The sequence below is a fragment of the Cavia porcellus genome, unplaced genomic scaffold, assembly GCF_034190915.1.
Source record: "Cavia porcellus strain 051 isolate PalLab524CR breed Dunkin Hartley unplaced genomic scaffold, mCavPor4.1 scaffold_27, whole genome shotgun sequence".
NCBI classification, from domain to species: domain Eukaryota; kingdom Metazoa; phylum Chordata; class Mammalia; order Rodentia; family Caviidae; genus Cavia; species Cavia porcellus.
In genome coordinates this window covers 35,424,051-35,568,229 of record NW_026947510.1, presented here as the reverse complement: position 1 = coordinate 35,568,229, position 144,179 = coordinate 35,424,051, and the positions used below count along the sequence as shown (strand labels likewise).

Below are 144,179 nucleotides of genomic sequence, written 5' to 3'. Positions count from 1 at the left end.
ACTATAAAGTAACTGAGCCATTATGACGTCACTGCAACAAGACTGTATAGATACATGAGACCAAATAGAGTGCAGAAATCAACCACACAGATATGGCCAATTAATTTTCTACACAGGGACCAATTCAGAGGAAGAATTGAAAGCATTTTCAATGAACAGTAACAAGAACAAGTAGATGCCAAAGTGAAATAATTGTGAACCTCAATTCTTTTCTTCTACATAAATATTAACTTGAAATAAGTATAAGCTAAATATATAACTTAAAACTATAGATCTTTTACAGTCAATAAAAAGGCAAAGTCTCTGTAATCTTGATATAAGTCCTATAGCCAGGGGTTGTACACAGAGAACAATTAGGATCAAAACATGGAGTTTATAATATTATTTTTATAATGGTCACCAGGAGTTAACACAGGAAAATGCAGGAAATCTATCCACAACACCAAAGACAGATTATTTAGTCAAGAACGTAAATCCCACAGCAATGTCCCACATGAGTCCAGATAAAAACCCAGAGCTCAGGACAATGCCTCCCACGAGTCCAACTGGAGGACCAGAACCCACAAGAAGGACTCACGCCAGTCTCTTTAACAGATCTGTGCCAGGAAGGCCAGGGGATGGCGGTGGGATGTCAGAAAGTTTATGCCAGCAGGGTGAAGGAGCTGTGCTGGTGGGATGAGTGTTGAATGCTGGAGCCACGAAGTTACACTCACAACAAAGACCAGGGCTGTCCTGAAAGGCACCACAGCCATCCTCAGCGACACGGAGGCTCCAAGCTCCTCCGACGACAAGCACAGTCGGGTACATGCCAGGAAGCAGCGTGACGAATTCATCCTGGAGACCAAGCGGCACACGTCTTCCTCTGTGGAGCCAGGAAGCAGTGCTCGATGTGAGGACCAAAGCTTCTTCAGGAGAACCAAAGGCTCAAACAGCAACATGTAGGAGAACCCACAATGCTACATCGCCTTAACACCTCAACCCTCAACACCTCCCTCCTTCTCCACCTATTTGTGCTGGCAACTTTCCTCAGGTGGAGCATCTTCTCTCAATGCCATGCTGATGTAATCCAGCTGGCGTTAAGTTGACCACAAGTTCTTAATCCATAACAATAAGCAAAGATTTCGTAGGTGATATATTAAAAATGAAATGAATGAAAAAATGATTCATTGGGCCTCATTCACATTTGAAAACTTCTACCTCTTGAAATATATGATTAACAAAGGGGAAATACAGAGACTAGAAGAAAATATTCAGAGCACATGTATGTAACAAATGATTTGTATCCATCTTAAAGAACTCTTATATTTCCTTAGTAGAACACAGACAAACCCAGTTTTCTAAATAAGTGAGCAAAAGATGGACATTTTATAAAAAAATGTGAATGACCAATAAAAATATGCAGCATTCCTCAGTATCATTACTCTATAGGGAATAAAAGTCCACCCAGAGAGTAGTGCACAAATGTAAATGGATAGTTTATTAATAAAAATAAACCAAAACTGAAAACATATGAAATGTTTACATGTAAATGAATTTTAAAAATTGTATTATACAATGTACAATGTAATAATATTTTATATCAAAGGGAATGAATTATTCATACAAGAAAAAACAAAGCATTAATTTCAAAAACATGCTCAGTAAAAAGCCAGGTACAAAGGAGTACATCATACACGAAACTCACTAGTTTATAGTGAAAGAAAGCATGTCACTATTTGCATACAGTGCATTATATGGCAAGAGGCTACAAGGAACTCTTGGCATGATAGAAGTGTCCTATGCACCACGTTGATAGTGCATACATGGTGTATGTGTTTGTTAACTCCTTATTCCTCATGTCTTCAAGAGGTGCTCTTCATTACACACATGACATAACTCAATAAAGTTTGGCTTTAAAATATCAGGAAAACCAAGGACTGAAAAACCATTTTGGACTAAATGACCCTAACCTACATCACAACTAAATGGACTGCATGGTGCTTGTCATGGAGGAAAAGATCTATAAGCAATAGTATTGGGATGATAGAACAAGGACTATAGATGACATCGTAACACTGTATTAATACTAACTTTTCTGATTTTGACCACTGTAGCAAAATACACACAACTGATAAGTACAGATAAGGATACATAGGTGCTACCTGAATACCCTTGCAATTCTTCAGCAAGTTGAAATTATATTTTATAGAAATAATAAAAAAACATGCAATTATATTCTATTTTGTGTGTCTTTTCTTTTTTTCTTTCATTTTTGGCTGTAAAGATTGAAAACAGAGAATTTGTACTGAGCCACATCCATCACCCTTTCTTATTCTCCAGTATAGTCTCCCTAAATTGGTAACATGGGCTTACACTTGGAATCTTCGTAGCTCAGCCTCTACGAGTGCTGGCATTACACGTATGCACACCGTGCCTAGCTATTCTAGTTCTTAAATGTGCTGTTGAATATACATGTTATCTAAAGGATTTTCTATGGATAAAGAAAAGATGCAGACTGTTTATGAAGGTGAATTGGTCTTCAAGGTGGTTCAGGAATATAGTAAAATTCCTCAAGGTTATTGAAGAAAAAGACAACAGCTCCCTAAAGACAAATTCTTCTTCTCTTCTTCAGGAGGAGCAATAGCTTTTGATCTCTAAATCATGTTCCAAAAGAACATTTTCTTTCTTTTCAGGCTTATCTCTCTCTGTTTCCGTATCAGACTAAGTCCTGGAGTCAAATATTTATGTGTAAGTAATTACAAGTTATTACAGGAAACAAACAAAACGACAGCATTCCATGTTTACCTTTCTTCCTTCCTGCACACCGAGGCAGGGAAAGTAGCATCCATTCTCTTTTCACAGACACAAGAGTAGGCGTTATCACAGAACATACTTGATATTATTGTTGGAGTTAAAATTGCACATTTTCCACCCGTAGGAAGTTTATTCATTATGGCAATGGTACTGTAGAACAGGAAACATGTGATTAACTGTATAATTCTGAAGCTTACTACAGTACAAGCAATTTTTTTAATTCTATTGCTTAGAATATGAAAATATTAGTCATAAATTCATTAAAGATTTTCTTTCATTTTTAGCCCACTAATAGAATAATGACCCATAAGTCCTATTTTATTCCAAAACAAAATTTTTGTCTGGTCAGCAGACAAAAATAATTTGCAAGATTGTCATGTGATTACGAGACACTAAGACTGCTATATTGGTTTTTTCCAATGAAAATGATAGATTAAAAAGAAGAAATATATTTTTGGCACATAGACAGCAAGGCCTCATATGCTCATATTTAAATCATATTTTAAAAACAAAAAGAAAATTAGAATATAACCAGATATAAGGTTTCTTGATTGATGTTTTTGCTTGCTTTGTTTTGATTCTCTCCCCATATGTATTTGTTAAAAGATGTGACTCCAGGCTGGGAGTTTAGCTCAGCAGCACAAGTGCCTGCCTGGCAAATGTAAGGTTTTAAGTTCAATCCTTAGTACGGAGGAAGAGGAGGAGGGAGAAAGAGGAAAAGGAGAGGGGAGGGGTGGAGGAGGGGGGAGAGGGAGGGGGAAGGCTTGGGAGAGGCGGAGGAGGAAGAGGAAGAATGGGGGGGAGAAGCAGATTCCTACTCAGGCTAGTATTTAAGTAAAAGTGGGAACCTCAAGGGTAAGTGAAACTCTGATACAATGTAATTTGCTGTAGGAAGAAAAATAAATATAAAAGACAAATGAAGCAAAGAAGCTATTAAGGCACAGGCAAAACACATAATACATGTTAGGAAAGGGCAGGTAAACTGGTAACGATGGAATTTGTTATGTATAAAGTTCAGTAGTGCAGTAAATGTGTGATAAACACAGACTCAAAAGGATGCTACGTCTAGTAGATGCTAACTATATACAGAAACACATGGAGCATAGAGTTGACATTCTGAGGTTTTAAATTCAACACAAAATTGGTGATACCTATCTGACCTCTGCCCTAGAAACAGAGTAAACACATAGCTGCTAAGTGGTTAAATGGAAAACTGAAGTTGTGACCAGGCTCACAAGATTTTTTCCGGTAGAGAAAATATGTTTCTGACCAAAAGAAGCTCCTGAGACCTTGGCCTTCTTACTGAGACCTCACCCCTGACCCCAATAACCACACTATCAAGGTGCAGTGTAGGCAGGGTGTATAAAGGTTTCTTAACCCCAAATTCAGACCATCTCCTCACTCCTTCCACCTTCCAAGGTATTCAGGAAAATGACCTAACCCATCTCTTTCCTTCTGAGTTGTGCTTTGGGCTCTAACTGATTTAACTGTGTTTTGAGTACCTGAATTTGGCCTGTGAACCTTCTGTTATCCCACTTCTGGAATGATCTGCCTGGAGGGATAAGTTATATCAAGGACTTCTTGTAGGATTCCTTTTGCAGGTTGCAGCCCAGAACACAATGCTTACAAGACTTAAATTTAGAATTAAAAATGACTCTGATGAAGCCGAGGATGGTGATGTATGCCTGTAATCTCAGCATTTGGGAGGTTGTGGAAAGAAGATTGCTGGTAATTCAAGGCGAATTTGGGCTACATTACAAAACTTTGTCTCAAAAAAAAAAAAAAAAGACTTGAAAATAGTACACTAAGACATCCAACAAAAACCATTTTCCTTCATCTCAGGTCTCAAATAGTTTCCATCGCAGCTTGAAAAGGAAAAAGAAAATTGTTGTACACCACAAAACTGTGAAAACTAGAAGCACCAGGTAACAAGTGTAAAATAAGTGTCTTACTATCTTTCCAGAAAAAAAAAAAAAACCAGCTTAAATATGAAAGTTGTCTGAAAACACAAAACAGAACTCCTAGGAATATATATATAGTCCTTACCTCTAAAAATTAATAAACAGTTTTACAGAAGGTTAGAAATAAATTTAAACCTAAGGGTTTTTATAATACTGCATTTCAAAATAGAAGGTATATGTATACATATACATGTTTTTATGTGTGTATATATATACATATTCTTATATATTGTAAATAACATATAAACAAGCATATATTAGTTGTACTAAACATACTGTAAGTCAAGATAGCCAATCAATTCCTTTTACCTTAAAATTTATGCTTTGTTTTATTTTGTGCACCTTCAATACACATTTTTGAGCACTGTGTCTTTGTTACGATTAATAACTGTCTGACACTTCTCTTCCTTTTTGAACTGGGCTTTCTCAAACACCTTTCACTCATTGTCCCTGTTCTGATAACCTCCATTTGGAAATGGGATTGGCTGTCAGAAGTTAGAGAAGATGCTTTTAAATACAATCCGCCCGATTGTATTGATGTTAGACTCTAAATATACTCCAGAAACTCACATTCCAGAAGAGCGGCCAGCATCCATCCACTTCCATCTCTTTTCCCTTATATCAAAAAATAGTCCAATCCAGTACTTCTTTGGATAAATCTGGGATAAAAGGAAGCCCTGTAAATGAAACAAAATATATCATGGAACAAAGTCTCATCTGTTAGATGAACAAGAAGAAAGCCAGGCAGAGGAGTCAGCTGTTCCTGCGGCCAGAGCTCTCCTATTTCCTCACCCTCTCTCCCCTCAGCCCCTGTGTTTGCCTTTTCTGAAGTGATTTTCCACTAATACATTATTTATTCATTTTAAAATGGATATCAGTGGTATAAGTTATTAAATGTTCAGGAAAATGTAAAACCTAAGTATTGTGCAATTGAATATTCATTAAGTAATTTTGGACACTTTATGGTACTACTCACACCCATGCGCCAGCATGCTGAGGGATTCAGAAAAATGAAGATCACATAATCTTAAGTGAAAGAAATAATCTTCAAACAAATTGATCAAAATAAAAAGAATATGTGAAAATATACATTAAAGCTTCTCCTAAGAGACAGTCTTTCTATAGTTTAGTAGTTAGCGGAGAGGAAGATATATTCAAATGTATTGACTAGAGTTAAAATATAGTACTTCATAGTGACATGGCATATAGTGTCTGAGTAAATGAGTGAATGTGATTTAAATTATAGACTTATATTTTGCTCTATCAAAAGGTAATTGTTTCATGACTTGATATTATAAATTCTTTTACATTATAATAACTTAAATTTTTTTTTATTTAAAGAGAGAGAAAAAAAACCAAAGCAGTAAAAGGGTACAAGTAGTACAGAATTTCAAGGAAAAAATATACAGTAAGAAATCACTAGTTAATAGATTACATGCTGTCATCTTAGAAACAGTTGTCCAAATTACAAAATTAAAGTATACAAAGTAGACATTCATACAGTGAGATTGCAGCCAGTTCTGTTCAATGATACAACAAAAACTCAGTAATATGGTTTTCTATCCTGCACACTTAAATATACATGCAGTAACTTAAATATTTTAAATCAAATTTACATATAAATGTTATGTTCTTTTCCTAAATGATAAATAGTGGTTTCAGGCTAACACTGAGTTTCGCTATGATAACACATATTGGGTATATGGATGATTTTCCTTAGTAATCAATTAAAATGAAATTTTAATACTGTAGCATTGCCAATATACTTTCACTTTTTATAATTATCTTTACTGATATACATCTTTATTATCAGAACATTGATAAAATAAGTATTATCTATATGGCAGATGCAATAAAAATCAACATAAGGCTAATTGGTAACACTGATTAATACATTTATAGTCATCATTATAATCCCCATTTTTTTTCAGATGGACCTAGAGAGGCTAACTAATCTAACCTAAGGTCATGCAGCTAGTGTGTGGTAAAGATGATTATCTCCAGGCAGCTGGGTGCCTGGGTTCCTAATGGTAACTCTTAGATTAGATTATCCTGTCTCCTGGTTTCTGGTGCCACTCTCTAGGGATAAATAACTATTGGACCAATTTAATAAGGGCTCAGTTTTATACAGAAAAAGACATTCTTCTCCGTGAGGCTCTTCTGCAGACACCTTAGAAAGAGAGCTGACTGCAAGGACCTGAGCTGCTCTATCATAATAGATGGTATGTACTGAGCAGTTAGTAATTAGCAGGACCCTATGCTTCTTAGCAGGCAGATGTCTCACAAGAGACTCCTAACTTACAACTGTGGCCAAAGGGTAGTTGGAGGTCCTCATTGTCTTAGGCCCCAGGCTGGGGGACAAAGTCCAAGAGAATAGAAGTGGATGTAATAGTCTATATTACCAGTTCATCTTTATCGTCTATCTTCAAAAGGGATAATCCTTGATTTTGACAAGTCTGCTTACATTTCTCCCAGGTTTTATTATCGATGATAAAATAATAACACTTTACTCCATAGCAGGTCAAGTACACTTCACAAGTTTTCCCTACAACATAGAAAAATCATTAAATGTCTTGTAACTGAGTATTTTGAAAATCAGAGCAATATATTTATCAGCCTTTGTAACTAAATGAAAATGCCATAGCTCTCAGTAAAATGATAATATACATCAAGATTTTGGATTGCCAAGAGATTGCACTGCCATCTTCAATGTAGCATGATTCACAGTAGACAGGTGTGGAAACAATCTAAATATCTACTGAGAGAGGAAAGGGTAAGTAAAATTCATTTACATATGAGGAATAGTATCCTCTGAAAAGAAGTAAATTCTGCCATGTAGCAAGATGAATGAACCTTGAAGATGTTGTGCTCAGTGAAACAAGCCAGCCATAGAAAGAAAGAAATCTTTACGATTCCACTTAAATGGAGTATCTAACATAGTGAAACTCATAGTAGACATAAGGATTAAAACATACCTACATTTTCCAAAGGCTTTGCAAAGATTTTATCTTTTCCGTGCCTTCTGTTCTCAAAAAACAGTTCCAGATCCATTTTTTCCTGATCCATTTTATTTTTAAAAATGTATTCTGAAGTCACATTTGTCAAAAGTTTCTGTAAAGAGCTTACATTTTGTGTAATGTGAGCTTTCCTGAGGTCTTCCAGCACTTTCTCCTTTTCATTTCTTTCTTGAAAAACTGAAATTAAAAATAAATAATACTCATTATGAGTAAATATTAAAATTTATGACAAAAGAAAAAGTGTCACTTTAACAACCAACTCACATTTGCTCCTTTAGTAATTTAACATTTAGAAAGTAATAATCTTAAAAATAGTTGTTCAAGTTACAAAACCAAAGCATAAAAAATGAACAGACAATCAAACTATGACAGTCAAAAATGACAGCACAAACTACTCTGTTTCATGAACTAACAAAAGCTTAGAAGTATGGTTATCTACCTTGCACATTTAAACATACATACACACATACATGTCAGTATACATATGTGTATACCTACAAGTTGTTCTTCCCTTTTGAGCACTTGCTTTCTCTCTCATTGTTAACAATATCTACTACACATTTTGGATGTAACTTATCAACTAGTGATTTCTTACTGCTATTTTTTTGGAAATTCTGTATTATTTCTACTTTTTTTTATTTTGTTTTTTTCTCTGAAAAGAAAGAAAGAGAAAGAGAAAGAGAAAGAAAGAAAGAAAGAAAGAAAGAAAGAACCTCTGTGAACCGACCAAAGAAATGGAACATCAAATTTCTCACTGTTAGTAACTTAAACATAAAATAAACAAAATAAAATATCTGAGTAAAATTATGATGATAATACCTTACATATTAGTTCTTATTTAATGATGTATCATTTACAAAAAGAACAAAGTAAAAATCAGCTCACTAAACACGACTTCTGAGGTAAAAGTCTGAACTGAAAATCATGAAGAGCTGGATCACTGTGATTAGAACAGATGGAATATCCACAGGACAAAAGAGAGTAATAGCCACATATCTAATTTGATCAGAGGGTAGCAATGTCAGTGATTTTCTCTAAAACTATACGGGAATTTAAACAAAAGAGAAAGCTTAAATACAAAATCATTTTACATTCAAGTACAGATTCATTATAAAACATTTCCTCATTATACGCTTAGGGGAAAATCATGAGAAGGCCATCACTCCTTTAGAAGAGCTGTTTCTCCATGAATGCTCATCTCAGAGTCATGGTGACCTAAACTCAGATGGCAGAACGTCACTAAGTTCTCCATCGGAAGGAACATGGCATGGATAAGATGCAACAGGACAGCTCACCACAGCTTTAGAGCAATGGAATAGATAAATTAAAAGTTTAAAATAACACTGTGACAGATCCTGCGAAAAAAAATAACAAAGCCCAGAGGCATCTGGGATTTCACTGATAACAGGAATCAATGGATGGAACATGGCTAATATCTGCATGATTTGTGTCTAATGCTGGTGGTTTGATCTGTAAGCAACCTAAGAATTGTGAGAGGTTTAGATATTTTTAAGTACGATAAAATTGAATAGAAAAGTTTATTTCAGAAAAAAACCTTTTAGGTAGGCATCACTTTTTCCCAAAAGCAAGAACTATGAATAATAAAATATATATTAGCTATCCATAAACAAAAATAAAATATTGTGACCAGTTAAATGTACAGATTTGTAAATAAATGATAACTATATGTATGAATTCTTCAAATATAATATTGACTAAATAAAAGTTTTATCACAAAGAAGCACTTAAAACCTTATTTTCTTTACATTGTCCATATAGATCAGATTGGGATGCTGAAGACTTGTTCCAAGTTTTATTTCCTATATTAATGGAATTAATAATAATTAATAACAACTTTTAGAATATGTAAAGAATCCCCTTTGCCAGCAATTACAATGTAGTTGGAAGTTAACTGAGCTCTATCCAGAAGCAATGAGAACATTTAAATGTGAAAATGAATTTGCATATTTATATATATATAAACACACAAGATATGACCATATCAGGAGTGTTTGAAAATCATTATAATGAAATATATACCATCATCAGACTTTCTCAGAACTCTTCTCCTTGCTTCAGACGCACTTATCCCTCCCTTCTTGTCACTGTCCAAGGAACTGTACAAGTTCTCTTTCCTTCGCCCTGTTGGGGCTGCCTGGTTGTTTTGAACTGCTTCAAAATGTTTGATTTGCACACTGATTTGACTTTGAGGAAGAATTAGAAGTCACTTGGTGCCAGGTCCAGTACATAGTGAGTATAAAGAAGCATGCAAGCTTTTTATTTAACAAAAACTGTCATAAATATTTTGAATTGACTCAGGACATTGATGCGGCAAAAAAAAAAACTTTCAAAAATACTGCTTCAGAATGTGGGAAGAATGGCAGAATAAGTGTGATTGAAATAAGGGGAGTATTTGAGCAAGATTAATGGTTGCATGCTTTCTGTAGTAAAATTTTTATTTAAACACTCACTGTATTTTATGATTGCACTTCAGTACATACAGATCTATGCACTACCACTGGCTGCCACATATAAAACAAAACACCAATTCATATAAACAAGCACGGAAAAATCACTGAATGAAACTTCATCTGTAGAATAATGCATTTAACTCTTACTTTATATAGTAGAAAATTTGAGAATATTGATGCAAATATTGCAATTTCAAATGGGTATATCTTCTTACTGTTCACCAGAAAGGAATGTCCTTCTGCTTTATTCATGAGCTTATTGAGCCCATATTTTTAGCTTGCTTTAGTTTTCACTGAATTCAATTACCATTTTGAAAGACTTTTGCTAGAAAGAAAATATACAAATACAAATATCTGTGCAAATATCAGAACTTTGAAAATCATTGTACATTTTTTAATCAAAGAATTATTGTACTCCTATATTACTGCAATAAAAATATAAAAGAACTTTTTGTAAAGTTAATTTCTGAAAAATAAAGCAAATTTAGTTTCTTCATTTGAAATATATAATATTTAGAATTAGAACAATGTAGAGTGAAATTGATTTTACCAAGAAAAGTTAATAAAGCGATAAAATATTTTTGAAAAGGCCTAGATGTCCAAAGTCAGTATCTGTCACAGTATTGTATCTTGTATTATGACTTTCAAAAATCAATTTGCGTTTCTTAATAAGGATTTTCAGCCTTTTAAAGCTTTTTACTTAAAGCCTTTTATTTGCTTATGAAATTAGGATATATGTATATAATCTTTTATAAGTACAAGCTAAAATTTCTCCATTTTTATATTTTTAATGAATTCAGAATAACAATTGCACAGTCCATCCAAATATATGAATTAAAATGACAACTGTTTCTCCCAAAAGTTTGGAATGTTTAAAAGCATTTTCCAGAATTAATGTAGAATGCTCCTTTATGGTCTCAAAAATATACATACCAAGAATCACAGTAACCATCGTAGCCAGCATGGAGGCTTTAGAGATCAAGAGGATGCTTCCCAGGAGTGCAGCAAAGCACTTCTCAGGAGATGATGGGAAATCTTCAAGGTCAGGCATGGCCCTGATGACAAAGCAGAATGAAGTGAGCTATTTAGAAGATTTTCATTCAAGAGAGCCTGCAGAACAGGAAATCCCAAAGTAAGCTCAAATCTCAAGCCCACTCCACCAGTGCCCTGTCTCTAGAACACCTCTGCATTTTCAGTGAGTTTCATGATCCATAACTGCCCAATCAATGACAAGAAATTTCAATAAATAAAATTGATTTTCACATTTTAAAGCATAACATATCTCAAGTGAGAGCACCTGTTCTCACATATGAAAAATATGTGAGCCTTTTTGTCACTTTTTACACACATTTTGTGCCCCCGTTTCATATCCTAGAACAGTCACAGCAAGGGTCAATGAAGCGTTTTCCCTTTCCAGTTGTGGCCACTGTCATTAACAGGGCATGAGTTTTCTCCTGCTCCCCTATTGAAATGAAAGTTTTAGTGCTGGTAATTTCCTTGGCAGCTTCTTTATTTAACCAGTTCTGAGTGGATTATTCTTTGTAATATTCATCCCTGCAGCTGAGTGAGGTCATGGACTGTGCTGTGACGATGTCCCTCAGAAGTTAGCAAATAATATGCATAAATTCACTGAAAATAATCTAAGTCAAGATCTGAGGAATTATATTTGACCTTCATTATCCAATGAAATTTTTAATAGTCTATAATGTCTGGGTTAAATGTAAGTTAGTACATTATTATTCTAAAATTAATAGTACATTTAACATGCTAATGGCTTTCATTTTTAAATTTCATTGATTAACAAGGTGAAATGTGTATGGATGCACTTGAACAGTTCTCAACAGGCAATGATCAGAATCAACCCATAAAGTTCTTGTTTTAGGATCTGTCCTTGAATTATTGAAGCAGATATATCAAGGTTCTGCTCTGATTTTATTTTATATGACTAGCATTCAGTTATATCAAATAGAGTCTCTGCCAACTCTCAGTCATTGAACTGGACCATCCAGCCACAGGGCAGGATCAACACATTCCTCCTGTTGGCACAAATTCATGCTTCCTTTAGTGGGAAGATTGGTTACTTATGTAAAATGTCTGGCTACAGATGAGTAAAAAAGGGTGATGTTTAATAACAAAATTTCAAGACAAGAGCCAAAATGACTGTGGTCTTTGTAGGCTGTTCTTTGAGGCTTGTAGTGAGTCAAAAGCAGGAAAAGCAGATTTGTTACTAATGTGTTACTTCAAGTTAACAGGAAACTCATGCACCTTGAGCTATTTTGAAATTAGTTTATCTCATCACACATCACCAGAGGACAGGGCACTCTAGGTTCTGACTGAAGGGACAATGTGTGCTTTTAATTTGTCATTTTGCTTCTCCATTTCCAAATGTCTGAAAAAATTGTTTCTGTCTCAATCACAGATGTTGTATTGCTAAAAGAATCTGAAACTTCACGTGCTGATTTAAATTAGGATGTTAAATCTGAGTACTATACAACTTCTGATTTTTTTGCTACTTGGGATTGAAACTAAGTCCATGTTCATAGTATATGCAACATTATGTACTTCTCTTTCTCAAATCCTTATTATATTATATATGTTATGATGTAAAAATTATAAAGCATCATTATCAACAAATATATATTTGTTGCTAATTATTCTGGATAGTTACAATTTTAAGCTTCTTGCAGTGGACACACAAACTGCCACTGTTAACCTCAAAGATGTTCCAATTGAAACCAAAATAACTAAAATGAAACTTCACTTGATTTTTTTCTAAATATTAGAAATATAATTTTAAAATAGGAAAAATAACTGCTTTAATCTGAGAAAGTGATGCTAAAGAAATTAGAGTAAACCTCATAATAAGAAAGAAAATATTAAACCATGAAACAGGGAATGAAGCATCAATAAGTTTATGGCAACTTTTTTTTAAACAATAGATCAGAAACTGTTCAACTATGTAAATTTTTAAAAAGTTATCATACCTGGAAAGGATCAAGTGTGCTTCTTTCTAGGTGAAAGTTGTTCACAGAAAAATTCAGAAATATTTTGACTGGAAATGATAGAATCGATACACCCAGCACTAATTTGACCCCCACAGACCCAGGCTGCCAGCCTTCCCCACTGCCAGAGCAGACCAGGAAGCCCAGGTGCCCAGCTGGTGACAGTAGCCAAGGAATAAGTTCAGCACTCATAGACTCAGCCGTGGCCAGGTGAGTCCAAGCTGTGGATTGCCTGGCCAGAGAGAGTGAAGAGGGACACTCAGTTCACATATAAAATGTGATATAGTTAACACACATAAGTAACAAAACTTCCTTTTCCATACACATATATTTGTCATAGTAACAGTATTAAAGGGATGGGAGGGCTCTGCAGGTTGTGGTTTGGCCACACTTGCTGTGGCTTCTGAGCTGATACAGCGTCAAATTAGTCCCTGTGGCCTGAGGCCTCAAACTGTCTCAGCCCTGAGTTGATTTCTGGTGATCCCATTTCCAGGCTCACATCTGCACAATGGACTCCAGGCCCACTCAGCCAGTCAAGCCCCAAGCTACAGGACAGATGCGGGGAGTCCAGCTGCAGGCTCCTCTCACACTCCAAGCCACTTGGTCCCAGGTTTCAAACTGACAGCAAAGGTCAAAGTTCAGTAAAGGTCTACCCTCCTGGAGTCTAGCACCTTCCAGCGTGTGTGGACGCAGGCTCCAGGCCTGCGCAGAACCACATTAAACCCTGCAGACCCAAACTCCAGGGTCACCTCAGCACTGGAGCAGCCCAGATTCCATATCCCCTGCCCCAGGATTGCCTGAGGTGCTAAATCCCCCTAGCTTACCCCTGGGCTCAGGTTCTCCTGCAGCTTCCCCAGCTCACTGTGCTGAACACCCACCAAGCGGTTTGTCATGACTTGAGGCAGCTCACTGTGAAATCACACCAGCAACACAGCACAGCATTACTTTCACTCCCTCACTTTGTCCTTCCCCTCACTACCTTGCAGTTTCCCTCCTAAATGACGCTTCACCATTTGTTTTTCAAATGTCCACGGAAAATGAAGTTTGTGTTGGTTTGTTTTGTAAGGTATGTCTGGTATTTTCCATATCACTATTCTGCATGTTTCCACTTTGAGTTTTAATCCTTTGACATAGTTAAAAGAAATCCAGGCTTTTTTCATTTGACACCTCTACCTGAGTTTATTACATTTTGTTATATTGTTTTAGTTCACCTAAGAATTCTTTGACTGTTTCCACATGTGGTTTGGAATTTTAAATTAATTTTGTATATGACGCACATCTAGTGCCACGCTTTACATCTTGTCTTAGATACACCTCATGCTTTTTTCCCTGTGGTGGCTCGGAGTGCATCTAATTCAGAATCACATCATCAGTGTGACTGTTAATTTAAAGTTGATCATATGTGGTATTCTATGACCTAATGTGCAACTCTCTTGCTCAAGTCGAGCTGAAGTCTCATCTTTTGCTTTTCCTGTAGCTGTTCAATCAGGACTATGGAGTTATTAAGTTAAAAACACTTTCATGGAGTGTTTGCTTTGAAGTCTGAAAATCTACTGGATTTTGAGGTATACCTAGTTTTGAGCTTTGATAATTTTTTTCTTTTTTTTTTTATCAACATCTACTGTAATACTAAAAAAGATATTTAATTAAAAATGTCTATCGAGAACTAGGTTGCAGATTAAAAAAAAAACAAGCTCAGCATCACTGAAGCCTAAATCAAGCCATCTGAGATTGTGATACCAGCCCTTGGGTAGAGATGGGAACAGTAGCTTTGGCTCTCATTACCTCTCAGTAACCTTGCCCGCGTGACTTCGTACACCACAATCAAGATTAAAACTGCGGCTACAGCAGTGAAGGAATGAGGTTAAAAAGCATAAAGGTGAGGACAGGCAAAAGACGAAAGAAAAACACAGAAAAACTGGAAAGTAGTACAGAAAAACGTAAATATTTTTTAGAAAGATTAAAGAGCTATCATAGACGTAAATGAACTTTTGGAAGAAGGAAATTGACTAATGTGTTAATTGCTGATTCAATGCAAGGAGATGACAACATAAATTACCAATGTTTGGGAAACAAGATTGTTCAATCCTTAACGTAATCAGTCTCTGTATAGCTCAGCTTTATGGGTGTTGGGACAAAAAACCCGACATCTGCAACTCGAAGGAGAAGAGATTCATGTTTGGCTCATGGCTTCAGTAGTTTTAGACTGTTGTTCCCACAGTCAGATACAGAAACACCACAGCAAAGGGCATGGCCGGCCAATGCTGCAACTCCAGGATAACTGGGAAACACAGTAAGCGAGACCTGTAATGTCCCCAGGCATGGCCTTAGTGACTCGTCTCACTGTGCTCCACCCCCTAAGACCATGCTTAGTTATCAATAGCAAAGGGCTAATTCTTCCAATGAGAATAGCCTCCTATGATATCATCACCTCTTCAGGATTCTTCTTAAATCTTAAGTCAAGTTAGCAACTAAGCTTAATCATCACATTCTGCCCTTTGTCAACTTGAAATCCATACATACCTCCACAATCATACTCAGTCTCCAAATACAGATAATAACAAGATCAAATTTCCATCCGTGCTCATAACCCCAAACACATGAACACTTCCCTTAAGTTTCAACAATTCCAACGTTTCTCAAACATCATAGGCAAGAAAACAATTGACAGCCTGGCAAATGCCAAATTTATCAATGCTGAGAACCACAGTATTTTGGGAGAAATGTGTAATCAGAAAGGTATTAGCACAATATTCTCTGAAGATCTTATCTTAGTCAGGTTGCTTGACAGTCTCATTACTGTAACATGCAGGTAAATACTCAAATAAGCTATCACTATGGAAGCATGCATGGAAAAGTCTGGTAATGGGAGGAGTGAAATTCAAAACTGCTTTGTGATGAATTAAGAATAATCTATTCTGTATACCAACATGATAGGTGTGTCTCTTATCCAAAATAATAAGATCTATACCTTCGTGAAAGAAAAATTTTCACCTGTTTATTACTGAAACTTAAGCTTAGCTAATTATAGTCCTTATGTTTTAATTTTTTGCTAAAGACCTAATTCTGGTTTTCAAGTGAATCCAATGATACTATACTAGTATTTTATTTCACATATGTGTATCCATATGTAGTACTTATAAAATGCAAAAAACTCTAAACCTGAAATCAAACTTGTTCTCAAGGATTGTAATAAGGACCATAGGCTTCAGCTTGTGCATTATATTTTATCTGACTGAATTGTACCTCTTTAAACACACGATGAGAAAGCACTGCAGTAAAAGAACAAGGACTGGTGTTTCCTTGTTTGATTTGGCATCAGTTGCAATCCCAGCACTTTGGAAAGCTGCTGCAGGAGGATCTCAAGTTTGAACTCAGCCTGGGCAACTGAGTGATGTACCAAGAGCCTGTTTTTTAAAAAATGGCTGGGAATGTAGCTCAGTGGGAGGCTCTGGGTTTAATCTCTAGTACTTAAAAACAATTGAGTGACTCAGTGTTCATTGTTTTTCTAATGATATTTGTGTAAAATAAAAAACATGAAAAACTTGTTTAAAGCATCACTGGTCTGGCAACTTGAGACCAAGCTCAGGGGTAAAAAGGTTCAGAACCACTTAGGTAAATAGCAGGTGGCCTTCCTAATCTAAAGACTGAAAGAGTTAGTGGGATACAAAATGTACAGTGCACCCTGGGGAAGTGAAAGGGGAGGAACTGTCTAAATAGGGAAGGCAGAGGACATTGTAAATCTTGTATCAAGATTTGAAACCCACATGGCTTTCATAGCTCTGTTTAGTTTGTTTATATTCCGTTCCAGTTTGTTTACTTGCACTAGATTTGAGGGCATAGACAGCTATTACATAGATAGCAGGATATATTATGGTAATCATTTTTAGTTTCCTATTAACTTAATCTGAAACCCTGTATTGCCTTTACTGCCTTGTTTTGACTGATTTTATTTGAATTTGTTTTGTTCAGTGGCTGTCTTGTCTTGACTGATTTTATTTGAATCTGTTATTTTTGATAGTATCAAGTCCAAGAATAGAGGTAACTACTCTGAAAATAGTAAGATTCACTATGATACCATTTCTTGGTTTGACTATTATCCTCTTTTGAAGTCCTATAATATCTCCAATGTTTTGTTTTTATTGATTTTGTTCCAAACTGCCATGTTTAATTTTATTATACCTGATGATATGGGCAATTCTATTGAAGATAACAAGAGACCTCATGGTAACCACTGTAGATCATCTTGTATTTGTGGTTTTAAATCATGTACTATGTCCGTCCTTTTGTTTCAAATGACCCCATTGTTTTCCTTTTTTCTCATTTGGGTTTATTCTTTTCAAAATAAAAGTAAAAAAATAAAGCGTCACTGAAGCTCTTTCTACAGCAACTTCAGGGTTGTTCCTTATATCAGGAGCCAGGAGGCACCACAATCATTTTGGAATGATAGCCTTTAATGTTGTCTCCATGGTGTCATACGTGTGGAGTTATTTGTGCCTCTAATCACCCATTTGTTCCATTCACAAGAAGGCTGCTCTCTAAGTTCTCAATTAGGATACAATTTCAGGTAAATAGGTATCATAGAAAACATGATTCCAGTATCTATAATCCAATCAGTGTTTTGTGGTTTTCACATTTTTCTTTGTGGATGACATTTTCTTTTTCCTGTCTCAGTAGATAAATATTGTCATCATTCTGAAGTTAGTGTGGTTTCCTGTGGTCACAACTTACCAGAAAAAGACAAAGGACACAGATAAAGTGGTAGTGATCAGCCACCCCCACACTTAAACACCTCACTTTTTGCCCACTTTTTTTCCCTCCACATTATGTCCACTGCTTCTTGGTCAGCACACTGCTGTTAGACTCTCCGAACCTCCTGCAACAGCTTCCTTTCCACGAGGTTCCTCTGCCCAGTATCTGCCTCCCCTCTTAATTGTCAAGCTCTTGTGATCACTTCAAGGCTTCGTATAGTGTGAACTGTCACTTTGAGGAGCAGTGGTTGGAGATATTTCATAGTGTGCAGTGTCAGCCACGGGTTTATACCCACAGAATGTACTGAGCTGCCAACTGAGGTTTGAAACAGCAGGCTGGTGTCCAATTAGAATCTAGAGATTTCCATTAAAGTTAATCTCCAAACTTATAGTACTAATGATTAATGACCACTGTCCTATGAGTTCTAGTACTAGATCCTAGTATTTTGAGTACTGGAGTGTTTAATGCTTTATGTTATCACATTAAAATTAAACCACTCATATTTCCAGTTAACTATTTAGTTACATTTTACCTTTCACATAAGATGAAATGAGTCTTACATGGGCTTATGTAACCTACTGAAGTTTAAAAACCTACAAGAAGCAGAGTATTTGAATCTACTGACTTTTATCAGGCCATATTTAGCAACTGAATAAAGGAACAGAAACGTCGTCTGATCAGGATTGAGAAGATGTTAGTTTTAAATGCTAAATAATCTATATTTGAATTTTCATTTCATTTAGCTTTTGCTACATCTTTATTGGACTTTCTGTGTGCTTAGGTTTCCTTTGGTTATCTCATCAGTGCCATACTTTCGATTCTAGTGAGGCAGATGTATTGATTCTGAGTTCAATTCATTTTTAAGTGTCATTCAATTTTTATAAACCCAGTTATCACCTGGTTCATTCACCCATGTGTTCATTCACACATTCATTAGGTGCATTCTTCCACCCATTAATTAAGCAGATTTTAAAGGTCTACTGTGGTTTAGGAACAGTTTGAAGACTTGATTACTGAAGTAAGCAATAAAAAAGTATTAAATCTGGCCCTTGTATTGCTTTTCCTGGCCAGACTGACAAAGACAGAGCAGGACCAGTGAGCCTGCATCAGAAACAGACGCAGTACTTTCCATGTATATTTTCCTCCTGTCTCTATCTCTTCTACACTAGTGGAACTCTCCTGAAAAAAATTCAATTTCATCACCCAACAGTTGTTATTGTGTCTTCTAATTTGAGCATGTAATGGTCATTTTATGTATCTGCTTTAGGTCCTGGGATGCTATAACTTTGCATACAGTTTTGTTTTACAATGAATGTCACTGTTTTTTGTGAAGATGAAAAGCTGTGGAAAGCAATACCTACAATAAAGAGGAAGGTTCATTAGGTAGGTCACATTCATGAAGTAGTATTATAAAGCCATTAGGAGAATGGAAAGATAGGTACAAAATTGGTAGCTACTAAATATGCTATTCTTTATAAAACTTTTGTACACATCCCTAACGTGTAGACCAGCATGGCATACAAAATATGGTGCCCATTGCATGAATATATGAGGAGATGCAAATCACTCAGAAATCATCTAACTTCACATTTATACTTTGTAGGTCACAAAAATGCTGTGCAAATAAAGACAGCATTTGCTTTCTTTCATTCATAGTATATTAACCATACAAAATACCAAAGCACTTACTCCAAAAGTTTCTCCAACATATAGGGCACATCTGAGCATTTTCTTCACTAATGGGACCTACCATATACCCCCCCCAATGTAATTCGCAAAATCATGTGTTTGTTGAAAATACTATGATCAAAATTGCCTTGAGAAACTGACAATAAAATTATTGATGTTAGGGTTAATTGAAAATATTCTTGGACTACTACTATAGGATAAAATTTGTAAGACGAGATTTAGAGACCTATTTTCATAAAAATGCAAATTTATGAATATCAAGATAAACATATTGTACAAATCTTAATACATGTATTTTAGAATTCTTGTCCATTCTTTCTTTGTATAGCTAGATTTGATATAAGGAAGCACTTCTAGGATTTGATCATACATTTCTTAGTAAAAATTTGAGAAATATTCCAAAAGTGAGACACAAATGAATACCTGCACCTCAGCTGTGGATGCCACAAGGTATACAGGGCTTGTTCCCCAGGTGCATGGCATGTTAATTCACCTGTTTTTTTATGTGTTTGTTCAGGGTTTTTTTATGAGGGTTTTTTCATTCTCTCATTTTAAAGTTTTATTATCACACCTGCTGATGTTCTTGTTTTTCATTTGCAGTCCTCTTTGTTTTGTATTGCTCCATCACATATCTTCTTATTTTCACATGCATTCTCATTGCCTATTGGAACAGAGCTGACGTACAATAAAATGAAGACTTTTGTTTCTTGTGTGGAATTCTACAGAAGAATACCAGATATTAATTAAGTACTCATTAACTAGTTTTTAAATAAAGGAGCACATTTTATCCTGAAACATTTTCAAAACAAGTATTGGTTCTTGTACTACAATAGTTGGCAAAATAATATAAAATCTAATCATAATATTTTAAATTAATTTATTTTACCATTTATTTGAAAAGTTGTAAGTATTAAGATATATTAATTGTGCAAATTAATAAATTTTATTTGGTATTTAATACATGCATAGTCCTTTTATAATATTCACTCTCTCTTCCATCCTATCTTATTAAAATATTGCTTTTAAGTTAAATATCAGACCTATTTTCCATTATAAATGTTCCTGTTTTGTATAAACAAATATCTTATGATTTTAACTGAAGAGAAAATATTATTATGTTCTTTATGGAGGATTGAAATGGATGAATTATAATCACACAAACTAATGGCAGTTTCAAAATATTTAGTGCATCATATTGAGAGCACAACTAGTACCTGCAAAGATGTGTGATTCTCTTCTGGATTCTTCCACGTGTTGGTAAACATTCTTACAGTTTCTGCTATACAATAATAAAAACAAAGACACCCAATACTTCCTTCTGTCAATCATAGGAATGAATAAGAAAATCAGCCACATTTCCAGCAGTTGAGATAAACTAAACAGAGCACAGGCCACTTCTTTCTCTTTTGATTTCTAAAGACTTTGCAGGGTTTTTTTTAAAACAGAAAAAACTTATGAAACTAGGTTATGAACTTTAGTACATATGACAAAAATTAACTTATTATTCCAAGATAATCAGATAAAAATCAAACTCCTTAGTATAACAAAAGATGTTTGCTTTTTTAAACTGAGACATGACTAATATTAGTTTTTTTTTTTTTGAGTCTCATTAAACTGACTCAAGGTACCTAAACTGACTTTTTATCTGTGAGCCTGAGCATGTTGTATTCATCTCTATAGTGTTATTAATAAATCATGCTGTAATTATGTAGCATTTTCATGAGGTAAAGCTCTTATGCAAGTTCAGAGTGGGTGAGTGAGATTGTCACTGAAATTAAAAGGATTGGCTGCTCACCCTAAGAGAGCTCAGTTATGTTAAAAGACCCACTATTGAGATAAGAAAAACAACTTTATTTGAGAAGCAGCTTCAATTAGAAGGCAGGGAAATTCTTACTACAAAACCCTTCTTGCCAGGCAGCTGATGCAGGGGGATTGTATCAGTGATAATCAGGGTTCCAGGTCTGATGGGCCTCTTCTCACAGTTTCTGGCCCCAATCATGAGATGAATTTCAGGTCTACAAATCTCTGGAACAAAGATCATTATTTACTAGTGGTATTCTTGTCATTGGTTAATTACATATCACAGAATGGACAGGCTAGCAGGCATATCCAACCCAATGCTGCCTTGCCCCTTGTGGCCTGGGGTAGTAATATGACCACAAGATTACAAATATTTAACGTTATTAAGTGATTAGTAGTAATATCTCTTATGATTCCATTGCGTGGTGCTCCAGCAGAGTGTGCAGGTAACATCAGCACTATGTTTTGTGCTCATCACACACTCTGTCAAATAAAAATCCTCGTGTCATATATTGTCTGTGCTTATGCAATGTGTCATGCAAAATGCGGCAATTACTGACTCTAGTATTTCAATTTACTTATGTGTATCTCACAATGAACAGAAGCATTTATTGTTATTAAACAGACATGTAAGTTTTCTTATTTAATTATTAGATGGGATTGTGTTTAATGTTATAATAAAAACTTAAAAAATAAAGGAAGTTTTGTAACTTGGATACACTGTGTTATACATTTCACATATGACCCAAAACAGCCGCTTTTGACTTGGCGTGGACCAGGCAAGTCAGATGGTTGGATATCAAGGAATGAAGGGTGAAATATGTTGCCCTCGCCTTCTTGCTGATTGCCAAATTCCCTGTAGTGGGGAACTACAAACTCCTGGCCAAAAGTGAAAGCATCCTTAAGGCTTGGTTTCAATCTAAAACTAAGATATAATATTTATTCAATTAATTTTACCTTTTAGTGCCTGTGTGGACATTTTAAATATGACAGCTACACATAGCAAATAACAAATATCTTTTAGCTGCTACATTCAAATAATCGTGCTTATTTTGCACTTGCATCTTTCTGGTCAAAAATGAATGTGTTACAAATGTATGCACATAATGAACGGAAGGAGCAAGATAGCATTTTTATTTCTGACAATGGAACTTAAAACAAATCCAAAAAATTGTATGGATTATCCACTTGGGGCTAATATTCTCTTCACTGAATTATTTTATGGCTGAAGCATCATAAAGTTAAGAAACATATTTGTATATATAGACATATATGTTTAAAATTAAGTTATGACTGGAATGGCTAATCCCAGCACTTGGGAAGCTGAGGTAGAAGTTTTACAAGTTCAAGCATAACCTAAACAACTTAGTTTATTAGCAAGATCCTACACTAAAAAAAAGCTAAAAGAATAGAAGAAAAAGAAAAACAAGTAGAGGATGTCTTAAGTATGACCACAAAATACGGTGAACCTTTAAATATTTTTAGTTAGATTAATAGTAAAAACAAACAGTAAAGCATGCGATCAAAAGTTTATTAGCATTTTAAAGACCACTACTAGATTATTTAAAATTATGAGATAGTGCTAAGTGTCTCCAACTATGACGTTTAGCAAATAAATCTATGACTATATGACTAGATAAAATTTGCAAAATAGTCTAAAATAAAGACTACATAGAACAAACATAAAGATCATTAGCTATTTATAGTTATTAAATATAATCAGGTACATACAATTTACTATTAAAGAATTAGAAGGTGAGTTATAAAATCTTTAATGGAACCCTCTATGTGACTGTTTTTCTCAGATTAATTATAGTCTACCACAGCTTGGGATGTGTACATTTTTTAACACTTGCTGAATTAAAATCTGGTCACAGTGCTCACATCAACAACACATATATTAAAATTGCAATGATACATAGAAGATTAGCAGTGCCCCATGCCCAAAGATGATATGCAAATTTGTGAAGCATTCCATTTAATATAAAAAAAATGGTTACAAACCACTAAAGAATATGTTCTTTAAATGGCACGTTTTCACATATCTGATTCCTAATTTCTTGTTTGACTACTGAGGCTTCTTATTCTTCCTAAGTGGGGGACCCTTTTATAAATTCTCAGATCCTTTTTTCTTTTTGCACAACTTTCATTAGCAGATAATGACGATGGAGCTTTATAATGTAGACATTTTGTCTAAAGACCTAGAAAGTGGCTCACTGCTGTTTCACTGACACTTAGTGAAACTACTTGAGTTTTTGACTTTGAGAACAGACCAACCTGTCAACTTTGTTATATTATTTCAGAAGGGGAATCAAAGATCCAAGCAACAACTCACCACCAAGAGATAGCTTCTTAGCTGTCTCAGTTCGTAAGAGGTGGCAAGCCACAGCTGGAGCTGAGTTCTTAACAGCTCTTTCATGAGGTTCCTGCACCTTGCTTCACATGTCACACACCTGGAAATGTGCTGTTAGAAAAGGTGTATGTAAAGGGCTAAAGCTAAGAACTACTGAAAGAAGTAAACTATTTTCTCCGTTCTGGCTTCATTTACCTCTTCTTACCCTAAAAATCAAGTAGAATGCCAATGTCTTGTTCAAACTATATGCCACAAATTTTCATCTTTATTTGGATATATCTTTCCTTGTGTAGACATCACTAATTTCTGAAGTAATATTGTTAGGGTTTTTTGGTACAGTTGAGATATAGAGAGAATTTTTAAAAATCCTTTGTTGCTGGCGAGGGAGGGCTGCTGGAGAATACAAGGACCCTCAGAAAAGGGACACCTGGGCAATGACTTTTATGGAGTTGGGTTGGGGGTAGAGCACTTGGGTAGTTGTGGAATGCTGGGATTGGAGAGGGCTTGGCTCACATGGGAAAAGAAAGTGGGAGATTTATTTCTGGAACAAGAAGAATGCAGAAATTACTTTTGGAGAGATATGTTGCAGTTTTGGGGGTCTCGGTGCTTATGTTAGGGGTAGCTCAGCCCCAGGCTGTCAGGACCTATCAGTTGTGAAGCCGTGTGAACTGATTGAAAAGATCTACCTATTTCAAAGCTTGCAAGCTGTCATTTCTGTCAATTGAGTCTCAGTAAACTATTCCTGAACTACTTGTAGAATTAAATAGTTTCCTAATGTGACGTATGTGTAAGTTTCCTTGCATTAAAAAGTATTGGACAAAGAATTTTTAATTCATTGATAAACTTATATATCGGTACAATAGCAGAATGTTAAGAATAATTCATTGTTACATACACAGACATATCAAAATGAAACGTCCAACTCAAGCACTAGAATTGGTCCATAGTGTGTTGAAAAGTATCCCCCTCCTGAGCCAAATACACTGAGAGAGTTTTAAGATTTTCCCTTACTAAACAAATAATTAATATGGAAAGTAGTACACAAATAAAACATTTCAAATGTATTGTTTTTCCTAAATTAACCATATGTCTGAGGACCAAAATAATTGGTAATAATTACCTTTTAGAGAAAAACATAGGTATAATTAGTGGTTATTATGCAAAATTAAACATGAAGAAATTGCATGTAACTACATACATACATGCACATGACATACACAAGTGAATGCATGCATATGGAACTGGTAAAATTTGAACAAGGTTTACATATTATACCAATGTCATTTCCTTGGTTTGATATTCTTTTCTTGGTACCTGAGATACCAGGATTGGGGAAAATGAAGTGGGCCCCCTATATTACTGCTAAAATTTTCATCAGTGGATATTCATTTCAAAGTAAAAACAAAGTAAAAATCCCCAGAATTAATGAGACTATTTTTATTTCTTTTATTGTAGCACTAGCTGTCTTCATTTTTCTTTCTTATTGTCAGCTACTTTAAAAAATACTCTTTTAGTAGTATGTATTTGTTACACATTCATCACAGGGAATATGTATGTGAAAATAATAAATGTTGTTTCTTCTTTTTTTCTGCTCCCCTCCCCTCCCCTCGACCCTTCTCTCCCTCTCTCCTCACACAGGCCTTGTTTCCGTTCTTTCTCCCATTCTCTTTTTCCCTTTTCCCTTTCTTCCCTGCCACCTCCCCGCTCCCTTGTTCCTCTTCTGTTTGAACATGTTCTTTCTGCTGCTCAGTATTTACTGTTAAATTTTGTTGGTTTTACAAAAAGAGCCCCATTTTGTCAGTGAGAAAACTAAGACATATATGAGGTCGATCTGAGTGACTTGTCAAAGTTCATTCACATAAGTGTGAACCTGCGCAGTCTTTCTCCAGTTAGCACACACAGATTTCAAATCAGGTTCTTCTCGGTATCTATATATATTCTCAATTTTCATTTTTTTAACACAGGCTGATTGGTATTTCCACATCTCATTCTGTGTTTCTGACATTTTCTCCCTTAACCCAGGAGTAGTAAGAAAAGTTGAAAATGGCCTAACAAGAGTAGCTTCCCACTACTGTTCTAGGTACACAAACATAGACAACACATATGCACAACACACACACACAGACACACACACACACACACACACACACACGCAGGTACACACACATTCACCTGTGATCTTGTTCATTTCCTTAAAGTCCTTTGAACATGATTTTCTCTGTTGTATATTCCGGGTTGTTACCGATATGCTAATTATTATAATTACTTACAGGGTTATTTCATCCATATAATGCTGATGTTTAATTCTCTTTTTCATTCTCAGCAGAGAAAACTCATTAGTGAGACTTTCAAATATGGGACAGATAAGGTAGAACAGGTGTCTTGAGAGATGCGACTGTGATTTATGGTTTTCTGTCTGGAAATCCAAACTAGAAATCCTTTCCCAAACAAGAGTAGACACCGTAATGAAGTTTTGTGTGCATTTTATTTATTTTTAAGAATTAGAATGTTGCTATAGATAAACTCTTTTGCAAAAGATGGCTTTTCAGTCAAAAAAAAAAAAAACGAAGTCAAGATCAAAAAACAAAGGATTATGCTTCATTTCAAATTCCATATATCCAAATGTTATCCCCCTGTTTAATTTGTATTCTGTATATAGAGCGACTTTTCAGTGAACTTCCAAATTGCTAAAATATACATCTTTCAGAGACTGAAAACATAAAAATCTCTTCTATCCAGATTTTATACAAATGAAAATCGAGAGAAAAAATTTAATAATCATTTGCTTTATTACATTCTAATATTTCTGTTTTTGTATACAATTGCTAAAATGCAAATAACTACCTGATTTTGCTTATTTTGGCCTTATATAAAACTACCTTAATTGAGAAAGGAGTTTAGGATTTTGTGCTTAGCTTTTGAGATACTTTCAAGGTTTGAAAGCATTGTAGGAGGGATTTTACTATACTTTCAACACTAGCAGAACCAACTTTATGTTTTCACAGTATTGGAGAGACTTGCCTTAGTTTGAAATTATATTCTGTCTATATGCTTTTTAAACTACCTTCTATTGTTATGCAAAATTTTATTGTACTTTATGTCAACAATTTCAGCATCATTCATTTGGCAAAGATGTATTTACCATGTGTTATGACTTTTCTACCAAGCAGAACAAATGTTGGTACTGTTACCAACAATGTATCTGAACAGACTTAAAGCTAATGGATTTATTTAGCTTGTTTATTCAGAAATAATAAAATGAACCATATAAGAAGTTTTTCTCTGTAAAATGATATTTTTTTGACTCAATATATACCAAATGATTTCTTCTTTTTAAATACCTTTCATGTAATTAACTCTTATTTTCACCAAAAGAGTTCTGCTTTGGTACTTCCTCAAAAGGTGAACTTCTGTCCTCCATCCATCCTATGCTCTGTCTTGTGATCTAAAATTTAGATCTAAAGTTTTCACTCAAAACTTTCAGTGCTCAGAGGTGGGGCTTTTGGAAGATTACTGGATCGTGGGTGTACACAGTAAATTATCATATTGGTGAGTTCATAAATGTACTGTTCTTTCCTAACAGAACAGGACCCAGTTGGAGGACATGGATCAAGAGGGGCAGGGCCTTTGAAGTGCATGTCTCTTGCTGGTGTTTGTCTTCTGTGTTCTGTTCCCTGCAACTGTGAAGTGAAAAGCTTTCTCAGCTATATCCTTTCACCGTGATGTTACTCCTCACTTCAAACCCACAGTAGTAGAGCCAGTTTACCATGCACTGAAATACCTGAAACCATGAGGCAAATAAACCATTTCTTTCTTTATATAATGTACCAGCAACAGTAAAGCTGGCTATTTTTCTTTTAGTTACACAGTGATATTACTTTGCTTGATTCAATTTCCTGACCAAGGATCATATTTTCTAAATAGAACAGGAGATGATGCTATCAGATGTATCAAATTATTATCCATCTTCTAAACGTATCATGAAAGTTACTTAATTTTGATTTTTTTTTCATCAAAAATTCTTTATAAAAATAAGGGAGGAGAATGGTAAGAGGGTTGTAAAGGGACTGAAAATGATCAAGAAATGTATATTTATATACCAATTCCTCAAAAGAAATGTAGCTATTTTATATAACAATCACACTAATAAAAAAATTTTAAAAATTAAAAAAGTCTTTGACTTTGAAAAACTTATTTACATTTTTATCAGAAAAAATTCCCTTTTTTATGACCAATTGCTGTATCAACTTGTCATTCTTGCACTCGAGTGTGGTCTTTAAAGGTCAAGATCCTTTAATTTAGGTTCTTAGAAGCAAGTGGTGTTTGATCAACCATTTTTGCATTTAAAATTTAGCAGTTTAATGCACAAAGATCTGAGTGTGTGTGTGTGTGTGTGTGTGTGTGTGTGTGTGAATTTAAAACTGACCTTCCTGAATTCTTCACTGAAAACTAAGGGTATTTAGCAAATGTCCGCAAATGTTCTACCTCCCAGAACACGTATTCCAAACAGGATAGCTGAAACTACTCTATGAGATAGGCTCAAAGACAAGAATTACTAGATACCAGTGAGATTTATATTGCATATACATGCAATAATACGCATTTACCAAAAACATTACATAACTCTTCTACAAAATTCTCAATGGTCTATGAGAAAATGTTTGTAACATAAATCTGGTACTCAGTGGATAAGTTGTTCTGCACGTTGAAACGTAGTAAAAAAATCAAAGCAGAAAAAGTCATTTAAAAAAGTTTTTCAAATATATTTTTAAGGCACAAAGATTTATGGAATGATAACTATATTACCTTAAAGTCAGTCTGCAATTGGATGCTGTTGTCCTTGTTTTCCATGGACCAGACTCTGGCTAAACTAGAGGATCCATGTTGAGGAAAAGAAAAACTGGCAAATTTAATTGGTTATGTTAAACTAAGAGTGGCAACACTAGAGTTTTAAAGTCTATATTTATTTTTCTCCCATTTTCCCCAATCATTTGCACATCTAAGGCAACACGGAGACTATCAATACAGTCCAGAAGAGTCAGAAAAATAAACCTGGCACCTTCCAAATCCTCTGGTTTTGGGCAATCAAATTGTAGCTAAGAGAGGGGACATACACACAGAGTCTATGGAAGCTGTAAATGACTAGAGGCTGACTCTGTGTGAACACTGAGGTCAGTTCTGGAGACTGTGCTTAATTCTGGGAATCACTGGAAACCGAAAAACTAAGTTTGATGATTAAAAGAAGACCATTGCTTCATAATGAAGAAACCAATGAAGATTTTACTAAAAGCACACACACACACACACACACACACACACACACACACACAAACACACACACACATCTTCAAAACTGGGGGAGGAAAGAGTCTTAAATGTATGGCTTGCATCACTTTCCAGACATATGTCAAATTTCAATATTTGTTAGTATGATGTTTTATAAGAAAGAAGAATTGGCATTCTTATATTAAAGAGAAGGAACAACTCAGTGTTAAAAATTATGAATCTATTTATTTACTAAAGTGACTTTTACTTCCTATTCATTTAAAAAGATTTTAAAAGAAGGACTCCTTTCTGTGGAAGAAAATTTCACGTGGTAACTCTGTGGTTGTTTTATACACAATAACTGACTTCCAACAAAAAAGATCCAAAACTTGAAAGAGATAGGAAAATACTGTTAATAAGCAAGGGAAAAAATATAAATAAGAGATTTAGGACCAGGCTACAATTTTAAAATAATCATGATGAATGTATTGAGGTACTATTTCAAAATATGGGAAAAGCAAGAAGTTTAAGAATTTTATTTAAAAATTTAAACTTTCAAAAACAATCAGGTAGGCACTTCTAAAATTTGAATTCAAATTTCTAAAATTTGAAATTTAAAGCTGTACTGTCTCAAAAACATTACAAAAACATTACATAATTCACTGAAATCTTAATTTCAGTGAAAATTAAGGTATAAGAGTGAAACAAAAATGTTACATTGGTGAACTAAAAGTCTAGTCAGTGTAAAAATATATGAACACAGACAAATCAAATTGGAAAACATACAAACAAATATATAATTAAATCTGTTATATGACAGAAAATTTAATGTGGAATTGAAATCATACAATGAGCTCTTCCTGGCAAACCACATTGTGGGACCCAGGAACTGCAGCCAGAGGCACACATGGGGCCAGGGCAGACCTGGGTCCTTCCTGTGACCCCTGCATTTCAGGCAATTCATCTCTTGGACCCAGGAACTCCAGCCAGTAGTGCGCATGGGGCTGGGCAAGACCAGGGACCCTTCGCAAATCCCACCTGCCCAGCAGACCACCTTGCAGGACACAGGAACTCCAGGCAGAAGCACTCGCAGGGTCGAGCCAGACCCGTGCCCATTCCATGTCCCACAGTCCTTGCTGCCCACCTCAAGACCTAGGAACTCCAGCCCTTGGTGCTTGCCTCTGCAGTCCCACTGCTGCCATTGGAACCCCTCAACTCCTTGAACTAGTATTGCTGTTGATCTTCTGCTCCTATACCTGCCCCAGAACAGTGCATTTCAGTGAATTAACCATGCTGTATCAAGGGGAGATTTAGTAATCCCGAATAAAAGCATAAGAACTAAGCAGGCTTCCATCAGTGAGATGAATTTGTCCCTAAAATACGAATAGTTTGCGACCTTCAATGGGTAAACAGGAGCAATAGTGAAGCCCCCTCCAGAAGTAGGCCATCGGTGAGCTTGGCAAGTGGGTGAGTCATTCCTCCACATAGAGGACACCACATAGTTTGAGGAAGGTGCCAATAAGGCCTCCCCCAACCTGGAGAAAATTAAAAGGGCCTTGAATCACCCAGAGACACAGTAGGGTCCCAGCCAAGACAAACATTATAAACAAGGAGATCTAATGATTTTGAACAACCTGAAGACATAATAACAGCAGGAATTAAGGATTGATTTCCATCAATACGCATAGGCTTTTCAGCCTAGGAAGAATATAGGACTCCAACAGGCCCTGCAGGGTAAATTCAGGTGACTGGCCCACCTCTTCATTGTGGGACCTAGCAATTCGACAAACATCAACCTCATTGCAGGACCTCGAGATACATTCTATCAACAGTTGACACTAGTGGGATTGAAGGACCAAATATTAACCCAAAAGGGGAAAATGGCAAAACAAAAAAGCAAAATGCAATCTCAAGCAACTAGTCCATCAGGAGCAAGTACAGGAGACATTGAAATAGAGGAATTCAAAAATAACACACCAGAAATCTCTGAAAAGAGAGTAAGTGAAATAAAAAAAACCCAAATTCATGAGGCTATAGAGGCAATCAAATTAGAAGTAATCTCTCATGTAAAGACAGAAATAACAGCCTTAGTAAAGGAGTTGCATTGGCACAGCTAGAGAAGAAATAGATTTAATAAAAGTACAGGAGCATGGGAAACTAATTGAAATCTTGAATGATCAACATTGTTTTAATGAAGCTGAGGATAGAATTTTAGACTTTAGGACAGGATCACAATTAGAGATCATGAAAGGATAGAACATTTAAAAGTAACAAAGTAGCATGAAATCACAATCCAGCTGCTTCAAAATGATGCCTAGAGAAACAATACAAGACTAACAGGCATCAGTGAAGATGCAGAAGTCAATGCAAATGATGAAGGTAAAATATTCACAGAAATAATAGCAGAAAATTTCTGAAACATGGGAAAAATATGATGTGCAGATAAATGAGGCATAGAGAATGCCTAACAGTCACAGCCAACATAAATCTATAGCCAGATATATAATAATTAAGATCCTAGGCATTAAGCATAAAAACAGAATACTAAAGGGTTTAGAGAAAAGACATAACTCATCTATCAAGGAAAGCCGGTTAGTTCATGGCAGACTTTTCAGCACAAACCCTCAAGTAAAGATGAACTTGGAGTGAGGTATCTCAAGCCCTGAAAGAAACAACTTTTAACCCAGACTGATCTACCCAGAAAAACTATCTTTCAAATTTAATGGAGAAACAAGATACTTCCATGACAAAGATCAACTGAAGAAATTCACTACCACCAAACCAACTCTAGAAAGATAATTGAAAGATATTAGATAGAGATAAAAATAACCACAATCTCCAGAACAACAACAGAAAGAAACCACCAAGTAGGACAAATAATTAAAGAAAAGGGAAAAGCAGAAAGCAAACAACTGGAACAAAAGATGGCAAAGTTAAGCCAGTATATATCAGTTATATCCATAAATGTAAATAGCCTCAATTCATCTATCAAAAGAAATAGGTTGACAGAATGGATCAAGAAACGTGATCCCACAATATTTGTATATAAGAAACATATCTGACTCAAAAGGAAACTCATACATTAAAATTCAAAGGATGGAAAACAGTATTCCATGCAATAGTAACCCAGAAAAAAGCAGAGGTAACTATTATATTTGCAGACAATATGAACTTCAAACCTAAAATTATTAAAAGAGATAAAGAAGGTCACTACATACTTTTTAGTGGAAAAATTCAAGAGGAAAAACTAGCAATTATAAATATACATGCACCAAATACAGGAGCACCAAACTATATAAGATAAATACTAATGGACATGAAAAACCAAATACACAAGAACACAAATGTAACAGGGTATCTTAACATCACATTGTTACAAAGAGATAGATCAACTAGGCAAAAAGTCAGCAAAAAATTATAGAACTGAATCATAGCTGTGAGTAATTGGACTTAGTAGATGTTTACAGAGTGTCCCATCCAACCACATCAGAGTACACATTCTTCTCACCTGCACATGGCACATTCTCCAAATTAGACCATAGATTATCCCATAAAACATTCTTAAATAAATTTAAGAGTATTGAAATTATTCCATGTGTAATACTGGAGCATAGCAACTGAAATTGGAAATTAATGGCAAAAGAAATTGCAAAACCTGCATAAATAGATGGAAATTAAATAAAAACCTCCTGAATAATCACTGGGCTACAGATGAAATTAAAAAAGAAATAAAGCAATACCTACAATTCAATGAAAATGCAGAAACAACATATTGCAATCTGTGGGATGCAATGACAGTGGTCTTAAGAGGGAAATATGTAGCAATAAATTGTCATATCAAGAAAACAGAAAGAGCACAAATAAATAACCTAACGCTTCATCTCCAGATTCTAGAAAAAGAAGAGCAAGTTAAACCCAAAGCTAATAAAAGGGAGGAAATTGTAAAGATTAGAGCAGAAATCAATGCAATTGAAACTAAAAAAATACAAAGAATGAATGGAAAAAAAATCTGCTTTTTTGAGAGAAAACTAACAAACCCCTAGCTAACCTTATCAAGAAAAAGAAAGAAAAAAACCTAAGTTCATGCAATAAAGACTGAAAAGGCAGAAATTACTACAGATCCCATGGAAATTCAAAAAGATCATGAATACCTACTTTGAAAATATCTACTCACATAGAGTGGAAAACACAGAGGAAATGGACATATTTCTTGAAACATATGAACTACCAAAGTTCAACCAAGAAGCTATAGCAATTTTGAATAACCCAATATCAGCTATTGAAATTGAAAATGCAATTAAAAACTTGCCAACAAAGAGAAGTCCAGGTCCTGATTGATTCATGGATGAGTTCTACAAGAAACTTATAGAAGATTTGGTGCCAATGCTCCTTAAAGTCTTCAATGAAATTGAAAAGGAAGCAATCTTCCCTAAATCATTCCTGGAGACAAGTATTGCTCTGATACTAAAACCAGAGAAAGATACAACCAAAAGGGAGCACTATAGGCCAATCTCACTAATGAACATTGATGCAAAGATTCTCAATAAAATAGTGGAAAGTATAATGCAATAAATAATCCACATTAAACATCATGACCAAATGGAATTCATTCCAAGAATGGAGAGATGGCTTAACATATGCAAATCAGTAAATGTAATACAGCACATCAACAAAGCCAAAACCAAAATGACGTGATCATTTCAATAGATACAGAAAAAGCTTTAGATAAAGTCCAGCACACGTTCATGATAAAAACCCTTCAGAAACTCAGAATACGTGGTGTCTCCACAATCTCATAAAGGCCAATCTATGACAAAGCAACAGCCAACATCATACTAAATGGACAAAAACTGAAAGCTTTCACTCTAAAATCAGGAACAAGAAAATGATGTTCACTATCACCACTCTTATATAATTCTGAAAATTCTAGCCAGAGCAATCAGATAAAAGAGAAAAATAAAAAAAATAAAGATAGGAAAGGAAGAAGTTAAATTATCACTATTTGCAGATGACATGATACTCTACAAAGAAGACCCAAAAACTTCCATTAAAAGAATACTAGAGGTAATAAACAAATTCTGCAGTGTAGCTGAATACAAAGTCAGTGCTCAAAAGTCAATAGCATTCCTGTACACAAACAAAATCTTCAAGAGAGAAAAATTAGGGAAATATTGTCTTTTACAATAGCATCTAAAAAATGGAATAGTGAGGAATCAACCTAACGAAGAATGTAAAAGATCTATATGCCAAAAATTATGCTATGCTAAAAAAGGAGATTGAAGAAGATATTAGAAAATGGAAGGCTATTCCTTGCTCTTCTTTAGGAAGAACCAACATTGTGAAAACGGCTATAGTCACAAAACTGTTATACAGATTTAATGCAATCCCAATCAAAATACCACTCATACCTCAGAGATCTAGAGAAAACATTCTCTAAATTTCATTTGGAAACAGAAGAAACCTCGCATGGCAAAGGCAATTGTGGCCAACAAAGGCAAGGTAGGAGGCATCTCAATCCCTGACTTGAAACTATGCTACAAAGTTGCAATGATGAAATCAACGTGGTGCTGGCAAAGAAATAGACCTGAAGGTCAATGGAACAGATTAGAAGAAGCAAAACAACTATGAAGACACTCAGTCACCTGATATTTGACAAAGGGGCTAAACATGTTCACTGGAGGAAGGATAGCCTCTTTAATAAATGGTGTTGGAAAAATTGGCTTTCCACATGCCAAAGACTGAAACTAGATCCATGGCTATCACCATGCACAAAACTAAAATCTAAATGGATCAAAGATCTAAATATTAAAACAAAAACACTTAATCTAACAGAAGACAAGGTAGGCAGAAATCTTGGAAACATGGGGGTAGGCAGAGAATTCATGAACAAAATGCAAATTGCATGAGAAATGCTTCAAAGTATCAACAACTGGGATTGTAAGAACCGGTGTCGCAGGGGAGAAGACCCCAAGGACTCAGCTCGTAGTGAGGAGTAAAAAGTTTATTTCCATGCGCATGGGGTCCCCCAGGCAAACAAGTGCGGAGGGCCTCGAGGGGAATTTGTGTAGGGTTTTTAAGGGTACAAGCGGGAGGCAAGCAAGTTTACAGAAGCAAATCGCATTGGTTAATTTTGAGCAGCATAGGATTTGGCAGAAATTGACTGGAGGGGTTTGGGGTTGAGTAACCATGGAGACTGGGGGTCCTAGCCCAGTCACTATGTGCCCAGAACAGAACAGTTACTTGTCTTACTTATCTCGTTGAGACAGAACGACCTTGCAGGTGCATTCTTTCTTTTTTTTTTTCTCTGCTCTGATAGCTCTGGGGAGTTAGGCATTTCTTTCTGCTCTGCTCTGATAGCTCTGGGGAGCTAGGGAGTTAACCCTTTTATTTCCCTGCTCTGGGGAGTTAGGGAGTTAACCCTTTCATTCCCGGCTCTGGGGAGTTAGGGAGTGAAACATTCTTTGCTGCTTTTTATAACTCGGGGAGGGGGCTATAGCAGGGGGGTCAACTCTCACATTCCCCCCCTTTTTTTTTCGATGACTTTTAATCTTAAAGGTCCTGTATTGGTAAGGGGTCATACTGTTGACGTAGCACCATAACCTTTACTTGAGAGATCTGAGCCCTCACAAACTGGGTTACTCGGTTAATGAGGTAAGGGGCTATAGCCATGACTATAATGAATCCAGCCAGGGGTCCCAGTAAAGGGAGAATATAGGGCAGGATTGATTTCCAGAAGGAGAACATTTTGGCTTTACTTGAAGGGGGCTCTTGAGATTTAATTTTTTTTTTCTTAGCTTTTTTATTGCATCTGTTTATAACCTTGTATGTGTCTTTAAAATTACAAGCTTTTAAGAACTTTGACATAGTTTATCAACTTGTTTATAACATAAGGCCCAGTAGGAGGATTAACAAAGGTCTTGTAGCTGTCATTAAAGCTGTTAACCAAAAGGAGAAAGAAAACCAACATTTAAATTTACTCTGTTTTACCATATAAGTAACAATTTTTAAGTCAGACAGAGGCCTCCTTGGGGTCTCTATAAAGGAGGAGAACATAAAATTATCAGTTATATTAGACAATCTTAAGCTTTAAAGTGTCCTTGGAAGAAATGACAGTTTACTTATTTGTAGGCTGACGGTCTTTTGAAGTTGGGACTTGTCTGCATTGGGAACGTTGAATTTAGGCAGGCTTTTAGCTATTTTGACAATCTATTGCGGCTCAAGAGATTTACGGTGAGGTCGCTCTCAAGAGATTTACGGTGAGGTCGCTTGTCCAGGTGTCTAGGCTCTTTAGCTGCAGTGGGCAGCAGCGAAGTAACCAGTGGATGGAAGTCACAGCTAGCTGAAAAGTCTGGGGAGACTTAATAAGATCTTGATTAGTTAAATTAGCTAATTTTTAGAAACCTCACATAAAACTTCAAAAGAGGAAATATCTGTAACATAGGGGGTGTATCACGCATGTAAAGGGGCAGAAGGAAAAGAGACTCACCCAGTTTTCGCCAGTTTTTAAGGCCATTAGTAATTATAGTCTTTAAAATCTAACTTATCTTTTTACCTTTTTTTGAACTCTGAGGCTGGTAAGCCCAATCGAGTTTTTTAATTGATCTGTAAAGCTTAGGTTAATTTGAGTTACTAGGCTATAAAAGCCAGGCCATTGTTGGACCCCACGGATAAAAAGGGAGACCAAATCAGAGAAACTGCTATCAGAGCTGACTCAGACTAAGTAGAAAACACTTATATTTTTGAAGTTTAGGCTTTTTATTTTTGTAAAATCTATTTTTTAGTGTTTTTAGGCATAGTCCCACGATAACCAGTGGTTTTTATTTGTTGTAGTACTTTTAGATTTACCAATTGGCACTGAGGGCATCTGAAGCTCACAGACTGGGCTAGCTTGATATTAGCCCCCGGAATCTCTTGGAAGTTGAGCTGTCAGATGTTGGTCTTTTTAAGTGCAAATGGGCTCTTGAGAGACATAACTGTTTTCATCAGAGAAGTAGGATGGAACTCTAGACAGTAGCTTATCAACTACATAAGGTCGATGTTTCGTGAGGTGATCAATGAGGCAACGAGGGGTCATCCTCAGGCAGCAAAGTAGCCGAGTTTGAAGCTGTTGTTTCTAGAAATAGTGCCTGATAATGTATGGCTCAGGAATTAGACATCCATCAGTCTGGTGGGGCCTTGATGAGAGTCTCCAGTGAATAGGAGGAAACAATTAAGAGTTTGTGTCCAAAAGTCAATTTTTAAGCCTCCTTTATGAGGGGGCCATTGAAGAAATCACCGCAGACAGGGTGGCCATCTGGTTGCCACAGAACCAAGTCTCTTGGAAAGGTAGACAACAGGCCTCTGCCAGGGTCCCAAACTTTGGATCAGTCCTGTGGCTCTTAGAAATTTTGTACTTGTCTTTTAGTCACAGGGACTGGAATCCGTTAGATGGCTCACAACAACCAGTGTAGTCTTTTTTGTGTAGACTGGTTTTGATAAGGTCGGGGGGACTCGCGTCAGAGCAGTTACTTTTTTTTTTTTTTTGGCTGGCCTCTCTGATGTGATTGTTATTCTTTTAGCGGCCTGATCTGCCAAATTGTTTCCTCAGGTGAATAGCAGCAATCTGCTGACAGCCAGACTGCTGCCAGCAAATTTAGGATTTGTGGAGCCCTCTTTTTTTTTTTTTTTTAATCTTAGCTCTGGCCAAGGTTAAGAGACCTCGCTCTTAATAGATGGCTCTATGTATATGTATAGTAGCAAAAGCATATGTACTATCAGTATAGATGTTTACCCTCTTTTTCGTGGCTAGTTTTAGTACATCAGTCAAAGCAATGAGCTCCGCCTTTTGGGCAGAGGTGCTAGGCTCTAACCCTTTAACCCAGAGTACCTCCTTTTTGGTGGTCACTGTTGTCCCGGCCACTCATCTGTCTCTGCCGTTCTGGATGAAGCTGCTTCCATCGAACAGTTGTGGGCATTTTCCAAAAGCTGGTCAGTAAGATCAGCCTGTAGGTTCCGCTGCAGTTTGAGGATGTCAGCACACTCATGGAGAGGTGTCCTTTGTTCCTCCAGGTCATCATCAGGCATAAGGGTGGCTGGGTTTAAAGCTGAAGAAGTCTTGAATATCATTGACTCTGGGTCTAGAAGCAGGGCTTGACAGTAGAATTCTGGCATTGGAGAGCCTTTTTTTAGGAGGGGTTTTGATAAGAGTCTCTAAACTGTGAGAGGTTACCACAGAAATTACTTGCCCAAAGCGTGTTTTTTTTTGTTTCCTTAAGTAACATTGTCATAGTAGCTAGTATTTTAAGGCAGGGGGCCATACTCCTGTTATTGGATTAAGTCTTTTGGAGAGGTAGGCTATAGGCCTCTTTTAAGGGCCAATGTCCTGAGTTAGGACTCCTTTGGCAATGTCCCTGAGTTTATCTATGAACAAGATGAAAGGCTTTGTAACGTCAGGGAGTCCCAGGGCTGGGGCCTCTGTCAAGGCCCGCTTGAGCTGTTGGAAGGCCTGTTTACATTTATCAGTCCAGTTTAGCGAATTTTGAGTTTCTCTCTTATGGGAGTCATAGAGGCAAGCTTTTTAGTAAAATTTAGCCTACAGTATCCAATTGCCCCCAGAAACTCTCGTCTTTTTTTTTAAAAGATTTTTCTCATAGAGCAATTTTAACATCTTGGCTATCTTTTTGTAAATTTTTTAGTTTTTAAAGACCTTTTTGTGCTATCTTTATTAACTGGCTGAGGGGCATTTTTTTAAACCTCTTAAACCTTTGTAATTTTTGTCTAACATGTGGGGCCGACTGAGTTACAAAGAGAACAACTGGCGATACTGGGAAACCTCCTTACCTCTGGATGTCCAGTCAGGGTGGCACAAAAGGAGAACATGGTTTTGGCATTCCGGATCAGAGAGCCGGCTTTATCTGGATGGCACACTGTTTTTTGTCCAAGGGTGTCACGTGGCAGGCCATCATTTTATTAAAATTATATTCTTAACAGAAAGGGCTTTTTTATAGGTAACAAAATTGTGCTGCATAATCTCCCAGATGTTCACAGTACATGTAAGAACTTGTATCTTATTTGTAGTATCACCTATAATCTCATTTTAATGGAAACATTTTGTAGCAAAGTACAATCTTATGTATACTTTTATCAAAACTGATCTAATACTGTCAAATTCTGAACACATTTACTTTTTGTCAAACCTGTTATTTGTAGTACTATAAACCAAGACAAATAAAATTCACATCCTCTTGAGCCTTTTATAACTTACAATAATACCTCTCAAACTAAGCTTTAATCTTTTTTTACATTCTGGCATAGCCAGACACCTTTACTTGAAGACCACTCTCTTTGTCCCTCTTTTTACTATTACCAGTCAATTACCTTTTTTTTCATTTCTCAGACAACATCAAAACTCTCAACAAAACCCTTGAAGTCACCTTTTAGTAGTCTAAAACATACTTATTTTATGTCTTTTTACCACATAAAAATGCTGTATTTTAAAAACAAAACTGTAACCTTTTAACTGGCTCAAATATAGTATGACCTGGTTTTTACTTGGTAAAGTTGATATGATTCTTAATAACCATAGATATACATATATATGTGCACATGTTTACATTTTTATCAGAGAGGAAAAAATACTCCTTTTAAAAGGTATGTTGAGGTTGCAAGCAATCAATTGAAGTCTTACATATTAAACAAGATGCCACAACATTAAAGACACAAACAAAGGGAGCTTCTTGCATAGTTTGGTCAGCTAAAAGAAATAATTTTTCTTATCATGAACCTTGAATCTAATAAGCCATATGGATCCTGCAACAGAAATGGGCAACAAGCCCCTAAGTTAGTAACAAGTTTAAACAGGCAACCAAGGAGAGGGCGGAGGAAGGAAGGGTTTTACCCACGGTGGGGGCTCTTTCCTGAGGTCCTGCCATACCAAGATGTAGGCATGCTGGTCCGGGTGGCCCTCTTCGTCCGGGGCGGAAGATGATGTTCTTAATTGCTAAGATGAGGGGAAGGTGGAAAGTCCCCTCTGGTGGCCAACCCACGGAGAATGTGGGCCACTCAGACGAGCAGAAAGTCTGTCATTTACTTTTTTAACCTGTAAGGAGAGATTGTGAGCCCTCTCTCAAACCTCTGACCAATGGTCGAGGGTGAGGGACAATGGGGACGATGTCGTTTGTCCCATGGTGTTCTGAAGACAAAGAGTGGTTAGCGTACGCGCGACACAACAAATAACCGATCACAACAGTCACAACACACAGGACAAACAGGCCGGCCACCTCACTCTCACGCATGAGTTTCACACCAAATGAGTCACCTTAGGGGGTGCCTCCAGATTGGCCCGGACGGACCACAGATTGGGAATGAAATTCCCCAGATTGGCCCAGACGGACCACAGATTGGGAATGAAATTCCCCAGATTGGCCCAGAGGACCACAGATTGGGAATGAAATTCCCCAGATTGGCCCAGAAGGACCACAGATTGGGAATGAAATTCCCCAGATTGGCCCAGAAGGACCACAGATTGGGAATGAAATTCCCCAGACTGGCCCAGAAGGACCACAGATTGGGAATGAAATTCCCCAGACTGGCCCAGAAGGACCACAGATTGGGAATGAAATTCCCCAGACTGGCCCAGAAGGACCACAGATTGGGAATGAAATTCCCCAGATTGGCCCAGAAGGACCACAGATTGGGAATGAAATTCCCCAGACTGGCCCAGAAGGACCACAGATTGGGAATGAAATTCCCCAGACTGGCCCAGAAGGACCACAGATTGGGAATGAAATTCCCCAGACCGATAGGAAAATCCTATCGCAGATGGTGAGTCACGGAAAACCGTGTGGGGCGTCCCCCGGTCACCAGAGAACAGATAACAGAAATTGCCCCTAGATTGGAGCCGCTCGGCTTGGGGTGTAAAGTACTGGTAGATCGATCTCAAAATGAAAGTAAACAAAAGTGACCGGTCGTACTCACCCGCGGTGTAAGGCGGAGCCGTTGAGGTCGTCTCCCATGAGACGTACTATCTCGCTGGGGCCTCCATATGTAAGAACCGGTGTCGCAGGGGAGAAGACCCCAAGGACTCAGCTCGTAGTGAGGAGTAAAAAGTTTATTTCCATGCGCATGGGGTCCCCCAGGCAAACAAGTGCGGAGGGCCTCGAGGGGAATTTGTGTAGGGTTTTTAAGGGTACAAGCGGGAGGCAAGCAAGTTTACAGAAGCAAATCGCATTGGTTAATTTTGAGCAGCATAGGATTTGGCAGAAATTGATTGGAGGGGTTTGGGGTTGAGTAACCATGGAGACTGGGGGTCCTAGCCCAGTCACTATGTGCCCAGAACAGAACAGTTACTTGTCTTACTTATCTCGTTGAGACAGAACGACCTTGCAGGTGCATTCTTTCTTTTTTTTTTTTCTCTGCTCTGATAGCTCTGGGGAGTTAGGCATTTCTTTCTGCTCTGCTCTGATAGCTCTGGGGAGCTAGGGAGTTAACCCTTTTATTTCCCTGCTCTGGGGAGTTAGGGAGTTAACCCTTTCATTCCCGGCTCTGGGGAGTTAGGGAATGAAACATTCTTTGCTGCTTTTTATAACTCGGGGAGGGGGCTATAGCAGGGGGGTCAACTCTCACAGGATCTCATCTTATGGTAAAGATTTTTCACTTCAAAAGAAATCACCAACAGAGTGAAAGGAAAACCCAAAGAATGGGAAAGAATTTTAGCTAGAACCTCTCAGACAAAGTACTTATATCCAGAACATATAAAGAACTGAAAAACATCAAGACCCCCAAATTAAAAGACCCTCTCCAAAAATGGACATTGGAGACGAATATACATTTCTCAGATGAAGATATGTAAATGGAAAATAAATATATGAAGAAATGTTCACCATCACTGGTCATTTTTAGATGCACATTAAAACAGCATTGAGATTTCATCTCACTTTGGAAAGAATAGCTACCATCAAGAAATCAAATGTTGGTGAAGCTGCTGGGGGAAAAGAACACTGCTCCACTGTTAATGAGGGTCGACTTGTGTGGCTACTATCTAAATCAGAATTCAGATTTCTCAGAAGCCTGGGATTGGAAGTTCCATTCAATCCAGCCAATCCTCTCCTGGATATTTTCCTAGGAAAACTGAAAAGGTCATGTCACATTGAAATATGTGCACCCATGTTCATAGCAGCCCAATGAACAATAGCTTAATGTAGAAAACAACAAAATGCCCATCAAATGCAGAATGAATGAAAAAGATGTGGTATTTTTTACAATGGAATATTACTCAGCTATAAAAAAGAATTATCTTGAGGCCTTCATAAGTAAATGAAGGCAACTTGAGATTATCCTCATAAGTGAAATAAATAAGAAATACATTTATGAATATCACATTGTGTCTCTAGTGTAAATAGTAATAAGAACTGTAGTTCAGAAGTAATAAAACCCAAAACCCAAAATGTGTAACTGCTATTATAAAAATAAGTGGAAGAGCTCACCTCCCTAATAAGTGGCTAGGGCTTGGGCAAGCTGCGGCAGCCCCAGGAGCACAACCATCAGTGTCTCCCGAGATCCATGCCATGTTGGAAGTGGGGGTGCTGGGAAACCAAGCCATCATCTTGCCTCCCTAATAAGTGGCTGTGGCTCAGGCAAGCTGTGTCCACCCCAGGGAGACAACCACCAATGTCTCCCAAGATCCATGCCATGTTGGATCTTGGAGCTCTGGGAAACCAAGCAACCACTTCCCCTCCCTGGAATGTGGCCATGAGTCTACTTGCATGTGGGCTGAGAATCAAACACCCCATCCTCCCTTCCCCCCATTAGCAAATGGGAGCCAGAGATCTGAGTATCTCTTGGGAGGTTGATCTATGCAACATAGAAAATAAAGGGAATTTCCTTCTACCATCTCTTTGAAGGCAAACATTTTTATTGCTGTTTGGCTTTGTTCTGATTAATTGCATTGAAAGAGTTTTTGGTGCAGTGAAGAGAGAATATAAAGTAAAAAAAAAAAAAAAACAGCCTTTATTCTGAGGACGTGGATAGAAGTCCATGACCATAGATGGCCTGGGTCCCTCTGACTGGAAGGTGGGGTATGGGATATACATATAACACAGATAAGGCTCAGGGATTCCTGAGACTGTTTGCAGTCTCACTTTTTGAATTTCCACTTTATATGCTTTAATTTTGTAGCTTTAACAACTATTTCTAAGATGACAATATGTAATTTATCAACCAGTGATTTCTTATTGTTCATTTTTTTGGAAATTATTATTTCTACCCTTTTTTCTATTTTGCTTTTTTTCTCTTTAAAATTTTTAAAAAATCTTTAAAAATGAAATCATAAGATGAAAACTAAGTAAAAAGAATATATAGACAAAATAAATAGAAACAAAACCATATCAAGGCACAATTTATAGTTGCTGAAAGCAAAGACAAAAACAAAATCTGAACCTCAACAGCAGGATCGAGTGGGACAGGCACAACCATAAACTAAGAAACTAACGTTAGCATAAATAATGGAAACTGGAATTCAATAGCATTTCATATCGAATATGGTCAACAAAATTAAATTCCAAAATGATATTGTGTGCTTAGTAAAAATATCCTTCCAAAATTAAAGTAAAATAAAAGTATGTTACACAAAACTGCAAGTTTTAGGGTTGTTAAGTCTAACAGCAATGAGGTGAAAAACCGACTGAAAGCTGATATATTTACCTTATCACTTGGATTTGCTGATGTGTTGATGGAGTACATAAAAGAAAGGAGCTTCAAAGATGACTCTTTTGTTTGCCTGTTTTAATTCCTTATTTTGATGTACATTCAAACTTACAAAAAGATCTGATAAAGTCTCTCAAAAATTAGTGTAGATCCCTAATCCATTACCTGAACATTAAAATATCACCTCATTTGTTGCATGATATTAGTTTAGAGAATTTTGGAAGATTATTTATCAAAACTCCTTAAGAACTGGTTGAAATTGTTTTCCTTTAGAAAATATTTGAGCTTGGCATGGTGATGCACACCTGTAATGCAACAACTCTGAGAGATTGATGCAGGAGGAATTTGAGACCAACTGAAGCACTTTAGCAACTTATCAAGACCCTACCTCAAAAAAAAAAAATAAATAAAGGCTATAATGTAGCCCAGTCTGATGTCCATGGATTTAATCCTAAATATTGTATGGAAGAAAAAAAGGGAGGGAAGGAGAAAAGAATGAAAACATCAGTAGTAGTGTTGATAGATTATTATTATTTTTACTTAGTCTTTTTGAAACAGGGTTTCTCTATGTAGTTCAGGCTCACCTTGAATTCTCTTTGTAGCCCATTCTGACCTCTAATTCACAGTAAGCCTCTTGTCTCAGCCTCCCGAGTGCTGGGATTACAGGCATGTGCCACCATGTCTCACAGAGTATTATTAACCTTGAACGACTTCAAATAAATTACTTTCCTGCAATACTTTTCAATGTCAACATTGCCCCGAATTTGGATTGGTCCAGTTAAATAAAGAATCATCTGTGATTACAATTTTTTCATGGAGGTTTTCATGAATTCTCCTCTATTTTATCAAAGGTCTAGATCAGCAAGAATTGTTACCATTTCCTGATCTGCAGACCTTACTTGTCATTGTTGTTGTTGTTACGAGCACATAGGCTTTGGGGGGGAATCCTACTTTTAGAAGAAAAACTTCACATTTTACCTTTCAAATCAGGGATTCCTGAGCCTTATCTGTGTTTCTAGTGCTGCCTGACAACCCACAAAATGGAAACTGAAACTCTTATCAGCTCTCAAAAGAAAAGCCAATTTCTGTCATTTCTCTTGTGATTTCTATTTTTACTTCATCTTGATAGCTTACAATTTTTACCGGTCTGTAGGTTTAGCAATGATGTGCCCAAGTTGAAATATATCATACAACAATATTGCACAGCAGTTCCCATCACATTTCAATGAGATCTGATGTCAGGGTACCTTCTTCTGTCACAGTGCATTCAGGTTACTATAAGAAAGTACCATGGACCAGATGAGTTATGAGCAAGAGATATTTATTCCTTATGGTTCCAAATCCTGAAAAACCAAGAATGTGGTGCCAGCATAAAAGGGCGCTGGTGAGGGTCCTCTTGTACAAGTGAATACTTGAGGAATAGAAGAAGGTGAGAGAAATCACGGGGGCTTCAATTTTATGGCATTAATCTCAATCATTTTGGCCTTATCTTCTTGACAAAAACCACCTTCAAAAGCGCCTCCTCTTAGTATCATAATATTTGGAGTTAAGGCTTCAAGTTTAAATTTTGGAGGAACACAAGCATTCGTCTAAAATATTCTACCACTGACCCTTGAAAGTCACAGCCTTCTCACAGGGAACAATACATAATTACAATCCCAATAGTCTTGATTCTTTCCAGGATCAGTCCCTTAGAATTTTAAGTTCATAGTTTCATCCAAATATAATTTAAATAAGATATGGGGAAGAGAGGCAAAAATCTTCTTAAATTGTGAACTTGTCAAGTTAAATGAGTCATTTAAAACTATGATTTAAAACTATGAATCATAGGCACTGGGTAAACATTCCCACCACAAAAAAACAGAAATAACAAAGACAGTGTGATGGGTAGCCAGCAAATTCAAGACCTAGGAAAGCTAAATCCACAAGATCGTATGTCCCTATAATAATCTCTTTGAGTCCCTGTTGTACCCACTATTCAGGGATTTTGTTGAGCTGGTACTGTCTTCATATAGTCCTTTGCATGCAGATGTATGGGTACGGAGTTGAACAGTTTTCTGTGTAGCCTTTAAAATTTGAGCCATAGAGAGCACACTTTCCATTCTGCGTGTCCATCAGTGTGAGTCTGGAGAGGGAATTACAAAGAATTCCATGGTTACATTAATACAGGATTATAAAAATATAATATTTGCAGCATTTCAAATATAACAGCCTAACTTATATTTCAGGATATTTCGCAGCTATGCCTGGCCTTCCCAGTTCATAGAGTTGAAGATAGAACACATTCAGATAGTACAAATAAAATTTGTATTCTATTATCAATTACGTGCCACTGTTTTCTTTATACACTGGAAATTATTCAGTTCTGAAGTTCTTCACACGTGTACTTGAATAAAACATGAGCTCTGAAATGTTTAATTAAAAATAAATGTTTATGAATGAAGTGAAAATTCACTTTACAATTCATCAGTTAGAATTTTGGGCAAAAACACAGAAAATATTCTTCATGAATAGCCAATCTGCTGCATTTAGGTTCTGAATCTGTGTATTCTGCTAACAGTGCTATTTCTCCAAGTATTTAAGATACTTTCAGAGATTTTAAAATTTCATAAACAATATAGGATAGCAGCTGCCTACATAATATTAGTGAGCATATATTTCATTAGGGGTTATGCATATCTAGAAGTGATTTACACAGGAGGGTGTGTGTTGAGTATGTGCACACACTACAAATGGGGCTTAAGCACCTGTGGATTGATGTCAGTACCGTGAAGAGTGGGGAGGAGTCTTGGAACCAATACTCCAAGGATACCAACAAATGACTGGCTATGCAACTGTACTCAGTGACGAAACGAAGATAAATTTTAAAATTCGTATCCATGTAAATATATACCCACATGAACAAGTATATATGTATTTGTGTATGCTGCCCTTTATGTGTAAGTATTCCACGAAGGATATCTACATTTATATATCTATGTGTATCTTTATTTCTCTGTGTCTGTGTCTGTGTCTGTGTCTGTGTCTGTGTCTTTGTCTGTGTCTTTGTGTGTGTCTGTGCCTGTGACTGTCTGTCTGTCTGTCTGTCTGTCTGTCTGTCTCTCTTTGTCTCCCTGTCTGTCTCACTCCCTGTCAGACATCTTTATATTTTGGAGTTATATGCTTAAAATAATAATTGGGCTTTTTTTCTTCCAAGAACAGGTCAGAACTAGAAGATTCAAGAAAGCGTGATGATGTTTCTTCAACATGAAATTTACCAAAGAAAAGACCACAGTTTGATACTATCTGTATTTTAAAAAGCAAGGAAATTTTCTAAGTAGAATGGAAATAATTGGCCACTACAGGAATAAAAAGGTCCAAGAGATTTTTAGTATCTGCTCTGAGTGTGTCTCAATCTAAGCATAGTCGAGCCTCAAATTATTTATTGTTCATACTTTATAACTATAAATATATTGTTGGGGTACAATTTCATGTGTTGGTACGTGTATGCACTATATATTGATCAAATAAGAGTAGTTAGCATTTTCCTCATGTCATGCATTTATCATTTTGGAGTCCTACAGCACAATAGTTAATATGTAAGTTATTCTAAAGTAACCAGAAAAGATATTTTTGAATGTTCTTCATTGCAAGGAAATAATAGAACCATTGTTCTAATTTCAATTTCTTTATATGTTCTTTTGACTTCGATGTTTGTTTTTCCTTACCACTGTCCTCACACTGCTACTAGAGTCCGATTACGCTGGATCACACTTGGCTATTTATAACTGTTTATAACTGTCTCTGATTGAAGTTTCAGGCTCACGAAGGGGTTGGGGTATATTCATCTCCAGTCATATCTGTCTAATTCCTGAAAACTGAGTATGTTCAACAATATTAACTATATAAATAAATATAAATTAGTATGTCAATGGTTTTGCTTCTGAAAAGAATTTTTGCACTTGAAATAGGAAAACACTGAGATGATATGACACAAAATTGTCTTGGTATTTTCAGAGAACAAAATCTCTTGATAAAAATAAAACCTCAAATAATGCAGATATGAGTTCAATTCCAAGTTCTGGGCCCTCCAATTCACAAATATACGATGAGAAAGCAAGATATTACCTGTTATAATGATCAGAAGGGAAAACATAAATGATACTAACAGCCTGTTCATTGGTTAAAGCCAACTAGCAATTTAAACACCAAAGTAAATTGAAAAATTAATGAAAAGACTATTCTCAGTCACTTACTGATAACTCTGGTATGAGAATCAGACATATATGAGTCTAAATCCTGCTGTAACAATGATGAAATTTCATGCCTTAAGTTAGTAATTACACCCTCTTTCTGTTTCTTACTAGTAATTAGTAAAAATTAGTTCTTGTTGATATAGAATTTTTAAGAGTAGTTATGAAAAGATACATATAAAGTATGAACAAAGGTGTCTGACAGATAGGAATTCATTAATCTAACATTAGAATTGATGCGTTTATTGCTTTTATAATTTATAGAACTGGATATTCAAATAACTATTATAAACTTGAAATAAATATTTTCAAGTCTTTATATACTAGAAAACTGGCTGCTTTTGTGATAGGATAAAACCAAAGAACAGAAAAAGCAAATATGTCAATGTTGATATTTACTCCAGAATAGTAAGTTACTGAGCAGTGTATTGATTGATCACATTTTTCAAGTGTTAGAAATGACCTATGAGAGTTCCTCTAGCATTCACCCAAATGACTAAGGTGAGGTTCATGAACTAGAGAATAGTAAAGTGTTGTTACTTAGCCCTGGCAACTCTTTGTCCTGGGTGATGGAAACAGCAAGCTGCATGTCTTGGTTACTCTTTTTTCATTGTTGAGACAAAATACCTGATGCCTCACATGAAGGAAGGAAAGAAAGGTTTATTTCTTAGATTTTTGAAGGTTTGAGTCCATACTCAGCTGGTTCCAAGGTGGGCTGGCATGGCTGAAAGGCAACTATTCATAGGGGCCACAAACAGCAATAGCCAAAGGACAACAGAAAAGCATGCCTCCTTCCTTCTCTTACATTGTATGCTGGTCCTGCCCCTGGGTTGGTACAGTGCTCACATCACCAGTCCCAGTGCTAGACAACGAACCAATCACAAATGTTAGACTCAGCTGCCTCCATGATTGCATGAGGCTTGTGGAGGGCATTCAAACACAAACCATAACAATGTACAAAAAGGATACATGGAGTACCTGAGACTCCATAAACACCAAGGCACCAGTAACTCACAGGAGACCAAATTTACAATGAAAGAGTTGAACAAGTAAATAAAACTGAAGACCTACAAAAGGATCCTTTAAGCATGCAGCACAGTGCAACAAAACATGTTCATACATATGTGCAAGATAACTACCATTCAAAAACTATCAGACATGTTTAAAGGGAACAGAACCAGTTTTTGCCATGAGTCTGAAGCATACTTGCATACTCTAAGACTCCTTTCATAGAGCATTTAGTAGAAGGGAAGAAATATCACAGATAACAATAAGGATCTATGAGAAACAGTAAAGTACACCATAAAGTGGCACAGATAATATAATTTATATTTCTTCTTTATTACAAAAAACACTTAACATGTAATTGATTGCTTAAGTGAAATTAACCATACTCTTCCATGAAATTTATGAAGTACATAATGGTAAGTGTATGAGTAAAATAGTACACAGTATGAGAAGGGAAAAATAGAAGGGCAGTACTGAAAGAATGTTATACATGATATATCAATGGATAAATTGAGCATACATGCAATAAACTAGAATAGCTTTAAAAACAATTAAAACAATTGTTACTTAAAATATCTAATAATTAAAATTTCTACTAAACCATGCAAGAGAAAAATACTAATATAGATTAAAATGTTTTTTAAAAAAATTATAAAAGATCCAGTTGTGGTAGTATACATCTATAATCCCGACACTCAGGAGACTGAGCCAGAAGGATTGCTTCAAGTTCAAGCCAGCCTGCAATACATAGTGAGTCCATACCAGCCTAACTGCATAGTGATATTATGTCTCAAAAGAAAAAAAACTACAAATGAAAACAGCAGGAATAGATACCAAGTAGAGCAAATGAAAATAAATAGCAAGACTATTTAAACTTAATCATATAATCATGTTGAATGTAAATAGCCTAAACATTTTATTAAAATGCATAAATTATCAGATATCACGAATAAAGTGAACTTCAGCTATACTGTCTATAAGAGACTCACTTTTTAAATATCAAGTCATATGTAAGTTAACTACATGTAAATTAAAATACATGCAACATAATATCAAAAGGAAATTTGAGTGCAATACTATACAATATAATGGAAAAGTAGAATTTCAACATATTAGTTCTAGAGCTCATAACTTAGTAATACGTCATAAATTCTTGAAGAATATATAAATTTTGAATTTTATATACCCCAAAACAGAATTTTGAAATAAATCAGACTCAAATTATTTGAACTACAAATAAAAACTCATTTATAATTATAGTACAAATTTTCAATACTTCCATATAAATGATACCTTTATCAAAAATAATCCAACAAATTCACAATGGCCATCCTCTCCCACCCACTAAGACTAGCTAAAACTATGAAAATTAAAGAGAACACTCCAGAGTAAGATCCTTCATAGCATAAGATCATGTCCACCCTCTTGAGTCATCCAAGGATTCTCTGTTGCTTGCTGAGTCATCGACCTCTGAATCTTGCACCTTCCAATAGCCCCACTACATTGCATACACCCAATAAATAATGGCTGGTTCGGAGTAGCTTGGTCTCTGCTCATCATGAGGCATTGACCTCCCAGCCACCCATCATACATTATTAAATTTGCTTTGTTTCTTATTTCATTCTTTTGCCATAATGCTCATGCAGGCAGTTAAGGATCTTGGCCTGTTCCTCAATGTAAGTAGAAAATCAGAAAACTTATGGAAAACTGGAGCACCACTCTTACATAACTTGATTTAATTGACATTTATAGAACATTCTACAAAGGAATGGTTGAGTGAGTCTACATTCTGTAAAAGTAGATGTGGAACATTTGAAAACACAGAGTATAGTCTAGTCCACAGAACCAATTTCAGTTAAGTTTAAGAGATGTCAAGGAAGACACAGTAAATTGATCAAAATGGAACATGAGAAATAGTATCAGAGGTATCACTAGAAATTTTTCAAATGTTAGAAATTAAATAAGACTTTTTTAAGTCACACATCAATTTAAGAAAATTGTAGAAGGGCATATGGAAGCTAGTTTGAGCTAAATGGAAATGAAGACACTATCTCAGAATATTCAGGGATGTTCCTGAATGACCTCACACATTATGGTGGATTGATATTTGGTGATCAAGATGAAAACCAGCTGGATTGAGTCAGTGTGGTGCTGAGCTTAGAGGACCCACCAGTGGACTGTTGCCCGCATAAAAAGGAGAACTGAAGAGGAAAAAGGAGCCCTGTGAGTTCTCCTAAGCACTGTTGTTGTTTGGAGCTGTTGGTTCTCCTGAAGGAACCTGTGGAGCTTCTTCCCTGATATAAACTTTGCTGATATCATTGGAGGATCTTGGTACCTTGTAGCTGAGAATGGCTGTGGTTCACTTTGGGGGAGTCTAGTCCTTGCTTTGAGTATCGCTTCCTGGCTCCAGAGGAGAATATGGTGTGCTGCTCAATCTGCAGGAGGTTTGTCATGCTGGCTTCCTGATATGAACTCAGTTCTTCTCATTGTCAGAGGAACCTGGGACTTCATAGTGCCTGAGGATAGCTGTGGTACTTTCCAGGGGAGCGTTGGTCCTTATTTTGAGTGTTGCTTTTTGGCTCCAGTGTAGAACCCTCAACCTACTGGCAAAGATCCTCTATCCCCCTGGCATAGATTTTCTAGTTTCTGCCACTGACCTTCGGACCTTTTCAGTGCATATTCATAAAACAGACTTGTATGAGTCGTTGTGATGGGCTCTAGACCTCCAGCTGGACTCATGGGAGGCGTTGTCATGGGTCCTAGGCAATGCAGGTCATTGTTGTGGGATCCAGGCTCTCAGCTGTATTCCTTGGGTCTCAGTGTGGACAGATTACCTGCACTTCTTGCATTTAACTCTTGAGTGACTGTTACAAAATAATACTGTAAATTATGTGTCCTGTATTTTCTTATTTTCCTTGCAAACCCCTGACTACAACATACAGCATATTATAACAAGAAAACTTCTACTAGAAGTGAATGTTTCAAATGAATATTTCGGCTTTCTCCATAAGAAACCATAAAAACGAAAGCCTTTACTTTAGAGCAAAAAAGATAAAAAGTAAGAAAATCAGATCAGAAATTAATGAAATAGAAAATTCAAATGTAGATAATAGATAATGCATGTCACGTGATCTTCTGCTTGTCACTCAATAGAAAAATGCATGCTAAAATCAGGGTGAGATGTGAATATATCCCTATTAAACTATCTACAAATTAAAAATTTTATCATAACAAATGTTGGTGAAGATGTAGAGCAACTAGAACTCTTGCATACTGCTAAGAGGATTGTGAAACTTATAAAATTTCATTACAAATTTTGTAACAGTTTGGGCAGTTTCTTACAAAATCAACCATATCCAGCATCTATCATATTGCTCAATTATTACACTGTTAAGAATTTGTGTAAAAGAAAGATTGTTTTTATACAAACATTTGTATCCAAATGTTCACAGTAAGCAGCAGTATTCACAGTAGTTTTGCAATGAGAATTGATTAAATATAGATCAGCAAACAAAAGGACAAACAAGATGTGCTACATTCATAACAGAATGTCTGTCAGGAACAAAAATAAAATAACCCCACTGATGCCTTGAGATAACTAACTCTAAAAATAATTGAGTGCAAAAACAAAAATAAAACCAGTATACATTGTAGGACTCCCATTATATTAAATTCTTCTACATTGCTAACTACTCTATAGTGGCAAGAAAAAGATTAGTTGCCTAGAAACAGGAACAAAAATACAGGGATGTGCACAGTGAAGAGATTGATAAGTTTTGCAGTTGATAGGTGAATTATTTTGTTGTTAGTAGTGGTTTTGTGAGTGTATACATTTTTAAAAACTTTTTCACTTACATACTTTATATACAGTCAATTTCTGGTATGTAAGTTATTTCTCGACAGATTTAATAACAAATTTAAAAAGAATTTGTAAGGTGGTTTCAGTTTCTTATGTGTAAAAAGCTCATACTGTTAGATCTAGCGTGCCTGCTACTTATCACCTGTAAGCAATCTATGCTACTCATTCAGATATTATTCATATTGACTCCTCTGTAGCACTGTCTTCTAAATTTAGAGCTTAACATTTTTTCTATTTCTCTCAGCACATGGAAATGGCTGGGACTGTGCAAAAGGAAATGTGGTTGATAGAAGAGCTCAGAGATAACTTGAAAACATCCCCAACTACAAACCTAGTAGGTCAGAGACTTACTGATCTGGTGAGAGAACTGAGCCATCTTCCCAGTGCCAGGATCTAGTTTTGGGAATTCGTACTAGTCCCATCCAATGAAACGACTTCACCAAATTAAAGAAATCCTGTTTGAAACCACAAATAAGTGAATATAATATTATTCTCAGAAAATATAAAGGTAAAGCTATAAGCACTCCATCTTTCCTTTTTGAAATTGGAGGCAAACATTTTATCCCATAACTAGCATAATTCCTGCCTAAGCAATATATGCACAATGTCTGAAGTTTCTTAATTTTAGTGCAGAAAGGTTTGGAGTGAGATTCCGAAGGTCTAAGTTTTAGTGTTCCCTTTATGCTCCAGGCTGAAGTTTCAGAGAGTTAATGTGTGTACTGAGATTTAATAAAAGATTAAAGCAAATGCTTCACCTGGTCCACTCTACTGTAGATCTTCAGAAGGCTGGAGTTTTGAAAGACACAAGAAGCTTGACTCTGGTACCAGTTTTTCTTCTCATGAAAAAACTGGTAGCAGATGTTTCTATAACATATCCAATTTTTAGGACATGGGCCACAGTAACTTTCTAGAAATATATAAAGAATATATTATTAATTCTATGCATAATGTAATCTAGAAAAGTTATATGTATTTCCCATTAAATTCTAAAATTCCAAATAATTAAACGTTTGCCTAGTCATACCCAAATCTCCTTTTGTACACATTCATGGGAAGGCAGATGCCAAAACTAATAATTTTCTATTCTTCACAAATTCTTCTTCATTGTTTAAAAATATAATGTTGGAGCTTGGCATAACTGACACCATCTTGAGCCCTGCATTTAACTGGTGTCCTGTATTTGACCCAGGAAAATGGAAAATTACTCAGGGTATAATCCCATGAAAAAAGCAGAATGAGCTGTACCCATAAGAGAAAAATAAACCTGCTCAACAACAACAACAAAAAAACCAGGATACAGGTGTGAACCAAAAATTAATATAAGATTCTATCTAAATTGCTTCCAACAGGATGTCTTTTTGTGATTCTCTTTTCAAAAGTTTTATAATTTTCCCATTCAGGGCCACTCAGTGAGACTCTAACATGGGTCCACGTGAGTGGCCACTGAGCTCAGTTAATTAAATTCCAAATTTATGAGTTTTGCTGCTTGGAGTCCTATATTATTTATGAAACCACTTCATATAAACCCACCTTGAAATATGGAAAAAGATCAACTATTTCTTTTCTCTCTTTTAATGACATTGGGTCCATTCCAGTAAACACAGATATTAGAACTTTTGCTTCAAAAGACTAAAAAGGTTCACTTACCCATTGAAGGAAACGAAACTCGTTGGATGATTAATGCTATTAAAATAATTATAATATTAAAATTTTTATTTAATATTGCTAATAACATACAATTCAAGCAAAAACAATTGATAAATTTGAAGACTAATAGCAAATAATAGGAATATTAATTTCTACTTTATGTGCATTTGAATACTAATCAAAATAATGAATTACAGTTATGTGATTAAACACTGCAATCCAGTTCATTGTAACTTACAGTTGGTGAATACGGCAGCCCATATCGCTAACATAACGAGGAAACGGATCACCACAGTTATAGCAACAATATGGCCAAAAAACAATGGAGACACTGTCAAAGAAAAAAAAAATCAAGACAAAAAAGGGAGGCCGAAGAATTCCCGTTTCATGTAAACCTTAGTGTGCTTTTATGAGGGAGTAATGTAAGTGTATTTATGCTTTAATTGCCTTTCCCAGATCAGGTTACCTAAGCATTTCACAAATAATTAAAAACATTACAAAAATTAATATTCCCTCCCGTAATTCTTACAAGTTCTCTAACCATCTCCTAAAATAAATCACAATTACTAATTTTTGTTATTTTCTGTAAACACAATAAGATAGGCAGTTTGTTTCATTCAGTTCTTAAATCATATTTCAGAAATTACACAAATATTCCATGAAATTTCTCTTGCTTAACACAATATCCTGGTAATTAGATATCATGACTTATGAAGATGTTAAGTTTTATAATAGTTGCATTATACTTCATAGATATTCTGAACAAATTTTATGCAGTGACATTAAATTTTTAAATAGATATTTAAATTTTTTGTTATTTTTTGCTGTTTGAAATGATACATTTCATGCACATCTGTGCATATCTTTTAGTTCTTTTCTATGAAAAATTCTTTCTATTGTAATGACTGAGTCAAAGGTTATGGACATATTCCATTTTTACAGTGGCTGAAAATTTCAGCCCAAAAAGATAATACCAATTTTCAGAGTGGCAAAAATAAAATAAATGTATGTTTTGTTGCATCTTTATCAGAGTAAATATTCATTACATGATAAAATGTATAACTTTGCTAGGTACTATTTTTCATTTTTAACTTTCTATTTCCTTTTCTGAATAAAATTGAGTATGTTTTATTGTATATAAATAATGCTTTTTTTCCTTTTTGCCTTTTGTATTAAGTCACTGCTTTGTCTCGCACTTTTGTAGATTGAGAGTATGACACTCTCCCTCACCATATTTTGCAAAGACTCATTTCAGATGTCATTTCTGTTTCAACTTTATTTATGATCGCTTTCAAGGGTTGAATGTTTCATTTTTCTGTGGACCACTTCATCATACTTTCCTTTATGTATTTTTTTTTTTTTTTTGGTCTTTTTGAGACAGGGTCTCGCTGTGCAGTTCAGGCTGGCCTTGAACTCACTTTGTAGCCCAGGCTGAACTTGCAATGATCCTCCTGCCTCAGCCTCCCGAGTGCTAGGATTACAGGCGTGAGCCACCAAGCCCAGCCCTGTATGCACTTTTTATGGATGAATGAAGACTTTACTGTTCTGAGTTTATGAGATTAAATATGCCCATGCCTCGCCGTAATGTTAAATTGCTTGTTATTTGGTCCATTGATGTTTGCATCAGTGTCTGTGTGTGTATGTGAATTATGTTTGGCAGGAGATCAAATTTATAGTTGTTTTGTCAAATGAGCATTGAAATTTTCTAATGGTACTTTCTGGATAAGCTAATGTTCCCTCACTGACTACAAAATGTCATTTTTAGCGCATGATACTGCATTTCCCTCTATGTACTTCAGTTGTTCCTATTTAATCAGTCTGTTCACTCACTATGTGTACAATTTACCTACCTGTATGAAATGCTTGAATATTTAATAATGCCTGTCATGTTTTAATACATTTCTTTCTCCAGTGATTTTGGTACAATTACACTTTGTGACATACAAACTTTAAAATGAATTTTTCAAGGGCATGCTAATTGTAAAGTATGATATATTGTCTATAGATATGTAGAAATAATTTATGTCTGCTAAATGTTCTTTTCTATCCTTGACTAATTTCTGTTTCACTCAACATATTTATTCTTTGTTCAATAGTAGGAATTCAAATTAATAAATTTTTAGGTGTTTTTAATTTAAAAAATTTATTTTACACTTTCCCTTAAAAATATATTTTGCCTTAGGGGCTGGGGATTTAGCTCAGTGGCATAAGCGCCTGCCTTTCAAGCAGGCAGTCATGAGTTCGATCCCTGGTACCGATAAAAAAGGAAAAAGACTATATATATATATATATATAGGTTTTATATATATATATGTTTTTTTTTGTCCCATCACAGTTTTTTCTCATCTTATTTGTAGTCAAGAAGATAATTAAGTTTTATGTCTTAATTTTCAACCAGGTATTCATATGAGGGATCATATTGTTTGTAATATTCATGGAATGCATGTGTCTACATCTTATTTCCTTTGAATACTACATTTTGAAGTTATATTAATTTTTTCTTTTAATTCTGACTTTACACCAATTTTCTTGATCAGTAGTTAGCATCAGCAAAAATCATTAATATTAAACAAGAGTAAAAATAATAATAAATAACAGTAAAAATATTTTATTTTTCTAACTATAGTAAAAATTTCAGAATTTTATAGTATAATGGTGCTTTAATATGTGCATCACCTGTATATATATATATATATATATATCAAGTTCATGATATATACATATATATATATATATATCAAGTTCTGTTGATTTTTATCCAATATCTTTTTAACATTATTTGTACAATAGTTATCTTTCTCTTTTGATTAAAACATACAGCATATTTGCATTCCTAAATTACCTCCATATAATGACATTTCTTAGTAATTTATTTCTTAGTTTTTCATCAAAATTAATAGATGAAGTTGGTATAATTAAAACTGTAATATTAATAAACTGACTTGGAAAGACATTTGAGTATCTATCTTCTCCATTATACCCAGAAACATTTCCATAAATAGCAATCAGGTCATTTCATCTATATATTTAAGAATATAACTTTTGCGAATTTTAAAATATTCCTGTCCTCTCTTTCCTACGCCTATTTTTCTTCCTTAAAGGTAGTGACTCAGTGATAATGGAAATCTCCTGTTCTACTATTATGTTGATGAGTAATCTCATCCATTTGGGGGCCTGAAAAAAGTGCTAAAGACTAACTTATGGGGCCAGGGATTTAGTGACATAAGTGGCTGCCTGGCAAGCATGAAACTGTGCGTTGGATTCTAGGTACCAAAACAAAAAAACAAAAAAACAAAAAACCTCACTTATTCTAATTTTATTTTATATTTAAGTTTCTATTACAGAAAATGTCATCTCTCTGCTTTATTGTGAAGGTTTATTAACTGAGTGATTGTTGTTGATTTAATCGAATCATTTCCAACATTCACCTCAGTACACTGAGAGATATCAAATGGAATGTATGACTTACCATTTTGCCTACATCTGCCTGTAATCAGTGAAGATTTGTGTCTTTGCCTCCGTTCAGAAGTATTAAGTGTTGCCCGTTGAAGGTTGTGATTACTTAGTTTTCTCATCTCTAGAATAAAACAGTTCAAGCCAGTATGAATTCTGTCATTGCAGCCACTGAGGCCAGGACATTCTAATATTCAATCAGACATGTCCGTGAATACACTTCCCATCAGTATCCTTGCTAAAGCATAACATGTCTTTCTTTTTAAAGACTTTGATTCATTGTGTTCCTCTTAAACTTTATTCGTTGCATATATTGTATTTCCGTATGCAAAACTAGCACTTTAAAATGTTCTGTCCTGGAAAAAAACTCGTAAGCTGCTTCTGACAAGAATGACCAGTAGGAGGCAGTTTCTAAAGACCACATAGAGAAGAAAGAGCAGATTAAGCTGCCCATAGCAATAAGAGCATTTCTGAAACTGTCTTCAATTTCTTATTTTGACCAGCAAAGTAATTCAAAAATTTGAAAGGAAAATCTAAAGGAATTACTTTAAGGGTTTCTCCACACTGCGTCCAGTTTTAACATACAGAAAGGGTCCTTGAGAGTAAAAGTAAAAGCTTGTTCTTTTATTAAAAATATAATAGTGATATTTATTTCACAGTTTAATTTAAAAATTTGTTTCTGTTATACTAATTCTGTTTTATATCTTTGACAGTTTTCAATGGTAAATTTTAGGTACATATAATTGTCACATTCATCATAGAGAATTTGTATCTGTATCTGTACATGATATAACAGGTTCCATTAGAGATGTTTTTTAAAAAAATAAGGTATCATGGACTTAGCATATACAATGTCAATTGTATAGAAATATTTGGTAAATACAAGTGAATCTAATTTTCTTGATAGTGGAGAACATACAAAGACTAAAACAGAATTTAAAGCTTTTGCATAAAGAAAAATTAAGAATCTTGGTTATGAAGAAAATGAAATCAATTGTATTAAAATATTAATAGTTTCTGAAGATTTAAGTCTTTTATAATTGATATAATACTCATTATCTTTTTTGTACCTAAAAATTAGACTTAAACATTGTTTGCATTCATACAATTCAACTATTAAACCTGAAGAAAAGATGGTAAGTATAATTTTATGGATGAAGAAATTGAATATTAGTGATTTCAAAAATCATATTGATTATTTAATATCATGCCATTAATCAAGAGTAATGTGTTACTCTTTTAGGGTAAAAAAATATTTTCAGATTATTTGCAACTTGACTTGATTTTGAAGTTAATTAAGATAAATATGACGTTTTATTTTACTATTTGATAGAAAAAATGAAAGTGTGTAAGAGCTCTGGATTTCTCCTATCTTGAAGCCAAAAAGTGGCAAACATTTTTATTTAAATTCAAGTTTTCTGTTTCTAAATCCTAATGGCATTTCATATTTTAACTTAGTTAAAATTGTAAATGATTTCAATAGTGGTGAATGATGAAATATTGGGAGAAAATCTCTCAAGCTTTTGATTTAAAATAAAATCTGCCTACTTACAAAATACACAAAACCAGAAACACATAATGATATAGAAGTACATTACCAAAATATGGTGACATCTCAGTCGTAAGTCGCCCCGGTATGGAGTGATGAGTGCACATTCAACACAGTGAATCTAAAGTTTTCCAACCACAAAAGGGTCTTAAAAAAAACAAATTGAGCATTAGTTTTTTACAGATTATTTTGGTGACAAAATGAAATATTTTGATTGGAAAGATAATATTAAAAAATTCTCCAGATACATATCTTTAAAAATTTTAAATGGAAATAATTCACATAAATCCAAGTAAAAATAATTTTATAATTCTATCTTGATTTGGAGACACTGATCAATTATTTCAAAACATCACAGAGTACATAATAGATATTTTGAATTCACCAGCATTAAAAAATTTAATCAAGGATATTTGATATTACTGATATAAAAAATAAAGGTGGTCTTCTGTGTATAGTTTTTATCTTATTTTGTGATAATTGGTTTCTTTCAAGACAATCTCATGAAAGATACATGCACTTTTATTGGACATTTTTACCTGTCACAATTTAATTCAACATTATCCATATCATCACCATTATCAATAGCAAAATATTATCATCATCATCATGATGAACAGACATGAACTCAAATATGCTTATATATAAATAATGCTTGACAAAGTCTAGCAGAGCTCTCAGAAAAAAATAACTATTTGTTAAATGTGTACAGAATTTAATTTTTTTAAAAAGCTAATCATACTTGATTATAGTATTTAGAACAAGTGGATATGACTTATTTCCTTATCATCTTGTATACTGTATATTCCAAAAGAAAATATATGTAAGAATTCACCATGAAACACAATCTTTCCGATTCCAAATGTAAGAAGTCATTCTTATAGTTATGATTAGTGACAAACTTTGTTTCTACTGCAACAATTATAACTTCCAGTTCTTCAGTAAATATCCTAACTGCTTATCATTGGATTCCGTGATAGAATAAACCTCAGAAATGGTAAGCATTCTTGGCCATCAGCACTTCACTTCAAACACTTAATAAATAATTTGAATTGTCTTATATTACAACATGATCTGAGCTTGAAACATAGCCTCCCCCAATACACACACCTGCTTAGAGAAGGAAGATCCTGAGTCTGGTGGATAAAAGGCTTCCATAGAGCTAAACACTTTAGACATACTCTGAGTTCCTAATTTAAAATTGAAAGTAGAACTGGCTGGTTGATTTCAATACACAAGAAACACATGACAAGAATCATTCTAATCTCTTCCTGTGAAAAAGATGTAATAAAATCATAATACTTTCATTTTATGACTGCACAAAAATTTTACTTTGAGTGAGCTGTGGCTATCCCTTGACTGGCCAATGTTAAGTTCTAATATTTAGGACTTGAAAATGATAAGTTTAATGATGAAAATTAGAGTTTTGAAAAAAAAATGATTGGATTATATAATCTATTTCTAAATCAAAAGTAAAAAATTATAGTAATATGGTTAATAATTACATGAAAACAAGCAGAGAAGAAGAGTCTAGGGTCATCTGTGAACATATTTATTAATTTGAATGGAACCAAGTACACTTCATTAGGCAGGCTAGAGTGACAGAGGGATATCTTTTGTGCCCCTGTACAAAAAAGCACACACACACACACACACACACACACACATGCACATGATGTACTTTTAATTATGAAATTATAAGACATATTCAAATTAATTCCATGATGAGTTATCATACGTATAAATTAAATAATTATCAGTTATGGTAGATATTCATTTATCTATGATTCATTTGAATGCCATAGATTCATGTCTACCTTTTTCCTTATAGACATAACTTTTTATAACTTTCTTTTAATTTGGCAGAATGACAGCAACAAATCTTATAGAAAATAAAAGTGTAATCAAAACTATTCTGATTTTTAGCTCTTTTATTTATAATTTGTATTGTGCTGAAAAATGATAAGAAAACTGTCACAGCCAAAAGGAAGCTAAAGAGACCTAACAACTGAATGTAATGCAGTACTCAAGTTGGCATAATGGATCACAGAAGGACATTAGATTAAACAGGTATCCCAGAACCCTGGGACGCGTGGCAGTGGATAAAGTTTCAGACAACAGGAGGAAAAATAGCACAGTTGCTATTTGTTTCATTGAACACTGACTTACTCTGATGCCAAAACAAGACAAGGATATATAAATTAAACAAAAGGAACAATCCATCTCACACATGAATATCCCAATACAGTACCAAAAAAAAAAAAATCAAAGGGTGATTATTTCAGGTTAGAATAGTAATTTCCCTCTGGAAGAAAAAGTCTTCACGTATAATTTACTATAAAGCATAGGTAAGAAATAGAACATCACAGCAAAATAGAAAGCACATCCTTCAACACCTTTCCATCATTAAAGCAATCCAGCACACATAGGGGACTAAATATTCTTAACTTGATTGTCTCAGTTGTTTTAGAAAATTGTGAGGACAAAATGACTCTTAAGATCACTTATTTCCATTTGTATTGTAAACATTTAAGAAGATCTCAAGAAATGAAAGAGATAACAGCTCAGGAATTAAGAATATGTTTGCCAATGATGCGTTCATTTGTGTAGAAAATAAAATATGTTTTAACAACGACCTACTATAATTGAGTTTATAATAATTGAGTTGCTTTAGTTTTAATTTTTTAAATAGTATATTTCTAAGGGGGGAAATAATTGATTTTTTAAATGTACCATAAAAATCACAGTAAGAACACTACAAGATATTTATTAATAAATCTAACACAAATATGTGGAATTTACTGTATAATTGTATACAGATATATTAAAAATATCTTGTCAATTTAGTAGAGCTTCTGAACATCATAATATGTCAAATACCTTAAAATAGTTTAGAGATTTAGTTCATTTTCAGTTAAGATCCCAGGCTTTACTGTGGGACATTCAAGATATAATCCTAAATATATATTAAGTTACAGAACCCAAAAGTAGGGAAATCACTGTGAAATGTGGAGAAAAAGTGTTGTTAACTTAGAAAGTTTGATCCAGGTTAAAATTCTGCTAAGTAAATGCACGCACAGAGAGACAAACTAAAAAGGGCAAGCCATGTAAATAGAAGAAAAATGTACAAGGCAGCACAGCAGATAAAGTAAAAAATGAGATCGTATCCACTAGTTCATGATAAGAAATTTGTATACCAATATAAAAACATAAATTTGGACATTTATGAAGTATGCATTACTTGCATAAAAATTGGAGACAAACTTAACCCCTTGGCATGTAAATATTAATAAGTAAATATATGAGTTGATTTTCACTGAAAAACTGATTAAATATACATCTTGTGTAGTTTAATTTATTCAAAATGTTGTGACATGATGTAATATTAAAATAAGGTACAATAATTAATATACTATAAAAATGTGAAGAAAATATAACTGTCAATCTCAAAACTGAAAGGTATACCAAGGAAGGATACTGAATATTGTGTCATGATATGCTAAATCTGGAAAACAAACAAATTGATTCAATACTACTTTTAATGAATATTTGTTGTAAAGCACTTTATGGGCTTTAAGAATATTGAAGTAAAAAATCCAGACATTAGTATTTAAAAATATCTTAGCAATTCCATTTATGGGGGAATCACAAAAATAAGTTCTCCTCAATAAATATCATGATAACGCTCAGCACAGGGGCCATTTTGGCACAATTAATATGTAAGCAAAACTGATAAAATAGGAAAAGATTAATAAACAGAAAAATACTACAATGATGCCTGTGTAATAGTTTAAAAAATAAATTACTTAGACAAAGAAATGCTATGTTCAAAGAAACTTCTGTTTATTTCTCATGCCAAGCACGGACTCTCTCTTTCTACAGGTGTCACAGTGGGAATTCTGTTAGTAACTTGAGGAGCATTTCTTTAGGAAAATATTATTTTATAAAACAATAGAAACAAATTCATGCAGAAACAATAATTTGACTGCAAAAGTACATGTATAGACTTCATATGGAGATATATAACCAACCTCATAAAATTTTTGCACACAAAAAATTTTAATGCTTTGCAAACATCTTGGGTTGAAGTCATGTGGGAACTAACACTACAACAGCAATTAGGAATTATTTCTGTCAGATGAGAAGAACCACCGAGGCCTTATCAAATGTCCTTCTTGACCACTAAGCTTGGTCTTGGCCTTCTTCGTGGCTTAGTGCACATTAAGTTCTTCCTGTGTGCCCCACGTGGAGGAGGTGCTGAGACCACAGGCATTTTTGTGGTAGCAAACAGGGAAGTGAGTGGGTCACTTGCTATAAGCTGTTATTTCTAAAAGCGGATGTAGTCAGAGGTTTCTACTGGGCAACTGGCAAGAAATGAAAGTAAAATATGTTCGTTTACAGCTAGGTGAAATTTTTATACTCTTGATGTTTCCATGAATGACAATATACAAAGAGAAAAAATCCTGAAGATGATGCATACTTTTTAAAAGCATTTAATTTTTACATTAGCATATGTTAATATTCAGCCTACATTTTAACACACTTAGAGCACTTGCTGATCAAACTCAAAATCCCTTCATCTTAGAAATTAAAGGCCATTCAGATGAGGTCTCAGACATACAGGAGAATGTCTTATTGAGAATTAGAGGGAAGGAAATCATTAATCATCTTTGCACAGTTCGGCTGTATTATGTTCATGGCCTGGGGCTTTGTGTTAGGCAAAACTTAAGAGTAATAACCTAGGGTTTCTAGTTGAAGAAAAAAGAGGCCACATTAGTTACCTTTAACTACCTAGAATAATGCAAAAGAGGAAAAGAGGCACTTAAGAGTAGAATTTATAATTTTTTAAAAAGTGCAACATAGAAACATTGAAAAGTCATGGCCTGGCTATGTGAAGATTAAAAATCCATGCACAAGCAGGCTGAGTGATCGGTTACTAAAAAGATGACCATTGATGACAAGTGTTAATTGTCAAGACAACTTTAAAAAAGCAGGATCCAAAGCCTTTTGGTGGTTTGTGAAGTCATCCTCTCTTCACAGGCCCAGAACTTTAGAAGGGCACAAAGATCTTGGGGGACGAGTCCAGGGCACCATGCATAGGCTCACTGCACAGCGCTATGTAGGTCTCTACTCTCCACATTCTGGAGCAGCTTGTGGACAAAACAGCTACGACTTAACCTGCCCCGGTGGAGTTTGTATTGTTGCTCAGAGAGCATAAAAGCTAAACCTTGGTAGCACTCAGCTATGGTCCCAGAGGCAGCTCTTGATTTAGCTCTGTAATGAGCAAGCAATAAGCCTCAGTGGCATCCACAGCTACATGGGATTAATTCTGCAAGCATCCGGAGTGTAGCAACCCTGAAAGCATAGCTTCCTCCACCTAGATTTCACAGGATGCATCCAATTGCCTGGAGACCCAAGCAGAAACTGGCTGCAGAAGTAGAAGTGGTGCTACCACATAGAGTCTGCACTGTACCAATGATTGGTGGAATCATGAGAGTGTGGCTGCAGCCTGGTTCCAGAACAGTAAAGTCACTGGGAGCCTGTAATGCTTGTCTGGGACAACTGTAGCCACCAATGTGCAACTAAAACCCAAGAGACTTAAAACATGAATTGAACTCAACAAAGTCATAACAATGAAGCTGCCTGACATTTTGGGAGTCCTGACTTTCCAGTGTCTCCAAGAAGATGGAACATGGCGTGAACGATTGTCCTTAAATTCTTAAGCTTATTATCTGCTTTCAACGTTATCTGCCTCCCAATGAGGACTATCACCCCTTCTTTTGGCTTATTTTCTTTCTCTTGGAGGAAAATGTTTGCCTCACTAGTATGTATTAGAAGTGATAGCTTATCTGGATTCACCTGTGAAATCTCTCCCACACCCTATAATGGTGTGGAAAGGTTGTGCAGATTTTAAAATGATTAGTCTGTGAAAAGAAATTAGTTTCTTTTCCATGAAGTAAGTCCTATCTATTTTGTATTCACTTCCTTGTCTTTTCACTTTCTTACGATGACGCATGAAGACTTCATCAAAAGTTGAGCAAATGCCAGCATTATATTGCTGGATTTTTGAGTCTTAGAATCATGGGCCAAAATAATCTTCTTCTTCTATAAATTCCCAGTGTCATGATATTTTTACAGCAATAGAAAATGGACTAAAACACCAGCTTTGGCAGGAAAGTATGTTTCAGCCTCTTCATTGTTAAAAACTTAAATTTTCAACTGTTATGAAATTAGTCACAGCTTGACTATTTATGAACTCTTGATAGTTTGTTATACAACTTTAACTATTGGATGCAACTAAAATTTATATATCTATATTTTATAAAATTAGTCTTGAGCATTCATTTATTTTCACTACTTGAATATAAAGAATAAATATGCAGAATATAGAGGATACTTTTCAGAGAGAAAATATTTATGAAGCATAATTTAGTTTTCAAATAAGAATAGCACTATTTTTATTTAAAATTAATTATGGTGAAAACGTTCCTGAATTATTAAATTTCTAAAATTTGATCCTATTTGTGAGTAAATAGATACTTAACTAATACAAATACATGTCATTTGAAATCTTTTTTAATTAACATTTTTATCCATCAAAGTATCTTAGATCTAATAAACAGTGACCGAAAGAGAGTGAAGAGAATTTAATAAAACAGAATAGCTTCTCAAGTACAGTGTAGGAAAAAAAGAAATATATATCTAATGACATCAGTTTTTATGCAGTAAGAACATCAATCTCTACCAGAAATGGGTATTACCATTGAACATAATGTAAGAAAATATATTCAGAAGATATTTTTAATTGCATTCTTTAAGGGGGGGGGATACAATGACTATTACAATACAATCTTGAAGTTGTTGCAAGGTAACCTGTGTGCCAGTTTACTATTGCCTCTCAGTGCCAAATCTATCCTGCATCCTACATTATACCATTTGAGACAATGGAGCTAGGACCTATGTGCAGTGCTTTTCTCTCTTGATGATATTTAAACAGTAAAAGATCCTGGATAGAGACTGCAAGGTAAAGGAACTTTCTTTCTTGTCTCATCTTCAGACTATTTTCGTGTCTTTTTCACCCTTGTTTCTTATGGTGAAGTTGCCAACCAGATGTCCACAGGACAGTAAGTTTTTGTCGTCATTTCCCATTTGTGGTTTTTCAGTCCTCCATATGCTCCATCCTTTTGGCACTATGGCAAGGGGCACTTGCTGCTGGCCAGTCCGTCACCAGTCACGCAATTTCTGTTCTCACCAGCTTCACTCAGATGGCCAAGGAAGTGCCTCACCCTGGGGGAATCCAATAACACTGTCTTCATTGAGGTAAAAAACCATTTTTATGGTCTAATCTTCTGTTGAAAATCATGTTTCTTTGAGTACTGTCTCTGAGTACTCTCCCCTAATACTAATACCTTGAGAACTAAGGTACTTGTAATTTTATTTGATTGTCTCTTAACAATCTATTCTCTTTAGAATTCTCTTTAGAATAGATTATTAAGAGACAATAGACAGAGAAACTTTACATTAAAGTTCCTGTGTTCTGTCTTTTAACTGAATTCTGACTTATTCTGTGCTCCTTCTTAATTTACTGTCTGTAATTTCAGTTTCCTATGATAAACAATTGCTATTGTTTGAATCTAGAAGGTCCCCAAAGTTCATGTGTTATAGAACTGGCCCCTGTTCATGGTGCTACTGGGTGATGATAGAACTACTAGGAGTGGGACCTGGTGGAACTCTGAGGCTATTGCAGGCACATATTCCAAAGGGACTGTGCATCTCTGCTCTCTTCCACTCTTTCTCTTAGCTTCCCAGACGCTATAAAGTGAGCAGCTTCTCCCATGACCTGCAAGAGAGAGTATCACATAACTTATTTTTTGGAAGTCAGGAGATATTTACTGGAGAGAAGAATAGCTTCTGGACTTGCAGGAGGGGTCCTGAGTGGGTGACCCTTCTTTCCATGGATACTTATAAATAAGCAGATCATAGGAGCTGCTCAATTGTTTAGTGGCCACCTATCATGGATCACTCTGTAGATTTTAAAATGGCTTGTTGGAACTCATGTTTTCTAGCTCAGTTCCTCAACATGAAGGGTTTAAAGAAAATGAATTTTAGAGAAAAAAACTAGACAAAACAAACATTGGTTATTTTACATTTTAAATTCCCCAGAATTTAGGAGTTTAGTAGGGAATGAATACAATTTCTTTTAGTATAAGCCCTGCTCTCCATGTTGCCTGAGAAAGCTCATCCTGGGTCCAAAGTCCTAGCTTACTGTCTATTCTTATTTTAAATCTTACCAGTATCAGTATGGCTGGTCATTCAACTCTCTCTCAGTCCCTTTCTCCTTGCTAGCTGTCTTACTCATAAGCTCACAACTCTTTACATGTTTCCTCTCTGAAGAAGTATTCATAACTGCCCTTGAGGAAAAGGGGCAAAGACTGAATCTGGATACTTTGTGCTCAGAAATATCAATGTAGGGTGTATGGGAGTCTGGGAATTTCTCCAGAGATCTAATCTAAAGGGACTTGAGTAAAAGTCATATTCACCTTTATGAGTCCAACACTTTCACTGTTAGTTCCATCTATATGATCATTTGGAGTTCAACAGCTTCTGGGGTAAGAAGAAACAAATTTTACCAAGCATTAAGATTGTATTCCCTCCCCAAAACAGCCAGAATAAAAAGACAAATTGGAGGAAATGACCCAAGTCTAGACATTCTTCTTAAGAAATCAGAGTAAGAGAGGAGGAGCAAAGATGGCAGATAGATAATAACTGGCTACAGAAGCTCCATGAGAGTCAACTTAGAATTCAACATAATACAGGGTACAGAGCCCCAAACATAGGGAGATGAATTATCTCATCCCAAGAAGAAATTAAGGTGACTTTCCGACCATCCGAAGTCCCGTTGTGACTGGTTGAGGTCCTGCCACAACTGGTTGGGGTCCCCCCATGACTGGCCAGGGTCCCCCCACGACTGGCCAGAGTCCCACCACAACTAGCCAGAATCCCGCTGTGACTTTCCGAGCCATCTGAGGTCTTGCTGCTTCGACTCACTGAGTTCAGGGGTCGGTGAGCAGAACATAGGGCTGAGTTGGCAGGATGCCTACATTGACCTCTGGTGAGCAATGGGAGTGGAGCCATTCCATAAATAGGGGGGCTCCAGCAAATGACATTCTGGGACCGGACAGGACTGGCAAATCCAAGGGGGAGCAGTGACTTCAATCAATTGTTCCCTTCCAAAACAGGATTGGTGGAGTGAGCTAGACCTGGGTCACATGACCCAGCTGAGACCAAATAGGTTATCTGAGGTCAAGTCCCTGCAGTGGTGGTGCACAATAACCACACTGGCCCAGTGGGGCCTTGGAAGTTTGGCTGGTCTGGAGGCGAGGCAGCACAAAGTAATACAGTAGTACAGGCCACAGAAGCTTGACTGATTGAGAGGTGAGGGGCCAGCATATGCTGTTGTTGTCTGCAACTCACTAGCACATTGCCCTGTGAAGGGTCATCTAGCCAGTGCACTTCAGAAGAATTGTAACCAACAAAGAAAGAAACTGGGGCCTCCTGGAATAAACAAAAAAGATGGGAAGAGGAAGCAACAACAAAAAGTCCCCAGGCTCCAACCCTGAGAACATTGACCCAGGACAAGTAAATACATAGGAGAATGAGAACAACAAAAACATGCAATATCAGACACAGTGCCAATGGACATAAAGAGATATATTCAGGACATCATAGATGAGTTCAAAAGTGAAATATTTAGCCAAATAAAGCAGGACATAAGATTAATAAAAGAGATACTAAGCACCCCTCAAGCAGACACAGATGGAAGAAAGGAGTAACTCAAACACAGGAGAGAACATTTGGTGAAGAATATAAAAAAAATATAGATTACATGAAGCAGATTCAAAGAGATCACCTGGAAGTTAAAAACTCTATGGAAAGATGACAAATCAGCTTGAAAGAAACTAAGGATAGATTATCCAAACTGGAGGACCATTTTGCAGTGTGGGAGCATGAAAAGAAAAACTTTTTAGAAATAACAAGGAAACAAGCAGTAACAATACAAAGGCTAGAAGATGACAAAGGGATCTATAACTTGAGAATAAAGATTGTAAATAAGAAGCTGGAATACAAACAAATGAACTGCAAAGATTATTCACAGAAATAATTTTTTAAAATTCCCAAACATAGGAAAAGGAAATTATATTTTGATGTATGAGGCATACAAAACTCCAGCCACCTACAACCAAAACAGAGACACACCCAGCCATATAATAATAAAGGTCCCAGAAATTCAATATAAGAACAGAATATAAAAAGCTATTAGAGACAAGAAACAAATAACATACAGAGGAAGGCCTATCAGAATAACAGCAGACTTCTTGACACAAACCATCAAGTCAAGAAGAGCCTGGAGCATAATATTCCAAGCCCTGAAAGAAAATATCCTCCATCTCAGATTGATATATCCTGCTAAACTGTCTCTGGAAATTAATGGAGAAACAAGATGCTTCCAAGACAAAGAGGAACTTGGGAAATTTGCAACCACCAATCCAACCCCAGAGAATACTGCAGGGCATCCTAGAGAGAGAGAAAAGTACTAGGATTCCAGGAACAGTGGCAGAGAGGCCTCAGTGAATGGAGCAGAAAACAGAATGAAGAAGATAAGCAGACAACTGATGGCAAAAAAAGAGCATAACATAAATAAGGCAGAGAAGATTTTATTCAAAACTGATATGATTGATAGTATCGTTTGAGAGTATAGGCAATACACTGAAAGTGTCAAGACTCTATGATACACATTCTGATTTGATAACTGCTGGTTTTTGAAGTTCTACACTATATACAAAGTTGTGTTTTTATTAATACTGTTATGTACTGATATATTCAATTCTACTATGCCTGAAAAAATAGCCAATTCTATTGGAGATAACAAGAGACAACACAGAAACTATGGTAGACCTCTTTTTTCTCCATGGTAGAAAACTTTGTAATAATCTTATATGTTTATTTCATTACATGTGTTTATAGGAATATGTTTTGTTTTGCCTTGCTTTGTTTTATTTCTCCCTCTAATACAGAAAGGATAGAAATACATGTTAAGACTCATGCATGTGTAGAATCTATAAACAGCTTATGAGAACTGATCTTATGGCACATGATGAAATGAACAGATATTTTGAAGAAAAAGAGACACTAAAATAGCCAGTGCTGATCCTGGAGTGTCATAATGTGAATTCCAGCAATAGTATTATTCTTTGTTCAGAGTGATATTAGCTTGCTTGGGTTTATTCAATCTCAACATAATTGAAGATATGGATATCAGTATATATGTTTAAGTGTATAGGATTGATAACCATATTTCTAAGTTTTTGTTGGATAGCTGAACAGAGCTGGTTGCAATCTCATTGTTTGAATCCCCAGTTTATATGCTCTACCTTAGGATTGTGAATAACTATTTGTAAGAAGACAATCTGTAATCACCAACTAGTGATTTCTTAATGTTTATATTTTTCTTTGAAATTATGTATTAGTTCTACCCATTTTCTGTTTTGTTTAGTCTTTCTTTAAATTAAATTAAATAAAAAAAAAGACACTACAGTACCCAGTGCTGATATGGAGTGTCATGATGTGAAATCCAGCAATACTATTATTCTTTGTTCAGACTGTTTTTAACCTGATTTAGTTTGCTTAATCTCAACATAAATAAAAATATGGATAACTGCATGTATGTTTAATTGTATAGGATTGACAACCATGTTACTAAATTTTTGTTGGACAGTTGAACAGAACTGTTTGCAATCTCCCTGTTTTAATTCCCACTTTATATGTTCCATTTTTGTATCTTCAACACTGTTTGTAAAACGACAATATGTAAACATCAACTAGTGATTTCTTACTGTTTATTTTTTTTCTCAAAACATATGTATTATTTCTGTTTTGTTTATTCTTTCTTTAAATATAATTTTAAAAAAGAAACAAGAATCAGGATTGTAACTAGCTGGGTCGTAGACCTGCTTGTTCATGGGGGTTATCTATCAAACCAATATTTGTTATATTTTAAGATCTTCTTTTACTTGATGTGAGTTATTCATTCAAAGACAAAAGGCTTTCATTTATTGTTGCAGAAGTCCTTCTTGTTTTAGCCATAACAAGATGGAAAAGTCTGTGGTTTTCAAGCACAGGTTCAGCCAAGGAATTTAAAGATTCTTCTTGAGCTCCTATAACAATCACTCAGACTTTCTAATTTCTTTTTTTTTTTATTTAAAGAAAAGGAAACAAAAAAAACACATGGAGGTAAAAAAAAAAGGGTAGAAATAATACAAAATTACACACAAACAAAAGGTAAGAAATTGCCGGTTGATAAGTTACAAATTGTCATCTTCGAAATAGCTGTTCAGGTTATAGAATTAAAGTATTTAGAATGACATTCAAAAAAGTGACCCTACAAACCATTCTGCTCTATGATCGAACAAAAGCTCCGTAATATGATTATCAGTCCTACACATTTGTTTTACATCTCAAAGAGGGTAAGATTAACCATATCAAAACAGAACAGAATATTTAAAAAAAAATAAAAATAAAAAACAATTTAAAGAAATACAGATTTCAAAGCAAGTCCACTGGAGATCTTCATTATCTAACTGTCTCTAGCTTCTTACAAATAGTTATCCCTATCTTCACCCACTTTATATACTTATTGCATATTATAGAACTAATCAAATCATTACAGGATGATGAAGTCTTTTTAGGTCCTCAAGTTCCAAATTAGGGAAGACAATAGCAACTACCATCGCATCTTTCATTCTCTTTGTGATAGCCGTCCCCATCTCTGCATATGCTGAAGTTGAACTGAAGAAACCAGTCCAATGTCATTCTAATCAGTAAACAATAGATTGCTAGAATTTATATTATAATGCTACAAAATAAGCCTCGGGTTTCTCAGCGTCTCTTCCTCAGAGTATTTGTTCCTTACATCTTGCATTATATAATCTGTTCCATAAATAATTTAAGAAAAAAAAAACCATATGTGGATTTCTACCTATATATCTATCCTCTCTGTATTATAGGGAAAACCAAGTCATAACACGACAGCAAAACAATAATTTCTCTGAGCCAGTAAGTGATAAATTACAGCTATAGCCAGAGACTTTCAGTAGGGGCCAGTTTAACAACTGGAGCCCTTTCCTATAGCCAGACTATACTATTATTCTTTAATGGTATTTTGGTTAGACTTTTCTGCTGGCTGTTTAAGACTAAGTTAAAGTGAGGTCTACTTGTGATAGACAGATGGATAGATAGATAGATAGAAAGATAGATAGATATAGACAGATGGATTAATCAAGGTCAGTTAAGGACTTCTTAGGGATTATTTTTGGAACTATGTGTGTAACCTCCTAGATCCTTTGTCAATGTCATCTGCCAATATGAGTCACAGTCTTGTTGATCATATATGTTTTATAGTTTTTGTATTTTATTATTAAGTAATTAAGCTCATGATGTGACTAACTTTTAAATTAATCTTTACCTTACATATCTATATGTAGGACAAAACTTTACATGTATAGGGTTCAGTAATATCTACAATCTCAGGATATCTTGTATATTTCCCGTGAATAAGGGGAACTACTTGCATAGTTAGAAACTCCGAATTATTGAGTTCTCATTTTTAGAAGATTTTAAAATAACATTATTTATAATTTATAAATGCTTTACTATGATAAATAATTGAAGCTTGAGAAATTTATAATGTGTCCGTGTACACATTTTAAAGTTAATACAAATAAATATTTAAAAATAATTTTAAGTAAATACTTGCATGATTCTTGAAGAAAATAAAAATACATCGTTTGTAGCTAATGGGAGTAGCATCATCTATAGAATACCAAACACAGGTTGTGGTTCCCTCCATGGAAACAACTATGTAAAAACAAAACTACATTTACACAAACTGCAAACCCAGTAAGAGACAGCAGCATACAGGTAAGTACTAAGCCAAGAACAAACCAGAAAGCAAGGAAGGTTTGCTTCATTTATCTGTGATAGTCTCTGCTCTCCCGAGGGCTACATAATTGGAAGAAAAATTCCAGCTTCAAATTTTTCACTTGAAAGAAAGAGAGAAGACTGGGATACATATTTAATGTCCTGGGTTTTGGGAGACAGATGCTGATGAGGTTTTTTGGATATTTTCTAAGGAAAAAGCTGCTTCATCTTGCATGACTTAGAAAAATGAGTAAAATAGCCATCTATGCTGGATCCCTGGGGGCTGTGGAAAACAAAGGAAGCATGAGAGACTATGACAGCATCAGAGAGACAACAGTAACACAGAGAACCACAAGAGGGAGCAAGAGCTTAGAAGCTCAAGGAGAGTTAGCCTCTTCAACAGAGGCCTGAACTGCAGAAAAGACATCGCAGAATGCCCAGAACTTATATCTGGGCTGATTGGTAAAAATATTCCCTGTACAAAGCAAATATATAAAGAAGAGAGAGGATGGCTATCTTTTAAAATGCTCAAATCTCAGCACAAGTTGCAAAATCTACTAGAAATAGGGAAACAATGAAAAGAACAAAATGAGTTTCTCGAAAGCAACACTGTAAGACATATTAATTACCTGATAAAAGTTTCAAAATTATAATTTAAAAATAGACAACAAGGTAAATCAGTTAGACAACTAAAAATATCAGGTAATTAATGCATGAACAAAATGAAAAATAATATTCTCATCTTTAATTTTTAACAGAGATTTTTTTAAATAAAAGAACTAAACCAAATTCTAGAATTGAAAAATACAATAACTTCATTGAAAATTTCACTACATGTGTGAAAAATACACTGGATCAAGCATAAAATCAACACAGGTCGATTTGAAATTATTGAATCAGAAGTATTAAATCAAAAGAAGGATGCTGAACAATGGGAAAAAAAGAACTTATGAAACACTTCAAAGAAGATAACTATATGCATTATGAGAGATTCAGGAGAAAAAGATAAAGGATCAAAAAATTTTGTTTAAAGAAATACCGACTGAAAATTTTTCAAATGAAAGAAAGGAAATGGATGCAGAAAGTCAAGAAGCTCAATTACATGCAGCTAAGCTAAAACCGGAAATAAACTGAGATATGTTATAATTAGATTAACCAAGTCATAGACAGAGAATTCTGGAGAGAATTGATGGGACCTCCCATAAGATTATTAGTGAATTTTTCACAACAAACTTTTCATACCAGAAAGACAAAGTGTGAACTATTTAAAGTTCTGAATGGAAATAAAATTTTAAATAAGGATCTTATACCTGTCAAAGCTGTGAACAAAAATGGAGACATTAAGACTTTTTCAAGTGAATAAAATTGAATAAATTCACCTCTAGATGTACTCCCCAAGGAATGCCAAGAATTCTTCAAGTTTGAACAATAGGACACTGGATAATCATAAAATGTGTATGTAAGCTCTCTGATAAAGATGGAAATACAGGCAAATACAGAATACTATAGTATTATAGTGGTACATAAATCATTTTAAATTCTGGCATATGACATATTTCATCAATATTTGCTTTATATGTTCCTACACTTCCAAACACATTTTATATAATTAGCACTACACTGATTGATACCAAATTTTAAACAGTAAGCACGTAAACAAAATTTAAGAGAACATTTAAAGAATAATATATCATGACCAAGTAGACTTACACAAGAATGGTTCAACATAGAAGAATCGCCAGAGTAATGAGCCACCCTAAAAGGAGAAAATAATATAATTATCTCAACTGATGTTATAAAAGCACTTGAGAAAACTGTGCATGCTTTCATGATAAAACTCTCACAAAATTAGTGATAAACAGTGCTATGGTTAAGAACTGGGGTGTCCCCCAAAGCCTCAGGGTCTTAGAGAAAGGACCTTTAGAAGGTAACTGTATTACCAGGGGAATGGTTGATATGCTGTTAGGAGGTGAGGTCTCACCGGAAGTTGAGGGTCACATGTCCCGGAAAGGCATTTCTCCTTTCTTTACTCCTCTCCTCAGTCTCTAATTCTTGCTTGCAATGACATGATCAGCATTCTAAAGGGTTAATGTTACATGTAGAAAGATCTTCTATGTCGTAAGAGAGTGCCAAGGCCTTCTTCTAAAGATTAGATGTCAGGGTGCCTGTCAGAGCATGTTGCCATGAAGGGGACAGCCCATGAGCCTGGCCCGTTCTCCTCCCTATGGTTTTCTCTTCCTTAGCTAGTTCCTGAGATGACAACCCCACCTCCAGTCTTGCAAACCATTGGGACCTTGCTGTTGTAATCCCAAATACTGTGTGCAGTCACCCAAGTATTGTAATCCTCTTTTTAGTTTTCATCACAATCCAAAAAGTTGTATTTGTAATCCCATTGAGATGTTATTGGAATCTCAGCAAGTTAATTCCAATCTACCTACCTTTAAGGCAATGCACAGCTAGAGTAAAAATTACCAAGGCATATTCCAAGTTAAAGGCAGCCTAGGGATCCTAAATCCAGTTCCTTTGAGTATGTGCAGACAAGGCCCAGATCTTAGGCCTCTACCAGAATTTATCTTGTGAAGAAGGAGGGTGGATGAGGAATGAGTTACAGTGAGAATGACTGAATTACTGAGTAACTGGAGCTGGCTAGCAAGGTGAGAGAAAGTGATGTGCAGAAGGATCAATTTACATCATCTAATTAAGGTAGCAACAGAATTGTTTTGGGAGGCTGTTGCTTTGGTTTTTGATACGTAAAATCTTGTGCCCTGGGAAGTCATAACTTCTTTACCTTGAGGCTCTTACCCAGTTGACATTCTCAGAACTGACTGGCACTAACATCCTGCTGTGCTCATATCCCCGAACTGGGAACACAATGTGAGGAAACAAGACTGTCTGCTGGATTTAGAAATTATACACCAGCACCTGGGCTAGCCTTATTTGTAATGCTTAGAGCCAATTGAAGAGAGAAGGAAATACCATAGCCAGCTCTCTACATATCAGTATAAAAAATAAGTCTCCAAATAATCAAAGTCACAGTAATTGTTTTACATTCAAGGGGAGTCACTAGAGTTGCCTCCCACACACTGCCACTTTAGTCTCAACTGCTATTTAAGGGGCCAGCCTCACCAAGAGAGGAACTTGGAAGTGTCACCTGTGGAGAGAAGGTGCTGACCAGACCCTCCCCAGGTGGAACCTTGACAGTTGTGCCCATTGAAGCAAAGCAGATGATTCCCAGGATCCCAGCAATGAGCTTCTCTGGAGGTGACAAAGTCCACAGAGAAGGAAATGGAAACAATGAGAAAAGAAGATAGAATTCAATGTTTGAAAAGTACATAAAAGAAAAGCCACATGCACAGGAAATCATCACTTGGACTCCAACCACATCTGCAATACTAATTTTCCATCCCATCAAAGTTCTACTAAAGGGACTACTTCATGAGTTGTTGAGCAGATTGGAACTTTTAACAATGAATTAGTTAATTTTATACTATAACACTATGTCCCAACTTTAAACTGTTATCTTAACACATGAAAATCATGTGTGCTCCTTCCCTGCTTTTAACCCACAATCCCACAGCATGTCCTGCAGCAGTTACATTGAGGATTGATTAAATGCTTTACCTGTACACTGGTGGATCTTGCAATTTCCTTGGAAGATCCTGAGAATCATTTTGGAGGTTCAGTGTTGCATAGGTTATTTTCTGCTCCGTTCCTGAAATGCAGCTTTTAGCAACCCTAGGCTCCTGTTCTTTTACTGTTTGTCCTGCTCCTGTTTCACCGTGTTCCAGGCTGGGCGTGAACTGTGATCTTGCTGTTTTGGCTTCTGAAGTGTCGTGATTACAGGTGTGTGCCATCATGTCTGGTTTGTAATTTAGTTTTTCTAAATAAGTTATTTTTTCCCTGACAAAAATAATGTCTCTGGACAGGAAAATAAATTACATAATATTCAACTGTCACTATGCTAGAGATTGAAATGTTATATGACCCCTCACTAAATTGCTCGTCATGTAACCCTTTAATCACAGTTGTCTATATTTAACAGGAATACCTCTTGTAAGTGACAAAGTCCAAGAGAAGCTATATGATGAGGAAAAAAAAATTTAATTTGAATATCATGAAAAAATGAGCAGGGTAGATAAAATAAGCTTCTAAAACAAACTAAAATGATAAATGAACCTAAAGAAAAACAAAACTTCAAATTTAATTCATTTGGTTTGTTTCCAATAGAATTATTTTCTTTTTTCTTCGTCTTGCATTGAAAAAATGCAGGAATACTCCTTATATGTCACTCCAAGGGATAGTCACTTTGTTTACAAACTCCACAATATTGAGATCAGAGAAATCTAAATTTTTAGCTTTCTAAAATCTACAAAAATGGAATTTAAATCCATTTAATACATAAAGCTGGATAACTGTAGTCATGTACAACACAAGGACATTTTGGTCAACATGAATCACATATTCAGCAATGAGTCTGTAAGATTTTATTGTTCAATTAAAGAAAAGGATTTATTATTCAGTGACTTCATAGCTGTCTCAGTTGTTTATAATGTTTGTACAACGACAAAACTAAATAATTATACATTTCTCAGAATCTATTACTGTAATAAATAATACATAACTGTATTATATTTATATGTGTATATATGATGCATACTTATTAGAATTCATTTATCTCTATTTAAACATTAATATATTTTCATAAGCTAATAATCTTTTTCTAAAGTACATTACAGCATTAAAACAAATAAATGATCCTTTAAAATGCTAAATAACTTCAGATTCACTGATATATTATATTTAAATAAGATATTTATACCTGTTACTCTACTTTATATCTTTTTTTTTTTTTTGTCTTTTTCGTTTTTATCGGTACCAGGGATCGACTACTTTATATCTTGTATTTAAATAAGATAGTTATACCTACTACTCTACTTTGATGGTTTCATTTAAACAATGTTGCCTATCATATGTATAGTTATATATAATAATATGATTTTTTGTCTTTTTGAGACAGGTCTCACTGTGCAGTTCAGGTTGGCCTTGAGCTCACTTTATTGCCCAGGCTGGCTTCAAACTTGCAGTAACTTCCTGCCTCAGCTTTCAGAGTGCTGGGATTACAGGCATGCACCACCACAGCTGGGTAATAATATGAATTTTTAACTCTTCTGCCATGGAAGTTTAATGAACTCTATGCTCAGATAAATGTATAGTAAAGACATAAAGATAAACCAAAATTACTAAGCATGAGTAGTTAGAAGTTACTCTTCATGATATAAAGAGAGAGAAGCTACATATATAAAGTGTAGTAATTAATTTGGCTAATGAAGATGATATCTACTCCCATACCTTCAGACAGATGAATAAATTGAAAGTTATTAAGAGAAAATATTCTTTTAATAACATGCAAATAGATTCACTTTCAAGGAATTAAGAAAAATAAAGACACATTGCTGTCTGCTGAGTCTACATGAAGGAAGTAATGCTCTTCTATTTATGAAATAATTATGCCCAATGAAAACTTCGGATACACAAAAAGGAAAATAAGAGAAATTATGTGGATATATCTATGTAGACAGTGAATAGATAAAATGTAAATGACAAAGTTTCAAATTTGAAAAAATGTGCTAAAAGAATTCAGGGAAAAAGCAATCTTTGAAAATATTCAGATGTTCTTCAGCATTTGAAAAAGGATACAATCACTAATTCATTAGAAATTGCATGTGTAAACAATACATGCAGTGAATGCAGGACAATAATAAAAGAATATTTAAAGTATATTAAATTAACATACTTACAGAAAATTATAATTAATAATTATTTATATACCTATATGAACAAATAAATACATAAACAGTATATTTAATACTGTATAGAAATATAAAATATATGGAGTAATGTTTCATTAGTATAAACTATATTTAAAATATCTTTACATTACCTTAATGAGATATTCCCTTAACATAAGCGTAAAGATGACAGTTAAAGAGAGAAAAAACATGCACTGTGCATTGCACACCAGTGGAAGACTAATATAGTTGATATACTCTCATTAAAAAAAACAATTGTCATTGGAAATGAAGAAACATTTTATAATGGCACATATATTATCCAAATTACTGACAGTGTTTTTGAAAAATGTATTCACACCCCAAAATACAAGTTTCACATAGAGTCAAAAGAATAAATAATTATTAATAGACATTTAGACACTTCTGTATTGTTACTTATCACACAAGCAAATATCGTAGTAAGGCTATAGAAATACTTAAACTGGATAAACGAACAAATACATACAAACATTCTGATATATACACTCCATACCAATACAGAAAACTTGTATTTTGAAATTCATATGAACATTTCATCAAATGCATTATATTTTCCTAGTCTCATATATATTAATATAAATATGTAACACTGCACTAGTGAGGCGGGAGCCCACTAGTCAAATTTTCCCAGTAGACACTTTGAATTTAAATTTTAATTAAAAATATGTAAAGCTTTAATATTTGTTCTTGTTTACCTATATTTAAACTGAGTATAAAATATTTCAATTTCAAAAAAATTACCTAACCTCCTAAAAATGAAGTCAATAACCCAAAATTTTTAAAATTCTATTAAAGAAATTATCACAATAAGTGCTTACAATTTTTTTATGTATCCAGCAATTTTTATTGAAGATAAAGATAAGAAATGTTGATAAGAAGATAAGAAATGTGGTTTCTTCATATGCAATAAAGATGCCTGGAATTCAGCTTCACAGAATACATGCATGGGAGAGATTTCCTAGGATGGGAAATAGATGTGTTGGGCTGATCCTTTTGTAGTCAATGATATGTTTTGAAAATGGTGAATTACCAAACAAGCTAAAGAAAACCAAAACACATACATATGTTTTCTTCTAAGTTCACTAGTCATTGTGTAGAAAAATTACAACCTTGGAAGCCTAGTGAATTAAATCTTTTTACCGAGATTAGAAACTTTTTGAAGAGGAGAGTCAATTTTAGCTTTCCAAAGAATGGTTATATTCTAAAACAATGCACAGAAACTGCACTCAGTTAAATTGAACAAATAGACATTGAAAGTAGTCTGTATGTGAAACATATTTGTTGATTCATAAATATTCTTCTAATTCTTGAGTAATTTTAACAAATATTTGATGACCATAGTTTTGTAGGAGTGAAATGAGACTGCTTATATTTTGACCAAAAGGAAGTAAACACAAAAGTACTATTCTTCCCTTGTAGTATAAATATTGTATTTCAATAGTAGTTTTTAATAAGTTTATTATTAGAAGAACACATCTGATTCAATTAAAGACCCATATAATCATAATATAATTTCCATTTTGTGAAATAGAAAATTACTTGACAGGCTCCAAATTCAGGTATATTAATTCAAAAATTTATGTTTGCAATTATACGTGTGTGATGATCCACAATTTTCTGCCATAAAGCCAGATAAGGCTAACCAAACACAGTTGGATTCATTAGATGATGAGTTCTTTACTCTGTAATGGCGAAAAATACACCAATTAGTTGTGTTTGGGGAGTGATCTATCAAGTAAAAGCATTTTTCTGTTTAAAAAAGGTGATATACTTTCATGACATATTAAATAGATAATGACTTTTCATATAATAATATTAAATGCTGGTGTTTGGAATACAAATCATTCATTAATATTTATATTAATATTTTACAAAATTGTAATGTATTTCTGCACTTTCATATAAGTTAATAATAACATTTTTCTTGGGGTTTTTTGTATTTCTTCTTGTACATGTAGCAACCATTTAAAAAATAAAACATACTGCATATTGAATGCTGAGCCATTTACCGACAGCCATGGGTGATCTCTGCCAGAACGGGAGACACCAATCCAGGATGGATGTGAGAGGAAGCTTAGAAATTTCTATGAGAAACAAATAATTCCATGCACATAAACAGTATGACAGCTTTTATTATTTTAAAAAATAATGTATTATTTTGTATAATTTTTGATGTTCAACATACAAAATCAATATAAACCACATTAAAGTAAAAAACAACTTTTCCACCACTAAAAATTTCACAACTGTTTTTAAGATCGATTGAAAACTCCTAGATATTTACTCTTAATATTCACTTTTTTCTTATGTTAATGAGTTGCTGGTGATTCATGTAATATGATGGCTCATTTCGCAAAACAAACCCAGCAAGACTTCTACAAGTTTCTAGACACCGTGTATTAAGCTCTCCAGATGCTGTAATTAAAAAAAGTGTATTTTTCTAGTAGGTCTCTCAGAGTTTGGACCTTAGAAGAAAATTATCACTTACTACTGAGGAAATAAGTGACATGGAAATCTGGGCATCACACCGTTAGCTAAATAACCTGTCCCCTTCTGCCTGCATTATTGCAATACTAACGATTTAGACAAAACTGCAGCAACAGTTTCCTGTTTCTTTTTCTAACATAAACCCAGAAATTAATGAAAGACATAACTAAAGGGTAATTCTGAAAATTAGAAAGAAAAAGTGAACAAGTTTGGTGCCCAGGATTAGAGAGCTAGATTGTTAGGGCTTCTTAAAGTCTGTCATCAGCAGAGTAAAAAGACGTTGGCCTTCAGGCTGCAGGCACGCAGCGTGGGAATAATCAGTGGCTTCTCTAAGCTTAGTCCTCCTCTGCTGTAACAGCAACCCCTCCAGCAGCACCAGACAGGGCAGAAAACCCTGGTAAGGGTGATCCCTCAAGAGATCAGTCAATAGTAAGCTGCAGTGGAAATGTTTCTCTTCCTCAAGGGAAAACAGGGCAAAGATGGACAGTGAAGTTCCAACAAAGCGGGATTCCAGAGCTACAAATGCTCTACCTAGGAAGTCCCTTTGCCCCTGAGAACAGGTGACTCACTCTTTCCATCCAGATCACAGGTGCAGTGGATCTGAAACTGCTGCATTCTAAAAATGAGCAAACTGAAGTGCTAGTGAATCACCCCCAAACCATACAAGGATGAACGGAAAAAGATGCAAAAATATAGATAGCCTGATTCCATTCACAGAAAATTCAGAACCAGGTCAAACTAACTTACAAAGGCAAAAGTCACAATGGTGGGTTAGGAGAAAAAGAACGAATGAGGTTACACAGGGCCAGGGCACCCACGGCTGCAGGGTTGTACTCTGTAAACTGACGTTAGTGAGTCTAACTACTTACTTTGTGATCAGTCTGAACCATCACGAGATGTTTAGATTTCTTTATGTGTGGCAAAATTATATATCAAAAGTTATATCAGGAAAAAAATCTTTTGTATTAGCATGGCTTTCTAGTAATAACTAAGCAAAGCTAAATATGGTAATAATTAAATGTGCATGAGCAGTAAACAAATAAAATTTTGAAGTCAAGCAATAAAATATTATATAGACCTTTAAATGAAAAAAATGTAAGAATAAGGATGAGTTGTACATATATTAATAAAGCTGTTAATTAACTGACTGAAAGAGTTAAAATCTTACCATTTCTTTCTCATCGTCTATATAAAATAGGTTAGACTTCTTAGAAGTGCAGGATGCCAAACTCTCAGTCCAATTTTTCTTTTCCACTCCAAAACAATAACAATTGTTTGAAAACATTAGCCACTCGTTTGGACAATGACCACAATGATATGCTGAAGAAAGGTTGTGGACTTCTATCAAGAAACAAGGTGAAATTTAAAATTGAAAATAAGTTTACATGTTTGTATTTATAAAACCACGTATATGTGCATAAAATATCTACATGCCCTTATGGGCTGGTATATATCAAGAAAACATAAGCTTATACATTAAAGCACAAAAAAGGTGAGCCTCTTATCTTGTAATTAATGTGCTGAAATAAATTTTTTAAAAAATGTTTACTCTACAAGCATCTTGAAATCAGTATACAAAACTTCTTTTCTAGAGTAGCAAATTTATCTCTCATTATACTATACAAGTAGAAAGTTTCAGTTGATTCTCAAAAGATTGCATAATAATTTTAAATGTGTATTTATATGTATTGAGTAAAATTTAAAGTCTCCTATATTCTTTATTTATGAACACTTAGTGGCCATTTTCTAGCTTGTTTTTCCCACAGAAATCTATTATCAATTTTTATGGTTTAAGCTAAAGATAAAATCTCTATGAAAATATAATAACTTTGAAATTTACAATGTACCTTTTGTAGTTCTTACTGAGGAAGATTTGTTCTGCTCCTGCATTACAGAAGCTAGAAAGAATAAAGTAATTCTTATAAACATTAATATCTAAATAGACCATAGTAATTTTAATTCCTATTTTGACATCTATATGGTTTATAGAATAATGTAGAATAAAAATAATTTTAAAAAGAAATTTAATAAAACAATGAACTCTTTGAGAAAATGATTCCAATAAAAGCCTAATGGGCACATCACAATCTTTTAATTACGAAAAATTAATTTGTATTCCTCAAGGTTTTTCACATTTCTATAACATGCTTGAGTTATGAAATCCTGACATATAAATATAATTAAAAACAAGGACTGATTGCTACCCTTTATTATTTATATTTTAGACAAGTTCAGAATAACTATCTGCAGTTCAAATAGAAATATTAAAATGAGACCTGTGTTCTTTGACACTGTGAGACGTCAGAGGCATTCCCAATCACTAGCGTGCAGCATTTTTGTACAGTCTTTCAAAAATATACTTACAGGGAATTACAACTGTCACCATCACTATCACCGTGACCATTAAGATAAGGCAGGTGGTTTCCAGGGTCGCTGCAAGAAGCTTCTGAGGAGATGATGTGAAATCTACAGGAAGAGAAATGGAAGCCAGGAGAAACGAGGATGGAGGCAGCCATTTAGAAGGGAAGCGGGGAAGGGAAGGGGTTTAAAAGATGCAAGATGTGCCACGTGTATGTACCAAATACCTACAAATGAATGTAAGCATTCCGTGAGCTATAGCTAATAACAATAATGATAAAAAGAATAATGAAATGAGGAAAGGGAATCTAGAGACAAAGGGAGGAGGGTAAATGGAAAGAAAATGGGGAATAAAACCGAATCAAGTTATGTTATATACCTGGGCATATTCTCTAAGATAAATGTAAACTTCACATACTGTGAACGTGTACTAATAAAATAAAATTATAAAAAGAGAGATGGAACAGGGGAGGAGAAGTTTGTTAAAAAAGAATTATGTATCATGTCCTTGTAACTAACTCCTCATAAAGATTGTCATCATTATGCATTGGAAACATGTACTAATAAAAAAAACAGATAAAAAGATGTGCATACAAGAGAAAATATACACACAGGGAAACAACATAAAAACCTGAGTGCCAACCCCATATCCACAACTGCAATATCTCTGAAATATACCACTGTATTTTCCGTGTACACCATGCTCCATGAGTCCTTGGTCAAAGACTTACTACTTCAGCAATTAGTCTTCGTACCTTAAATTAGAGTAGCATAACTCAAGTTAAAGTACCTGTCTTACAAGTTAAAAATATGTGAGCCTGCATCCTGCTTTTTACCCATACCTCTGCACCCCGCTGCTCATTCTAGGACAGTTAAAGTGAGGATGGAAGAAAAGTGGTACCTTTGCAGGTGTGCTGCTTGTCATTCCCTCGGTGTTCCTGAGAAGCACTCTGAAAGGCTAATTCTGCATAGGTTATATCCTGCTCATTTTCTGAAATGGAGCTTTTGGTACCCTTGGGTTTCCCTTGCTGTTTCTTTGGGTCCTTGTTCAGATTCAGTTCCGAGTACATCACTTGCTGGTTACTCATCTCAACAGCTGACTGTTGTGATATAGTAAAATCAGTAATTTTAGTGCACAGTCTGCTTTTGACACAATACTATTGGTTAGATAATTAAAAATAACCAATGAATTATAAGTAAAGATGTTTATGAACAAAGATATCTATAATAAGTTAAAACCAATTTCCACAGGAATGTTCTAACATCAAAAATATTTTAACATATATGTAAAAAGGTCCTTAAATTTTATAACATTGAAATATAAGGACAGTTAAAAACTAGATACTGTAAACAGAAAAGTAGGTATATATTAGTTTTGTGCATTATTTTATCCAGTAGATTGCATTTGTTTATTCAAATGGATTAGAGATATTAAATGATATTTTTTTTGAATAATTCAGAAGTTCTGAGAAGTTATTAAAATGTTAGGATATTGTGTATGTTAGTAAATGTTCTGTGATGAGAGATCTAGAATCAATTCTGGCTTCAAAATTTATAATGACCTTTAAAATTTTATTTACCATCTGACAACCTAGTTTACACTTCTAGTGCAAAAATAAGTACAGAAAATAATGCATGTACAGAATTAACCATTAAGTTGGTACTTTAAGTTCTCAATAAATTTTATCTAAATTATTTTAGTAATAGTTTCTATGTTTTTGGATTCACCTGTGTAAAGTAAATTAGGTAATCTTATATCAGTATGAAATTATATATTTTGAAACGTTTTGATCAAGTTTTAGAAGTCTGTTGGTTGTCCACAATTAAGTTTAGCATTTTATGTAATCTAGATAATTCTGATCTTATAAACATTATTTCTTGTTTAATGTTAGCAAGTCAAGAATTGTGTTTGTTTTTGATCATTGTACAAAATTCTTTTTAAGAATTTCTAATTGCTGAACTAAATATACATCAATCTATTATTATTTAAAGACCAACAAAATATTGATTACAATATATAAACTATATGTATAGCATCTTTGCTATGCTATGCTTATGGGTTTTATTCTAATTTATGTTAAGTAACAAATTCAAATACATGGAAATAAGTTAATCATTAATTGCTCACAGGCAATAATCAAAATACTATAAGAAATCATTCAAAGTATTTATTTCATTACTTTTCCCCTGAATTTTTAAAAGAAATGTACTCACATTCTACTTTGATTTTATTTTATATGAGTTGCTTCTCAATTGAATCACATCTATCAATTGTCATCTCTCACTGAGTTAGAATAGTAGAAAGACAGGAGAGAAAAGTTACACATACCTCCTTTTGCCTGAAGTTGTGCAACTTTTTGTGAGAAGGCTTGGTCATATATGTAAGAAGACCTGCTGCAGTGTGATTTAATGACTGAAATCCAGGAAAATGTCAGTGTGTTCTTCACAGACTGTCCTCAGAGTGAGTCAAAAATGGAAAAAAATAGATTTCACAACAATGTGTCACTTAAGGTTGCACAGGAAATTCGCACACTTGGGCTACTTTGAAATCAATTTATCTCATCACACATCTCCAGAATCTAGGAAACTTTAGGCTCCTATTAAAAAGACACTGAACTTCTAAGTGTGCCATTTATTGTGTCCATTTCCAACTGTCTCTGAAAAATGTTAGCATATTCTGCACCTTATCTACCTATCCGGAACAGAAGTTTGCACACCAGTGTGCTTAGCCAATTTACATGTCAATCACAAACATTGCCTTGTTAAGAGATTCTTCTATTTAAGTCTTACTTTTGAGTATTAGATTAAATTGCTGAATCTCAGCTTGTATTTTTTGAGTTATATTTATTTATCTTGGTGCTGGGATTTAATCTCAGACTTCAAGGATACTAAGTGTGTGTAATACTGTGCAGTTCTTTTCGTCATATCCTTATTATATCACTCACATTATAATGGAAAAATTATAGAACTTTCAGTAACATTATCAACAGATAACAATATTTGTCACAAGTTACTGTTTGCCATTGCTACACTTTCAATCTTTTGTCATGATACAAAAATCACTGTCACAAACTCATGTTCTCTTTCTTTCTGCTTGAGTTCTTAAAATTACTCCATTTTCTCTAGGTCTAAGGCACAACTCTTCAGCCTTGAGGTAAAATACTTTGGCTTTGGAATATCTGAGGGAACCTGAAGGCTGGAGGAAGAAACCATTAAATCAAGACTGTCCTTCCCACAGGCCAAGACCCTAAAACAGCTAAGACATTGCTGGGAATCACAGGCTCTTGTTGCATGTATGGTGAGCTTGCATGACCCTTCCATCAGCTTATAAAAGAAGCTCAGAAAGCAGATACCATATTTTTACCTGGTAACCTGATCCTCAAACTGCATTCTAGGAGTTTAAATAAGCACTTCTAAATGCCTCAGCTCTGATCCTACTGACAGGAAACCATTTCAGTCGGTATGTTGATGAAAGGCAGGGCATGCTTTGGGAGAGCTTACTCAGGATCCAGGACCTGCTCAACAGCCTGTCGTGTATCTGAGTCATAAATTAAAGACTACAGTAAAGGATTGGCATCTGTGTCTTACAGCTGTGGCTGCTGTAGCTCTTCTGGAACCAGAGTCATTCAAGCTGGTTTAGGCAAAATTTTCACTATATGTATACCTCACAATGTGGCAGGACTTCCTTCTTTCAAAGGGAGCCTATGATTCTCAGACAGCCAACTTCTCAGACAGACAGCCATTCAAATAAAGACAGGTTCTTCCTCAAACCCTGACATCTTTCTAATAGAAAAGTAAGTAATTGAGGTTAAAAGACACGATCACAAACAAGTAATTCACCATTTGTACACACCTAGAGAAGACTTGTTAGACACATCCCTTACTGACTTTGATTTGTTTCCTTCTGTGATGGCAGATAATTTATTAAAAGCAGGACAAGAAAGCTACGATATGCAATAGGAATTCCACATCAGATGCTTAAAAGTTTCTCACTTGTGCCTGGGACTAGTGCCCAGTTAACAAAGTTCATAGCTCTTATAGTTATAAACAATAAACTAAGAGCTTGATAACTCAGTAAGGACAGAAAGTCAATATTTAAACTGATGATTCAAATTATGACTTCCTAGTATTACATGCCGACATAAAATCCATAAATAAAGAAATTACCTTACAGCCAGTGAATCTGCCATAAAGTACCATAAGGAAGTAGATGTACTTTTATCATCTGTACACATGATCTCCAAAGTAGGGGTAACTCACTGTAGAGGATACCAAAATGGAATTTGCAAAATTTCTTAAAGTAATCAACTGGCTGATGCATCTGGAAAAAAAAGCTCAATAAAGGGGGTTTCCCTTTCAGTCCCCTTGATCTAAGAAAGATCCCTTCATCATATTCCACCCAAATACTCCCAGTCAGAAATAGAATGGATTCCCTCCAACAGGTGTCATTTCCTCCATCAGGATAATAATCAGATGCTGGCAAATTGTTCCTTTCTGGTACAAGTTGATGGAAAATTACTGTCTTTACAACAAACCTTTTACTTTGGGAGTGATAAAGTCCCACAAAATAACCATAAAGTTACTCATAGGAAAGGGGTTTTCTTAGATGATACATCAGACAGTTAAGACATGTGAGCTCTACCAAAATAACAATCCTCTTAACCAGGCCATAACTCCTCCAGTTATACAGAAATGTGGTAAATATCCTGGAAAACATTGGTAGCTCAGTTTTATTCATATGCCAGTGAGTAAGGAGCTCTAATAACTAGTGGTTTGGATAGATACTTTCACAAACTGTACTGAGGCCTTTTCTTGCAGAACATAAAAAGCACAAGAAGTGGTAAAAGTTTTAGTCTCAGAAATCATTCCCAGACTTGGACTCCTTCAGAGAGGCCTGTAGTATTATAATAATACACATCAGCAGAGCCACCCAAGTCTTCATCTGTGGCCACAGAAAACAAGGTAAATAAAGATAAGTCCTGCTTCCTGGTGTCCCCTTCTAACCTGATGATGGAGCAGTTCATGCTGAGGGATGCAGTGGGGGGCTGGGCTCTTCAGGGCATGGCGAGGGCATGCTTCTTCCATGTACCTGCAATCCAGATCTGCTTTCCCTGCTGTGGGGCCTGTGTTCTTGTTCAAATCCTACTTTACCATTGCACATCATGTGATTGGCACGTTTCTGAGTTCTAAGGTCACTCCTCCCCTCTGGGAGCAGACTTGGTGCAGTCTCTGCCTCCCCTCAGAGAGAGATTCAAAAAGCAATAAGATAAGCTCTGCAGGCTTGGCCCCAGGGGCATGTTGCACAGTGCAGTATCTCTGGGACACTTCCATCTCCTGGAAACTTTCAGCAGCCTCAGCACTCATCAGACACCAGAAGGGCACTGGACCCTGCAGACCACAAACAATGAAGCCCCTTGTGTTCACAATCATGTACAGGAACATGGAAACAGACTTAGAAGTAGAGGCACAAAGTGTGCCTGTTTGTGACTCACTAGCATACTACAGTGGGAAAGGTCACCTAGCCAGCATGCTTCAGAAGAATTGTAACCATAAAAGAAAGAAACTGGGGTCTCCTGGAAGAAACAAAAAAGATGGGAAGAGGAAGCAAAAACAAAAAGTATCCAGGTCCCAACCCTGAGAACATTGATCCAGGACAGGTAAATACAAAGGAGAATAAGAACAGCAAACATGCAATATCAGACATGGCACCAGTGGACATAAAGAGATATCTTCAGGACCTCATAGAGAGTTCAAAAGTGAAATATTTAGCCAAGTAAAGCAAGATATAAGAAGATTAAAAAGGATATACTAAGCACTCCTCAAACAGACACAGATGGAAGAAAGGAGGAACTCAAACAAAGGAGAGAACCATTTGATGAAGAATATAAACAAAATATAGAATACATGAAGCAGATCCAAAGAGATTACCAGGAAATTAAAACTCTATGGAAAGATGGCAAATCTGCTTGAAAGAAATGATAGATATCCAAACTGGAGGGCAGGTTTGCAATGTGGGATTATGAAAGGGAAAACTTTTTAAAAATAACAAGGAAGCAAACAGTAACAATACAAAGGTTAGAAGATGACAACAGGATCTATAACTTGAGAATTAAGAATGTGAATGTATAAGCTGGGGTACAAACAATGGAACTACAAATTTTATTCACAGAAATAATTAAGGAAAACTTTCCAAACATAGGAAAAGGAAATGATATTCTGCTATATGAGGCAAACAGAACTCCAGCCACCTACAACCAAAACAGAGATACACTCAGGCATATAATAATCAAGATTCCAAAAATTCAATATAAGAATAGAATATTAAAAGCTGTTAGTGACAAGAAACAGATAACCTATAAAGGAAAGCCCATCAGAATAATAGCAGACTTCTTGACACAAACCATCAAGTCAAGAAGAGCCTGGAGCAAAATATTCCATGCCCTGAAAGAAAATAACCTCCATCCCAGATTGATATACCCTGATAAACTGTCTCTAGAAATTAATGGAGAAACAAGATGCTTCCAAGACAAAGAGGAACTTGGGAAATTTGCAACCACCAATCCAACTCTACAGAGAATACTGCAGGGCATCCTAGAGAGAGAGAGAGAAAAGTACTAGGATTCCAGGAACAGTAGCAGAGAGGCCTCACTGAATGAAGCAGAAAACAGAAAGAAGAAGATAAGCAGACAACTGATGGCAAAAAAAGAGCATAACAGAAATGAGGCAGAGAATGTTGGTTATAATGTCTAATATAGATGGCCTTGTTTCACTAAATTAAAAAAAAAAAAGAACCACAGTATATCAGGAGGCAGGGTCTACCTAGTTGCTATTTAAAAGAAATGTAATTAACATGAAAAGAGTACAGGGACTGAAAATCAAATATGAGAAAACAGTGCTCTATGTGACAGAGAACCAGAGAGTAATAGGAACAGCTAGACAAGTATTTGTAGATAGGTTGGAAAGACAGGCTTTAATAGGTAAAGGAATACAATTGGAGATCAAGTCCAGGAGAGAGAAGGTTCAGAACCACTTAGGTAAATAGCAGGTTGTCCCCCACTACAATTTAAAACTAAGGGTCTTGGTGAGACCCAAAATGACACAGTGTACCTTGGGGAGGTGAAAGAGGAGAGAGAGAGTTTTAAAAAAGATAGCAGAAGATATTGTTAATAGTGTATCAGGATTTAAAACCCACATTACTCACACCACTCTGCTTAGATAAATTTTACTCCTTTTTTTGATAGATTTTATTCTGTTCCAGTTTGTCTACTTGCATTAGAATTGAGGGCACAGACAGCTATCCTCAAAACATCAGGATATAGCACAGTAATCATTTTTAATTTCCTATTATCTCAATCTGGAGCCCTGTATGACTTATATTGTTTTATCATGACTGATCTTAGTTAATTCTGGTTGGTTTGATTGCTGTTTGGTATCAACAGATTTTATTCAAAACTGATACTATTGATAGTATCAAGTCTAAGAGTATAGGCAACTACACTGAGGATGACAAGACTTGCTATGATATGCATTCTGGTTTGATAACTGCCTGTTTTTGAAGTTTTATTCTGTATAAAAATTGGGTTTTTATTAATACTGTTATGCACTGATATATTGAATTGTACTATGTCTGATGATATTGCCAATTCTATTGAGGATAACAAGAAACAACACAGGAACTATGGTAGAACTCCTTGTACAATGGTCTTATATGTCTTTTTTGTTTCATGTATTTATAGGAATATGTTTTGTTTTATCTTGCTTTCTTTTGTTTCTCCCTCTAATATAGAAAGGATAGAAATACATGTTAAGACTCATGTACGTGTAGAATCTATAAACAGTTTATGAGACCTGATCATTTTTTATTTAAAGATAAAAAACCGAAACAAAACAGTGAAATGGTACAAGTAATACAGAATTTCAAGAAAAAAAATTACAGTAAGAAATCACTAGTTAATAGATTACATATTGTCATCTTAGAAATAGTTTTTCAAATTACAAAATTAAAGTACACAAAGTGAACATTCAAACAGTGAGATTGCAAACAGTTCTATTCAGTGATCCAACAGTTAGTAGTATGGTTTTCTATCTTACACACTTAAATATAAATGCAGTTATATCCTGTGGATCACTTTCTTTTCCTCTTTTTTTTACAATAACAATTACACATTTTGGGTTTTATCACTCCCACAGCTCTTATTACTGTTTTTTTTTTTTTGTAGAGAAAAAACCAAATGTGACAAAACAAAACATTCAGTTAGAACAGAAAGATGGACATAGTACGTGATGTAAAAACAGAATACCAGTTGATCAACAGTGGTTACCATTATGCCTCTTGCTATCTTAAAAAGAGTTGCCTGTATCATCAGGTATAATAGAATTGAACAAAACAGAACAGAACAAAGTCAATAAAAACTAAATATTGGAGACTTTACAGGATTTCAAAAGAAGATAATAGTCTAACCATAATGGCATCATAGTAAATCTTATTGCCTTCAAAGTGGTTGCCTATACCCTCAAACTTGATACTATCAAGCAAAACAGAATAGAGTAAAATCAGTCAAAACAAGATGGGGAGAGCAGTACAGGGGTTCAAATCAGGTAAATAGGAAAACAAAAAGTTACTATAATATATCTCACTATTTTCAAATTTATTTTTCCCTTAATAAAAAAATGATAAGAAAAAATAAATTAATTTAAAAAAAAAGAAAAAAGGGAGATTGAGATAAAAGAGGACATAACAACAGAATAACACAGTTCAGAACAGAACAATTTAAGTATCATAGTGTTTCACCACCAGATAACCTGACATAATATTAGTTACCATAGTATCTCTTTCCTTGCAATATTTGAGTATAACTTCATATACTATAGCATCAAACATACCAAGACAGTGTGAAACCATTCAAGAGAATGAAAATATTACAGGGGATTTAGAACCAGCTAACAGAAAACTAACAATGGTTTCTATATTATCTCCTTGCCTATAAAAATTTTGTTTATACTATCACATATATTAAAATATAATAAGATACAACATGTTAAAACTAATGGAACCATTGTACAATAGCTTGATGGGACTTCAAAACAAGTTGAATTAAATCAGTACTAGCTATTATAATGGCTTGTTTTCTTCAAAATAGCTATTCGTACAATCACAGACAAAAAATCGAACAACCAAAAATAAAACCATTCCAATTAATGAGTGAAAACACTATATGGCTTCAAACCAATGTAACTGGGAATCATGATTACCACATACTTTAAGGCATTCTTATCAGTTTTTACACCAGGGAAACTATTCAGTAATTATACATGAGTTTGATTTATTTCACTTATGAGTATGGTCTCAAGCTGCGTCCATTTATTTATAAATATCTCAATGTGATCATTATTTATAGCTGATTAGTACTCCATTGTATAAAAATATCATAACTTTTTATCCATTCCTCAGTTAATGGACACTTAGGTTGTTTCCAATATCTGGCTATTACAAATTGTGCTGCTGTAAACATTGGTGCACATATATCACTGTGGTAAGATGCTTTCAGTTCTTCTGGGAATATGCCTAGAAATGGAATTGCTGGGTCAAATGGGGCTTCCAATCCAAGCTTTCTGAGAAATCTCCAGATTGACCTCCACAATGGTTGAACCAGTCTACACTCCCACCAACAGAGCAGGAGAGTTCCTTTTTCCCACATAGCCTCTCCAGCATTTGTTGTTGGTGGTTTTCTTGGTCTTGGCCATTCTTTCAGGGAGTGAGATGAAATCTCAGTGTTGTTTTAATCTGCATTTCTCTAATGAGTAATGATGAACATTTTTTCATGTATTTATTTGCCTTTTGTATTTCTTCATTTGAGAATTGTGTATTCATGTCAGATGCCCATTTTTTGGATTGGGTCTTTGCATTTTGGGGGTTTGATTTTTAAAATTCTTTATATGTTTTAGACAGAAGTCCTTTGTCTGAGGGGAAGCTCACTAAGATTTTTTCCCAGTTTGTGGGTTTTCTTTTTACTATACTGGAGATTTATTTCACGTGCAGAAGCTTTTTAATAAGAGGTGATCCCAGTTACTGATTCTGGGAAGTATTTCCCGTGCGGTTTGAGTCCTGTTCATGAATTCTCTACCTACTCCTATGTCTTCAAGGTTTTTACCCAATTTGTTTTCCAATATATTTAGTGTTTCTGTTTTAACATTAAGATTTTTAGTCCATTTAGATTTTATTTTAGTACTTGGTGATAGGCACGGGTCTAGTTTTAGTTTTCGGCATATGGAGAGCCAGTTTTTCCAACACCATTTATTAAAGACTGTCGTTCTTCCAGTGTTTGGACCCTTTATCAAAAATAAGGTGGTTGAGTGTGTTTGTAGTTGTGGTTGTATCTTCTAATCTATTACACTGATTTTCGGCTCTGTTTTGGTTCCAGTACAATGTTGATTTTATTACAGTTGCTTTGTAGTATAACTTCAAGTCAGGGATTGTGATACTTCCTGCCTTGCCTTTGCTGCTTGGAATTGTCTTTGCTATTTTAGGTCTCTTCTGGTTCCAGATGAATTTTAGGAGTGATTTCTCAAGTTCTATGAGGTATGTTGATGGTATTTTTATTGGGATTGCATTGAATCTGTATAACAGTTTTGGGAGAATGGCCATTTTCACAATATTTATTCTTGCAATCTATGAGCAAGGGATGTCTTTCCATTTTCTTAGATCATCTTCAATTTCATTTTTCAGTGTATTATAATTGTCCCTGTATAGTTCTTTCACTTCTTTTGTGAGAGTACTTCTAAAATATTTCATTCTTTTGGTTGCTAGTGTGAAGGGTGTAGCTTCTCTTATTTCTCTCTCTCTGTGATTTTTCTTGTTACTGTAGAGGAATGCTATTGATTTTTCAATATTGATTTTGTATCCAACCACAGTGGTGAATTTATTTATTATATCTAGGAGTCTTTCAGTGGAGTTTTGAGGGACTTCTATGTAGAGTATCATGTCATCTGCAAATAATGATAATTTAACTTCTTCTTTTCCTATCTTTACCCCTTTTTATTTCTCTCTCTTGTCTAATTGTTCTGGTTAGTATTTCCAGTAGTATATTAAACAGGAGTGGTGATAAGGGACATCCTTGTCTTGTGCCTGATTTTGAAGAAAAGGCCTTCAATTTTTGACCATTTAGTATGATATTGGCTGTTGGTTTGTCGGAGACAGCCTTTATTATTTTGGGGTAAAGACCATCTATTCCAATTTTCTGCAAGGTTCTTACCATAAACGAATGTTGGTCCTTATCAAATGCTTTTTCCTCATCTATAGAAATGATCATGTGATTCTTACTTTTGGCTTTATTGATGTGGTGGATTACACTTATTGATTTATGTATGTTGAATCCCCGAATGCCTGGGATGAACGCCACTTGGTCATGGTGTATAATCTTCTTGATGATTTGCTGCATCCCATTTGCCAATAATTTTTTGAGGATTTTTGCATCTGTGTTCTTTGGGGAGATTGGTCTTTATTTCTCTTTTTCATTTGGGTCCTTCTCAGGTTTTGGTACTAGAGTAATATTGGCTTCCAGGAATGACTTAGGAAGGATTACTTCCCTTTCAATTTCATTGAAGAGTTTGAGGAGTGTCGGCATTAGGTCTTCTTTGTATTTCTTGTAGAATTCCGTAGTGAATCCGTCTGGCCTGGGCTCTTCTTTGTAGGTAAGGACTTAATTACATTTTCAATTTCATTGATAGAAATTGCATTATTCAGCAGTTTTACATCTTCTTGACCTAGCTTTGGTACTTCATATATTTCTAGGTATCTGTCTATTTCCTCTGTGTTATCAAACCTTTGAGAGTAGAGGTTTTTGAAACAGGTGTTGATGATCTTCTGTATTTCTATAGGGTCTGTAGTAATTTCACCTCTTTCACTTCTTATTGCATGAATTTGAGCTTTTTCTTCCCTTTTTAAATAAGGTTGGCTAGGGGCTTATCGATTTTATTTATTCTTTCAAAGAACCAACTCTTTGATTAATTGATTTTTTTGTTTTCTTAGTCTCTATCACATTGATTTCTGCTCTGATTTTTATTATTTTCTCTCTTATTTTGGCTTTGGTCTTGAATTGCTCATCTTTTTTCTAGATGTTTATGGTGTAACATCAGGTTATTTATTTGTGTTTCTTCTGTTTTCCTGATGTGGGAACTCAGTGCTATAAATTTTCCTCTGAGGACAGCTTTCATTGCATCTCACAGATTCTGGTAAGTTGTATTTGTGTTTTCATTTGTTTGTAGGTATTGTTTAATTTCTTGTTTAGTTTCCCTTGTGACCCATGGATTACTCAAGAGGGTGTTATTCACATTCCATGTGTTTGGGGGATATTTGCAGTATCTTTCATCATAAATTTCTAATTTCATTGTGGTATCATCCAATAACATGCAAGGGATAATTTCAACTCCTTGGCATTTATTTAAATATGTTCTGTGAGTTAATATATGGTCTATTTTAGAGAATGACTCATTTACTGCTGAGAAGAATGTGTATTCTGTGGTTGTTGGGAGGCATACTCTGTATATGTCTATCAAGTCCATTTGTTCACAGGTGTGATTCAGTTCTGTTATTTCTTTCCTGATTTTCTGTCTAGTTAATCTGTCCATTGTTGTCAATGGTGTTTTAAGATCTCCTTATAATTGTATTACTGCTAATTTGTTTTTTTATTTCTGTTAATACTTGTTTTATATGACTGGAATTTGGTGCATACATATTTAAGATAGTTATCTTGTCCTCTTGAAATTTTCCTCTAACCAGTGTGTAGTGACCTTATCTCTTCTGATCATTATTGGTTTGAAGTTCACATTGTCTGTAAACAGAATAGCTATCCCCACTTTTTTTGGGGGGGGGTTCCTGTTGCATGAAGTATTGTCTTCCATCCTTTGACTTTCAGTCTGTGAGTATACTTTTGGGTTAGATATGTTTCTTGTAGACAGCATATGGTTGGATATTGTTTCTTGATCCATTCTTCCAGTCTGTTTCTTTTAATTGGTGCATTGAGACCATTTACATTAATGGTTATAACTGTTATATGTTGGTTTATTGTTGACATGTTTTCTTTCCACTGTTGCATCATCTTTATCTTTCTGTTCTGTTTAATTGTCTGCTTCATTTAGTGGTTTTTTTCCTAAGTGTATCTAAACTGTCTTTCAGTGTTCTTTGCAGGGTTGCCTTAGTGATCATGAAGTTCTTAAACTGTTCTTTGTCATGGAAGTATCATATTTTTCCATCGATTTTGAAGGACAGTTTTTCAGAGTACATCAGTCTAGGTTGGAAATCATTTTCCTTTAGGATCTGAAATATTTCACTCTGTGTTCATCTTGACTTTATTGTTTGTGCTGAGAAGTCTGCTGTGATTCTGATATGTTTTCCTTTATAGGTGATCTGTCTTTTCTCTCTGAAGCTTTTAATATTTTATTCTTTTGTTCCATTTCTGGGATGGTGACTACTATACGTGTGGGTGTAGTTTTATTTTGGTTATGGCTATTTGGAGTTCTATATGCTTCACTGATCTTGATATCAGTTTCCAATCTCATGTTTGGGAAATTTTCAGCTATTACTTCTCTAAATATCCTCTTGACATCCTTTATGTTGTCCCCTTCTTTTTCATTTATCTCTATCAACCTTATGTTGTCTTTCTTTGCATCATCTTGCAGCTGTTGAATTGTTATTTCCTGATTCCTTGTTGTTTTTAAAAGATCTTTCCTTTTCTGTTCACTGTCTTCGAGGTCTGAAATTCTATCTTCACATTCATTGAGGTGGTTTTTACAACTCTTAATGGAGTTTTTGATTTCCTGTGTATCTCTTTGTATCTGCTTTATATACTGTTTGTTTTTTATATTGTTCATCCAGTAATTTTATCTTTTTGTTTAGTTCCTACAATTTTTAACTGTGTCTTCTTTAGATATGTTCAGCATCTCCTTCATTTCTTTTGTCATTTCTTCTTTTACCTGAGAGATTTTTTCTAGTTTGAATTCCTTTAAAGCTTCCCAGAGTTGCTTCCTTATTTCGGTTACTATTATTTCAGGTATTTCAGGCATATGGCATGTATTTTCTTCTATGTACATGGCTCCTTGGCTCTCTTGGGGTGTACTGGATGTTTGAGATTTCATTTTGATCTTTCAAATTGTCATTTTCCTATATTTCTGCATTTCAAATGTTGTTCCAAAGCTTCCCCTGGATGTGTTGTAACTTGTCTCCTATGTCCTGGGCTCCTGGGATCTTCTGGTAGTGTAGCTCCCTCCTAGGCAGTGACGCCCCCGGGATTATAAGAAGGTTGCCAGGCTCCTCTCAGGTAGACCTAAAGCCTCCTCAAGCTACACAGCTCCCCCTTCTGGCAGCAAAGCTCCCCTGAGGGAAAGAAGGCCACCTGGTGTGGTCCAGGCAATTTGAAATCCAACTAAGCACAAGGTAGTGTGGCTGCAAACCCAGTGGGCCCCAAACCCCCTAGAGCAAGGATCTCATACTCTCCCAGGGATTGGATGTTGTGTAACTATCCAGCTCCTTGGATGGCAAAGCTCCCCAGGCTGGTAGGGGGTCCTTCTATGGCCCAGGTAGGCCTCAGACTTCCTTAGCAGGGCTGCTCCCTTCTCCAGGTGGTGGCAGTACTGCCAGTGCTCTCCAGGTAGAAAGAAGGTCGCAGGCAAGGCAGCAGGAGGTTCCCGCAGCTTGGCCCAGTTCCCTCTTTCAGGCGGGGCAGCTTTCGTACCCTCCGGCTGAGAGAGGGCAGTCAGCAAGGCTGGAGCAGGGTCCCACAGCTAAGCCCAGGGCTCTCCCTGGCAGACAGCTGAGATGTGCCCTTGGAGTGTCAACAAGGCTGGAACAGGGTCCCGCGGCTCGGCCCAACTCACTCCTCTGGGCGGGCAGCTGTGATGTGCACTCAGGGTGAGAAAGGGTGATCAATATGGCCGAAATGGGGTACCACAGCTTGGCCCAACTCACTCCTTCAGGAGGGCAGCTGCAGTGTATGAGACCTGATCTTACGACACATGGTAAAATGAACAGATACTTTGAAGAAAAAGAGACACTAAAGTAACAAGTGCTGATCCTATAGGGTCATGATGTGAAACCCAGAAATAGTATTATACTTTGTTCAGAGTAATATTAGCCTGCTTGGTTTTGTTCAATCTCAAACATAATTGAAGATATGGATAACTGCATGTATGTTTAAGTGTATAGGATTGATAACCATGTTTCTAAGCTTTTGTTGGATAGTTGAACAGAACTGGTTGCAGTCTCACTGTTTGAATCCCAACTTTATATGCTACACTTTAGTATCTCGAATAACTATTTGTAAGAGGACAATCTGTTATCAACTAGTGATTTCTTACTGTTTATTTTTTCTTTGAAAGTATGTGTTATTTCTACCTGTTTTCTGTTTTGTTTAGTCTTTTTTTAAATAAAAATTTTTAAAAAAGACTCTACAGTACCCAGTGCTGATCCCAGAGTGCCATGATATGAAATCCAGCAATATTATTATTCTTTGTTCCGAATGACTTTAGCCTGCTTTAGTTTGTTTAATCTCAACATAAGTGAAGATATGGATAATGGCATGTATGTTTAAGTGTATAGGATTGAAACCATATCACTAAGTTTTCGTTGGATACTTGAAGAGAGCTGTTTGCTGTATCGCTGTTTGAATTCCCACTTTGTATGTTCCACTTTTGTATCTTGAACAACTATTTGTAAAAGGACATTATGTAAACATTAACTAGTGATTTCTTACTGTTTTTTTTCTGGATTGTATGTATTGTTTTTACACATTTTCTGTTTTGTTTTAATCTTTCTTTAAATAAAATTTAAATTACAACAGACTCTTGAACAACTAATAACAACTCAGCTTAAGAAAAGAGAATCCCACATTCCACCCTCATGATTTAGTAATGGTAAAGTACCTTCCCTCATCATCATCTCCAGTCTTAGTCCCAACATCTCCTGCTCTAGGACGCACATGATTCTGCAACTCCAATAGCTATCAAGGTGGCAGGCCTGACTCATATATAAAACATACTCAACTCAAGCCCTGGGAACCAGAGACTGGTGCTGAGTACAAGCAACATTTGGAATACTCCTGTGAACCAACAGAAGACTTAAAATTCTTGTTCAAAAACAAAACAGTCTTCAAATAAGTAATCTATGATGTTACTCTTAGTCCTTTTACTAATTACTGTATCTCTTACAGAACAATGCAACTTCTTTCTAGTGTGGGCACAAGAATATGCGAATTGTTATGACAAATATCTGTGCCTGTTCCATTGTCAAGTATATTAGGACCTCCTTCATGAGTATCCCCATTTCAAGGAGCTACCTGGGATAATCTATAAGGGTTCATTTAATGAGACAGGAAAAAGTTTAGTGGTTCATAGCTTAGCCCACCACCACAAGGTAACTGAGTGGCCTATAAATTAACACCTTTAATGATACTGGACATAGGTAAATTTTTTCTCAAGTGCCACTGAAGCCTCTCTACAGACTCTAATAGAACTTTATTAAGTAAGAATAAAGATTATATCATAGACATAAGGATAGTTACTTTCATATATGTGATAATTGTGCATGGTTAACTGCAACTGTAGGACAACTTATTGGTAGGCTCCTTTATGTTGGGAACAAAAAAGTCACTCTTATTCTCATTGACCTATCTCTACTATACATTAGGGATACTCCCTGAACAGGACACAAAAACCAAAACTTTGCAGGTTGAATACTGGTCTCCAACAGACCATTTAATTGCCCTGAAATTAGATGGGGAGCCCTAAATTGCACTCACTGGTCCTGTGAAACCAATTTGTGGCCTTGGCTAGCCTGGATGCATAGGTAGACATGTGCTAGAAATTGCATAATTACAAGGCAGGAGTGTTAAGAACATTGAAAACTATGTTGAGTTTTTCCTACTGGCCTTTCCATATTTGGATTTGTTTGCATCCCCCATTTCTGGTACCTACACTTCCTGCCTCATGTCTTCTAAGTTTTCCTCAACTGCCACTGTCATAGTCAGCCATGATGCAATCTTCATATAGAGTTTTCAGTCATCTTACTTCTAATACTTTGAAACCTTGAGTATTCCAGGATTAAGATATCCAGGAGAATGGAAAACATGTAGACCCAAGAAAGTTCTTCCATGCAAGGAAAATCTGTCTTGAAAGCATTTTCAGTGCCACTTTTCCTGATGTCCCTTGGTACTCCTCACCTCCTTGTTTGGGATTCAGTGATGATTCACTGGACAACCTTAGGGTAACAGCAAAGCCCAACACAGGGAACCACATATCCAGAACCCAACATACAGCCTTGCAGAACAACGACAAATGGAATACCTTTAAAAAGATGCCACAGTGTGGTAAGAAAAGAAGCAGTGTTGGTGATGTCACCAATAATAAATTTCATTAGTTGAAATTATAGCTTACTATCAGTTAAACTTACAGCTCTTTCAAGTGATATTAGAATTATGCAATTTTTAAATTCCATAATAGATCCATAACTTAAAAGCTGTGGTCTATATTCTCATTACAAAATTCTCACTGCAAAGTAATAATGCTTTGTTTTATTTGCAAAATACAAAGGGAAACAGTAAAAATACAAACCCGTGTTTGAAACACCAATGGTCTCTTTGTATATTGAAAATAAGACAAGCAGTAAAGCCTACTAATCTTTATGTATTGATCTAATCATAAGAAAATGCAGATTTGTTGCCAGTCAAAACCACAGCAGCAGGATTGTTCAAATCTTTGAATGATTACATATCAGGGAAGTGAAACTGATCATTTTTGTGCCAGTATATTCATGAGTGAAGTGGCTGCCATGACTGGACAAGCTTTCAGGTTTCACTACTTAGCTCAAAGAAATCATTTCCATATGTAAATCCAAGCACTGCTTCATCTATAGAGAAAGATAATCTGAGTTTTAAAACACTTCCCAACATTCGATTAAAATTATGCACCACATTAAATTACATACCCTTAACTCAAGTCTGTTTGTGCAGCTCACTAAGGAGATGAATGCAGAAAGCACACATTTTCAAACACAGATGTGAGATGAATTTTTAAAGGTACATCTTGGAGCAGAGTTTTTGACCTATGAGAGCTACTCTAGAAATTTCCTTTGAAAACTAGTCACCTCTGACAGCATATTTTAGGGACACTGAGTGAGCTGCAAAACTGGCTTAGTTTTTTGACATAGTCAACGTGCTCCATGAACTCAGTCAATCATTTCAGGGGAAAATAATAACAATATTCAAGTCAGCAGATAAAGGGGCTGCATTCAAAGCCAAACTGGAGTTATGAAAATAATGAACAAAGAGTAGGGCTATTTATTTGTTTTTACATCATTCAAAATTGGCAGAGATTTTGAAAGAGGCAGAGCCAGGGTCTTCCTTCTCTCAGATCATCTATCTCAGCTTTCAAAGAAGTGTGGACTTTGCTTCACAATCTCATAAAACTCAAGCCAGGGGACATGGATCCATCATCCATTTGTGAATAAGCAAGGTTAATTGATTTTGTGTTGAAGAGGATAAATTGATTAGTTGAAAAATTATATATGGATATATATAATATATATATTACATATGTGTAGATATACACACACAAGATAGATAACTGTACAACTAATCTCTATGAGTTCAGCAGAAAGAACAGTTTGTGCTTTCATTGTTCAATTATTTGATCATTTTCTTCTTGCCTATATCTTACAAACTGGACAACTACTTTAAAGATAACAATACACAATGTATTAATCGGTGTTAGTCTCCTATTGTATGGTATTGAAATTCTGTATCATCATTTTTATTACATATATATTGTTTTGGTTTTCAAAATAAAAAAGAAAAGAAAAATAAGCTTTGGAATCTCATTGATTCTGTATTGTGATGTACTGCATAATTCTTTCACTGTGTGTTACAATGTCATAAAAATAGAAGTAAAATCCACAATAAATATCATACACTCAAATCATCCCTAAGCCACCTCTCATACTGGTTCATGGGAAAAGTGTCTTCCCTGAAACTGGTCCTTGGTGCCAAAGAGTGTAGGGACCACTGTTAAACACAATTGCCTAAAAACAAAAGCCCTTCTAATAGGGGCAGCAACTCGTAGTTATCGTCTAACTTGGGCTTTCTTTTGTACTTTGCTTCCCAGTCTTAAGTGACACTTTGCAGGAGCAAGTATCTGGTTTTTCTTTTGGTTTTGCTTCTGCTACCTCTGATGGAATCCATATGCCAGTCCACCATTAGATGAGCAGCCAGATGATGCAGCATCCCAAGAACCTCAAGATGGGGAGCTAAGTTTAAGAAGAGGGGAATTGTAGTTACCAATGCCAAATTAAACTTTAGAAGTTAGATTTTTTTTAATTTTCCTCCTGCTGAGTGTATAATCAGTACACCCCTTATCTCCTCAGCCCAGATGAAATGACATCATATACAGGTTCTGACCCAAAGTCTGGGCCAAGTTTCCTTTGCACAGGAAAGGTGGACACCAAGTGAAGATGGAGCAAAGGGGAAGCTTCAGCACATGCACTCACTCGTGGTATTCCCCGTTCACTCTGTCCCTTGCTATAAAATACTGCGGGACACTGTGAGAGGGTGATTTGGGCAAATAAGGCCTCTCCCTCTGTTCATAGATAACTTTGAATAAAGTTCTTTTTCCTTTTAACCAAAACAAATAGCTTCCTTTCATATGATCACTGGCTAGCAAATCAACCTGACTATATGATGCTAACCTGACATATAGTCCTACATAGCTGTTAGCAGTGAGAATATGTATTTTAAAATACAAAACAAAAACCAAAATATCTACATTTGCTACAGAGACCTTACCTCAGTTCATACATCTTGGATCTGGCAATGTTATTTAATGCACAGGTGGTATTTTTTTAACTTGTTCAGTGAATGAAAACCAATGTGGATCATGATGGGTAAGATAACTACCCACAAGCATTAGGCAGTAAGTTTTCTTCATTCCCAGTGAAGTTTAAGAATTTAAAAACTAAAATTGTCTCATTGAAATAAAAAATTTTAAGAAATTTATTTGAAATTATAAAATCAACAAATAACTAGTTTATTTTATGGATACTTTATAAACTATGATTTAATAACATGTCATATAATGCACAAGAACAAATCCTTCTAGGTCACACTTGCAGTGTCCTGCCTCCAACAACCAGGCACCTCCTTTTTTTAAAAATTTTATTTAAAAGGAAAAAGAGAAAAAACAAAACAAAAAAAGTAAGGGTACAAGTAATACAGAACTACAAAAAAAAAAAAACAGTAAGAAATCACCAGTTAATAGATTACATATTATCATCTTAGAGATAGTTGCTCAAATCACAGTATCAAAGCATACAAAGTGAACATTCAAACAGTGAGACTGCAAACAGTTGTGTTCAATGATCCAACCAAAAACATTAATATGGTCTGCTATTTAACACCCCTAAACACACTTGCTGTTGTATCCTTTAGAGCTCTTTTTTTCCCTCTCTTTTTTACAATGAAATTTATACATTTTGGGTTTTATTACTCCTTAGTTCTTATTATTTTTTTGGAGGGGGAGAGAATAAAGTCAAATATGGCAAAACAAAGCTGTCAGTCAAAACCAAGGATAGACATAGCACATGATGTAAAACAGAGTACAAGGTTATCAACAATGGTTATCAACAATGTCTCTTGTTTCCTTAAAAAGAATTGTCTATCTCATTAGATATTATAAAGTTGAACAAAACAGTAGAGAACAAGACCAATAAAACTTAATCATTGTAAACATTACAGGACTTCCAAAGGAGACAATAGTCAAACCAGAATGGGCATTTTAGTGAATCTTATTGCCTTCAAAGTAGTTGCCTATACCCTCAAACTTGATACTATCCTACAGAATGGAACAGAGTCCAATCAGTCAAAACAAGATAGTGGGAGTATTACAGGACTTCAAAACAAGTTAATAGGAAATCAAAAAAAGTTACTATTATATATCCTGCTAATTTATTAATTTTTCTCCTTAATTAAAAAAAATAAGAAATAACTAAATAATTTTTTTAATGAATAAGGGAGAGATTGAGATAAAACAGGACATAACAGTATAACAATACAGGTCAAAGCATGACTGTTTCAGTAACCTAGTGCTTCACCATCAAATAACCTGACTTAATAGTAGTTACCATAGTGTCTGTCTTTTTCCTTGAAATATTTGAATAAAAATTCATATACTATAGCTTCAAATATTTCCATATGAAGAAGCCTAAAATAAAGCCTTTCCAATTAATAAGTGAAAACTTTATAAGGCTTCAAGGCCACATAATGGGGAATCATGATTACCACATATTTTTATATATTTGAATCATTAATTACATTAGGGAAACTATTCGGTATTCATACATGCGAGATTGATTTATTTGACTTATGAGTATGGTCTCAAGCTGCGCCCATTTATTGATAAATATCTCAATGCGATCCTTCTTTATAGCTGAATAATACTCCATTGTATAGAAATACCACAACTTTTTTATCCATTCCTCAGTTGATGGACACTTGGGTTGTTTCCAAGATCTGGCGATTACAAATTGTGCTGCTATAAACATAGGTGCACATATATTACTGTGGTATGATGCTTTCACTTCTTCTGGGAATATGCCTAGAAGTGTAATAGCTGGAATAAATGGGACTTCAAATCCGAGCTTTTTGAGAAATCTCCAGACTGACCTCCACAAAGGCTGCACCAGTCTACATTCCCACCAACAGTGTAGGAGAGTTCCTTTTTTCCAACAGCCTCTCCAGCATTTGTTGTTGTTGGTTTTCTTGATCCTGGCCATTCTTTCAGGAGTGAGATGGTATCTCAGTGTGGTTTTAATTTGCATTTCTCTAATGACTAATGAATAATAGATGATGACCATCTATTCCAACATTTTTTTCATGTATTTATTTGCCATTTGCATTTCTTCATCTGAGAAGTGCGTATGCATCTCAGATGCCCATTTTTGGACTGGATCTTTGAATTTTGGGGGTCTGAGTTTTTTTAATTCTTTATATGTTTTTGACAAGAGTCCCTTGTCTGAGAGAGAGTTCACTAAGATCTTTTCCCAGTTAGTGAGTTTTCTTTTTACCATGCTGTAGATTTGTTTTGACATGCAGAAACTTTTTAATAAGAAGTGGTCCCAGCTATTGATTCTGGGAAGTATTTCTCGTGTGGTTTGAGTCCTGTTCATGAATTCTCCACCTACTCCTATGTCTTCAAGGTTTCTACCCAATTTGTCTTCCAATAGATTTAGTGTTTCTGTTTTAATATTCAGATCTTTGACCCATTTAGATTTTAATTTAGTACAGGGTGATAGACATGGGTCTAGCTTTAGTTTTTGGCAAATGGAGAGCCAGTTTTTCCAGCACCATTTATTAAAGAGACTGTCATTCTTCCAGCGAACCTGCTTGGCTCCTTTATCAAAGATAAGGTGGTTGAGTGTGTTTGTAGTTGTGGTTGTATCTTCTAATCTATTCCATTGATCTTAGGCTCTGTTTTGACTCCAATACCATGTTGATTTTACTACTGTTGCTTTGTAGTATAACTTCAAGTCAGGGATTGTGATGCCTCCTGCTTTGTCTTCGCTGCTTAGAATTGCCGTAGCTATTCTAGGTCTCTTCTGGTTCCAGATGAAATTTAGGAGTGATTTCTCTAGATCTATAAGGTATGTTGATGGTATTTCTATTGGGATTGCATTGAATCTGTATAAGAGTTTTGGGAGAATGGCCATTTTCACAATGTTTGTTCTTCCTATCCATGAGCAAGGCATGTCTTTCCATTTTCTGAGATCATCTTCAATTTCTTTTTTCAGTGTATTATAATTTTCACTGTAGAAGTCTTTCATTTCTTTCATAAGCGTAATTCCTAAATATTTCATTTTTTTTTTTTGCTTGCTAATGTGAAGGGTGTAGTTTCTCTTATTTCCCTCTCTGTGATTTTGTTGTTCGTGTATAGGAATGCTATTGATTTCTGAGTATTGATTTTGTATCCAGCCACATTACTGAATTTATTTATTGTATCTAAGAGCCTTTCAATGGAGTTTAGGGGTCTTCTATGTAGAGTATCATGTCATCTGCAAACAATGATAATTTAACTTCTTCTTTTCCTATCTTTACCCCTTTTATTTCTCTTTCTTGCCTAATTGCTCTGGCTAGTACTTCCAGTACTATATTAAATAGGAGTGGTGATAAAGGACATCCTTGTCTTGTGCCTGATTTTAAAGTAAAGGCTTTCAATTTTTGGCCATTTAGTATGATGCTGGCTGTTGGTTTGTCATAAATGGCCTTTATTATATTGAGGTAAAGACCATCTATTCCAATTTTCTGTAAAGTTCTTATCATGAATAAATGTTGGACCTTATCGAAGGCTTTTTCTGCATCTATAGAAATGATTATGTGATTATTACTTTTGGCTTTATTGATATGGTGGATTACATTTATTGACTTACATATGTTGAAACATCCTTGCATTCCTGGGATGAATCCCACTTGGTCATGGTGTATAATCTTCTTGATGATTTGCTGCATCCTATTTGCCAATATTTTATTGAGGACTTTTGCATCTGTGTTCATTAGGGAGATTGGTCTATAGTTCTCTTTTTAAGTTGGGTCTTTCTCAGGTTTTGGTACTAGAGTAATACTTGCTTCCAAGAATGACTTAGAAAGGATTGCTTCCCTTTCAATTTCATTGAATAGTTTGAGGAGTGTCGGCATTAGGTCTTCTTTGTATTTCTTGTAGAATTCTGCAGTGAATCCATCTGGGCCTGGGCTCTTCTTTGTAGATAAGGACAATTACATTTTCAATTTCATTAACAGAGATTGGGTTATTCAACAGTTTTACATCCTCTTGATCTAGCTTTGGTACTTCATATGTTTCTAAGAATCTGTCTATTTCTTCTGTGTTATCAAACTTTCGAGAGTAGAGGTTTTCGAAATAGGTGTTGATGAACTTCTGTATTTCTATTGGGTCTTTAGTGATTTCATCTTTTTCATTTCTTATTGCATGAATTTGAGCTTTTTCTTCCCTTTTTTTTAATAAGGTTGGCTAGGGGCTTATCGATTTTATTTATTCTTTCAAAGAACCAACTCTTTGATTCGTTGATTCTTTGGATTGTTTTCTTAATCTCTATTGCATTGATTTCTGCTCTGATTTTTATAATTTCCTCTCTTCTTTTGGCTTTGGGCTTGACTTGCTCTTCTTTTTCTAGCTGTTTGAGGTGTAGCATCAAGTTATTTATTTCTATTCGTTCTGTTTTCCTGATGTGGGAACTCAGTGCAATAAATTTTCCTCTCAGGACAGCTTTCATTGCATTCCACAAATTCCAGTAAGTTGTATCTGCATTTTCATTTTCTTTTAGGTATTGTTTAATTTCTTCTTTACTTTCTTCTGTGACCCACTGATTACTCAAGAGTGTGTTATTCAGTTTTCATGTGTTTGTGGGATTTTTGCAGTATCTTTTATCATTAATTTCTAATTTCAGAGCGCTATGATCCGATAACATGCAAGGGATAATTTAACTCTCTTACATTTGTTTAAATATGTTCTGTGAGCTAATATATGGTCTATTTTAGAGAATGATCCATGTACTGCTGAGAAGAATGTGTATTCTGATGTTGTGGGGTGGGACATTCTGTATATATCTATCAAATCCATTTGTTTGCAGGTGTGATTCAGTTCTGTTATTTCTTTGCTCATTTTCTGTCTGGTTGATCGGTCCCTTGGTGTCAATGGCGTATTAAGGTCTCCTGTTACAATTGTGTTACTGATAATTTGAGTTTTCATTTCTGTTAATAGTTATTTTATATAACTGGGTGCTCTGGAGTTTGGTGCATATATATTTAAGATAGTTATCTCTTCCTCTTGGAGTTTTCCCCTTACTAGTATGTAGTGACCTTCTTTGTCCTTTATGGTCATTGTTGGTTTAAAGTTCACGTTGTCTGCAAACAGAATGGCTACTCCTGCCTTTTTTTGGATTCCTGCTGCATGAAGTATTGTTTTCCATCCTTTGACTTTCAGTCTGTGAGTATCCTTCTGGGTTAGATGGGTTCCTGTAAACAGCATATGGTTGGATTTTGTTTCTTGATCCATTCTGCTATTCTGTTTCTTTTGATTGGTGCATTGAGACCATTTAAATTAATTGTTATTACTGTTAAATGCTGGTTTATTGTTGACATGTTATCTCTCTGCTGTTGCATCTTTATCTTTCTGTTCTGTTTAATTATCTGCTTTGCTTAGTGGTTTTTTTCCTTTGTGTATCTAAACTGTCTTTCAATATTTTTACAGGGTTGGTTTGGTGTTCATGAAGTTCTTCAGCTGTTCTTTGTCATGGAAGTATCGTATTTCACCATCAATTTTGAATGACAGTTTTGCAGGAAACATCAGTCTAGGTTGGAAATCATTTTGCTTTAAGATCTGGAATACTTCACTCCATGCTCTTCTTGACGTTATTGTTTGTGCTGAGAAGTCTGCTGTGATTCTGATAGGTTTTGCTTTATAAGTGATCTGTCTTTTCTCTCTGGCACCTTTTAATAATCTCTTCTTGTGTTGGATTTCTGGGATGGTGATTATTATATGTCTGGTGTAGTTTTATTTTGGTTATGACTATTTGAAGTTCTATATGCTTCACTGATCCTAATGTCGGTTTCTGATCTCATGCTTGGGAAATTTTCATCTATTACTTCTCTAAATATCCTCTTGACATCCTTTATGTTGTCTCCTTCCTTTTCATTAATCCCTATCATTCTTATGTTATTTTTCTTTGCATTGTCTTGCAGTTGTTGAATTGTTGTTTCCTGATTCCTTGTTATTTTTAAAAGATCTTTCGTTTCCTGTTCACTAGCTGCAATCCTGTCTTCAAGGTCTGAAATTCTAGCTTCACTTTTATTAAGGTGGTTTTTACAACTTTCAGTGGAGTTTTTTATTTCCTGTATATCTCTGTGCATCTGCATTATGTATTCTGTTTGTTTCTTATATTGATTGTCTAGAGATTCTATCTTTTTGTTAGTTCCTCCAATTTTTTATCTGTGTTTTCTTTAGATATATTCAGAATCTCTTTCATTTCTTTTATCATTTCTTCTTTTACCTGGGAGATTATTTCGAGTTTGAATTTCTTTAAAGCTTCCCGGAGTTGCTTGTTAATTTCAATAGCTATTGTGTCCGATATTTGAGGTGAATGGCATATATTTTCTTCTATATACATTGCTCCTAGGGTTTCTTGAGATGGGCTGGAGGTTTGAGGTTGTAATTTTCTCTTTCGTTTTGTCATTTTCCTATATTTCTGTGTTTCAAGTGTTATTTGAAAGCTTCCTCAGGGTCTGTTGGAAATCCCCTTTTATGTTTGCAGCTCCTGAGACTCTGGCACCCTATTACCCCAAGCCACTGGGCCTGCAGAACCAATGGCCCTCCTCTGCCTGTTCAGAACTCTGCAGTTTCAGATAAGCTGGGTCTCAGGGACACTGTGCGCCCACCTGCCCGTTGGAAGCTCCACAGCTATCCAAGTGCAGCCGGGATGAGGAGGCGGATGTAGACTCCTCAAACCCACCTCTCCACTTCACTGCACTAGGAAGCCTGGAGGGTCCAGAACAGTCTGGGCTTTGGGCAGAGTGCGTTGAGCACTCACCACAGGCCATGGTGCCTCTGGACCCTGCGGTCCTCCCCTGCTTCCTGAGATATCCACAGTCCTCCAGACACACGGGGAGGCTGATGCTGGCACCCCAGATCCGCCCAGCCCCTCCTCTGCACACCCAGGCCCCTCCTTAAAAGCACATTCAGTTACTGAAATAATCAATGAGTATATTCATTGATGAGCATAAAATGAGACATTGATAAGCATAAAATGAGACACCCACAATCATCGCAACACTGGAGGGCTGAGATGGAGATAATAATTTTGAACCTAGACTGGGTAATTTAACAACAAACTCACATTTCAACACACACACACACACACACACACACACACACACACAGAGTAAGGGATGTGAAGACTAATTATGTAGCTCAGTGTGAGAGCTCTTGGTTCAATCTCCAAAGCCACAAAGAAAATCTATTACATTCTCTCCCATCCCTTTCTAAATTTTTTATTCATTGTTTTCAAACATAAAAAATATATTATTATTTCATTAACTTCTCTACATCTGAGTCTGATTTTGCTATTTTGACCTATCAGTCATTGCCTTTCCTCACTTTTTTCCATGTTGAGATTGTTTCAGTGATGTTATTTCAAAATACTTTTTTCAAGACACTCAAATGCTCCTTTTGCCATAATTTTTCCAGCAAAAATTATCATGTGAAATTAAGCAACTACTTATAGGTCAGGACAGATTTACTGCAATATAAATTACTATCTCCAACATGAAATTTTTTGACATTGATGAAATCTTGTTATATTTCTCTGGTCATCACTTTATTACACATTCTTACCATATATTGTTTCTATATCCTCTGTTATCCTCTAATGGTGGCCTACAACATGGAGAAAAAAGTGATTTGGTAATCAGAGTAAAAAAATCTCTTAGCCATCATCTTATGTGCATGTATCCTATCTTCCTTGTGTCTTGTTAAAAAGTAGTGCTCTACTTATTCTTTTGTAATTTCATCTCTATTTGGATTCATTCTCCTCTGCCATCCAAGATTTACATACCATGAATCTTTCCCCTTCCTTTCTCCATATTCAATTTTTCCTTACTAATGCACTTCCCATAGTCTTTTTTTTTTATTTAAGAGGAAAAAGAGAAAAACACAAAACAAAACAAAGCAGTGTAAGGTTACACATAATACAGAACTACAAAAAAAAAACATATAAAATTTTCACTTATTAATTAGAAAGGCTTTATTCTGGGCTTCTTGATATGGAAATATTTGAAGCTATAGTATATGAAGTTTTATCCAAATATTTTAAGGAAAAAGACAGACACTATGGTAACTACTATTCTTTAAAAAAATTATTTAGCTATTTCTTATGTTTATTTTAATTAAGGGAAAAATTTAAAAAATTAGGATATAAAGTAGTAACTCTTTTTGATCTCCTATTAACTTGTTTTGAAGTCCTATAATACTCCCAAGATCTTGTTTTGACTGATTAGACTCTGTTCCATTCTGTGCGATAGTAGCAAGTCTGAAGGTATAGGCAACTAATTTGAAGGCAATAAGATTCACAAAGATGCCCATTCTGGTTTGACTATTGTCTCCTTTGGAAGTCCTGTAATGTTCACAATGCCTAAGTTTTATTGGTCTTGTTCTCCACTGTTTTGTCCAACTTTATAATATCTAATGAGATAGACAATTCCTTTTAAGGAAACAAGAGACAATGTTGATAACCATTGTTAATAACCTTGTACTCTGTTCTACATCATGTGCTATGTCTATCCTTGGTTTTGACTTACAGCTTTGTTTTGCCATATTTGACTTTATTCTCTCCCCCCCAAAAAAAGTAATAAGAACTAAGGAGTAATAAAATCCAAAATGTGTAAATTTTGTTGTAAAAAAGAGAGGGAGGGAAAAAAAAGAGCTCTAACGGATATAACAGCAAGTGTGTTTAGGGATGTTAAATAGCTGACTATATTAATGTTTTTGGATCATTGAACACAGCTGTTTGCAGTCTCTCTGTTTGAATGTCTACTTCCCATAGTCTTAACACTACACAGAGCACAGGATTTACAGTGTGGTGCGTCTTATCATGTGTGAAGTGCTGTGTTTATCCTCCACACCACAACAAAACATTACCTGATTTTTAAAAACATTTTCTAACCACAAATAATAAGTGTGATCACACCTCAGGACACATTTGAAAATAGATGACCTAAAACCATGCGGCTGTTATGTAGGAGGCAATTTTCCTCTCTACTGTGGTGTGACACAGCCACAGAGGCCATGAAGCTTGGCCTCTTCAGCCACCAGAATCACAAAGAATCAAACTTTGTTTGTTTAACCAGTGCCAGTTATTTTATTATAGCCACAAAATTTATACTAAGACATTTGTGTCAACAGGTGAGGTTAATGGAAAGAAATATGGTACAGTGAGGAAAGAAAACCCATATGCAAACCCAGGCTAGCATATCAGCAAAACTTGTGTGTGTTTTCTTAGTATCACTTAGGGAAATAAAAACGTGGGTCCATTACGTAATAAGTCCTCCTGTAATCCAGAATCTCTGGTACACCCTTTAATATTTTTCATAGTTCTACCTAATTTTAGTTGCACTCTTTAATACCTAAGACATCAGTGCAGAAAAATGAGTCAAATAATGTTTTATATTTAAAACTAAACACTATGGGCAATTGTAGGGTATCATGTGAGGGCACTGGGTTTTTTAACACAGTATTTGCTAGTTCTTGCTAAGTGCTATGCTCTAATGGTATGGCAATTGAAAGATGTAAACGTATCTTGTCTTCTGGATCTTACATTTTAGGCAGTATGTGTGTGTGTGTGGGGTGAACCAACTAGGAAAAGGAGGATATGTAGAGAACAGTAAGTGCTATGGATGTCACGCAGGCACCTGTCTGTTCATGCAAGTGAGAAGAGATTTGCTCTTTTAAACTGGTTGGTCAAGGACAGTCACATTCATACAATGACTTGAAGAGATTAATAAGCAAGCTGTGTGAACTGAGATGATCAGATGGCATCTGGGAAGAAAAAGCAGCTAGTGTCAGAACTTTTTGCTGGAGGAGGATTTTGCATGCTTTGGGGAATATCCGTGGTGCTGGAGTACAGAGAGCAATGCGATAAACATAGGTCAGAGAGAAGACAAGGGTGAGATCACACAAGATACAGAGGTCATTGTTCACACTCTTCTGGTAAACTGTTGGAAATTTTTTTTGCAGAAAAAAAGCCATAAGAGGTAGCTTCCCATTTTAAACTTATTCTGGATAATCTGTTAGCATTACACTGTGTGTGTGTGTGTGTGTGTGTGTGTGTGTGTGTGTGTGTGTGTTTGTGTGTTAGGGTGGAGCATTGTATTAACTATGATGCGAAGTGTCTATTTAATACCCTATTTGAGGCATTTGGGTGAAGAATGATGCTGGTCAGGTTGGAGATGTCAAAGTTTAACTAGATTCTTGACAAATTTTGAAAATGTGTGAAAAAGAAATCAGGCATAGATCCAAGCTTATTGGTTCAGCAATATACAAAAAGTTGTAGTCACTGATTCAGATAAGGGATTAATCTATGTATAGATGGAGATTAATCTATTGATAGATGGAGAGAGGAGGGGGCGTTTGGTTCTAGACATAAATTTTTAAAATTTATTAAATATTGTGATACATATAGGACATCACATAGACATTTTGGCAGACAATTATGAAGATCATAAAAGGGATTTGTTCTGGGCATGCAAATTTTATAGGCATACTTCCATTGACGATATTTTTACCATCAAGTGGTACTATGAAGTATGTTATCATCAAAGATCTATGATTTGACCTTTTAGAAATCCAAATGTGTTAGGTACTGAGGTAACAAGGGTAACCACAAAAGGTTTCTGAGAAAAGTAAAGAGTGACGGAAAACATGAAAGTATAACTTAATATGGTAGGATACTTTTTAAAAAGCTGTTGCAGTAGGGCAAAGCAAAAAGCGAATGGTTAGTGAGCTCATCAATAATAATTTTTGTTTGTTAAAATGTTTGCTTGCTTTCAGTTCCATACATGCATATTTAAATGAAAGTGAGAATTAGATGACATTTTCTTCCATCTCCAGGCCCATAATTTAAAATCCATGTTCATTCTCCTCATCACTCAGTTTCACAAAATATTAATTGGTTTCATGTGCAAGGTGTGAGGCTCAGAGAAAAAAAAAACTCAAGAAACATTGTTGACCTCCTTCTATATTGTAAGTGAGAAAGTGGGACTTGCCATGAAATCTCATGCTCTTTATGCATTCATCTGAATCACACGAACTGGAGATATTTTTATACCTAAGTACAATGCGTCATATAACAGAGGACCTAATATGTTTAGTCACATCCCAAGAGTTTTGGTAATCAAAATAGAAAAATGTACCAAGGCAAGCATCTCTCTGTCTATAGAAAAACTTTCAGGATGTTCTGTATGCCTCCCTGTCTCCATTCATTTATTACTATTACTATGCATTAATTTTAAGAACAACTCCACCTTGCTAAATTATGTGTATCTCACAAATATTTTGTGCTGTGAAATAATCACAGACATGCATTTTTCAATGAAAATAGTGAAATTTTCCTGAAGGACTGACTTTCTACAGCAGATATATTCTCTGATACACAATGTGCTTATTCTCAACTACAGTTGATACAAAGCATTAGAAATCTCAAACCAGCAAACATTAGTAATGTTAGAGATTTCCATTTTGTTTGTGGAAAATGTTTACCTGTTTTGATAGTTTGAAATTACTAAAATCAAAGTTAATATTTTCAATGCATAATAGCTGTTATTAAAACAACATTTTGGTGCATTCACGCATATTAATCAACTATGCCTGACTTAACTTTAATAGATTTTTAATGGACATGCTCCACAAGCTACATGACTGTACAATTCAAGAAGCCAGTTTCTTCTAATCTTTATAATTGCAGGGTGCATCATTTATTTTTTAAAAAATCCCATAAGGAAGGCTATTGTTTCATTTGAATTTGCAATTTCCTTCTATTTGTGAGACTGAGCATGTCTTGTAACATTTCTTTTGCTGAATCTGTTTGTTCCTGTCATTATGAATTAATAACCCCAACATAATTTTGGGTAAAAGAAGCCAGATATAAAAATGTCTTATCTCTAGAATGCAAATTGTTTATGAAACTAAAAACCACATACATTTGATCTCTGTGTTAGCAATCAGGGAATATGTTATTGCAGAGGGAATTTATTCCTCAGAGGAATAAGAACACAGGATGATAAGCAGTTAGCACAAGCAGAAGTTATTCCTGAGAAGAAACTGCATCCCAGAGACATTTCTCAAAGGTTAGCTCACTATAGAAAATTATATAACTATACCAGTTTTATTCTGATTAGTGTTATCATAGTATAGTTTTCTACATGCCATTATTTTTAAAATTTATATATGTTTACTGGTTTCTTATATGCATCATTCAGATGTGCTTTGTCTATCATCTTGGAAATTCTGTGGATTTTACTGGGATATTCACATTGACATTTAAAGTTGTTGCTTATATAGCTGTGCTATAGTATATGCCATATTCCAATTGCTCACTCCACATTGCTCTCATCTGTTCCATTTTCTTTTGCATTCTTTCTTGACTTCTCTGACTTTAATTGGGCATACGTAAGCTGATTTGCTTAATTTTGATTAGCATGTGATGTTTGCTTTTTACAAGTTTTAACCAGTGTGCCGAAGTTTTCAATATTATTTAAATTTTCCTTAAACTACAGTAAGCAAGTATATTATTGTGACTATTATTTTGGTGATGTTTTTGTCTGTTAGTTAAGAACCAGAAAACTACCAGGCTTCCTTTCTTTATATAGATCTTGGTTTCTGATGTATAGCATTTTGGAACAAGTTCATTTAATATCTCTCACAAGACAGGTTTTATGTTCACATATTTCATATTTTTTGATTGATGGAAAAACCTTTATTTCTCTTATACTTTTTAAGAATATTTTAACTGAATATAGAAATATCATTTTTTGTTACCTTTTAACATCTTAAATTTTCCCTCTACTCTTTCCTTGCATGGTGTTTTAAAAGAGCTACTTATTTGTCTTTACTTAAGGTGGTTTCTCCAGTTTTCTCTTAAAATTTTGTCTTTGTCTTTCAGATTCTACAGCTTGAATATGATATAACGAGGTATAAAGTTTTTTGTTGTTTGTTTTAATTTTGCTACTTGATCTCTTGAGTTTCCTGGGTCAGTAGTAGATTTGGGATTTTTATTGATGTGAATAAGCTCTTAAAAGCTCTTTGTTATTTAAAGCATGTAATTTAACTCAAGATGATGGAAGATACAATAGAATCACGGAACATAAACCTTAAATATAAGTGTTTTGCTTATATGGTGAAGATTTAGACTGTGTTTACTCTTCTCTAGAGTTGTTTTGGAGGTTTATTTTTTCTCTGTGGTTGTTGCTTTGGTATCCATTGGTATCTGTAGATTTATCGTGAAGTTTAATAAATATGGGTTGATGAATGCATGAGATTTGATGGGCTGATATGTGTAAATTTTTCAGTTGTATTCTGCTGTATTATGCCAGAGCCTTACTGACCTGCAAATAAAGTACAGGGAGAAAAAGAGAAACACTTCATGGTCCTACAATTAGCTGTCAGTCTTTCAATAGGATGTTACCAGCACTAGGACTTCTCAAAGCTTCCAACCCTCACACGTGAGGTAGGAAAGTCACAGGGTCCTAGAATTTGGTGTCTTTCTTTTCTTATATGGAAGAAAGCTACAGACTGGAGTTTAGGCTTAGTTCTTTGCCAAGTTGGTTATGCTTTGCTAAACTTTCATTCGGATTCTATTAAAATACTTTCTGTAGATGGCAACTTGTTAAAAAAAAAAACAGAATGCATACTCAACACTTTTCAAACTACTGAATTTAGCATGGGGGGAAATAATTCAAGCTTTGAAAGATAATAATCTCCAGTCAAGATTGAGATATCCTGCACAACTGTCCCTGGAAATTGATGGAAAAACAAGGTGCTTTCAGGATAAAGAGGAACTGGGGGAATTTGCAACCACCAATTCAACCCTACAGAAAGTATTTCAGGATATTCTAAAAAAAGAAAAATACAAAGAACCCAGAAATAGTGGCAGGGAGGCCACAACGAATGGAGCAGAGAACAAAATGAAGAAGACAAACTGACAACTACTGACAGAAAAAGAGCTCAACAGAAATGAGACAGAGAAGATTGGATGATAGGAACAGCTATTTTAGAGAAAATGACATCTTAATAGGTAATACTGATTTAGTATCATCTTGTTTTGAAGTCTCATCTAGCTTTTGTTCTTCTGTCTCCAATGGTCTAAACAGGTTGTATCTTATTGGATTTTATTATGTACGATAGTATAAGCAAAAACCTTTTAAAGACAAGGAGATTATACAGAAACCATTGTTCATTTTCTGTTAGTCGATTCTAAATACTCTGTAATGCTGTCATTCTCTTAAATGGTTTTACATTGTTTTGATATACTTAATGCTACAGTATACGAAGTTGTACTCAAGGACTTCAAGGAAAGAATCAATATGGTAACTACTTTTAGGTCGAAATTATCTGGTGGTAAAACACTATTCTGCTTAAATGGTTATGTTTTGATCTGCGCTGTTTTGCTGTTATGCCCTCTTTTTTCTCAATCTCCACTCCATTATTTACTTTTTTATTTTTATCTGTTTAATTAAAGGGAAAAAATAGCAGGATATAATATAGTAACCCACTTTGACTTTCTATTATCTCGATTTGAAGCCCTGTATTACTCTCACCATCTTGTTTTTGACTGATGTTCCCCTATTCTGTTTTGATGGATAGTATCAGGTTCGAAAGTTTAGGCATCAGCTGAGAAGATAATGAGATTCATTATAACGCCCATTCTCGTTGACTTTTATCTACTTTTGAAGACCTACAATGTCTCCAATGTTTGGTTTTGTCGGTTTTGTTCTTTACTATTTTGTTCAATTGTATTATAACTAATGATATAGGCAATTCTATTAGAGATAGCGGGAGGCATTATGGTAACCATTGTTGATCACCTTGTATTATGTTTTTATATTATCTATTATGTCCACCCTTTTGACTTGACCGATTCTGTTCTGTTATGTCTCATTTGGTTTTATTCTCTTCCAAAAAAGCAATAAGAACCGTGGGAGCAATGAAACCCAAAATGTGTAATAGTCATTGTACAAAAGAGAGGAAAAGAAAGTGCTCTAAACTATATAACTGCATGTATATTTAAGTGTATAAGATAGAAAATGATATCACAGAGTTGTATTGGATCATTGAACAGAACTGTTTGCAGTATCATTGTTGGAATGTCCACTCTACAAGCTTTAATTTTGTGACTTGAACAATTATTTCTAAGATGGCAATATGTAATCCATTAACTAGTGATTTCCTACTGTTCATTTTTTTCTTCTGTAAATCTGTATAACTTGTACCCTTTCACTTTTTTTTCTTTTCTCCTTAAATAAAAAAAAAAAAAAACTACTGAATTTAACTCCATTCCAGAAAAATCATGATTTATCTTCTCCAGGAACCACAGTAAAAACAAGTAAGGCTCTGCAAGGTAAATGTATGAAATCTGGACCATCATTAAGAATATACTGCCCTGAGTTTCACTCTTGAGCTTATTCACATCAAATACATAGCAATGTGGCATTTATAGTTTGTCTTTCTACTCCACAGCTCAGATTGACATAAACTAGTTGGTTTTTCAAAAGCCAAAGTCCATTCCTTACATTCCTGCAGGATTTAATCTGAGAACAGGGTGCCAGTTTCTGACTGACTTTTGAGACTGTTATTTTTTCTCTCTGCAAATGGCTAACTTTTCTTTCTATCCTCAGTAACAACAACAAAAAATTCTGAGTCCTTTGAATTCTCTATTCACCTTGACATTGTGGTCAACATGTCCAACTATGGATTTGGGGGAAACATAATCCTTCTGTTAGTTGCAGTCATGATATCTACCCTGAGGCTTCTCCTCCAGTGTGATAGAATTGTCAGTGCCCACATCTCTGTCTATGGTTTTGGTTGGCTTTGTGAGCCCACTTCCTTGAAGGTTTCAAGGAGAGATGTTGGTTAACCTTTTTTTCAGGCTTCTGTTCTTGTTAAAATGGTTAGTGACAACTTATTCACCCTTTGCCCAGTGGACCGGAAGTTAAATGACTTCATTGGATTTTTAAAGCTTATTTCTACTACAACCCTTAAAGATCCACTGCTAGTCCATATGAATCATTTCGGACAAGCAAACAATGAGTTACATTATTTTACCATTATATATGCTCATTTTTTCAATGTCACGACTATATATTCTCCACTTTTGAACTTCTGTACAGTGACAGTAATGTACTTAGCTTTTCCTTTAGACTTCCTAGGCAGCTTATAGTTTTATAGGAATTATATTTTTAAAACTATATCAGGAAAAGTTTTAGTTACTGTTTTTTTCAAACACAAAATATTAGAAATTTTATTTTTTATAATTTAATTTTATTTGTCTTTTATCATTTTAATTTTTCCATGAAGATTCAATATAAGCTCACATAACTTCATGGCTTTTCAATTATTGAAGACATTCATAGTTGTTACTCTGAAATCATGACATTGCCTCACCACTGAGGTTAGTTTCCAAGTTCCCTAACTTTCTGTTTGTGAATTACATGTATTATTTTTTGTGTGTCTTTAAAACTTGCCCTCTTTTCCTTAAGTGAAGAAAAAGAGCCTGAGAAGTTCATTAAGTCTGTGAATATCTCAAAAAGTTTCCATCTGATACCAAACATGAACTGATGCTGGACACAGGAAGTGCCTCTGTGGTCCTAACTGCCAGGTGACAGATGCTTAAGAGTAGCAGGGGCTCTGGAATTCAGTTACAGTCCCAGCTGCAGAACCAGTGGCTGTCTCCTTAACCAAAGACCTAAATGATGCAGAAACTTTTATTTTCTTCTTATGCTTTGGACTTTGCAAATATGTTCAGTGCTCAGTTAGTATTGGACAACTTTGATTAATGATTTAATATCAACTTGGATTGTGATATGGAGGAAAATTATCCCAGGAAGACTGGTAATTGGGAAATTCCTTTTGTTTCCAATACAATTTATACTGTTAAAACTTTAATTCAAAAACTCTCAATGGAAAAAAAAATCTAAATGTAGTAAAAATATTCAGAACTAATTTAATTAAAAATTATATCATCAAATAAACAATGAATCTTGTAATTAACAGCTACTTTTTAATAACTACAGGCTAGCATAAAGCAAATTTTTGCTATATATTGAACTCACAGATAAAAAGTTTTCTAGATGAACAGTCTTCAGTATACAGAGACTTTCCATTCACATAAGCACAACTCTGGTTCTTGCCTTCCAAAACAAAAAGTCTGTGTGAAAGCAATAATATAGTAACTTAATAAAAAAGCAAGGTGTAATCTCTGCAAACAATAATTTTATAATAAGCTGAAAACTGGTTGTATCAGCATAAGCCAACAAAATAATATAACAAGTACAACAAACAGGTATAAGAACATGTCAAATATCAGAAATATAGAAAAAAAACAGAAATATTGATGTCTTAAATTTTAAAACAATAACCTTCACAGAAAATGTTGGGCATTTGCTAATCCTTTTCTGTTGTTGTAAGTAGAATTATGAATCAAATAAGAAACCAATGACATAACAGAGGTCTTTGGATTTCCCAATTTAGCTAAACTGTGTACCATTTTCTCCAAAGTCTAGTGTGAAAGGTCTAATTCATTAAACATGTAAATGTTCTAAGGTGAGATTTTTTTTAGAAAGACAGCAGATTTTTACCAGTTATTTTCTGTATAGTGGTTTTCTTTCTTTCTTTTTTTTTTTGGTAGTGTTGTTTATGTGTATTTCAGACACACACACACACACACACACACACACACACACTACTATTTTAAGATCTTTGGATTTCTCAATTTAGCTGAACTATGTACCAATTTCTCCAAAGTTTAGTTCAAAAGGTCTAGTTGATTAAACATGTATATGGTCTAAGTGAGACTTTTTAGAAAGAGTTGGCAAATTTTTAACAGTTATTTTCTGTTTATTGGTTTTTTTTCCTAGTGGTATTATTTCTGTCTCTTTCACAAATCACACACACACACACACATACACACACACACACACACTCATGCCACTATTGTAAAGAAAGCCTGTTTGTCTAAACATTGTACTTACAAGTTGTCATTCAATTGGAAGACATTTTTCCCCACCCAGGATCCATTGTTTTCATTGATGTTGAAAGCTATCCATCCTGTCATTTCAATCACTGAAGACAGTTTCTATTGGTAGAAAACATTCACAAATGTAACTGTGTGTGTATCATGATCTGCTCCTTCCTAGACTCAAAGATTAGTGTTGAAAAGCTCTTCGAAGTTCTCACACATAGCCACTCAGTATATTTACAGGCCCAACTTCAAGATATTATCTCTTGATACTTTTGTAACAATAAATAGTATAATGGTATAGTTTCTTTCTTTTCTTCCTTAGAAAATTAAGTAAAAAAAACCCCCACTATTTAGTTTTCTGTAAAATGATGTTTTTCAATGATGTTTATCATTACTTCCAAATCAAATAAGATGCAATATAATGCAAAGGTGGGAGGATGTGACCTACCAGGTCTTCTTCAGAGTCTACTTTCAGAAGGTGAGAATTCAGCTTTGCACAGGTGGATTGGCTTTCTTCCCAGGTTTTGGCTTCACTGGAAAAATGATAGTAGCTATTTCCATACCCAATCCAGTTGTGTGAGCAAAGACCACTGGAACATCCTAGGAAACATAAATACATTAAAGGGATAGTCTGTACGATGAGTAACTGTTATTAAAACCATTACCAATTTTATATGTTTGTAACACAGTGCAGTGCTTACTAACAACCATTAAAATCCACTAAGACTTAGACATAAGCAGACATATTTTTTACATAAAAAAGTTTTTAAGTTATCTTCCAGCCAAAGCTTCCAACCCTTTCCTTAATGATTCTTTGGGTTTGGAATTGGCTTTTAAGAATAAAAATGAGCACAAGAAGGCAGACCTCCGTGTCAGAGATATGTACACCCACTGTGCAAAGCATAACTCACCCTCAAAAATAAACCTACAAGTTGAAGTGGCTGCCATCCATTCCACAGCAACCTCTGCCTTCACTTTCCACATATTTCTGACCACCAACTGATCTGCAAGAGCAGATTTGAGTTTATGGCACATAGGTTCTTTCCTGACTTGCTATACAACAAAACTTTTTCTCTTAAAATACACCAACAATCCTATTGTCTTCCAGGAGTGTCAGGAAGCAAGCTCTTGCCAGATAATACCATTATAGAATTAAAAACATTTAGCCAGTCATTCATCAGATCATAGACATTTTTAATGCTTAAAATTCAGCTACAAATGACATGTTCACATATATTTATATGAAAGTCTGGTGTACAGTGTTCATTTCTTTGATTAAAATATTTAAACATTTGTAGGAAGATGTGAACTTATAAGAAGCATGTTTTGTACAAAGCCTGACCATACTTGGCATTATCTGTGTATTATGTAGGAGTAATACACTAGTACTTAATTTTATTTCTCTATAATTAAAACCTATTCAAATGATTTTTAGATTTAGCAAGAGATATCAAAACGACAGAAACTTGAATGGTTTATATTGAAATTCAATATATTTAAATCTCATTTTTCTCCTTATTTTAACAAAATCACACTTAACAGAATTAGCATTATATTTAAAGTTTGTTAAGATATTTCATATTGTCCTGAATCACTTTTCTTATTTTACCCAAGTGAATATTTCACTGGTAAGAACTGACCATATGATAACACCATAGTTATCTGTCAGACTTAATTATAGCTGTGGATCTGAAGAAGATATAATATTTTGCTCTAATAATCAAATGTACTGGAAGTGGAAAAATTAAAACTCACCATTACTTTTAGAAGACAGAGTAGGAAAAAGGGTGAAGTTTCTGCTTTGATCTTCTCTGCTAGAAAACACTGTGACAAAAATTATGACACTAATTAGGACTGTAACATAACTATGAAGACAATGTGAAGACATAACATAACTATGAAGACAATTCATTCTTAATGACAAACCATTCTACATAAATGCAAACATCATACTGCTAATGTATGCACTGTAGTAAGAGCATGTTATTTTCTTGATTACTTACAGTTTGAAAGCAAGGTACCAATTACTGTAATTAAAACTATGCAAACGAATGCTAAAATGCCAGCTATCCTCTTCCATGCTGTTGATGGGGCACCTAAAAAGAAAAGAAAGGGAATCAATGCTTGAGTTTCTCTTTCCTAGAAATCAGCAAATAAGATGCCGCACTGTCAGAGGGAAACCTTCATTGCCTCATTCCTCAGAGCTTCATCCTGAAGTCAGTAGTGTCTCAGCTGCACTGAATGCAGTTCTTGCTCCTCAAATTCCCTTCACGTCAGTTCTCCCTTCACTCCTTTCTCCCGGGTGCAGCTTGAGCAATAAGGTCTCTTGCTCAACCTACCCACACCAACAATTTAGAGCATCCTTTACTCAAAGACCTAAAAAACTTTAACCTTGAAAATCATGACACATTCTCTCTACTAAAAAAAAAATAAGAGTCCAGTTCACTTAAGAAAAAATTTCTTGCTAATAATAGCACATCGTGAAAATAAAATATTAACTTGTTTTAAAAAGCACTCATATGAGTAAAGGGAGAAGCAACAGATGCTCTTTTCTTTCTCTTATAAAAAGTCATTAATTTTAGCAAAAATGCAAATATTTTTCTTATAGACAGAGGGGAGCTCTTAGTGTTTCTCTAAAAAATTGACATTGCTTTGATGTTTGAAGAAAAAAGGTGAGTCATTTTCTTTGAGAAGGAGGAGAGCATAAGGGCTGTTCCACCCAGAGAGTTCAGAACGATGAATATTCTTGGGTATGATAAAGCTTTGTGTTTTCAAAATTCTGATTTTATTATCAGACTAGAAATTGGAAAGCAAAGGAGAACACCAGAGCGAATAATGAGAAATGGGCTAAATTTGAAGAGATAACTTTCCTTTTGCCCTTTTACTGGATTCATCTAATTTGCCATATTTCATTTTGTACCTCTTGCTGACCACGGAGTCACAGCTCTGGTCTTGCATCATTCACTATACACGCTGACAATGACTTTATGATAGATGTCTCCTCTATCATCTCCTGCATCTTACTTATTGACATCTGTCTTTCCCACTTCTTACATTCAATTTCATGATTGACATCTTCCTCTGAAATACCAGGAGACATTGGAAAGCTATGTGTTATTCGACTTTATAAAATTAATCATAATCTTTAGTATATGTTTCTGTAATGGTGGATAAAACTAATAGTAAATCACTTAAACTAAGAACTTTGTTAAAATGCTGTAACATTTAACTTCTTACATCTTCCTGCGTTATCTCCTTATTATGAAACTATATGAGTTGTATCTGAAAATGTTTTTAAAATCATTGTTCTGTTATCTTTTTCCTGTGACAATAATCTAGTTTTTGTCTTCAACCTTTGATTTCATGGCAAGTCCAAGTAAAAGATTTCATGGGAAGTCCATATAAAAGTTCAATAACTGTTTAAGGGACTGGATTAAACTAAACATAATTGAAATCTAGCATCAATATTTTTAAAATAGCATGGAAAGAAGCAACTCATATAAGTTCATGACAATTAAAGTTGTAATTCTTACAAGTAATACACTTCTGCTGGAATATAGGTCAATAATATTTTAGAGGAAATTACATATACTAAGAGCTAATCTTACATCTATTGAAGTATCCTGAAGGAGTCAAGAAATGTGTTAAAAAGTTAGATAATTAGAGTTTTGCTAAAATTTTATATTGGTTTTGAGAGTTACAATCTTCTAAACTCAATAATCAGTATCTCCTATTAAATAAATATTTATGGTACTGTACCTTTTCTTTTTTGTCCACCAAGCTGTGCTCTGTTGTGAGATGTTCTGTGAAACTTCATTTCAACATAGTTAACCTCCTGTTCACTTGATAATACAGGATTCTGTTCTCTCTTGAATACCCTTTGCTTCTGTTGATTTTTGGAAATTTTCACATCTGTGTAAGTTATTTCTTGCTCCTGTACTATGCCTTCATTTGGTCTGTTTTTAGGCATTCTCATTCTGAAGAAATTTGGAAAATATGAGCCTTCAGCTCAATTTTTGATAACTTTTCTATTTGTTCTCTAACATCACTACAATAAAGTACAAGGAAGAGACCCGTGAATAATGTACCAGTTTTGGTGCTCAAGCAACAGCTGTGAGGTTAGAGGAGTAAAACAACAGGAAATGAATGTGTCAGTCACCCTGTGAATTTTGTGGTCTTCCATATTTAAAAGAATTATTTTGTGCTCCATCAATAAGGTCAATACCTTTCTTTTCATCTACAAAAAGCATGAATTTAGTGGATTACTTAAATGTTTAGATCTTAATTATTTTTCGGTGCATAATAACTCGTCAGTAACACATAAATATAACCACATTATAAATGAAAATTTAAAGTCACGTTATGTAAAATACAGTACAGTTTATTACTGAAAAATACATTCTTAGTCGAATGTATTATTATAAAAAGAAAATGAATTTATCTCAGAAGTTTGGTAATGTCTTCATTTGAATATAAGCATACACCTTTCAATCAGCTGTCCTAACTAGTTTAGTATCTAAGCAAGTGAAATTTACTTAACATGCACACACAACAAAAATAGTCATGCAATCTCTATTACTAGGACTAATGAGCCATCAAAAAAAAACCAAGGCAAAAATAGACAATTACAAAATATGACATGAAATTTTAATTTAGAAATACATAAAAATTTAAATAAGGGAACAATGTTCACCTATGGGAAAAATAAATGATAAGTTGATTTCTTAAAATAACAAGTGATTATGAGCAGAAAGTTGTCCATATTTATAAAATAAAACATGCTAAATATTTGCTTTACATTTTGAATAATTTACCCTTCATATATATTAAACAATTAAGTTTATGTACTACATGTGTTTTATTACTGCCTTTTCCTAATAAACCTATTGGATACACAAAAGAAAATACAAAGATTCTTAATGGTGTTGATTATAAGTAAAAGAGTTATAAATTCTCACATCTGTAAACTAGAATATTGAATTACTGATAACATATGTTCTTGACATGCAAGTGAACAGTTGTACATGTTTTTGCAGGACTGTGTGTAGAGAGATTTGAAACGTTTGGATTGCTTTATATTTTATTTAATTTTGCAGAACATACTAAAATCTTCCTAAAGGTGAAGTTGTCAATATTAAACTATTGAATAACAAAATATTTTATATATAAATCTATTCGATGTTTACAATTATTTCCTGAATAACTTTCCTAAATTAAGGACTACAATAAAATTAGAGATATTTATATTTTGTTAAATTGTTTCCTAATAGTCCTTGTCCAATTTATATGTACACCAGCAGATGTGTTGGTAAAGGGCATAGTCTTTGTATAAGAATTCTGCTTATCAAGTATTTTTGTGAGCATTTTTGCATGAATAAAAATATCTAGAAAACAAATTAAGCATAGTGACAGAATAAGATGGAAAACTGGTTAAGATGGGCAAGTACACAGACTCAGCAATAATTTTATATCTTGTACATAAACTTCAGACAAACCAAAATGTTAATAAAAATCAGCACACAATAAAGTATGGAGACAAAACACAAGTAAGCAACTATAACTTTAGAAAAACAAACATCAAAACATTTAAACTACAAAAACATATCCTTGTGATAATAATGGAAAAGAATTTCATTAGAATTAAACCCATGAAAAGATCTTTATTTTACTATTGATCAAAGAGGTCTAAAAATACAATGAAATGTCATTGTCATGTTAAAAGAATAAATATTGACAAATTAAATATAATTGTCCAAGTTTGATAATGTACAGGAAGGGAAAATGAACCTCATTCAAATATACATCAAGGTAATACACAAATTATCACAACTCTTGTGGAACAAAAGTTTTGTTCAACATCTAAAATACCTGAATAGCATTCACACTTTTTAATCGAATACTTCAAAATATTAAGAAAATTATGAAATATTCAGTGATTTAATTTGATAAAAGAGGTTAGAAAGTTAGTAAAATAAAACAAAATGAAAATTCCAGGAAATAAGAAAGAAACAAAAAGAAAAAGATAGTTATACTATTATTTACAAAATTAAGCCATTCCTAACTTTACAAATTGCTTTCTAGCCAAGCCATCATTTCCCTCATCCTGTGTCCTGTGTTTGACCTAAATAAGTATCCTAGAATGACAGACATTTATAACTTTCAAGAAACAAATAAGTAGATGTTATACTTACCCAATTGCAGTATCAGGTTGAATGTGTTAAGATATGGGAATGGTGGTCATAGGTACACTGATCGTCAGTATGATCAGTGCAAAACACTGGAACTAGATTAATAAAATTACTCAACAGGTAATCTGGTATTTAAAGATTTTAAGGTAAAAAGCGAAAAAATGATGATTTTGAAAAGCATCTGTGAAAAACAGAAAGTAAATTCTCTTAATGCTGCTGATTTGTAGCTCAATTTCCCCAGGAAACACCTGTCAAGAGACAGAACCTGGCCTCATTCTGCCAGCAACTTTGATACATTGAAAGTATGTATAAATTCTAGATGTTCGTTTTTAAAATAAAAATTTTAAATGTTAACTTTAAAAGTTGCTGAATAAGCTTATACCCCTCAAATCTAAAGAAAAAAATAGAAAAGTGAAGAACAGTTTGTGGTACATTAGCAAACCTATGGAACAGGAATCCCACAGAATAGATAATGTGGATATTTGTCAGAATAGAAATTATTTTTATAGGCTTATGGTTAATTTATAATCAGTAATTCTTGGTTGAAGCAGATATCAGAACCCATTGCAATGTTTATCATTTTTTAGTTTACAAAAACTTGTATAGTTCAAGTTGGTATGGTAAAATCAATAATTATATAATTTAAATTAAATCCAGAATTTTATTAAAGAACAATAAAGATTCAAATTCAATATGTTTTCTTATGATAAGATAACTGCATTTATACCTCACACTATTGTTTATAAAATGCAGATATTCATGATTGTATGAAATTATTTCCTCCTTAGTTATCACTTAATTTTTATAGTATTAGCAAACTTGTGAGTACAAAAGAAACTCTAGGACAATACATTTGCAGATTTTTCTTTGAAGACTAAGAATCATAGTACTCATGTTATTCTCCTTAAACCTTTCCAGTTACTTGGGCTTCATTAAAGTTCAATTTTCATTTTTCTCATGTTGCCCATGTTCTCCCATTAATCCTTTTAGTTCATTGTTTGGACCTAGAACTTCCTACTCCACCAGTGCTCATGTGAAAAATCTTCTTCTAGCATCGCACTCCAGTGTCTTTGTCTCCCTAACACCCAGCACCTTCTCCTCCATGCTGCCTTAACTAACCATTCAACTGGTAGGGTCTTTGTCTTAACCTTTAAAACTTTCACCTCAAAAATATCTTACTAAGGCATGATATTTATATTTTGCATAAGGCAGTTTAACCCAGTATAGCATAATTTGATATATTAAAGTTTTTGTTCTCATCACAACCCTTAATGGGTTATTCTCAAAAATTTCTCATGAGAGTCTCTCATTCACCACACAAACTCACTGCCCTACCTTACTCATCTCTTTCCAATGTAAAAATTCTATGAGCTCATTAACTTCTCTAACCCTGGCCCTACGTGCACTATTCTGTCAACCTTTTCCCTTGGTTAGTTTTCTCCATGTGTGTTTGGTTCTACGCACTATTTCAAAACCCTTCTACCAATACACTAACTCCTCTGGACCTCTTTGAGCTCCACTTTTTCAGAAAATTTGTAATCTTCTGTGAAATTATGCATTACTGTCTCTCAGTGCCTGAAAAATCAAGGGCTTATAGCCCAAGATGGAATTACTGAAACACAAATTCATTATCTTCAACATGAAATTGTTAGTAGTGCTACATTTCACTGGTCATCACCTTTTCACATATCTGAAATTAATTTCACTATATGTTCTCAATTTAAAAAAAAATCTCTGTCCCACATCCTCTCTTTTTTGCAAAACTGACTTGCATCATACAGAAATAAGCTTATCAACAGGTGATCAGTGTGGTGACCACTTAGTTACCTCTCTGTGTGTATGCTTCTGATCTGTGGTTGGGTTGCAAAGCTTACTCTTTGATAAAGCTGATTTTATTTATGTGTGGATACAGTCACATTCAACATTCAGGACTCAAACTCTATTTGTCACTCCTGTTTCTCTGCCTGAAGTCAATGTTTCCCATCACCTGAATACTACATATAGCCCTTTAGAGGGCTTGCCTGCCATGTAGGAGGTGCTATGTTCAATCCACAACATCACAATAGAAAAATTACATGTGATAATTTTTTTAATTTCTATAACTTCAGTTAGCAAATATGATCACAGTCATTTCATATCCATAACACACAACCATGTACCTTTTCTGAAAGGGTCCATTTCTGTCCCACTCCCCCCACCCCAGTGTAATGCAGCCAAGAAGGCTGTGCAGTGGACTCATAAGCCACTGGAATCACAAAGGAAAGAGCTGCATTTAATCAGCATCAGCTATTTTCATAGCCACACAAGTTGATGAAAACAATTAATTAGCAACGCTGGAAGAAAGAAAATATAATGCTGAAAGAAGAGCTGTTTCTAAAGCAGCCTTCCTTCTCAGTGAAGTCTGTAAGGGTTTATTTGGAATCATTTAAAAGCTAAAAAATAAGATCTGTTTGATAATACACCATCATATACTTTAGAATCACTAATATAGTCATTTGTGTTATAACAGGTTTTTTTTACATGTATTAGTCCTCTTCAATTAGTAAGTCAGCATAGATTTATTAGATAATGAGCAAAACACTGGTCCAGAAAGTAATCTAAAATATTTATTATATTTGAAGTTGAGCACCATAAGGGACACTATGAAGGCAGCAGTTATGAAACACAGTATTTATTGATTTTTCTCTATGTGTCATGTATTGTTCTATGCTCTGGAGTGAAAACAATTAATGAAAAACAAAAACACATTCTCTTACTACAGATGTTACGTTCTGATTTAGAAGTGTAGGCAGAAGGAAACCTGAATGATGACTAACCAAATAGGACAAGGAGGTTATATGATATATTAGAAGGAAAAAAAAAAACCCACTGTGGACTGTCCTTGGGTCCCTTGCCCTCTGTTACAGCAGACAGTGTTTGTTTGCATATGAGCTGAGAGGAAGAGATTATATTCTGTGAAACAGGAAGGCCTAGGACAGTGACATGTGTACCATATTTTGGGAGAGATAAGTGAGCTAGCTGTGTGGGGCTCCTGACAGGAGAGCATCCTGGAAGGAAAAGCAGGACCTTGTCAGGACCTTGAAGTATGAGAAGATTTCAAACACCCAAGGAAACACACAGTGCTGCTGCGGCGGAGAACAGCAGGGAGAGAAGACAGTGAGTGATGAGGTTGAGAAAGTGAAGGAAGCAGAGTCACTGCTGACACTGTGCACTCTTCTTGAATGTATCTGTAAACTCTGGTAGGATCTTAGCCTAGGAATTACAAGCAGTGGCTTCTTATTTTAAAAAGTCATCAGGCCACTGAGGACAGAGCCAAATGCCAGCCTTTTCCTGTGAGTCAGCAGCATTCACGTACTGCAGGGCAAGAGAGCAAGAAGTCCCCAAGAAGCAAGCACTCCCTGTGAATCAGCACCGTGTGCAGGCTACTGGGGAGAAAGCCAGATGCCAGCTCTTTCCAGGGCATGGGTTAGGAAACAAGAAGAGCTGATTCAACATCTACACACACACACACACACACACACACACACACACACACTCACACAGACATATACACTTGCCCCAACACATAAGCAACTGGGTGATCAGGAGAAACACAGGCTGTGATGGTAGCTATTGAGCTAAAATACAATTCAATGTTTGTTGTGTTTAGTGTTTCACTGACTTTGCAGGCTAAAAGCTGGTAGGCTGATCATTTTATTCATAGGATAACAATATGTAGTGTAACATCTATGGGGGATCGCTCTCTGAAGGTGGCAGCCATTGTTAATTCCCTATTATCTTGTTCTGAAGTCCTGTATCATTTTCATTGTTTTGCTGGGTTGAGTTTTATTCTGTTTTGTTTGATTTTATTATATCTGATGGCATGGGCAGCTATTTCAAAGATAACAAGACAGATTATGGTAGCAATTTTAGTTTTATTCTTATTTTGTTTTGAAGTTCTGTTTTGCATGCTATTTTTTATTGGCCCTATTCTGCTGTGTTTTGTTTCAAGATATCTGAAGATATGGGCAGCTATTTTGAAGACAACAAGAGGCATTATGGTAAACATTGTTGATTTCCAATTTTGTTTTGAAGTCCTGTGTCACTTACACTGATTTTTTGATTGACTTTATTCTGTTTTATTTTGCTTGGTTTTATTCTCTTTAAAATAAAAAAATGCTTTTTTAAAAAAGTCATGCAGGATACCCTGTTAACAGTAGTGTATGTTTGTGTACATAGTTTGTGTGTGTGAGTGCTCGCACTGAATCCAATAGGGAATATCAGGAACCTCTATAGATACAAGCTTAATAAACATTTCAAACATTTTTAGACTTATAGGATCATCACTTAAGTGTTTTGATACATGATTGTGTATTCAGATGACGGTCAGATCAGAAGAAGCATATTTAGCATGTATCAATGCACTTTGAAACCTTCAAATAATACCATGAAATATGTGCTTGCTTGAATACTAAATTCGATCCTTTGAACACAAAAACATTTCAGAAATTCCAGAATTTTTCTGGGAATAATAGTTAGAATTACTGGAGGGAAAATCATGAAAGCATAGCTTAAAATGACTGGTCCCTGTAAAAAGTAGTGGTAAAAGGGATTTGTTAATAAGTTAAACTGAAAACCTTGTGATCTCATCAATAAAAACTTTGTAATTGAAATAATTATTACTATAAGTACAATTTATGTATATTTAAAGAAATACTAGAATAATTCAACATTTTCTTCTATTATAGACTATTTCTATAATTTAAAATTTAAATTCTTCATTTTTGTTTCTCCCTCTCTTGAAATATTAATGCTCTTTTGTGTGCAAGATCTTAGGTTCTGGACAAAAATATTAGCCGGTTTTTGAATCATCAGAACTTCCTTCCATGCTGTAAGTGTGGCCAGCAATGAACATTCAAGATCTTTGCATACTAATATGAATTACCAAAAACTGGGCATGTTTTTGTATCTAATTATAGGTCATAAGTCAGTCTTAAAATAGACTTTGTGTTTAATTACTTCCTAGAAGTTTCATAAGCCTTAGAAAAAGAATGCTCCAAGGTACGTATCTAATTTTTACCTACTAACCACATGCTGGTGTCCTTTCTATCTCTTTTCACTCATTCATTGGCAATATTAACCATTATATTTAGAAATAGTTATATCACATTACTTAACATGCAGGTCTGGAAGCTACCAGCCAAAATTGGGCATAGAAGGGAGCACATTTGAAACACTGAGTAAAATCTTTTGCTCTCTCACTTTCCAGCACTTGTCCATAGTCCTCACATTCTTGTATTTTGACTTGGTGGCTCCATTCTCTAATCTGTCATAACTCTGGCCTTCTTCTCTCTGTATTTCTGTTCAAGAATCCATCTCTTGTAAGAACATCCTTCAGTCTACATTAACACTGTTATAATCAGGGGTTGAACACAGAGAACAATTAGGATCAACACATGGAGCTTATAATAATATTTTTATAATGGTCACCAGGAATTAACACAGGAAAATGCAGGAAATCTGTCCATAACACCAAAGACATAGATTGTGTAGACAAGAGCCTAAATCCCCCAGCAATGTCCCACATTAGTCCAGATAAAAACTTAGAGCTCAGGACAATGCCTCCCACGAGTCCAACTGGAGGTCAGGAGCCCACAAGAAGGACTCATGCCAGTCTCTTTTACAGACCCATGCTGGGGAGACACAAGGGTGAGCGGTGGAAGCCAGAAAGTCTATGCCAGCAGAATGAAGGAGCTGTGCTAGTGGGATGACGGTTCTACACTGGAGCTGAGAACTCACACTCACAACAAAGACCAGGGATATCCTGAAAGGCACCACAGCCATCCTCAGCGACACGGAGGCCCTGATCTTCTCTTCTGACAAACACAGTCGGGTACATACCAGGAAGCAGCGTGACGAGTTCATCCTGGAGACCAAGCAGCACATGTCTTCCCTTCCAGAGCCAGGAAGCAATGCTCAATGTGAGGACCAAAGCTTCTCCAGGTGAATCAACAGTTCAAACTGCAACTTGTAGGAGAACCCACAATGCCTCAATACAATAACGCCTTAATGCCTCAACCCTGAACACCTCCCTTCTTCTCCACCTATTTATTCTAGAAACTTTCCTCAGGTGGAGCATCTTCACTCAATGCCATGCTGATGTAATCCAGCTGGCGTTAAACTGACCACCAGTGCTTAATCCATAACAACATCCATCCTAAGTTACTTACCTCTTGCTTACATCTACAAGAACATATTTCAAAATCTTCACATTCACAACTACGGGGCTTCAGTAGAGATTGTGCAGGGACACATTTCAACCTGTAATGATGCTTTTACTTATGAACATACATCCATATCAAAACCATTTGGTAAAACATGACATTTATATTAGGGAAAATTAAAACACTTAAAGGTTAATCTAACAAAAGATAAACATAATGTCCAGGTAAAATTTTCCCAGTACTGAAGAAAGTATAACTTACTCCACAAATATCCCTTATTGACAGAAAGGCTTGAAAGGATTATAGAAATGTTGACTCTATCCAAAGAACTCTATATAAATTTAGTGCACTCAAGTGAAAACCCTAGTAACTGTATTTCCTCAAATTTAATCATCAAATTCCAACAGTTTTACAAGTAGCTACTTCATTTTACTCTACAGTAGTATGTAAAATTATCAGTTCCACCACATGCTTGATAATAAGTGATATAATTAATTTTTAAACTCTTATTCCTCTATGTGATATCTCATTGATATTTTTACTTACATTTTTCTGATGATTAATAATATTGTGTGTGTCTGACATTGCATACTTTTTCATATACTTGTCAGTCATCCATACATATTCAAATCTCTGATGATTTTGTAAATATTGTTTTATTGAGTTTTATAAATGAGTCTTCTAGATACAAGTTCTTACACCAGAAAAAAGTTTTGCAAGTTTACTTTCAATCAGTGACTTGTCCTTTCATTCTCTTGAGAGTCTACTTTGAAGAACTTATGTATTTTTTTGACAAAGCTAAATTTACCCATTTTTACAGTTACGGATTTTACCTTTGGTGTTATATGTAAAAACTACTTCTTTTGCTTCATTTGTTAAGGAAGAAAATCCATCTACTAATTGAATTTGTTAATTTAATTGGCTCAAGTTTCACACATTTGCCTACAAATAACTCAGGTTTTATCCTTTATGCTAGAGTAATAGCCCGTTGTGTGTAAACACATTTTCTTTATTCATTCATCTGTTGTTAACATACAGGCCACTTCCAACATTTATCTATTATGAATTGTGATGCTATACGCATGGGTAAGCATGTATCACTGTAAAAATATATCTTTAGCTCTTTCAGGAAGACACCTAGAAGGAGAACACCTAGAAGAGGTTGAATGGATGAATGGATTTCTAGTTTTAGTTAGAGGAATCTCCATAGTGATTTCCTAAGTGCTTGTACCAGTTTACATAACCACCAACAATGTAGAACGGTTTCTGTCTTGGTTACTTTTCTCTCATTGCTGGGACAAAATATCTGACACCCCAAATGAAGGAAGGAAAGGTTTATTTGGCTCACTGTTTGTGGTGTTCTCAGTACCTAATCAATTGGCTCCAACGCAGGGTGGCACATGATTGAGGGCAACACTTCAAGGCAGCACACAGAGTAAAAGCAGCATGGGGAATAACCCTCTTCTCTTCCCTTATGATGTACATAGGCCACTCCTACCCAGGTGTAGCACTCATAAAATCTTTGTGCCCTCCTTTTGCACAAAATAAGAATATTTGGCAGCCATTATTAATTCTCTTTTATCTTGTTTTGAAGTTCCATGTCATTTGCACTGTTTTGTGGTTGGGTTTTATCTGTTTTGTTTTATTTGATTTTATTATATATCTTTGATTTTTACTATGTCTGAAGGTATGGGCAGCTATTTTGAAGACAAGAGGCATTATGGTAACCATTGTTGATTTCCTATTTTGTTTTGAAATTCTGTATCACTTACACTGTTATATTTGATTGGCTTTATTCTGTTTTATTTTGCTTGGTTTTATTCTCTTTAACATAACAATTACAAAAAGTTTCTTAACTCAGTATAATAAAGATGTTTTTCTAAAAGTTTATAATTTTAGATTTTATATTTAGGCCTCTAATCAATATTAAATTAATTTTAATGTATTGTGAGAAGTATTACACATCAACTTGTTTTTGCAATATGCATATTGAATTGTTCTGGTACCATTTGTTGATAGACTATCTTTTCTTTAGTGCACTGCCTCTGTGATTTCTCATCCAGTCGACACACATTTTAAGGGATAGATCAAAGGCTATTCTGGTAAATGTAGTCTTGGTAACTGAAATGAACTTTTGGAACTTTCATATAAAACATAGATATCACATTCCATTACAAACGAGTAGAAATTATTTTCTGTGTTATCGTACATGTTACTAGGATGCCAAGCATATCAGAAAGATATAGTTAATTTCAATCAGATTTAAAACTTAAATTACAAAACTAAACCTTAAATCATCTATAAAAATATTTAGAAATAACCCTGGTAAGTTAGAATTTATTTTGTAAAATGTAGGGAAACTTTGAGTGATAAGGAGAATTAATAAAAAGTATTCATATAAGAATATTATTGCCAAAAGATAACACCAAAAAGGTGCAAAAACAAGAAACAAAATTGATGAAATATTTGCAACACATGGAATCACAGAAGAATAATTAAGAACTTAACAGAATTTCTACAGATCTACATTGAAAACCTAAGTGAAACTTGGGAGAAAATATCCGAAAGACACAAATAAACATCACATAGAGAAAAAAACATAACCAAAACTACGTATGTGCACATTGATGCAATCAAAGAAATGAAAATTATCAGAGTAACATGGTTAATTACCTTTCAATAACCAAAATAAGAAATATTGTGATAAAAATGCTGGACAGTCTGAATAGCAATAAGATTGCTTTTACAGTACTGATAAGATATATACAGTTGTTGGGGCTTTTAAAATTAATGTGGTTTCTGAGCATTTAGTATTTGAATATTTTAGAACAATAATTGCCAAGAGATTTTTCTGGGATGAGAAAAATAATTGTATCTGGGCTGTCAAATCAGTAGTCACAGTACACTGCTGGCCTATGTATAGCTGAAATATATCCATTCTGACTGAAAAACTGAAGTTTTAAATACATTCAATGTTAATAAATGTATAATTAAATGTCATATATACACACACGAAGCTACCTTCAAAAGTTGCTTTCCATTGGATTTGAATAAATGGAAGATAAGTATTTCATGCTTACATAGCAATTTTAAATTTGACAACCTATTTGTTGTAGTCAGGGATTGTGAGGAGAGCAATTAGAATCAGGATGGAGTTTATTATATTATTTTTATGATGGTCACCCAGAGTTAACACAAGAAAATGCAGGAAATCTATCCACAACACTAAAGACATAGAATCTTTAGCCAAAGACCTGAATTTCACAGCAATGTCCCACATGAGTTCAAAAGAAGACCCAGAACTCATGAGAATGCCTCCACAATCCAACTGGAGGTCCAGAGCCCACAAGAAGGACTCAGGCCAGTCTCTTTTATGGATTCATGCTGGGAAGGTCCAAACATCAGCGGTGAAAGCTAGAAAGTCTATGCTAGCAGGGTGAAGGAGCTGTGCTGGTAGGGTGAGGGTTCTAAGCTCTAGCCTAGAAGTCACACTCACAACAAAGACCAGGGCTGTCCTGAAAGGCACCACAGCCATCCTCAGCAACATGGAGGCCCTGAGCTCCTCCACAAGCACAGTTGAATACATGCTAGGAATGCAGCATGATGAGTTCATCCTGGAGACCAAGTGGCACAGGTCTTCCCCTCCAGAGCCAGGAAACAATGCTCGATGTGAGGACCAGACCTTCTCCAGGAAAACCAACTGCTCAAACAGTGTCTTAGTTATTTTTCACTTGTTGCTGAGACAAAATACCTGAAGCCCAAAGTTGGGAAAGGAAAGATTTACCTCCCACGGTTTTTGCAGGTGTCAGTCCACACTCAGCCAGCTCCAAGGTAGGGTGGCACTCAGGGCCACAATTCATGGCGGCCACAAAAAGCAAGGCAGAAACCAGCAAGACAGTGAGACACAATCCCCACCACAACCACCACATTACACCCCGGCTCTACCTTTAGGCCAGTATAGCACTCACACCCCCAATCCAAGCACTAGACAATGAATCAATCAGAAATGCATAATGCAAATGCATGAAGCCTGGGGGCCGCCACATAAACCATGACAAACAGCAACCTCTAAGAGAACCCACAATGCCTCAATACCTCTCTTCTCCACAACTCTATTTATGCTGGCAACTTTCCTCAGGTGAAATATCCATGCTCCAGCACCATGGTGATTTAATTCCACTGGTGTTAAGTTGACCACCAGTCTTTAATCCATAACACTATTGATATTAAAATCGTATTCAATATTAAAGTTTGATATTCTCCTACATATCTGGCAATTTTACCCGAGATAACTATTGTGAGAAGTCTCTGTTATAGGACCACCTTTACTATTATTGTTGTTAACTTCACAGTCCCTCGGAAGCTCACTTATTTGGAAGCAATGTTTTATGTTAGATTATAGACTACTGGTTTTTGCTATTACTGCTCTAAGGCTCTTTCAGAGTTTAATGAAGAAACAAATTTTAGAGCTCTGAAGATTGACTGATTGGGTCTACACCAGAAGAGAGGTGTAAAACATGATCCATCTTGTGGATGATCTCCAGAAACACAAAGTAACTTTTATGCATGACACAAAGAAGAGAGGAAGGAATCATGACAAATTCCCACCATCAAGACTAAGCCAGTAAAATATACAAGAATTCTGGGGAGAATCCTGCCCCAGCCCTGCAGGACCAGCTCATCAAGTTTGTTAGTGCTTAAATATGCAGGAAACTCTGCACACATGTAAATTTAAAATTAGATGATCTGTTTATCTTCTTTTTGCCTTAGTATGTTTCACAAAATGTTATTATTTTTACAGACAAGGAAACATTTTTATGCTTTATCAATTTATCTCTGTTGATCTCCTACCTTCAATTTCATTTCTCTCCAAATTTTGTGTGCTGTTAATTTTTACTTTAACTTGCTTATTCATTCTTATTTCTTAATATATAAGCTTAAATTATTGTTTCAAGTCTTTCTTTGTTCAAATATATGCATGGTGTCTATAAATTTATGACTAGACACTACTTTTGCTGGCAATCCATAAAATTCGATAAACTCTATTTTCATTTAGTTCAAGTTAGTTTTAAAGTTTATATTTAGACTTCTATATTACTAGTATCCTTATTACTTAGAAAAGTGCCATTTAAAATGGGAATTTTAGGTATTTAAAAACCTATTATTGATATATTGCTTAATTATATGTCTGAGAATACATTTTCTATGATTTCTTCTCCTTAAATTTGTAAAAAATGACTGATGACCTACTTTGTGATCTGTATTAGTTAAAACTATATATGAGTTTGAAAAGAATATGTGTTCTGCTATTTCTGGATTAAAATGACTACAGATGCCCATTAGACCAGTTGACAGATGATTGCTCTCAATTCATATACCTTCTGTTTGATTTCCTTTCTGCTAGACCCATCAACTACAAAAGAAAATGCATTATATCTCTTCTTTGACTGCTCTTTTAAATCTCTTCAATATTTATTTTACATATTGGTATTTTTTCTTAGACCATTCACACTAAAGATTATGTCTTCTGGGAGAATGGATATTCACAGCTCCTCTTCAACTATGAAAATTTTTATTTCTCACAATTAAGATCTGCAAGAAATTTATGCAGGATTTTCAGTTTGAACTTCTTTAATGTTAATGATAAATATCTCCTTCTATACCTTTATTTTAATCTACATGTGTTTTTGTAATTGTAATGTTGTACTACACATCAATAAGTTGTATCTGGTTTATTTATTGATTACTAACCACTGTGTTTCATTAGTATACTTGCACTGCTGACATTTAAAGTGATTATTATTATATTTAGATTATCAAATCATTGCTTTACTTTTTTGTTTTCAATTCATTTTTTTCTTTTTTAAATTTTATTTAAAGAGAAAAAACAGAAAAAGGGTACAAGTAATACAGAATTTCAAATAAATAGCAGTAAGAAATCACTAGTTAATAGATTACATATTGTCATCTTAGAAATTCTTGTTCAAGTTACAAAATTAAAGCATACAAAGTGGACATTCAAACAGTGAGACTGCAAACAGTTCTGTTCAATGATCCAACAAAAATCAGTAATATAGTTATCTATCTTATACACTTAAATATACATGCAGTTATATCCTTTAGAGCACTTTCTTTTCCTATCTTTTTTACAAAACAATTACACAATTTGGGTTTTACTACTTACACAGTTCTTATTACTTTTTTTGAAGAGAATAAAACCAAATGTGACAAAACAAAACAGTCAGTCAAATCAAAAGGACAGACAAAGAACATGATATAAAAACAGAATACAAGGTGATCAACAGTGGTTGCCATAACACTTTTTCTATCTTAAAAAGAATTGCCAAATCATCAGTTATAATAAAATTGAACAAAAGAGTACAGAAAAAGCCCCAATAAAACCGAAATAGTGGAGACATTACAGGACTTCAAAAAATATAATAGTCAAACCAGAATGGGCATCATAGTGAATCTTATCATTTTCAACGTAGTTGCCTATACCCTCAAACTTGATGCTATCAAGCAAAACAGATTAAAGTAAAATCAGTCAAAATAAGATGGTGAGAGCAATACAGGGCTTCAAATCAACTTAATAGGAAATCAAAAGGGTTACTATAATAAATCCTGCTTTTTTAAAATTATTTTTTCCATTAAAAAAATAAAAAATAAATTTAAAAAAAGGAGATTGAAATAAAAGAGAACATAAAAACACAACAGCACAGGTCAGAACAGAGCAATTAAAGCAACACAATGTTTCACCACAAGGTAACTCAACATAACAGTAGTTACCATAGTGTCTCTTTCCTTGAAATATTTGAGTATGTTTGTATACTATAGCATTAAATATATCAAGACAGTATGAAACCATTGAAGAGAATGAAAGTATTACAGGGTATTTAGAACCAACTAACAGATAATGAACAATGGTTTCTGTATTATCTCCTTGCCTATAAAAATTTTATTTATGTTATCATATATGATAAACTCCAATAAGATACAACATGATAAAAACAATGGAGACAAAAGAACAACAGCTTGATGGGACTTCAAAACAAGATGATACTAAATCAGCACTACCTATTATGATGTCTTGTTTTCTTCATAATTGCTATTCATACCATCACAAACAATAAAATCAAACAACCCAGAATAAAACCATTCCAAATAATGAGTGAAAATATTATAAGGCTTCAAAGTAATATAATTGGGAATCATGATTACCACATACTTCTATGTATACTTATCATTTTTTACACTAGGGAAACTGTGGTATTTATACATGTGAGTTTGATTTATTTCACTTAGGAGTATGGTCTCAAGCTGTGTCCATTTATTTATAAATGTCTCAATGTGATTATTCTTTATAGCTGAGTAGTACTCCATGAAATAAAAATACCACAACATTTTAATACATTCATCAATTGACAGACACTTAGGTTGTTTCTAAGATCTGGCTATTACAAATTGTGCTGCTATAAACATGGGTGCACAAATATCACTGTGGGATGATGCTTTCAGTTCTTCTGGGAATATGCCTAGAAGTGGAATAGCTGAAACAAATGGGATTTCCAAGCCCAGCTTTTTGAGAAATCTCCAGACTGATCTCCACAATGGTTGCACCAGTCTACACTCCCACCAATGGTTCAGGAGAGTTCCTTTTCCCCACAGCCTTTCCAGCATTTGTTGTTGTTGGTTTTCTTAATCCTGGCCATTAATTAAGGAGTGAGATGATACCTCAATGTGGTTTTGATTTGCATTTCTCTACTAAGTAATGATGAACATTTTTTCATGTATTTATTTGCCATTTGTATTTCTTCATCTGAGAAGTGTGTATTCATCCCAGATGCCCATTTTTGGATTGGATCTTTGAATTTTGGGGTCTGATTTTTAAAAATTCTTTATATGTTTTAGACAGAGGTCCTTTGTCTTAATCAGAGTTCACTAAGATTTTTTTCCCAGTTTGTGGGTTTTCTTTTCACTATGCTGGAGATTTCTTTTGATATGCAGACACTTTTTAATAAGAGGTGATTCCATTTATTATTCTGGGAAGTATTTCCTGTGCAGTTTGAGTCCTATTCATGAATTCTCTACCTACTATCCCTATGTCTCCAAGGTGTTTACCCAATTTGTCTTCCAATAGATTTAGTGTTTCTGTTTTAATACTCAGCTCTTTGATCCATTTAGATTTTAATTTAGTACATGGTGATAGGCATGGCTCTAGTTTTAGTTTTCAGCATATGAAGAGCCAGTTTTCCCAACACCATTTCTTAAAGAGACTGTCGTTCTTCCAGTGAACCTGTTTGGCTCCTTTATCAAAGATAAGGTGTTTGCATGTGTTTGTAGTTGTGGTTATATCTTCTAATGTATTCCATTGATCTGTGACTCTGTTTTGATTCCAGTACCATGTTTATTTTACTACAGTTGCTTTGTAGTATAACTTCAAGTCAAGGATTGTGATCCCTCCAGCCTTGCTTTTGCTGGTTAGCACTGTCTTTGCTATTCTAGGTCTCTTTTTGCTCCAGATGAATTTTAGGAGTGATTTCTTGAGATCTCTGAGGTATGCTGATGGTTTTTTTTTTATTGGAATTGCATTGAATCTGTATAACACTTTTTGGAGAATGGCCATTTTCATAATACTTATTCTTCTTATCCATGAGCAAGGGATATCTTTCCATTTTCTGAGACTGTCTTCAATTCCTTTTTTCAATGTATTACCATTTTCCCTCTATAGGGTTTTCCCTTCTTTCTTGAGATTAATTCCTAAATATTTCATTTTTTTGGTTGCTAGTGTGAAAGATGTGGTTTCTCTTTTTTATTCTGTCAATGATTTTGTTGTTAGTACATAGGCATGCTATTGATTTTTGAGTACTGATTTTGAATCCTACATTGCTGAATTTATTTATTATATGTAACAGTCTTTCAATGGAGTTTTGGGGTTGTTCTATGTAGAGTATCATGTCATCCCCAAATAATGATAATTTAACTTCTTCTTTTCCTAAATTTACCCCTTTTATTTCTCTCTAATGTCTGATAACTCTGGCTAGTGTTTCCAGTACTATATTAAATAGGAGTGGTGATAGTAGACATCCTTGTGCCTGATTTTAAAGTAAAGGCTTCACAAATATTACTCTAGTACCAAAACCTGAGAAAGACCCAACTATAAAAGAGAACTATAGACCGATCTCCCTAATGAACACAGATGCAAAAATCCTCAATAAAATATTGGCAAATAGGATCCAGCAAATCATCAAGAAGATTATACACCATGACCAGGTGGGATTCATCCCAGGAATGCAAGGATGGTTCAACATACGCAAATCAATAAATGTAATCCACCATATCAATAAAGCCAAAAATAAGAATCACATGATCATCTCTATAGATGCAGAAAAAGCCTTCGATAAGGTCCAACACTTATTCATGATAAGAACTTTACAGAAAATTGGAATAAATGGTCTTTACCTCAATATAATAAAGGCCATTTATGACAAACCAACAGCCAGCATCATACTAAATGGCCAAAAATTGAAAGCCTTTACTTTAAAATCGGGTACAAGACAAGGATGTCCTTTATCACCACTCCTATTTAATATAGTACTGGAAGTACTAGCCAGAGCAATTAGGCAAGAAAGAGAAATAAAGGGGTAAAGATAGGAAAAGAAGAAGTTAAATTATCATTGTTTGCAGATGACATGATACTCTACATAGAAGACCCCCTAAACTCCATTGAAATACTCTTAGATACAATAAATAAATTCAGTAATGTGGCTGGAT

General features: G+C 34.9%; 4 protein-coding genes, 1 long non-coding RNA gene and 1 other non-coding gene across 15 annotated transcripts; 1 reads left to right on the top strand and 5 right to left on the bottom strand.

Annotated features, from left to right (window-relative positions):
- Nucleotides 1-369: 369 nt before the first annotated feature.
- On the bottom strand, nt 370-14,193 carry LOC100723924 (killer cell lectin-like receptor 4). Of its 5 annotated transcripts, none has more exons than XM_023565286.2 (7): nt 14,069-14,193; nt 11,176-11,297; nt 7,730-7,948; nt 7,157-7,299; nt 5,325-5,431; nt 2,785-2,943; nt 370-862 (listed from the first exon to the last, which is right to left on the bottom strand). In XM_023565286.2, the coding sequence occupies exons 2-7, from the start codon at nt 11,291-11,293 to the stop codon at nt 574-576; spliced, it is 1,035 nt and encodes a 344-aa protein (XP_023421054.2). In that variant the 5' UTR covers nt 11,294-11,297; nt 14,069-14,193; the 3' UTR covers nt 370-573. The 5 variants fall into 5 exon arrangements, with proteins under 5 accessions (XP_023421054.2, XP_063094286.1, XP_063094289.1 ...); XM_063238216.1 differs by lacking the exon at nt 14,069-14,193 and adding an exon at nt 13,227-13,544; XM_063238217.1 differs by lacking the exons at nt 370-862; nt 14,069-14,193 and adding exons at nt 1,463-2,255; nt 13,227-13,532.
- Nucleotides 14,194-23,361: 9,168 nt separating this feature from the next.
- On the top strand, nt 23,362-23,469 carry LOC111757032 (U6 spliceosomal RNA). Its single transcript, XR_002791420.1, has one exon. It is a non-coding gene; the product is annotated as a U6 spliceosomal RNA (small nuclear RNA).
- An 11,620-nt stretch (nt 23,470-35,089) lies between these two features.
- On the bottom strand, nt 35,090-43,404 carry LOC134473552 (uncharacterized). Its single transcript, XR_010043860.1, has 2 exons — nt 38,923-43,404; nt 35,090-38,231 (listed from the first exon to the last, which is right to left on the bottom strand). It is a non-coding gene; the product is annotated as an uncharacterized LOC134473552 (long non-coding RNA).
- A 1,685-nt stretch (nt 43,405-45,089) lies between these two features.
- On the bottom strand, nt 45,090-60,763 carry LOC100723644 (NKG2-D type II integral membrane protein). Of its 3 annotated transcripts, none has more exons than XM_003470285.3 (8): nt 60,644-60,762; nt 59,583-59,680; nt 58,001-58,108; nt 54,770-54,862; nt 54,532-54,567; nt 53,640-53,791; nt 53,236-53,339; nt 45,090-45,910 (listed from the first exon to the last, which is right to left on the bottom strand). In XM_003470285.3, the coding sequence occupies exons 2-8, from the start codon at nt 59,638-59,640 to the stop codon at nt 45,793-45,795; spliced, it is 669 nt and encodes a 222-aa protein (XP_003470333.2). In that variant the 5' UTR covers nt 59,641-59,680; nt 60,644-60,762; the 3' UTR covers nt 45,090-45,792. The 3 variants fall into 3 exon arrangements, with proteins under 3 accessions (XP_003470333.2, XP_063094285.1, XP_013008383.1); XM_013152929.2 differs by lacking the exon at nt 45,090-45,910 and adding an exon at nt 50,745-51,889 and having other exon boundaries at nt 60,644-60,763; XM_063238215.1 differs by lacking the exon at nt 54,770-54,862.
- Nucleotides 60,764-78,332: 17,569 nt separating this feature from the next.
- On the bottom strand, nt 78,333-88,438 carry LOC100723365 (NKG2-A/NKG2-B type II integral membrane protein-like). The gene is made up of 8 exons (XM_063238214.1): nt 88,354-88,438; nt 86,516-86,636; nt 85,088-85,286; nt 84,193-84,294; nt 83,676-83,726; nt 82,997-83,169; nt 81,325-81,425; nt 78,333-81,023 (listed from the first exon to the last, which is right to left on the bottom strand). Exons 2-8 carry the CDS (start codon nt 86,561-86,563, stop codon nt 80,906-80,908), a joined length of 792 nt encoding a protein of 263 aa, XP_063094284.1. The 5' UTR covers nt 86,564-86,636; nt 88,354-88,438; the 3' UTR covers nt 78,333-80,905.
- On the bottom strand, nt 86,648-126,134 carry LOC101787307 (killer cell lectin-like receptor subfamily I member 1). Of its 4 annotated transcripts, none has more exons than XM_063238211.1 (8): nt 125,774-126,134; nt 124,018-124,110; nt 123,770-123,838; nt 122,926-123,018; nt 122,463-122,614; nt 122,025-122,128; nt 121,107-121,201; nt 86,648-88,445 (listed from the first exon to the last, which is right to left on the bottom strand). In XM_063238211.1, exons 1-8 carry the CDS (start codon nt 125,988-125,990, stop codon nt 88,408-88,410), a joined length of 861 nt encoding a protein of 286 aa, XP_063094281.1. In that variant the 5' UTR covers nt 125,991-126,134; the 3' UTR covers nt 86,648-88,407. The 4 variants fall into 4 exon arrangements, with proteins under 4 accessions (XP_063094281.1, XP_063094282.1, XP_063094283.1 ...); XM_063238212.1 differs by having other exon boundaries at nt 88,374-88,507; nt 125,774-126,133; XM_063238213.1 differs by lacking the exon at nt 86,648-88,445 and adding an exon at nt 88,515-111,663 and having other exon boundaries at nt 125,774-126,133.
- Between the last annotated feature and the right edge of the window lie 18,045 nt (nt 126,135-144,179).

Excerpts from the sequence above, each read along its gene's own strand:
- LOC100723924 (XM_023565286.2), bottom strand. The coding sequence starts at position 11,293 with ATGCCTGACCTTGAAGATTTCCCATCATCTCCTGAGAAGTGCTTTGCT. Across the intron at positions 2,944-5,324 it reads GCTGGCCGCTCTTCTGGAAT|TACCATTGCCATAATGAATA; the intron begins GTGAGTTTCTGG and ends CCTGTTCTACAG. Across the intron at positions 863-2,784 it reads GTGTGCAGGAAGGAAGAAAG|AGGAAGACGTGTGCCGCTTG; the intron begins GTAAACATGGAA and ends CTGGCTCCACAG.
- LOC100723365 (XM_063238214.1), bottom strand. The coding sequence starts at position 86,563 with ATGACCAAGCCTTCTCACAAAAAGTTGCACAACTTCAGGCAAAAGGAG. Across the intron at positions 85,287-86,515 it reads ACAACTTCAGGCAAAAGGAG|TCAGCTGTTGAGATGAGTAA; the intron begins GTATGTGTAACT and ends ATATCACAACAG. Across the intron at positions 81,426-82,996 it reads TAGACGATGAGAAAGAAATG|AAATTTCTAAGCTTCCTCTC; the intron begins GTAAGATTTTAA and ends TGTTTCTCATAG.
- LOC101787307 (XM_063238211.1), bottom strand. The coding sequence starts at position 125,990 with ATGAGAATGCCTAAAAACAGACCAAATGAAGGCATAGTACAGGAGCAA. Across the intron at positions 124,111-125,773 it reads TGGTGGACAAAAAAGAAAAG|GTGCCCCATCAACAGCATGG; the intron begins GTACAGTACCAT and ends TTTTCTTTTTAG. Across the intron at positions 122,615-122,925 it reads TTGTAGGTTTATTTTTGAGG|GATGTTCCAGTGGTCTTTGC; the intron begins GTGAGTTATGCT and ends TATGTTTCCTAG.
- LOC100723644 (XM_003470285.3), bottom strand. The coding sequence starts at position 59,640 with ATGTGCACTCATCACTCCATACCGGGGCGACTTACGACTGAGATGTCA. Across the intron at positions 54,568-54,769 it reads GGCTGCCGTATTCACCAACT|CATTAATCATCCAACGAGTT; the intron begins GTAAGTTACAAT and ends TTATTTTAATAG. Across the intron at positions 53,340-53,639 it reads TCTACAGTAGAGTGGACCAG|GATTTCTTTAATTTGGTGAA; the intron begins GTGAAGCATTTG and ends GGTTTCAAACAG.